This window comes from Lygodium microphyllum, chromosome 19 (genome assembly GCF_053477565.2).
Source record: "Lygodium microphyllum isolate KBCC chromosome 19, Lygodium_microphyllum_v1.1.10, whole genome shotgun sequence".
Classification (NCBI taxonomy): Eukaryota; Viridiplantae; Streptophyta; class Polypodiopsida; order Schizaeales; family Lygodiaceae; genus Lygodium; species Lygodium microphyllum.
In genome coordinates, this window is record NC_141153.1 from 54,217,836 (window position 1) to 54,362,014 (window position 144,179).

A 144,179-nucleotide genomic window follows, 5' to 3' on the forward strand; every position below is an offset into this window, starting at 1 on the left:
AGAATTATATAGACATGTCTTGTTGGTCATGTGAGGAGAGGCACCACTATCCAACACCCATGAGTTAGTGGTAGATACTTCTTGTGCCAAGGAACACACTTCCTCAATGGTCTATGAATAACTCCCACCTTTGTTTTGGTTGTATTGGATGTCTCCTTCCCTTTAGTGCAAAGTTCCTATCAATGTTTTTTCTTTCAAAGATCTCTCTTTGAAAATTAATCATTATTTGGCAACAAGGTCCTCAACTGTACCTTATAACATATTGGTATATACTTTTGTATAGATGATTATGGATATCCATACTCTTTCTCTACAAAAATAGCCATCTAAGGCAATCAAAACTCAAATTTTATGTCAAATTTTCCCATTTTAGACAAACATTATGATTTTAGGGGCTAAAAAATAACCCTAATTTTCACCTCGTTTGTTCAAGGACCCATATTTTTAGCCTAAAAAGTAAAAAATTGGCTAAATGAAAAAGGTCCAACTTCACTAAAAGATGTAGATTAACCATTTCTCAAAGAAGTTGATTTTCAAGAGAGGTCTAGTTTTTCTAGTTTGTAATATGTACATGGGGAAGTTATCAAGAAAACTAAAGTTTTGATAGAGTAGATCATTTTAGGTATTCTACAATTCTAACTTCAATACCCCTTAGTTGCTAGAATTGTAGGACAATAACTTATTGCATACAATCACAATGGGTTTCAGCTTCGACAATATTTTAATTTCTTATTGTAGTGTTCATTTTTTATTCAAAAGGATATTGATGAGTTTAGATCTATACTTCCTCAACTAGGTTGCATTAAGATGAGTATTGGATTCATATAATTTGAAAAATATGAGACCATTATATGGGATTCATATAATTTGGAAAATATGAAACTATTGTACAATAAGCCCCAAAAATATAGAGCATAATATGTAGACATGCAAGTGAAAAAATGTAGATTAAAACATTCATGCCATGTCTAACCAGTCACTATAACCAAGGGATTGTGAAGATCAAGGTAAATATATTTTAAAATTTTCAATGAACTTTATAATTAATTAATTTATCTTAATAGTTTCTTATGTTTACTAATCTCGAGTGCGCATAACGTCCTTTACTCATTTCGTGCAATAACCTCCTATAACCATTTCCATCATGATTCTACAAATTATAATCTCGATTAATCTATCTACAAATCATAGGTAGCGGTTAACCGTTTGTGGGTGTATTAATACACTCTCTAGATGAAACTGGCATGTCATGTAAGTGTAAATGCAAAAGCTAACATTTTATGTACTTAATTTTGGAAAAAACCTTATTATTTTATGTGGCAATATGAAAATAATAGCCTATTTCTAAGTTGTGAACAACCTAATTTGGCATGATGTAATTGGAAATTTTATCTTTGCTTGCGATTGTGTTCGCCACACCTGATGTTGCATTTTGGTAGTGGAAATTTTGACATCCTCAGGCATTCTCGTATCTCTGATACCCCGATTGTGGTTGATTTCATGGTCTTTCCACCTCATTGCTTTGGACCCATCATCCACAAGCGGGTTCGAGAGATAGAGAAGGTGGAATGAATTCAAGTTGGGAGAGCGTGAGAGCAGCTTGTCAAGTTGAAGACCGAGACAGCAAGAGGTTAAGTTAATTCATTTCCTCTCTAACCCCCTCTCTAATTCCCTCTCTCGCAGTCTCTCAGGATCTTCTTCCCTCTCTCTCTACCTAATTCTCCCCCTCTCTAGCTTCCTCTCGCAGCCTCTTTGGGGGGGGGGGGGGATCCTTCTACATCCCTCTCTTTTCCTCCCTCTTGCTCTATACTCCTGAGAAGGGCCTCTCCCCTCTTGCTCTGACCTCTCTCAACTGCTCCCCATGCCTCTTATTTATAGCTAAATTATAGAAGAAGGGTTGTGGCTAAGAAGAAGAGCTCTTTATGGAGGGGATGCTTGGCAAATTTAGCAATTTGAATCTTCCAAGATGAAATTTGATGCTCGAATCACAAATATGATGGTTCGGTTGGATCTGAAAGGGAGGTAAAACTCCAGGATACCTATTCAAAAATCTTCCAAATCACTCATTCTTCTCCCCATTCAAAGTACTATTTGTTGCATATAAATTGCGATCACGATGCTCATAATTTCACCAATCCTTCTTTTTGCATTAAATCTCCAAAATTGGATGAAAAAGCCACTTGCATTTTTTACATGACACCTTGTTCTAGAAGTTTCCATAGCTTTTTAGGATATTTACAATAAATAATATCCAAAATATCAAAAATATGCTATTTTTGTCCAAAAATCTAGTATTTTTGGACCATCCATACTATAAACACTGACACTAATGAATAATATGGCTCATAACTCTCGTTCACATGGTAACTTCCGTGATGGGTGGCTACAGTCCTTGTCAATCCAGAAAAAAATGTTAGGTTACAATCCTCAGTTTTTTTGCTCGAGATCTTCTCTATTTAATGATTCTAGAGTTCTTCAAGTCCATTTCACGAGAAGTCTTGAAGATTTTAAATCAAAGTCGAGATATCACATATAGTAAGAAGGGGAGTCACACAATGTCTAGATTTGCATGGCTTTCTTCAATCATGGTCCAATAGATGCTTCATGCTAAGGGTTTACATGCTTCTCAATATCCTTCTCACCTACCACCTCATCCAATAGGCAAAATCTATAAGGCTTTGCTACCTCCAATTGTTGTTTATCAAATTTGATAGGATATTTAACAAGAGTATACACAATAAATGTAATAGATTTTGACATAAGCATGTATTTCCTAGAATGAGTAAAACAAAACACATTTGTTGCAAAAAACCTATCAAGAAATGAGTTTGAAACTTCCTTATGAACAAGGAATTCTCTCAAGGTGAAGTCCCAATAGGTATATGTGTTGAGAAATGTGCAATCACACCCACTCTATAGCCTCTTTGTAATGAATAGCAAGGCAAAGGATCACACTGCAAATAAAGCCTTAGACTAGGTTATGTATGCATGGTTTATTAGAACCATAGTTGGTGAATACCATGGTCCCTTTCTACTTTTTCTTACCTACCAATACCACCTACTATAAGCCTATAAGAGGCATTCATCCCCACACTCATTCAATCAACCATTCTCCTTCAGTTGTACTTGCACTATGCTTGAGTAATATCAGTTGTTCTCTTTTGTCATTACTTATGTCTCATTATGATTGTCTACTTGCTCATTAGTGATCCACCCTAGCATGAATCCTAGGGTTATCAGTTAAGTCAAATAGGTCATCACATAAGTTAAATTTTGGTTCCCTCTTTCTCTCCATAATTTTCTCACATACCTCCATAGCTACCCACCTCACTTGGAGGACCTAGATCTCCTCATTCAAGTACTATCAACTTGGATAGTGAATAGAAGATGCCTCCCTCTATGATAGACACTCCAACCTAGGACCTCACAGTGTGACATTGTCCACTCCCTACTCCAACATTATGTTTATTCCTACTCGCTGCCATTTTCTACACATGTTTTGGTCATACTTTCCACTCGGCCTGCATGCAATACGATGTTGTTGTTAAGCCTAGGGCTTTTGAATCCTAACACATGAGATTCTTCCTCATCAAATATTTTGCCAAATTCTTTGTGAAAACACGGGATCTAGAGCATAGTTGCTCATAGACCTTAAGTGGACACATGAAGACACTGACATGATAGAGATCAATAACCTTGACTCAAGAGCAAATGACAATTATCAAGTACACTATAATGAGGAACAACATGACAATGACATTGCATTCATCTCATATAAAAATGACAAGCAAGTACAATGTTAAATAGAGTTGGGTAGGTGACACTCTTTCCCTCTATGCCTATGGGATTCCTACTGTTTGCATGTCCTTAGCCCATCTACTCTTACAAAGAGGTAGCATGGATGTGATTGCAAATCTCAAGACCCCTCCTCAATCACAACCAGAAGAAAAAAGTGTGTAGAGGCTTTAGTGAAAGCAACACCTACAAAGTGTGGGCACACCATAAACATGGCAAAACACCAAAGATTGTCACAGAAAAGGCTAAGTGTGGGTACCACAAACATGATGGACATCCAAAGGCTGTAACAGGGGCCTCACAAGGTGTACAGAGCTGTAGTACAAGGCTACATGAGGAGTTTACAAACTTATGATAAAGGCATTTGTGCTTTAAACATTACAAGGCTAAAACAATCTATCAAAGTAGGCGTAGAAGGATTGATGAGGCTTGTCCTTCTCCTGGTGATCTCCTTCTTCTTCTTCTTCTTCCTTTGCTCCAAGGTCTTCTTCTTATTTAACTACAACAAGATAGGCCTTCTGGGACCTTTTTTTGGCGTGGAAAAACTTCTCGATGTGTCCAGTCCTTTTGCAAAAATCACAGAAAAGCTGGTCCTTCTTGCCTTTGTACTTGTTGCCAACATATAATGCTTGTTCAACTCTAGAGGTGCTTGTTTCTTCCTTAGTTTTTAGCTTCTTTCCTCCTCTAATAGTGATGCCTAGATATCAACAAGCTTAGGGTTTGTCATATTGATTAAGGTTGTTGATACATCATTATATTCAAGATGCAAACTTTTAAGAATAACACCAACACAAACATCTTCTTTTATTTTAATGTTGATTCGTGTAAGCTAGGTTAGAAGTCCTTCCATGTGATTTAGATGTATGGCAAGTGATGTGCTAAACTTCATGTCAAGCCTGAAAAATTCAATCAAGAGACCATACTTTGATGACTTAGACTGTGCACCAAACAAAGTGTCAAGTCTCTTCCATGTATCATGTGAAGTATCATAGTTATCCACATGGCAGATATAGCTATCATCTAGCTCCAGTTTGATAATGGCCTGAGCCTTATCATCATTCTTTTGCCAAGTGACTGCCACGTCTACATCACGAGGGTTCTTTTCTTTGCCACTTGTGATGGCCCAGAGACCCTTCTTCATTAGGATAAGCTTGATGCGGGTCTGCTAGGTGTAAAACCCGACCCCTTTGAATCAAACTGTCGGTGAGTCCTTGCCCATGTTGAGGTCGCAAGATCATCAAGAAAATTAGCTCCAAAAAACTTCAAATTTCATAAATAGAAAGGTTGAGCACAAGTGCCAAGAAGCACTAGGTGATTAGTATCAAGAGATACTAGGTGACTAGTATGCCCTTTGAACTTGAAATCTTTGAGGTTTTCAAGTTCTTGCAAGTCTGAGTCTTCCCCTCCTTGATTTGATGCTAGACTAGCACAAAAAACTCAGATTTGATGCAAAGTTGATTGTGTCAAATGACACAAGTGACAAGAGTTACTAGATCAGTGTCAATAAACACTACGCTTCAATCTTGCCAAGATTTTCCAAAAAAATTCCGAGGATCTTTTCTTCCTTGGTGTGTGTCACTAAGTAGATCAGTGAATCAGAGTAGCAATAGGTTGATTTGAGTGGCAGGAGAGAGAAACTGAAGTGAGAGATGAGCTTGAGATCAAAAAGCTATGGAGGACTGAGAGTTTAGGGTTCTGGTTTTTCTACTCGTGTGCATTGTAGACTTGATCATTTCCCAAACTTTTTACATAGGTAGAAAGCCTATCTTATGGGCTTTCAAAGTCCTATGGTTGCAGCCCAGATTGCAGTGCATAGGGAGTGCGAAGACAGTACGAACAGGCTGCATCTGTTCAAGGATGACGACGACAAATTTCCACAATGCCAGCCTACAAAGTGATCAATGCCAGGCATTCTCATGATGGAAAGCTGCACTCTAACTTCAGAAACATTTCCCTAGAAGTAAGCGTGAAGAGATATGGGCTATAGGAGTAGATCAAGAAGCTCCAAGTGAGCTAAGTATTGTCTAGCTATGGTAGACAAGAGGGAAAAGTGAAGATGGAGGTGTAAAATGAGTTCATGCACTCAAGACAAGTTGGACCTAAGCTAAGAGAAGTGAGAGGAGACCTGTAGAAGTAGATAGGTGAGCTTAAACATGGTAAGACATGCTTAGCTGCGCTCTGATACCATGTGAAAACACGGGATCTAGAGCATCGAAGTTATGGTGGCTCATAGACCTTAACTAGACACATGAAGACACTGACATGATAGAGACCAATAACCTTGACTCAAGAGCAAATGACAATTATCAAGTACACTATACTGAGAAGCAACATGACAATGACATTGCATTCATCTCATATAAAAATGACAAGCAAGTACAATGTTAAATAGAGTTGGGTAGGTGACACTCTTTCCCTTTATGCCTATGGGATTCCTGCAACCTGCATCTCCTTAGCCCATCTCCTCTTACAAAGAGGCAACATGGATATGATTGAAAATCTCAACATGTTTCACTCCTCAACTCACTACAAGTAGAAGAAAAATCACTCCCTAAAAACCATAAAAGAGGAAGCCATAGTTATTAACCTCAAGCCCCAATATATCTTTATTCTCTCACTCCCCTTTGGCTCAATCATGTCATTGACTCTCTAATCTACTCTAGCACTTAGTTTCTAGTAGAGCTACCACATCAAATTAGCAAGGAAGGGATCCATCAACTAGTTAGTATCTCTTGATACTCACATAGTGTTATTTAACACTAGTGATTCTTGTGTCCTTTGACACGTTTGATTTTAACTCTTTTGTTGATCAAATTTTAGTCATCTACTATTGCTCTTGCCATCAAAATGGACAAAGGCTCACCTCTAAGATGTTTCAAAGGTGGCGGGTTCCACGCATGGAAAAAAATGATCAAACTCATCCTAATGAAGAAAGGCATGTGGTCAATCACAAGTGGTAAAGAGAAGAAGCCAAGGGAAGCTACACTCTTAGTAATATGGGATAAAAATTATGATAGGGCACAAGCTATTATCAAGCTAGAGCTTGATGACAACTACATTCATCATGTAGATGTTTGTGAAACTTGTCAAGCAAGTTGGGAATGCCTAGATACCTTGTTTAGAGCACAATCCAAATCCTCCAAATATGAATTGCTAATTGAATTATTTATGCTTGATATGAAAACTACTACCTCACTTGCAACTCATTTGAATTATATGGAAAGCTTCTTGATACAACTACAAGAATCAACTTGAAGATGGATGAAGATATTTACATTAGAGTACTCCTCAAAGGCCTTCCACTCGAGTATGATAATGTGTCTACCACATTAATTAACATGCCAAAGCCAAATCTAGTCGACATCAAAGCCTCTCTCCTTGAAAAGGAAAAGAAGATCAAGATCAAAGGAGAAGCAATCACCCCAAGAGGTAACCTTGGTGATTTCAAACAATCCAAGAACCCTCAATGGTGACTTACCTTTACCTATGTTGAGAATTATGCAATTACACCCATGTGATAGCCTTTTTGTATAGAGCAGTAGGGCAAGACTCATACTGCTTACTAGAGAAGGATGCCTGAATCCTATAGGCATAGTGGAGAAAAAGGGAACCATCATGAGCCTATAAAGTATTGTACTTTCTTATCATTCAATGATGGAATATTATTGTACTTTTTCCTTTCAGTCATAGTCAGTGTCATATACTCCAGATTGTGTTTATAAATCCAAGCTTCCATCTTGGAACCTAATTCACTTGAGTAATAATCAGTTCTTCTTGTCTATGTAATCATGAAACTTGTCTTTCTCTTCCATCCACCATAGCCATGCTCTAGATCCATGCTTCTCAACATGGTATTAGAGCCATGGTGAGCATAGCTCAACTCTAAAATCTCTTCTCTCAACTCCTCTTCATCTCTATCCAACTTAGTCCAAGTGGTTGACTTCATTTCCAACTCCATCTACACTCCCTACCTTCATGGCAGCCATAGCCAACAGGACCTACCCTTCTTGGAGCAATTAGATTTTCTCATACAAGCCATATCTCAACTAACTTTCTTTTTATGATTTTTTCCTCTGCTCAAGACACAATTATCTAGCACATCACAGCCCAACATTTTCCACTCTATGCACTAGCATTATAGAAATTTGATATTGCTACCATATTTGCTCCATCAACATGTCGAATGGCCTATTCTCCTTATACATGATGTGATCTTCCCTGCAACCATGGGGATTTTGAAGCCCACCTCATAGGCCTTCTACCCACCAGGGATCTCTTGCAATGACTGCTTCTATACGTTGAAATCAAGAAAAGACCAATCAGCCTACCTGTAAACCCTAATCCTCTATAGCTTCTTCAACCTCAAGCTTAAAAATCCCATTGTTTTCTCACTCCTTCAAGCCTACTACATTTCTTGCCACTCAAATCTAGTCAATTTCTAGCAAATGCAACCCTTATTAAGAATATTTGGAAGACTCAAGCTCAGCAAGAAGATCAAGCATCAACATCAGGCTCATCAAGTTAGTATCCCTTGATACTTATCTAGTGCTTCTTAGCACTTGCGTTTTTTTGGCACATTCAAGATCAACTCCTTGCTGGTTTTACAACAGTTTTTTCAAGATGATTCTCAATAATGAGAATGCCAAGCATGAATATTTTTAAATGGATGCCTTTCATGAAGAGTAACATAACTCTTCCTACTCATTTACACTAATATATGGAAGACTTGTGTGCTCTACTTGTAGAAAGACATAGAGCTGTCTACATCCAAGTGAAATCAATTATTTCATTTGAAGATTTTGAAGACATTTCCTCATTCATCATGCAAATCTCAAAAATAGTGATATCTTGGGGAGGAAGCCCCACACCCATAGAATTTTCTTTTGTTAAAAATAAATTTAGTTGGGGGGGAAAGGTTCTTAATGATGAAATAGTAATGGGGGCATTCATATGGCCCTTCCTCTTGACAAAAAAATGGTAATGGGAAGGGGAGGGCCTTCATATGCCCTCCCCCCTCCATACAGTCATTTTATAGGGAGGGGGTGAACTCATCCACAACCCCATGCTCAATAGATGTAGGCAAGGGACCTCGCATCCCCCTTGGGACTATCCACATGCAGGGTGGCTTGGGCCCCTTTCCTTCCCCCCACCCATGTCTATAAATAGTGGGATGGGGGGGCTCCATCCATGGTTTTCTTTTTTAACAAAATAAATTTCGGTCAAGGGAAGGGGAGGGGGCAAAAGGGGGGCCTTGATATGTCCTCCTTCCCCTCCCTAATGCTAAAATGACAATGTGGGGGGGCGGGGGGGGGGGGGGGGGGGGGGGGGGGGGGGCGCTTCATATGCCCCCCACCCATATGGTCATTTCATAAGGAAGGGGGATGGACTCATCCCCCACGTGATACTCAATGGGCATGAGTGGGGTGCTCGACTCATCCCCCACCTGACATTTAGTGGCCCATGTGATACTCAATGGGCACAAGTGGGGTGGACTCATCCCCCACCTAACATCTAGTGGGCATGGGTGGGGGATAGGAGCCACACTCCCTAGGATTGTCTATACAGATGCAGGCAATCCAAGGGGAACTAGGCACCCTGACGATGGTCTTATAGTGGGTGCAAAAACATCTTCAACAGTCGTCACTTTCTTTTCTACTAGCACAACCTTATTGATCGTGATGCCTAGCTTTGAAGCCACCTGATCAAAAACCTCTAACTTTGTAGATGCATCAAAACTAAGATCCTCTCTAACCTTCCACAATAATGGAGTAATCTCATCATGCATCTCATGGTTTGCAACTTCAGGTTGGCATGCTGTCTCTTACAGTTCAAGTAGAAGCATGGAAATTCACTCAAAAGGGATTCTGGAAGATTTATCTACTCAAGCTTTGAGCCAAACATTCATGTCCTTCTTTTTTGGGCATGTATACAATCTTTGAGCTCTTCAAAAGTGTGCATGCTCTCTGCATCAAATCATCTAGCATACTTATGGACACAAAAAGCAAATCACACTCCTTGAAGCAATATGAACTCTCTCTATCATTCTTTAGCTACAGCAGATGCTGCTAATGTATCTAATGTTGATGCAACCCTCTTCATGTATTTCCTAGCTAGTTCTACAGTAGCAAGTTTTATCTTTCTAACCACAATAGTGTTAAGCAGTCCACTGAGTTGTTGGGGCTAGTTTGACAAGCAAACAGACTAACCGAAGAGCTATACCATCTAGTCCTAGATTATCAAAAAATAAGACACATGCTCAAGCTCAAAATTTAGAGATTGGATCAACCAGTAAAAGTTCATCAAGACCATCTTTAACTTCCATTGTCAGCATCACAACTAAAATTGTTAGTAGAACAAATTATAGAATTGAAGCATTCAATTGACAATCTTGAAAAGGAGCTGGACTTTCAATTTTATGAAGTTGAGAGACATTGAAATTCTATGTCAAAATCCTAATCTAGAGGTTTTACATCAATATATATGGTGTTGTAAGTGGTTGATGACAGGCCATGTATGAAGGAATTCTTGGCATGACATACACAACAAATACAGCATGTAGTGTGGATCATTCATGTGACAACATGGAGATTGATCAAAGAGACAAGGTGCCTAGGATGAAGTCAACAATCATTAGAAATGTACTTTCTTGGAATTTTCAAAGTTGACTTTCAAACATGAAACTAAATTTACTAGTCTTCAAATTTACTTATCTTATGTAGAATATGTGGTTTCTAGAAGGACATGGATAGTATTCTTGTTTACAGCTAGGCAGCCTCATTCCACAAAATTAAGGACAAACATTGAGAGGATGCCTGAACAGCTCTGCAGGAGAGTATGCACCGATTGTAGTAGGATTGTAGCTACTACAAGGAGCTTGAGGATTCCCAACGTTCTAGAGGGATTTCAATTGAGTGTACTACTCATCTAGCCTTGCTAATGAAATATCTTGTTCAATGGGATTGATGGCCTCCTCATCAACAAACGCCCAACATACTAGAGATACACACATGCTACCTTTGCACTTGAGACATAGCCTGAACTTGCTATATAATGAATCAGATGTACCAAAATTTTCTTCAGGGATTTTGGGACAAATCTAGTAACACAATATTCTATATAGTGTACTATGTAATTGTGTGCAAGCGAGTAATATTGAATTCATCTCAAATGGACCAAATCTGCCTCAATTATATATAGCATTTAACATGACATTGAATAGTACCTATGCTTGCCAAAGACATAGAATTTCCCCTTTTTTATTAGCTTAAAGTGGATTTCTCATGTTTAAAGATGACATTTGTAGTGCACTGTAGTCACATTTTACCATTCTCTTACATCTAGATGGCAAACCATTTCATACGGTCCATACTATGCTTTCAGAGTTTCTTCAAGAATTCGTGAACTTTGTGGAGTTGCAATTAAAAGGGATATATCAATGGTGCAATTGACTAGAGCCACAACCTATTATCCTTGTTTACATCAATCTCAATCTTCAAACTCTTGCAGTTGCTAAAACTCTTACCCCATTTGGAGTTGTGGGTTAGAGGCATTGGTCAGATCCAACTACAAATGGTGCAAGAAAAGCAAATTTCTCATGCTCTTGAAATTATTGTGCTACTGAAGCTTTTAATGGTCAACAAAGGTATAAATTAGTTAGTCACATCTTGAGCATGGGAATCTTCACTTGAGTATTGACTTTTTTGACTCTAGCTTACAAGACCAACCAAGTGAGTCACTTTCTATTGTACTCATCAGAAGTGATTCAATATTGTTTAGTACTACACATGGATTATTATAGAGATGTCAAGAAATGGACTAAGGTCAGAAAGATGATAGGGCAAGGCAAATTTGAGACTTTAGATCAAATCAGCTCCAATTACTCTCATAACATCAACCAAACTAGTGCCTCCTACCCTCCACTTGCACCTCAAAGAACAATGATGTCCCTCCAATCTTTGGTACCCTCTCAATTAGGTTTTCCTTCTACTCAGCCTGCAAGCTTTCCTAGGTAGGTGCTCGCTTCACAAGAACATGTGCTTCCATGTACTTAGGGAAACATTTAGGCCTCTCTACAAGGCATATTTAATACTAATTCATCTTTACCATCCAAAGGGCCTCCTTTTTAGCATCCCCTTGGCAATGGTGTTGTGTTTGTGATGGTGGACAGTAACACATCAAGCAATACCTTGAGACCTCTCATGTACTCTCTTCACCATCTATATCATTTGGATAGAATTCATGGTTTCTTCATTCATCAAGTTCACCTCCATCAACGATGCTAGCAAAAATAGGGGAACCTTCAAGTTATTCATATTCCCTCACAACAATACCTCCTCTTTCAAACTTAATAAAGGTTCCTAGTGTTGTTGGTCTGCAGTAAAAATGCTTTGGTACTCCAATCAAGAAATTGGTTATAATGTACCACAAGGGATATTGGTTTCTAATAGGAACAATTTGTTTGGGCAAATGCCAAGGGCTGGAGTCTCCTTTTTGTACGTACACACACATAGAAATGTTCATTCACTGCTTCTTCTTGTATAACCTGATAATGACATATCTATTAGAGTAGAGGAAACTAGTGCATTGAGAGCACTCTCATTGACTTCAAAGGCAACAAGGCAGTCCTTGTATAATGTTGGTGTTATATCTCTCTTGATAAGTGCCATAGTAACATCTTCACGAGAGAATATGCAAGGAAACTTTACTAAAGCATTACATGCAAATGCAATAGCTAGATGGAAACTTTACTAAAGCATTACATGCAAATGCAATAGCTAGTTTAGAAAACATCTTTGAGGGTATGTCTATTGTAATCATCAAAATCATAGAAAATTTTTAGTTTAGCAAGCCAAATGCTCAAGTGGTTGACATTATTGGTGTATTGGTATATGCACTTAAGAATTTTGATGATACCGTGATGGTAGTAGAATGATAGAACAAATACTTGTATGGCACCTCACACCTCATGTTCCTTAGTTGGTATAGCAATGCATTATGGAGGCTCTCAAAAATCTTTATGCCAGTATTGTTTTGCACAAATACATAAGTAATGTGGAAACCAAGAGAATGTTGGTTGGGCTGACACCAATGGTTAATGCAAAGATGCAAAATGACTTAATCAAATCACTCATAATTCAATGTACTAGTGACATAACCTTTTTGCAATCCTTCTAGGGCCAATATATAGTTCAGCTACTATCATTACTAGAACGGTCCTCAAAGGAACTGCAAGAATATGTAGTGGCACTACTCTTCTCTTTTTCTACAACAACATATTACAGAATTTGGAAATTTTCCAAGTTCCAATTTTGAATGTGATAAATATTTGACCACGTCACTAAATCTTGATCCATATTTGAAAGTGGAATTTGGGAAGGTAGCTTATATAAAATTTAGGGTAAACTCCACGTTTAAATAAGACAATAAGATTTGAACCATGTGGTCAAATAATAAAGGTATTGGGGGCTCCCAAAGTGCATGGAAATTCCCAAATTTCCTAATATAGTGCTCTATAGATGTTGTTGCTAATGAGTGTGTAGTAATGGTAGCTTACACATCCCCATTGTTCAAGCAACAAATAGCGTGATCATTGGATGCAGAACTAGCATGGGAAATTGTAGAAGGTATGACTTCATTAGTCAAGCTGGATAGGCTCCATTAAGACTAAGGAACATGTTTCCTTTATACTACTTCATCTTTATATTTATAATGAGGATATTCGAGGTTATGTGGAGATGGCAAAAAACCTTTTTGTTAAAGTATGCTGAATTGAAAAGGAAAATGCTTATATTAAATGGTACTTGGTGCAGTCATGAGGGTCAAATTTAGTCATCCTTATAGGATGTGAGCATCTCATTGGAGCTTATAAAAAGGAGCACCTTCAATCCAAATGCAAAGTGTAGGTTAAGCAAAGCCATGAGGTTTTACAAGACCATGACTCTAAATGTACCAATGAAGAGGTAGTGGTCACAAAAGATCATGCTCAAATTGTTGATCAAGATATCAAGAATCACACGATAGGGGAACTTGCTTGAGTTGTTGCGCTGAGCGCACACCATACACACAAGAGGAAGTTCACTCAAGAACACAAGAAGAGAGATGGAGGCCAAAACATTTGCTTGCTAGTTTTTTTCTTCTTCTTCCACACACAATACAATGTACACAAAGTGTATATAAGATCCAATATAAAGGAAAGTGGCTTACTGAGTCAAAGAGTGCATAACTCACTATACTAATCGACTAACACTATAACTATGTTAGATATAGACAGGTGCTACAAAACTAAATATAATAAGTAATAATTCAATGGCCATGTGAGGATCGTAATGACCACCAACATGCTAAGTGTAGACATGCAGACCCATCTAGCCAAACAGTCCATCATCAATGTTTCCACGTGTTGAGCTTACCATATCAATACCCCCCCTTAAGCTCAACTATATTTCTACAATACTAAGTAAGCTTTGAAAATTTCAAAACTTCTCTGCACCTATTGCCTTTGTGAAAATGTTGGTTGTCTGATCCTGTGTGATGACATATACGAAGTTAATCTTTCCTGCAAGTACCTTCTCTCTCACAAAGTGGCAATACACCTCAATGTGTTTTTCCCTAGCATGGAACAATGGGTTCCTAGCTAGCCGTATACTACTCATGTTGTCATAGTGAATGACAATTGGACCATCTTCCTACATATCTAAATCACCCAATAATCTTACCGCACATGTTGTCATAGCAGCACCTCTATACTTGATAAATCAATTGTAGGATGTCTTTTGCTACTCCATGTATTTGTTGCACTACCAAGGAAAAACATGAATCCACTGGTAGATCTTCTATCAGACATACTACCAACCCAATCTACATCTGTGTATCCAAGCACATGTATATCCTTACTTGCCTCATAAAAAATTCCATAATGCAAAGTAGACTTCACATCAATATGCATCTAAATACATCCAAATGAGGCTTTCTAGGAATCTACACAAATTGATTAACAAGGCCAACAACATAACTCAATTTTGGTCTTGTGATACTCATGTAAATTAGACTCTCTACTATTCTCCTCAACATAGTAGGGTCTTCTATCTCATCCCCAACATTAGCACTCGACTTTACATTTTGTTCCAATGGCACTAAAAGAGGCTTACATGCTATCATACCATACGTGGACAACATATCCAAGCTATATTATCTTTGGGATAGCCATATACCATCATCACATCTAATAACCTCAATATCAAGAAAGTACCTCAACTCACCCAAATCTTTCATCTCAAACTTCTTCTTCAAAAGGTCATTAACTTCAACAATCCCACTATCATTGTTACAAGTAATAATCAAGTCATCCACATAAATGAGTATGATGACCAAGCTTGCATCTCCCTTTCTCACATAAAGTGAGTGAACAACATCAAAAACATAAAAGCCAATGTTTACAAGATACTCTTGATGTTGTCAGACCATACTCTAGGTGCTTGCTTTAGTTCATAAAGCACCTTCTTTGACTTGCACACGTATATGGAAGGCTCTAAATCCTCATAACCTAGTGGCTGCTCCATATCTATCTCTTCTTGCAATTCACAAGAAGGCATTCTTGATATCCATTTGCTACAAACTCCAATCTTTGGATACTACCAAATCAATCATACATCTAAGAGTTGCTATTCTAGCAACTAGACTAAATGTCTCTTCACAATCTATGCTATATGTTTGATCATAGCCTGTTGCAACCAACCTAGCCTTATACCAGCTAACAGAACCATCTGCATTATGCTTGATTTTGTAAAGCCACTTATAGCCAATAGTTTTATTACCCTTACGCAATGATACCAGATCCCAAGTCTTATCAACTTCTAATGCAGCCATCACCTCATCCATTGTTGCATCCTAATGAGCATGACCAACAGCATCCTCAAAACAAGTGGGCTCAACATCCTCAACCACCTTTACCATATAATGATACTGGTAAGTTGTATAACCTTCAAATATTTTAATAGGATATCTAGCTCTGCCAAACTTGTGTACCACTAGATCACTCAGTGGAGCCTTTACATTACTATGCACTCTTTGTACACCTAGTGTCTTGTGGTTGAAGAAAAACCAAGCTTATCATCCAAACTATCTGAACCACTAGAATCTCCATCAAATCCCAAATTACTAGTAGATGCATCATTACCATCCAATACTTTCTTCTTTTCTTTGTCTTTACGTACAACACTTGTAGATGCTTCTGAAGATGTGGGGTTACTCCTTGTCCTAGACCAAGGACTAATTGTAGATGCAGTACTAGATAATGTTTCTAGTCCACTAAGGCTCCATGATTCTTGTCTTTCTTTTTGCACATAACTATCATCATCATCCAATGCATCACCACTAGATGCATGTCAACTGCTCATCTCATAAAAAATAGCATCCCTGCTCACACTAACTAACCGATGATGATAGGATTATAACAATGATAACATTTCTACTCTAAAGAGTATCTAATAAAATAACATTTTTTAGCCTTTGGATCAAGCTTCTTTTATAGCTCATCTAGCACATGAACATATGTAGTACATCCAAACACTTTCAAGTGTGATACATCAAGCTTCTTGCCTATAAAGCATTCTTCAGGGGTCATCACATGAACTGCAACTATGGGAGTTCTGTTCATAATATAGACTACAATATAAACAACTTCAGATCAAAAATATTTTGGCACATTCTTTTCAGTCAACATCAATGCCATGCAACTTCTGCAATATGTCTATTTTTGGCATATTCTTTTCAGCCAATCAATGCCCATGCAATTTTTGTAATATGTCTATTTTATCTTTCCATAATCTCATTCTCATGTGGGGTATACCTACAAGTAAACGGTATTTCAATCCTTTGGACTGCATTAATTTCAACCTTTGCACATTTGCATATCCAATATATTTGTACCATATTTCAATGTTTGCAACTACTCCTTTGCATTTAGCATACATGGTAGCATTCTGTGATATCTCGACTTTGTTTTCAATCCTCCCGACTTCTCGCAAATTGGACTTGAAGAATTCTAAACCATTAAGTAGAGGAAATCTGGAGCAAAATAGTCTAAGGATCATAACCTGTTCGGATTGATACCAGTTTGTAGCCATCCGTCACACAAGTTACCACATGGACGCGAGTCATAGGCCATAAAGCCGAAATTGATCAAACGCATTTAAAACTTGGCAAAGCAAGACAACTCACAAAGCTTTAATCATTAAAGCTTAAAAAAGCTCATGAAGAAAAAGAAGAGGAGGAGGAAAACGATGACGACAGGTTGCTGCCCCCCCCCCTTTTTATTCGAAATAAAAACGGCACCTTAAAACCCCCCCAAATTTGGAGTTCTTATTTACTGATGAAAAATCATGAATTCTCCTTTTGTATTCCAACAGTTAACTCTAGTGATCTTCCCCTCTTCTCAGTTTGACGAGAGGCTTGGATTGAAGAAAGATCATCTGAGAGCCAGGCAAATCAGTCATGGTATCTCTTATAGCCTCTCTAGATGTCAAATATCAAATCACCAGCATCATATTGCATCTTGAAAGCTTCTAGATTGTTGATTAGCCAAGATACCCTCCATAAAGTGCTCTTCTTCTTGGCCACAACCCTTGTTCTTCAATTTAGCTAAAAATACATGGCATGAGGAGCTGTTGGAGAGTAGTCCGAGCAAGAGAGGAGAGGCCCTTTTTAGGAGTATAGATCAAGAGAGAGTGGGGCAAGAGAAGCTCACGAATAGGAATTCTCGTCACAAAGACCAGGCGGATACTCCGCAAGCTCTTGGAATCGAAACCTCCATCCCTTCTACCCTATTTCCCTTTGGAATCAAGACTCTTCCCTATTTTCCTAGAATCCTAGTGATCACCAACCCCCATCAATCAAATTCCCATCAACCCAATTGCAACAGTCCCAAGCTCTCTTGCCAAAGATCCCTCTCTATGATCTCGCAATTAAAGACCATGGCCCTGAAGAAGAAAGTTATGAAGGTCGTGGAGGTAGGAGCTGCCAATAACACTGTGGACACAATTACTACAAACGGAATGGTGAGTATTGGGATTACAAACAAAGCTGTGAATACCATCAACCAAGCACGTGTCATAGATCCCCAATGGCGAGTACTGGGATTACAAATGAAGCTGCAAACACCATCAACCAAGCATACGTCACGGATCCCCATGTATTATATTTTTATAATAAAGGCACTTGGCATGCCATCATCCCATGAATTGGTAACAAAAGCTGCAGTCATAAAATAGAATTTTATTCATCTTTTGAAGGAATTCTTAACCGCAGATTCCAAGGGGTAACTTGGGTTTGTACAAGATGAACCTAAGTGAGTACAAGGAAGGTACTGTGTCCCTAAGAGACTTAATACTTTTAATTGATCTATTGAAACCTTCGATGGATAATCACAGATGCTAATTCTCGGTATATAAGAGACCTTGAGATGAAATTGTCGAAGAATACCGTTCGCAATTAAATTAACCAAGATTTTCTTTTATTGCGGGCAAGGATCCACAAAACTCCAGGGAGTTATTCTCAAGAATAGAATTGTTGTTTAGTCCAAACTAGATCCCAAGGAAGGGAAAATCCAAGAAGACTATTGGAAGGTATTGCCACTTACGCTAAGTTTTTCCTTGATGTTATTATTTTTTAAAAGAAAAGATTTATCTTAGAAATAACTTTATTAAAATTTTATGTATAATGCATTCAAAATAAGATGTTTTTGATTGTAAGTTAGGTACTAATCTTTTATAAAATCATCAGGCTAAAAGATGGATGACTAAGTACAGAGATCACCGATAAGATTGAGGAGTATTCTGGTGAGTAGAAAATGCTGATTGAGGCAATGTTCTTAATGGCGCTAGACCTCCCCAAGGCCAGTGTGAATAAAACCTACTCCAAGGGGTTTTGTCTTTTTGTTTCGCACGTTAGTGAGTATAGACCAATCATGACATGAAAGGTATTGTTGTAGGGAACTCTAGTTGGCAGGAGGCGGTAAGGATACTAGGGGGGCTCTGGTCATAAACTCCTTAGGCTCTTATGAATGGCCAACTACCCTTTGATTTCTAGACAGTGTCTTGGAAGTTCCAATAATAGTTGAGGAACAAAACTTGGAGAGAATAATACATTCGAACAAAAAACATTGTAAAAAGTAATTTTTTTAAAGGAACTATTGCGAAGGAATTGCTTTACTCTATTTTGTGTTGTAAATTAAAGGCATGTAATGAACTTGTATCAGGAGATAATTCAAAGAAGTTGTTTTTATATGTTGAACCTAAGGTGGTAGGTAATTAGGTAATTAAAAATATTCTCTCAAGGGAAGCGGGAGGATGGGCCCGCGACGGATCTAGACCTATGGTTGGCTGTCTCGGTAAGCCAAGAGCTTTCCTAAGAAGGAATAAAAGTCGCATCTTTAATGGACCATTAGAGATCAGATAGCCTGACTCGCATCACTCTAGAACCATGGGCAGAAGGGATTAAAGTGTCATACTTCTCTTAGTTTTCCATTCTCTTTGAACCCAGCACAACATAAGCCCATTTCAGTCAACAATTCCTATAAGGGATGGAATCTCGAACCGTTAATACTAGTCAATTGTTAGTAGTTGATTTGACAAAAAAGACTCAAGTCTGTCCTCGTGGGAATGGCCGAAACTTCCACTGTAGGGTAGACTCAAGCGAGCCTAGTTAGCAAACTTCGAGGGTTTTCATCAAAATCCTGAACGGCATTTTCTAGGACATCTCTTGATGGGCTACTAAGAATGTACCACCAAGGAAAGCTCGGGTAGGCATGTTACACATTCATAGCATGAATTCTAGTATCTAAAGTGAACATACATCCAACTCTACTTTCTTTTGTGACCAATCTACCATTATTATTAAAGTCTTATACAAAACAACCATTTGCATTAAATCAAATTTTAACCCTTGCTTTACCATTTGGCCAATAGACACTAAATTCCTTATTATGGATAGCACATGGAATACATCTAACAGACTCTTTGTCTAGCTATCATGCAAGGATAAGGGGACCTTTTCAATGTGTGAAATTGGGTGCATGGATCATCACCCATGTGCACATAATCTATAGTTTATAAATCTTGTATCTCTCAAAACCATTCAGCATGACTAGTTATATGATTAGATACACCTAAATCAACATATCATACATCATCATGTGTCCCCTTTCCTGTAATAGCATTCATCATTCTTTTCTTCATTTTGTTATGAAGGCAATGCATACTTTCCTTGTTGCAATTTACCACTGCGCATATCATTCTTCTTAGCATAACAATGGGCTACAATATGACTTTTTTTGCCACAATAATGGCAAATAATACTAGAATTACCAAAGCCTCTATTCTAATATCTACCTCTTCCTCTAGATCTCCCCTATCTCTAAAGTTTTTGTAGCCTCTTGAAACTTGTATTTCACTAAATTGTTGATTTAATCAATTTTATTGGTTATCAGTAGCATGTCCCATACCATTGCTTCTTAAGAGAATCTACCACATCCCCTTCTTGAACCTGAGTAAAATTCTTGGACTTGTTTATTATTTCTTTTAGATGAGTCATCTTGCATATTGATCTCTTCAGTAATCATGAGAGAAACCAACTCATCAAAATCTAAAAACAGCTTCCGTATATATACAGAAGTGATAAATGATTTTCAAGCCTTCTCATTTATAAAGGTCACCCAAAGTAGATGAAATCAAATCATCATCATCAAGCATTGCATCAATCCCTACCAAAGCATTTGCAATGCTCCTCACTTTCAAAACATACTCATTGACAAATATTTTTTCTTTCTTCAAAGTATTCAACTCTTGTTTGAGTTGAATCTTCTGTATCTTTGTATTTGCTAAACATACTCTTAAAACTTGTCCAAGCTGCATGTGAAGTTTTTGCATTTTTTATATACCCTAGCATAGTATTATCAATGACTATAGATAACCAATACATTATCTTTTTGTCATTTTCATTCCATTCTTTCCACGCCTTTAATTCATCTAGAGTCGCAGAGTTTCTCAACTCTGGCTCCTTTTCTTCACCTGAAATAAACTCATAAAGGTCTTTTCCAATGAGGAAGTTTATCACAAAAAACTTCCATGATGGATAATTGTTCTTGTCCAGCTTCTCACTGATGGGATTTCAATTTCTCTTTGCCATTATCAAAAAATTGATAAAGGTTATGATGCACGGAAAAATAGAGGAGGATAGTCCTGAGGAAGGGGGAGCCAAAGAGAGCAAGGTGCATACTCTAGTAGGCAAAAAAATCCTAGTGATAATAGAGAATGCTTGCATTGTGGTTACAAAGGCCACATTTCTAAAAATTGCTTCAAAAAGACATTTGCAATTAGAAATGGGGAAAAGCAACAAGGTAACTGTGCATCCAATAGTAGAAACAATGATGATAGAAGTGAACAATTGTTTGTTATATAGCACTTTATGAATACTATGACTACTGATGATTCATCAAAGAATAGTGTATGGTATGTAGATTCAGGTGCCTCTGACCACATGACTTATCATAGAGAGTGGTTTAGAGAGATGCATAGTCCAAAGTCCCTTGGCTATATGGAGATAGGGGATGATACAGCTCACCCCATTACTCATGTTGGACATGTTCCTTTAAGTATGCAAGATGGAAAAACTAAATGCTTGGTTGATGTGCAGCATGTACCAAATATTACAAAAAATTTGGTTTCTATTGGTCAAATGGTACAATAGGAATTACAAGTTATTGGTTCACATATGATTGTTGTTATGAAGAAGATCTAAAAAATGATAACATACTAGTTTTGGAAACATGCTAGAAAATTGTTTATTCTTGATGTAAATCTACCTAAAATGGATGTTGCCATATTTGCACAAGGTTCACGTGGTGTTGTGGCTAATATTGAAATTTGGCATAAGAGAATTAGTCATGTGAATGTGTAGCGGCTAAAAGACATGAAGTCAATATAGAATGTGGATGGCTTGCTTAAGTTTAGAGTTAATGGGATGCACAAAGTATGTGAAGCATGTCAACTTGGAAAGCAAGCAAGGCATGCATTTCCATATGAAAAGCATGTATGCAAGAAGCCATTTGAATTGATATATTCTAATGTATGGGATCCTACAAAGACTGTAACTTTGAGTGGTTGCAGGTACTATGTTTCCTTCTTTGATTATCGTACCCGCAAAGTACGAATTTACTTTATGCATGAGAAAAGTGAGGTGTCCACTCACTTTAAAAGCTTTAAGGCTTTGGTTAAGAAGGAGAGAAGGTTGTATACTAAATGAAGGGTCTTCTCAAGACTAAATTTGAGATGAAGGTGGGAGAGATGTTGTATTTTCTTGGCATAGAGATAATCAAAACTCCAAAGGGTGTATGATTGTCACACAGATAATATGCGTTGGATATGTTAAAGAAGTATGGTACGGTTGATTGCAAACCTATTTCTATACCTTTGGATATTAATGCTAAGCTTAGTATACATGAGGGTGACTTGATTGAGGATGTCACTATATATCAAAAGATTGTGGCCAAATTTTTCTATTTGATGATTACTAGGTGAGACCTAAACTACACGGTTGGTTTGGAGAGTGAGTTTATGTAGCTTCCACGGAAACCACATTTGGATATAGTGTGTGCACATTGCACTATGTCAAGTTCACATTGTATTGTGCCTTATTCTGTGTTGTAGGTGTATCATTAAGACTTGCATGGTAACATAGATACAAATTGGGTTGGTAGTATTTCAGACAAGAGATTTGCCTGTGGTTTTATGTTTTCCTTTGGAAGTGTTGTTGTTACTTGGAGTAGTAAGAAATAGCCAACAATTCCCTTGTCTAGTACAAAGGCAGAGTACAAAGGCATTGCAATTGCAGCATGTGAGGTAGCTTGGTTACGCAAGCTACTTGGTGATTTGGAGATGCAAGGGGATAACAAGGTTATCATCTATTGTGATAACCTTAGTAGCATTCAATTGGCTAGAAACCTGTTGTCTCATGCAACACGGACTAAACACATAGAGATCCATTACCATTTCATTCAAGAGCAGGTCCTAGCAGATGATATTGATGGTTTATGTCAGCACAAAGGAACAAGCTACTGTCATTTTACCAATGCCTTGGGAGTTGAGAAGTTTTGATGCTTCAAGTCTATGCTTTGAGTTCATGAGCTCATGTTGAGCTTAAGGGGGAGTATTAAGATGTTGAGCTCTACATAATTTGGCATCCTCTACATGCCTTGGTGATGTGGCACAATACTATTCTTTAGCGTGTTAGGTGACCAACATGAGGATACACCAATGATTCTACAATTGAGCTAGACCCATGTAGTCCACCATCCTTGATTATGGCACATTTATTGTGCCACCTCTTCTTTCCTAGCAAGTTTACACTTAGTGACCACATGTACATATGTTTTGGTATTTTTATATTAGTCTTTTATCATATAATATACTTAGTTCTTTTGTTTGGAAGAATAAGAAAGAAGAAGAAGAAGATTTCAGCACTATCTCTCTACATGCTCAAGTCTCCATTGCTTTTGTGTGTGTGTGCTCTTGGGTGCTTCATCTCTCTCCTCTCTTGTCTATTGTTAGTTACTTCTACATTGCATTCGATTTCTAGGAGTGTTATTCTATTGGCCAAGAATCTACTATTCCATGCAAAGACAAAACACATTGTGTTCTATCACTTCATCAAGGAGGTGGTAGAGGGAAAGTCTCTTGAGCTTTTATCAAGATCTCAACTAACGAGAGTCCTATAGATCTACTCACTAAAATTATCTTAGTGGAATGTTTTGCATTTCTTTAGGAAGATGATGAGTGCGGCACGAGATGACATCTATTCCTCATCCTATTGTATTTTATGTATATTTTTACTTTGTCACTTTTTCTTACTCTCATCACTAGATGTATATATTGCCTTTAAGTGGGAGATTGTTGGGGGTAAAAGGCACGTGTCTATGCTACCCTATATTTATTTCACACCATGACTGCACTCTTGTACACTGTAGATTTATTCTTTTAGTGACTATTGAATAACGAAAGACCAACCATACATTGTGACTATTGGAGTTTCCATATATGGTATATCAAGCTTCCTCTTGTGTGTTTCCACTTGGGCTCTACCTTTCAAAGTGGCCGTATGCAAAATTTTTCGGCCTAGTTTTTTATTATCACCATGGTGTATGGTCCCGTCAAGATAAGGGATTTATTACCACTCTAGAATTTTGGATCCATAGCTGCTGGTTTAATAATCAAAGGTAGCATGCATATGTATTCTCGAGGTGTATGATGAATAGAGATGAAAGTGAAAGCTCGTTGCTTGCATGTATTTGAGGAAGTCAAGCCATGTCAATTGCCTGATTATATAGTTCAATATATTAGCTCACTAAGGAGCTAATCCTAATTATTCAAAAGAAAAAATCAATACCTATGCATTATGTTAGAAGTGGTCAGATTCTTGTTACTTTGAAGCAGTATTTGAAGAAGATATTAGTAGAGTTTGAGGAAGTAATTATTGACAAGTACGAGGATTTAAGGTTGTACTATCCCTATGTGGAAAGAAAGTTTACAAAATATTATCTAGTTTGTGGTGAAGTTCAATCCTTGACTAGAGCATCAAAGATATTGCATGTTGTTAGTGATGGTTTTGTTGCTATATGCTTTATGGAAAAAATGGTTCATGATGTCAAATTATCAAGGGGATTTAAACACATTAATAATAGTTCTTTGGAAGTGTGGTGGAAATATGCTTAGATTTTTTCCAAATTTGGTAGGGCTCATTGGAAATGTTGGTGGATGCATCAAAAATTGGAATTGAGGATTCTATCATTGAATGGGTTCATTGAATGATAGAATCATTCAATGGGTTCATTCAAGCTCCAAAATCAATGCCTGTTAGAGACCTTTGTAGGAACTCATGTAGATCTAATCTCTTCTCTCTCTAAGAGATTTTATGCTTGTACTCTGTATCTCAATTTTGAAGTAAGAGAAGACAAATATATTATCTTTTTTCTTGCTCCATTGCAACTAGGCTTAGTAGAATGTACAAAGCATATGCAACACTGATAGGACATCAATGAGTAGCAATCTCTACATTTATGGCACCAACTATGACTATGACAACTGGAATTGTTGTTTTATGAGCAAGTAAATCTTATGGAATTGGATTATTGTTTGTGCAGTGCACTAGAGAGACTACTCTAGTATATTAACTTGTAGAGATACTTCCAAGAGTCTATAATGAAGGGGTAAATAGATATGTAATGCCTTAAGAGCAACTTTACTAGTTTTGTTTGTGATGATGATGACTTTGCAGATATATGATGTGATGATGAGAGTATAGACATATAATTTCATGTCGAAATTGCAGGCATGTAAACATTGGGAACCTATCATATGCAACTAGATGTGGTTTATAATAGTTGAGACTCGATGAACCTACTCCTCTAGCATCAACCTCAATAGTAGTAACAATGTGCAAAAGTAGTAGAGGAGCAAAAGTTTGATTTCTTTTACTACCCTTTTGACTCCAATAGCCCAATAGCAACAAAAAATACCCAATTTAATTATATCTTTTAGCACAGTAGTTTATAGTAGTAGCAACAATAGCCAACAATTCATTACTACTGTAGAGTTCTTATGCTTGGTCATTGCCAGTTTTGACAAAGAATTGCTTAAAAAGCACTTCAATAGAGAAAAAATAGCCACATGCACAACATATATATGATGAGCAGAAGCTCTTATAGATTTGAATAGGTAGTAGCAAGGGAATATGGAAGCAAAAGGAATATTGTTTAGTTAATTGCTAACATGGAAGGTTTTAAGTGTTGGACATAGATAATATTGTTGAGGACACGAATAAGCTAGGTATTAATGGAGAAATAAAGGAATGTTGATGTGCATATGCAACAATATATGGCTACAAACCAATACATTTAGACTATTGGGTGGACATTTCAAACTACTCTTGTATGCAACAAGGCTCTTCTGAAGAACTACCACCCTTGCATGAACTCCAAGCTGCAAGGTTGATTTGCCATCGGGCATTGTTTGACCATACTATAGTATCTTGGAGGCAAATCTTTGATGGTTAGAGTTTGATCTTCCATCACACTAACAAAGGGGCAACATTGCATGCAAAAAATCAAGCATGGCTCATAGCTCAATCTTCCCTTCTCAATCTAGCTTCAACTTCAGACTAAAATTTGTAAACGTGTAGCTCTAGTTAACTAGCTATTGCCAATAAAATGGTGGAGTCAGAGAATAGAATAAGACTTCTATCAAGTATGGATTGTTATAGCCATGAGCAATGGCATGATCCATATGATTATCAGCATGAGCATTATGAGTAGTACTACAAATATGATCGTGGGAATTATGAATTGTGTCACCATTTTTATGAGTATGATGAGTAAAGATAGCAGCATGTGCATAATTTGGTTAGCATGCATATGGTGATGGTGCATATTATGAGCATTAACATGTATCCGATGATTATATACATTATTATGAGCCGCATTATGGTCATGGGCATAGACAACCATCTAGACAACATTATGTATATGAGCAGCAACATGCAAATGTGAAAGAGTATGGACATGGAGAGTAGCATAACTACTAGCAATGGAGTGATTAATATGATCAACAGCTTGGCCCTTGCTATGTGCACCATAAGCAACCTTATGTACATGGGCACACAACATGAAAATGTATATAAGTACGTACATGGGGAGCATCATCACTATCAACAATGGAGTGATCAATATGATTAGCAATATTATATGCATAAGTAGCTACAATAATGGAATCATCAATATCATCAGCCACTTGCTCTTTACTGTGAGTAGCATGAGCATCCTTATGAGTAGTGTGATGCTCCTCACAGAAGATACATCACTAATGATAACATAAGAGAAATGCATGCTCAAGGATTGTGCTATAGGTGTGCTTAGCCTATATATGCTAATCACAAATACTAATGCAAGGCAAAGAATGCTAAACTACCCTTAGTACTAGAGTTTCCTGATGAAGAGGAGGATCAAGTGGCAAATGAGTTGGTTGAACCCGAGTCCCGGAACCCCAGTCCTTCTTGAATACTCCAAGCCATGAGGCAAGCATCTCGTTGTAGCTTCATGAGAAAGAGACCCTTCAGTCCAAGGATGATGAGTTTGAATGCCGAATAGTAGCTAAGAATATGGGCATCATGGACATGCAACAGCTAGGGGATGATGTAGTAAATGCAATGGTGATTTCAACCTCATCTGTTCCAGCCCTATATAGCATGGTGGTTCATGATGAGTTTATAAAAGAGCTAGTGAATGCTAAAATGTTGATCATTGAGAATCTTGCACCATGATAAGTTCTTGAGGATGACACCATGGATCACTTCTATGACAGTGTTCATGTATTGGGATCACAATTACCCTTTGACCCCAATGGCAATGCAACGGCCCATGCTTGTATGGATGACCTCCATGCTCCTTATGCCTACCATGCAGGTTATCCATTTGATCCTGGGGAAGGAATGGCTTGGAAAAGCTCTATCTAGTGCAACATTCCTCTAGTGTAATTCACCTATCCTAAGAAAGGCACTATTGCTTGAAGACTAGCGCCTTTGTAACTTCTAAGAAAAAGAAAACAATTGGAAGGGGCCCCAAGGGGTCCACCTATAAGATATCATCTATATAATGTGTGTTCAAAGGATATTAAGAAATGCCCCTTTTTTAATGCTATAACGCCTTAAAATGAACCCTTTTACTTTACTAAACTTATAGATTTTTTTCAATTCGTAATTTAAAAACCCATTTTGTAAATATAATCCTATAAAGTTTACTAAATATAATACACTTTCTTTTGAGCTCACATGTTATCTTACATGTATAAATATATATATATATATATAAACATTACAATATGGGTTTATTTTATTTTGCACCAACTAGGTATTCTTACATGTTGAGGCACACCACATTGTGAAGACGAACCTGCAACTCATCAACAATAAACACACTTGCAAACTAGTTCATTTCAAATTCTTGGGCCTGCAGCTTGCCAAAAGCAAACATGGTTGCACGTTCTTTTGCTACAAAATCTTCTCACATTACTCCCTGCAAGCACTACTCACTCTTTGCAACCTTTACAACCAAATTCCATGCAAGCATAGTACTATGAGGTGTGCAACATTACCCCATGCATATCATGTTTTCCCCACATATGAAGGTGCAAACATCCATGCAAAGTTCACCCAAGATGCACACCAAACAATGCTACAACAGATGTTGAACGTAGTCTCCTCCCTAACACTACAAGTAAATCATATGTATTAGTTAGACATTAGCAAACTTATTAGTCTCTTCCCTAACACTGCAAGTAAATCATATATGTTAGTTACACATTAGCAAACTTATTAGCCCATAGTTAGCCACAAGAAGAAAACCAAATAGATCCAAACATTAAGACCAAAGACATTGAATGGGCTACCAACAAAAGATGTACTAAGCCAGATAGATCACTTTGAAAACATATCCAGCTATCATGCATGGACTGAAGAAGACCATAAAGCACTAGAGATCGCTATTGAAAGGCATCGCAACCACTTGGTTCATGCAACAGCTAGTTCATACAAAGTGAGCTAGACATTAGACCATGAACTAGAGACTTTGCTCAACAAGACATCACACAAACGATATGGCATCAAGTAAACCATCTCAAGCAAAACCCAAGTGAACTATGGTATAATTCACCTTCAAATTGATCAATTGCTTTTGCAAGCTCACCCAACCTTGTGTAAGGAAATGAAGTTATTTTTCTTATGTCTGTGACTAATACACGATATTTCGTGCAAGGTGTGTGAGCCACAACGAACAATATTCCACCAAACCAGGCAAATAGCATAAAGAATTGAGGTAAATAGCCATTCAATAAACAACTCCTCTAGTTCAGCCTAGAAAAATTAAACAAAAATATGGCTAGTCCCCAATAGCTATGGACAGTGACATGCAAATTGTACAACATACACATATTTCAACCATACACAGCAAATACACCATCAAATGGAGCCAATAGAAGACCCTTCCCAGAAACAAACAAGAAAGAGTTCCTAGAGTGCTTCCACTGTAATAATTATGGCCACAAAAGGAAACATTGCTATAAACTACAACTAGCTCAAGCCCCAAAACTAAAAGTGGTGATAATTGGGCTTGCAGAATTCAAAGCAATCTCAAAAAACATATGATGAAGGCCACACATTCGCAATGTGAAATAATAGCGAAGCCTTCATCACACAAGGTATGCGCACAATTCTCATGAAGATTCAAGATCAAGATGTTGAAGCACTTCCATATATAGGAAGTACCATATATTCTATAAGCTAAAACTTAGTTAAAATACATAGTACAAAATACTAACAATACATTCAATCACCATACTCTTTGGAACAATGACAACTTGTACCACTCAAACAAAGTCATGAACATAGACATTGAACTAGGACTAATTAAAGACATACATGTATTTTACATACTTCAAACTTAAGTCTTCAAAGTCATCCTAGGATTAGATTCACTATTGAAAACACACTCAACAATAAGCTTCAAAACACATGAACTAAAAATGCACAATACACTCAATCCCACTCATTTGACTAGCAAACAAAGAGGAAATAGCATACACATTGATAGTAGAAAACATCCCACTTATACCACAAGAGATGGAAGCCAAGAGATCAAATACATTATTCACCAATACAAGGAATTATTTCAAAAAAGAGGTCACTAAGAAAGTTAATTTACCAATTTTCCATGAAATGTGGATATCTACAGTCATAGAGCCATCTACAAGTGATGGGACACCAAAGCTCCACTTTGTGAAAAAGGATGATGATACATATTGTTTTTGCATTGACTCCAAACCATTAAACAAAATCACCCAACATGATGCGTACCCCCTACCAAGATTGGATGATCTCCTTGACACATACAAAAGGTCCAGATATTTCACATCTCTTGATCTTGCATTGAGCTATTAGCAAAAATATGCTTATCACTACAAGACATTTGAAACAACAACAAGGTTGTATTAGTCTGAAAGAATGACATTCAACCTAAGTGATGCTTGAAACATATTCCAACACATGGGGAATAAGATACTTGGGGACTTAATAGAGAAAAATATGTTAAGCTAAGAAAAATATACAACACATTAAATCTTCATTAGCTCATTGAAACAACCCCAAAACTCAAGGATTGCTAAAGGTTTCTATGTCTCACAAGCCAAAATCTTAATTTTGGAAGGATCCACATTTATAAATAGGAGATTGCCCAACCACTCTCCTAGTCCCATTTTTTCAGGTTTTAGTTATGAAACCCATGGCATCCACTAATTGTCACTAATTGTCCAATCTTTGCAACTATTGTCACATCATCATTACCATTTCACAACCTATTTGCTTATGTGTTTTTAGCTCAATTGTTGACATTAAATATGTTGCATTGTTCTCGGCTATGTTTGTTGCTTGCATTTTTAGCATCTATTGTGAGGTGACTGGCTCCTACACCTCTCCTTTGAACCTTCAAACAAACTCCTAAAACAATGATCAACATCAAAACTATCATTTCTAGTTGCCGCCTCTTGACCACACAGAGCACTAATCCTATGTGTCACGTGTCCTATAGCTTGACAAACTCTTCTATAGGCTATGTTTTGCAACTAAGTATCTTGTGTTTAACTAAAAATGGGGATGTTGCCCACTACACATATCTTGTGATTACTTCTAAGATATAATGATCTCTCAAGCATTAGGGATGCCATTTGTATATCTTTAAAGCTTCCCTAGAGTATTGATGATTGATTTTTTTTTAAATCATGCTTTTAGATTAATATTAGAACGTTATCTTTCTACTAGCGTATTTAGAAGCATAAGGAAATTCCTTTATCTTCATAAGAAGTACATTGTAGCATAATCTTGTAAATTATGGACACCTCTCTTTCATTAAAGTTGGTTGATTCTTGCTAAAAGGTGCACATATCAAAACATACACATACACGTGCACACGCATGCGTATACAATATGTATATTCATGAGGTGAAAAAACATGAGAGACAAGGGACTCTAAAGAAAAAAGGAGATGTGAGATAAATGATAAGAGGGAGAGAGAGAGAGAGAGGACACATACACTTATGAGACCACACAATAGGAAACATATGTATTAAACGCACGCACACACACACACACACACACACACACACACACACACACACACACACACACACACACACACACACACACACACACACACACATGCTTGTGTGTGTGTGTGTGTGTGTGTGTGTGTGTGTGTGTGTGTGTGTGTGTGTGTGTGTGTGTGTGTGTGTGTGTGTGTGTGCGTGCGCACATACCTGAGATTGAGAGACATTTGCCTAATTGACAATGTCACTATGTGAGTCGAACATCTCAACTTCTTCACATGGCACTCTTACAACAAAATCCTTTTCTTGTTCATAGTGCTCTCGAATGGCCTTGGTTGCATGTTTGGGAACTTGGTGTTGACACCCGCACGTGGACTTCTCCACAGTTCCAAGGAAATGATCCTAATGCGGGGATTTACCACCACAGTTCATGGTATGACAAAAATTGCACTCCCAATGTATATATCTACCTAAAAGGCTTTTGGCAAATTGCCACCTCACTACCATTAGAGCTCGTTGGGAATTCTAATCAGGCCTACAGGCACAATTCACAAGATTCAAAAAGAATGATCAAGTAGTTGTGTTGCTTGGTGCCAAGCACAAAAACACATCTAACAAACCCATTGAGGGATTGGCAAAGATCAAGGAAGTAAATATTACAGCGCATGGGGAATCCCCTAAGCATGTGTACATTGCTAAGGAGTTCAATGTTGCAAAGAATGAGGAACAATTCATTTACTTACTAAAAGAATATTGGGATATCTTCACCTAGAACTAGTCTAACCTTAAGGATATGCCAATGAAAGTTCTTCAACAAGGACAATGTACACCTTGACCAAGTTCAGCAACTAGCTACAATTAACAAGCTCAAATTTTGAATAAAGGTGACTTAAGATGAGTTGCAAATACGGCAAGCCAATGAGATCTTAAGCATTCCAAGCTTATCCCACACATCTCTTTAATAGAAGCCATGACAATCCAATGAAATCACAATCAAATCATCGAATGACTCATAGCCTATAGAACGATCTTCTTTTGTTCATGATACAAGTAGGCTACAATATCTCTACGAGACCATTAAATCTACAATAACTGCATCCCTTATATCCACAAAAGTTATAATTTCACTCGAAACTCTACTTAAAGGTAGCCCATTGATTTGGCAAAGGATTGAAATATTGAGTAGAAAAATCAAACGTTACGATATCTTACCACATTCCACAATCTTGCTTTAGTGCACCTCGGACCCTAAGCGCTTTAGGGGTTAACACATTTTGGGAAGAAGTTGAATAACATGTTCTTCTCGTGGAAATCCTTGGAGACACTATATGGTGAGGGATTATCAACACTGAAGCCAATGTGAGCATGGTTAATCAAGGTGGACTCCAAGCTAAGGAAAATCCACCAATTGAACCATAGTGAATTTTAATCTAGCATCATTGATATGGATTTAAACTTAGACCAATGAGAGTCTTAAGAGATTAGCTTGTCAAGATTATCGAGATACAATTCAAGGTTAACATCGTTGTTATGAAAGGAGTTAGCTACAACCTTTTGCTCGATCAACCATGGATACACAACACACATCTCACCAAAGATTAGGACAATGGTTTGGTCTTTCTAAGAAATACGGAGGTAGTTTGCATTGAGACAGAGTATTGAAGGACCTCATCTATCAACTTAAATGCTATCTCTAAACTATTACAAGGAGATTCTAACAACCATCCAACCTCTTGATTGTTGGCCAAATATATTCCCTCCCAAGGATGAGTAGGATTGGATGCAAATTCTTCCAACTTACATGAGTTAAGAAGATGCACCAAGTACTTCAATCCTCATTGTAGAACCTCACTTATAATTAATTTCAACGGTGCTCTTTATGATGGCCCTTGACACAACTACACCTTTCTAGAGCTATCATAACCCAAAAGACAAGCTTACATTATGCAAAATTCTCAACCAACAATAACCATGTTTTCATAATTGAGCAAATACTAATGTAACCATATTGAAAGAATTTTTAAACATTCAATTTCCTCTCATCCTTTTTCACCTCATAAATATACATATTGTGTATACATATATACATGTGTATGTATGTGTACAAATATGTATATACATGTGTATGTATGTATATGTACAAGTATGTATATGCATGTTTACTACATATATTTCCATTTGTGTGGTCTTGTAACTATGCATATCCTCTCTGTCCCCCTCATCGTCTCTCTCATCTCCTTTCTTTTTTATCCAAAGTCACTGGTCTCTTATATTTTTTAATCTCATATGTACACATGTTGTGTAACATGTGTATGCATGTCTTCATATATACATACTTATACATGTATGTATGTGTGAAGATGTGTTTGTATATGAATATGTCCTCATATGTATGTATGCATATACATATGTGCATATTTTATAAGTTTATATACATTCTCTCTATTTCCTCTCTTCTCTTTCATAGTTCTTTCTTATCAATTCTCTCTCTCTCTCTCTCTCTCTCTCTCTCTCTCTCTCTCTCTCTCTCTCTCTCTCTCTCTCTCTCTCTCTCTCTCTCTCTCATGCATGTTTACATATACAAGCATATGTACACGTATGAGAGTATTTATACATGTGCATACGTACATACACATATGTATATATATTGTGAATATATTTTTATAATATATATACATGTGTGGATACTTTTAGAATATATACACATTACATACACAAATTCGAACCATGAAAATATCATTTCATCAAGAAAACGCATCTTTATTTCTAATATATGTGCATCTTTGGGTATTGTTAAGAGTATGCACACTCACATTCATCCATTAGAACATTTCATCTCATGTATTTAAATAGAAACAAAAAATCATTTCCCAAACAAAGAAACACACACATACACACAAAGCCACCAATAACTTTTCCACAGGTCTACATTTTCTTTTTTATCACCATATCACCCATCAAAAGAAAACCCTTTTATTTCTTGTATACCTAATTTTTATCTTACTCTACATACGTGTGCGCGCGCGCGAGTGTGGGTGTGGGTGTGGGTGTGGGTGTGGGTGTGTGTGTGAAAGCCACTCATTGACCTTTCAAAGACTCACCTTTCCCCTTTATATTATTTGAGAGAGAGAGAGAGAGAGAGAGAGAGAGAGAGAGAGAGAGAGAGAGAGCCACATACCAATTTTTCAAATAATCATCTTTCCCCTTTTCATTACCAAATCGCCATTCAAATAAACTCCTCTTTATTTGAATACCAAACCACTTCTTATGCCACATATGCTCAAGGATTTTCTCATTGATACAAGTGTCACCCAAGCAAACCATTAAATAATAAGTTGATTCCCTCGACTCTCCCAAGAGTTACATAAGAGATAGTCAATTGGTTTGTTGAATTACCCAACCTTCTAACGCATGAAAAGTTTTAAGATCGAAAAGTGTGAAAGAAAAACATATGAGGCTCTAGAAATGAGCAACACTACTCCACCACAAGAGTTACATCCGGGCTTCTATACCTTTCTATCCTCCTAGTCAGTTTGTACAACTCTACTTCAATGTCTTAATTGTGGAAGATTGTGATAATTGTCTAATAACTTTTGGGAATAGCTTTTAGGATCAATATATACTTTAATGGTGGCTTTCAACATAAAACTTGACAAAAACGAAGATAACATTAGCATCCAAGTCCTTGCAGGAAGAAAACATCAACATGTGCAAAGGTAGACTTCTTATGTCTTCTATAGTTTTAGAAGCAATAGTATCCCATTTGGTCAATCGTGTGTTTGAAGATGTGGGCTATACAAAAATTGTGACTGTGGCATGGCATGGTTCCATGATGATGAGCTATAATATCAATGGTCCAATGTTATTATACACATGCATTCAATGTGCACAACATAGAGCATAATATCTCCAATGGCACATTGGCCTTAAGAGTGCTCAATAAATTTAACGTTGCTAGAGGCGAATGCTTATCGATAAAAATTTGATGTTTCTAGGGGTGGACGCTTATCAATACATTGGTCTTAAAAGTGCTCGATATATTAGTGTTACTAGGGGTATAGACACTTACTATACGCTTGAAACAAATTATGCTGCCTGTCCAATCTACATAAGCTTTTTGTTTGCACACAGTCATAATTGCTGTGAATAGCTATGGCAATAATAGACTGCCTTGTTCTTGCAATGGAGTCATCATAATGTATCCAACTTGTCATATGTTCTATTTACATTCAGGAAAACTTCCATGTAAATTGGCATAGCATTCTGCATATTTAGGCTGAATGGCTTAGAACAGAAAGCTCCTCCTAGGGTGTTATATGAAACACAGGAACCTCAAGTAATGAAATTATTTCTGATATAAGATATGGCATACCAAGGGCTGTTAGGAATGTAAAGGATCTCCTTCAAGGGAGGTTTCAACTCTTACCTGTTGTGTACAATGATGCCTACTTCTCTAAAATACACCGGATGGGTGATCCATCCGAGTTTACCAACTTCAAAGGAAGACAATGTAATTCATAAAGCCCAACCTTAACGTCATCCAGATTCAGTCCCTCTACCAAGATTGTGTCCTGCAAAGTGAGTGCAACAAGAAAGGATGACTGATAGATGGCTTAAAATTCTAAAAAAGTTTAAATTGTGTATGTTCAAGTTGCAAATACATTAGATCTCCAAAGAAAAGAAGAATTAAATATGGAAAGTGTCTAGCCTGTTAGGCTCATTTCTAGGAGGAGAGAATAAGCTAACTAAATGTCTAGAAGGTACAATCAAGAACCTCAACTGGCTTTTAATCTGCATAAGTTCTGATTATTGTAAGATGTTTACATCATATCACTAACCATCACCAAGTCAAGTTTGTATACATTTTCTAGGATCCTCATTAGAATCAAAGCTGTAACATTTGTTGGACGTCAATGTATCAGACATTGCCATAAGATTCCCTATATTAAAGCTATGCATTAATCTTGTAAGTCCCCATCGCAAGGATAATCCTTGTTTGAATAGCTTAGAGCCTCAAAACAAAAACAAAACTCCTTTTCTCACCAGGCACACAGTTCATCAGCACGTACAAAGGAAGGGAAAATCCACGAAGGTTAAGGCTGGTCACTGGTTACACACTGCCCCAGATGGCTGGCTGACGTGTTTGAAGATTCATTGGTTCCGCATTTCAAGGGCAGCTGACTTGAGACATGAAAATGAAATCTTCACATGCACTAGACTATTTAATAACGATTCAGATGGATGAATTTGCTCAAAGTTTCTCAGCTACTTCACACCTCACGCAATTATCTTAACTTTCAAACAGTCAAAAGTACAATCAAAGTATATCTCACGAGTGAACCAAATGTAAATACCTACGGCTAGAGTAAAACGAGTACTAAAAGAAATAAACCCAAAAATAAGAATCAAATCAAGAAAACAAAAGATGACGCAATCTCTACTCATCCTAGGAACCTCATAGGATGCTGCAATAGTTGCTCCCACATAAGGGGTTGAGGTATCTTGGTGGATGTCTCTTTCAGTGGTCAATGATGGTTCATATTTGTCAATCATAAGGATGTTTCGGTCTTTGTCCTAGGGGCTAGCTCAACATAGGGATATAGCTCGCTCCAAGGTGATCCCTCATTAAGATGAACTCCCTAGGGTTTGGGAGGTGGATGTGGGTTGGAAAGGAGCTCTAACAATCAGTGGTGTGAGGAAGTATTGTTGTGGGCTGCCCAAAGAAATAAGGGATTTTTGCATAAAGACAACAATGACTAGCATGTCTTAGTTGATAGAGATAGTAAGTATAACTGACGCTTTGCTGCATGGAAAGTCTCCCAGCTTCAAAGGTGATGAGAAATCAAAACAGAAGGCAACAAAGGCCGAGACAAAGCACGTCTACATTTAATGCTAGAAAAAGGCAAAGATAACAAATTAGCACTTGGAAAAGTGGTGATAAATGCAAAGAACTATATGCTACCAATAAATGGTGTGTGTGTGAATAGGAGGGGCACATCGCTACTGTCCTAATAGGCAGCAAGCTCAAAGTACTGAAAATAAAGGTGATCCTAAGGGTAAAAGGCCCAAAACCATTGCTGGCTAATAGAACTATGTAGAGCATGGGCAAAGTAAGGGATCAGCAAGCATTGATATTCTTTGATCAAAGTCCTCGTGCTAATTGTATCTCCACAAATATGGCTGATAGACTTGGCATCAGAGAGGATGAGATAGGACTGATGTGAGAAGTGGGTATGGCATGTTGTGGTCATGCAGAGCTGGTTACACCAATCATTCACATTCAAAGTTATGTGGATAGTGAAGAGTTCTTTATTGCATTGGATGGATATGATGTATTGCTTGGAAGGCCATGGTGCTATCATGTGCATGCATTGATTGACATGTACAAAAAAGTCACTCTAGTAAAAGAGATGCTAAACTTATTGTGTTTCTACTACGTTCTAGTGTGCACGCTCCCTTATCTCACAAACAATTTTAGCATCTACTTGGAGAAGGGTTTTTTCCCTATGTGAACATCTATCAATGGGTGTGGTACTTAGTGCCTTAGGGATTGTACCTTCATTACATTCTCACATAGTGGATGTGACCTTCAAGCACTCTCTTCTCTCTTGTTGTTCACTTGTTCACTATGAGTGTGCGTGAGTGTGCGCATATTGCTAAACCCTAACCTGACAATGGTATCAAAGCCATATGTCTTCTTAGTTGCGACCTTGCTTGCACCCTGCCATAGCCATCGTTGAGCCTCAAGCTCAGCTACTCTCTTTCCTCTCAGTCTACGAGCAACCTTCAATCGGCTGCATGTTGCATGTCTTCATCAACAGCCAACACCTCATCAAATTCTGTCTTAAAAGTCACATGTGCTGCCTGAAGCTAGTCACCTCTTAGCCTGCCGTCAAATCTGTAGCCTGTACCTCGTCAGTCCACCTCGTCACGCATTCTACCTCCCACTTTTGCCTCGACAACCCCTCATGCCACATCATCCGCTGCATAGGTCCGACAGTCAGAATCCATTAGCTCCGACAGCCTTGTGCCACATCACACTTGCCTCACCATGTCAAACAAGCCCTGACAGCCTACATCCACATCGTCAACATGTGCCACATCATCCTTGACATTTAATGTCTCGACAAATTTATGCCTAACATCTGATATTGTTTTCATTAAAATATTCTGCTTTAAAGCCTTAATCAGAATTATCCCACTTATAATTGCTCCTATTCGTGCACAGTGATCTTGTTAAGCACAAACATTGGGGCTTTCACAGCAAACACCACCTTCCTTCAAATTTCTTTAACAAATTTAGGGCTTTTGCATGCAAACCCTGAATCCCACCAAAATTTTGAGGATTCTGCATTCTATGCTCCAAAATTGCTCGGTCTTTCACCAACTGTAAATTTTTCATCGACAACATCAATTTTTCAAAAAATTGTGAGTTGTTTTGTCTTTTCTTTGCTTTATTTTGTCTCGTAGCTACATTTATACATTGGACAGCAGCTGGTTACACCCCACCCAAAAAAAAAAAAAAAAAAACCCCAAAGTTCAACAAGCAACGGCAGGGGAAAATGATTTGTTTGACATGTTTGGAGACTCAAACAAATTGAATGGCACTTAATTATCCCATGTGGGCATGCATGATGAAGAATAAACTTGTTGCCCAGTAGCTTTGGGGTTATGTATGTGGTTCAAAAGTTAGGCCTACAGACCCGACTACACAGAATGTCACAAGTTCTTCTAAGTCATCCATTAACACCAATGGATCTTCCGCTCCAACTCCTCCTACACCTCCCACAGCAATGGGCATGATGCCCAAGCTCATGCTTTGATTACACTCTCAAGCAAGAGACGTGTTATCCCACATATTCAATCATGCACAACGGCCAAGGATGCTTGGGATAGGCTTGCTTCGTTGTATCAAGTGTGCAATGAGACTCATGTAGCCTGTTTAGGTAAGTAGCTTGAGATGGAGCACATGACAGAAGGTGATTCTGTGAATGCATACATTATACGAGTCAAGGACATTACAGAGCAACTTGCTAATATTGATGAAGTCATTCCCGATGCATCTCTTATATCTACAGTCTTGGTTGGTTTATTTGATATTTATTAGAGCTTTGCTACTACAGTTTGTTTGCTTGCAAAAGGAGATGCTAATGCATACACATTTGATGCATTGGTATCATTATTTACCCACCCAAGGAAGACCTCCCATGCCTTGAAACATTTATAATAGTAATGGCAATTGAGGAGAAAATTCTCATTTTGGGAGAAATAATGATAATTGTTATAATACAATGGGTTAAAATGAACATCTAAGGCCTAGAGGATCAATAATTTGTTATCGATGCCAATAGAAAGCTCATATAGTGATATATTGCCCAAATACCTGCAACAATTAAGACTATACCCCTCTTTGTAAGAGATATCGTGGCAAGGGGAATTATGAAGAGAATTGCCCCAAGCAAGAGGTTAACAAGATTAATGACAAAGAAAAACAAACCTCTACAAATCCCCTGACATCTTTTGTAAATCCTCTCAATGCAAACTGGCAATCAGACGAAAGTGTCGCTTGTCTATAGAACACGTACGGCGTTTTGGTGAGTTTTAATCGGAGATCATTGATCAGGCAGTTTCAGACTTTGAGAAAACGGTAAGAAAAATGTGTATCAATCATACCTTATATTCGCAAACTAATTGAATATCATATACAAAAACATTAAACGTGGTTGTAAAATTTATACAAGGAGATGACATCTCATCCCAAGGAGAAATACACCTATTGCCGCCAATTAGAAGAATTTGTGGACGTGCGATGGAGTGTCTAAGCCAATCCACAACTTGGAAGACACGACCCAGTCTACATAAAGAAAAATTTGCTTTTAGTTTCAACCATTGTATGTGTTGGTTTTGTGGTTAAATTCCACATGAATCGATGCAATGTCTATTACTGTAGTAATGGGGATGCCCTTATTGTGACGGATACTTTGTACAATCAACTCTATCAGCTTGATTTACATGAGAGGAGAGCATTAGAGGATGCATGAAAGATGGCTTCAGAAAAGACAGAAAAAAACGATGAAACCTCTGAGCACGAGCGATTCTTCTCCTCCCAACCACGCCTAGATAAGTGCTAGCACCTCTCCCCCGTTTCCTCTGCCAGCTGTCCACTTTTCTTGAGTCCTACTATTCTTGGACTCTCTTACTCTCTAGGCTCCCCTTAACCCCGTTCGGGCGCCCAAGAGCCTGGACGGTCATTCTCATGCATGTTCCCCTAGATTTATCTTAATGTCACATTAAATGTCACTTTAATGTCACATTCCATATTTGTGACCTTAACGTGACATTAAATGTCACTTTTAATGTCACATTTCCTTCCCCTTAAGAATCGGTTTCGTCCTCGAAAACGATACTTGGAAGGTCTAACTATGAATCGGTAAACCTTTTCTTTAAAGTACTTACTCGCTCCCATGTTAAGCTTTCTTCTGAACAATCTTTCCACTTAACCAAACATTCCTCATAAATAGTATTCCTTGTTCGTTGATTACGAACATTTAATATTTTTTCTGGTTCATGTGGATTAGATTGGTCATTGAATAGCTCCTCAATATCATCATTTAAGATTAGATTATCCAAATCACCCAACTTCTTCCTTAATTTACTTATATGAAAAACTGGATGTATTTTACTGTAGTTGGAGCTTGTAAGCCAATTCTCCCACCTTTTTAAGTATTATGAAAGGACCACAATACCTTGGTGAAAGCTTTGGACATTGTCCCTTTTTCATAGTTTTAGTTTGTTCACGCACCTTAAGATAGACCAATTCTCCTTCTTCAAAGGAGATGTCTCTTCGGTGAGGATCTGCATATGCTCTAGCTCGATTTTGAGCTTTTTTAATATTTTCTTGAGCAAATTTTAACATACTATTCATATCCTCCAAAAAGTCTTTAGCTGCCTGAACCTTTTCCTTATGCAGTCCTACTGCAAAAGGAGCTCTAGGCTGAAACCCATACATTAACATAAATGGACTATATCCAGTGGAAGAGTGCTTGGCACTGTTATATGCAAACTCTGCTATCGGTAAATACTCTTCCCAATTAGTTTGCCTTTTACTTACATATGCCCTAAGCATATCTTCAAAAATTTGGTTAACCCTTTCAGTTTGCCCATCTGTTTGCGGATGATCCGCCGTACTCATGCTAAGTTTAGTATCCAATTTCCTAAATACCGCACGCCAAAAATGGCTATCAAATTTTCTATCCCGATCAGAAACTATATTTGCCGGAAGGCCATACAATCGGTATATGTTCTCTACGAACAATCTAGCCAATTCTGGTGTTTTAACATCAGTTGAAGTTGGAATGAACCTAGCCATTTTGGTTAACCTATCCACAATCACCCACACAGAGTCGTGCCCCCTCTGTGTTCTAGGTAAAGCAACAATAAAGTCCATGGAGATACTCTCCCATTTTCCCAAAGGAATTTCTAGTGGATGGAGAAGTCCTCCCATTTTCAGTCTTTCAGCTTTATTAACCTGGCATTTATTACATTTGACCACATAGTCAAGGACGTCCTTATTCATTCCAGGCCAATAGAACTGCCTTTTAATAAGACTATAAGTCTTATTAACTCCTGGATGTCCCGCGCTAGGGGTATCATGACACTCAAAGAGTATCTGGCGCCTTATTTCTGTATCTTTCGGGACACATACCCTACCCTTGTAGAGTAAATAACCATTATCAATGGTAAAATTCTTCCACTTGAATCCAGTTTGAGCAACCCCTGATGCTCCATTTCCTTAGTAAACATCCTCAGATATTCCTTCCTCAGTAGAAGCACTTTCATTTGGATCCCCATTTTTTATTGCTTCCCATATGTTGGAATATGCCGGATCAACGTGGCATTTCCCTTTTAAAGATTCAAGCAAGTTGGAAGTGAACTGAGTAAAACTCAATTCATTAATGATGGGCATTCTGCTGAGTGCATCAGCTACTATATTATACTTTCCTTTTCTATATCTTATCTCATAGTCGAACTCTTGGAGGAGTTCGGCCCATCTGGCTTTACACTCGTGTAAATCCAGTTGATCATTAAGCCACTTAATGCTTTCATGATCCGATAAAATCAAAAGTTTGGCACCATATAAATAGTGCCTCCATTTCTTCATTGCATGTACTATTGCATACAGCTCCCTCTCATAAACAGAATAATTCTGTTTTGCATGGTCTAATTTCTTGCTTTCAAAAGCAATTGGTCGACCTTCTTGTAATAAGACCGCGCCTATTGCCTTATCACTGGCATCAGCTTCAACCACAAATGGTTTATTGGGATCCACTATTAATAGTACTGGAGCTGTAGCAATAGCTACCTTAAGTTTTTGAAAACTTTCATTTTGGTCTATTCCCCAATTAAAACTTTTTCCTTTCCCTTTAAGTTGGTCTATCATTGGAACAGCTATTTTGGCATAATCTCGAATGAATCTACGATAAAATCCAAATAAACCTAGGAAGATCTGCAGCTCTTCCAGGTTCCTTGGAGGTGGCCATTCAATAATTGCCCTTACTTTTTCTGGATCCATGTTGATTCTCTCTTTCGAGATAATATGCCCCAAATATTTGACCTCTTGTGCAAAGAATTCACATTTAGTTTTCTTTGCATAAAGGGAATGCGTTCTTAACAGTTGGAATACTAATTGTAAGTGTTCCAAATGTTCTTCTCTTGATTTACTAAAGATCAAGATATCATCCAAGAAGACTACTACAAAATGTCCGAGATAGGGCCGTAAAACACTATTCATCAGCTTCATAAAGGTAGCTGGTGCATTAGTGAGGCCAAAAGGCATCACCAAAAAATCATAATGCTCGTATCTAGTAAGAAATGCTGTCTTGGAAACATCTTGTTCCTTAATTCTTACTTGGTGATAACCTGATCTTAAATCTATCTTTGTGAAGAATTTTGCCCCTTGTAATTGATCAAAAAGATCTTCCATTCTGGGCATAGGAAATTTATTCTTCACCATTATTTTATTAAGTGCTCTATAGTCAACACAAAGTCGCATAGAACCGTCTTTTTTCTTTACCAATAAAATTGGTGAAGCCCAAGGTGAATTACTGGGTTGAATAAACCCTTTATCCAGGTAATCCTTAATTTGTCTTTCAACTTCTTGATGCTGTGTTTCACTTAACCTATACGGTGGTTTTAAAATAGGGTGTGTATCCTTATTTATATCAATTGGGTGATTTATATCACCCCTATCTGGTGGAAGGCCACTTGGTAAATCAGAAGGAAACACATCTTTAAAATCATCTAACAAACTACTTAATTCATTATTAACATTCAACTCACAAACATAAGAAAATTGTTGCTTTATGTTACAAAAAGTAAAAGTATTCTGTACAGGAAGAGACCATAACATATATACCTCACAAACTTCCTTCTTTATCATCTTCTGAACTTCAGTAGAACACAGCAAAGGATTATCAGATACTTCATGTTCACCTTGAATGACAAAAATCTTACCATCCCTTTCAAATTCTAGTGTATTATGATGGTAACTTCGTTTTAAGGATGGTTCCAAACCCCATAGCCACTCCCTCCCTAGAGCAATATCAGCTCTTTCCATGTTCATTATTTGGAAATCAAGTTTATCTTTATATCCTTGAATTTCCATTTCCAAATTGGATACCATTGTATCCCATATTTTATTGTCTTGGCCTTGCATCATACGAACAACATATTGATGCCCACTCTTTTGTTGGGGAAGTTTCAATTTTTTTACAAGTGCATAATTTATAAAATTATGTGTGGCAGAGTCATCAATCATGACTCTAACTCTTTTTCCAGCTATCAATCCATGTACTCTAAGTAAATCATGTGGCCCAAAGGTAGGCTGCCACATAGAAGTTGACATACAACACTTATGTTGTACATCCATGTGCAAGACCTCTAAAGATTTATACTTTTCATGACCCTTTAATTCTAAGGTCTGCACTACATGGATTTGTTTTTCTTTTCCCTTGCCCTTGTCCTTATCCTTTCCTTTGTCTTCCCCCTTTTTCTTTTGAGGGCAATTCCAAGCAGCATGGTTAGGGGATAGGCAATTGAAACACAACTTTTCTTTTTTGGCCTTATCAAAGTCATCAGGACTTAACTTTGGCCTCATATATGGTTTCTTTTCAAAAGGTTGTTTTTTACCCTTAAAGAATGGCATTTTCCTTTTAAATTTGCCCACAAATTTTGAGGTTTCCAATTCCTTAGACTTGGGCTCTGTATCAGTGAGACTAGTGAGTGTACCTGGACGCATACTATCTTTATGAATTAATGCAAATTTAATTGCCTCTTCCAGCAGGTAAACTCCGTTTTACTTCCTTTTTACAGGCTTTATCTAGTCCCCTAATGAATCCTCTTGTTTTTTGGAATTCATCTATTCCTTCCAATTTGAGGATTATCTCACGATATTCCTCCAGATATGTCAGCAGGGGTCATCCCTTTTGTCTGACATAATCCCAATCTTCCCAATTTCTTTCCATTTCATTTTCAAGAAGAAATTCTTTCAAAAAGATGGATTCAAATTGAGCCCAGGTTTCAGGTATTTTATTCGCCTCCTTTAAAGTTCGCCACCACTTATATGCTTTGGGCCCCAAAGTTAAACTAGCCTCCAGTGCTTGGAGATGTGGTGGGGTATTTTTTAATTTATGTAAATCTTCCCATTTTTGGAGGAAATTAAAGATTGTGTCTTTATTCCTATCTTTTTCCTCCCCGTAAAATTGAGGTGGTTTCATATCCTTTAGAACTGGATTATCCCTCAATTTATGGTAAAGTTGGGGTTCCTTAGGATCTCGCATAGTCACATCTAAATCTTTCGATGAAGATGAGACATCCGAGGTTTCTATCTTATTTTTATCTCTTTCCAACAATAAAGTTAATTGAGATTTTATTTCAGTGAGTGTTTGAGTTAAAAATTCCATTTGAACCCCCTGAGCTTGCACACGAGCAGTAAGATCATCAAATTGCTCTCGTGTAGCAAAAAATTCTTCCCACTGTTCTTCTTGCATTTCTGGTTCCTGGGGATCTACCATAGGGTGGTCCCCAGAACTAGAACCTTCCATTACTTTCTCTTTCTCTCTTTCTGCCATTAATACACTGGAATTGGAAAGCAAAGATAAGAAATTTGCATACAAAGTAAAGTACTTCCCTGATTTTAATGGCAGATAGTGGCTGCTGATTTGGAAAGAAACCCGAAGAGTAAGGAACAGATTTTATCTTCCCGGACAAAGCCGGTCAAGCAGAAAATGGAGCTTCTTTGCAGAACGACTAGTATTCAGCTCCCTTCTTTAATAATCACGCAGACCATCAATGTCCTTTTCCTGAATTTACTTTCTGCTGAACCTGTACTTGTGATATAAATACAGTTGAGGCTGAAAAGAAGAATTCCGAACACGCAGTCGACTGATCAAACACGTATCAGAAAATAACTTCAATTTCAGCCCGTGAAAAGGAGAAGAATGCGTGTCTTGTTGGTGTGTTCATGGAGGACATTCACAGACAGGCGTGGCCAGGATTCGATGGCCCACGATCAGCTTACGCATTTTCAAACAGGCGTGAAAAAGTGGCTGCCCTTTCGATACGTTTCGTGACCAAATTTACACATCACGTCAAGTTTTTTCGTGACGTGTCACCTAATCGTTTGACCAGTAGCTTAGGGTCCGCCGACTATCGACTAAATGGATAGCGGGGCACTTAACGTTTGACCAACGGCTTTACGGGTCCGTCGACTGTCGACTGAACAGATCGCGGGGCACTTGAAAATCCGTCACTGCCCTTTCGTTGAAGATCTCCAGGAATCCTCACGGCTTTGATACCAATGAAAGATGGCTTCGGAAAAGACAGAAAAAAACGATGAAACCTCTGAGCACGAGCGATTCTTCTCCTCCCAACCAAGCCTAGATAAGTGCTGGCACCTCTCCCCCGTTTCCTCTGCCAGCCGTCCACTTTTCTTGAGTCCTACTATTCTTGGACTCTCTTACTCTCTAGGCTCCCCTTAACCCCGTTCAGGCGCCCAAGAGCCCGGACGGTCATTCTCGTGCATGTTCCCCTAGATTTACCTTAATGTCACATTAAATGTCACTTTAATGTCACATTCCATATTTGTGACCTTAACGTGACATTAAATGTCACTTTTAATGTCACATTAATGTCACAATGCATAACATGTTGGTGCCACCATTGGGGATGACATTGAGTTATGGCATGCTTGATTTGGTCATCTTAATTATAGTGGTTTGCTTTGCCTAAAAAGCAAAAATATGGTGCTCGATCTCCCTCCACTGAAAACACCTACCCACAATGTATGTGAAAGTTGTGTACTTGTCAAAATGCATCGTGCTTCATTTCCCAAGGGTGATTCTATGCGGGCTGATCAAAAATTACAGCTTGTGCATAGTGATGTTTGTGGGCATGTTGAATCCATCGAAGGATATTTGTACTTTGTTACCTTCATTGATGACACGACCCATCATTGTTAGGCATATGCTTTGAGGCAAAAATCTGAAGTGTTTACATGCTTTAAAACATTCTTGGTCTTAGCTAAAAATAACAATGTATACAAGCTAATAACACTCCATATTGATCAAGGAGGGGAATATATGTCATAGGAGTTTAACTCCTTTTTGGCTAAAAGGGGCATTATCCATCAATGTACTACGCCTTACACAACTAAACAAAATGGTGTGGTTGAAAGCAAAATTTGCACTTTGATGGAAATGGCACATTGCATGCTCTCACACAATAAGCTGCCCCCAAAGTTTTGGCTTGATGCTATCATATATGAGTGTATGTGCTAAAATCGCAGCCCAACCAAAGCATTGGCTGAATGTACACCTTATGAGGCTTGGAATGCCTGGAAACCAATGGTATCACATATTCGTGTCTTTGGTTGTTTGGCATATGCTTTGGTCCCACAACCACAAAGACATAAACTAGAAAACAAGGCTGTCAAATGCATTTTTATTGGTTATAGTGCAAAAAGTGAAGGGTACCGCTTCTATCAACTCTCTACGAACAAGATTTTTCTTAGTAGAGATGTGGTATTCGCTGAACATGCTGGTCAGACCTTCATGGACTGCAAAAATCAGCCCAATCTGGGCCTATGGACATGCTTGACAATTTGTTACTTTTATTTCAACAAAGTGAACCTGATTTTGGTCAATTTCAGCAACCTATTGAGGGTTTATAGCAACAAAATCACCGGCAAAGAACAACAGCCCGATTTTCAACCCATTGATCAAGGCATTGCTGATTATGAAGTGGCTAATGAGAGGGCTACAATTTGGGAAGCTAAAACAGTTCCTAGATGATTGTTAGATACATTATGGGACAGCAAACAACCTGTTTCTCTTCCCAGTACAACTAGGGCACCCACTCGCCATGCACAAGGTAACTTAGTTGCATATCACTTATAGCTACTGCATGCAATGAAGAACCTATTTCTCTACATGATGCTTTATAAAACGAACATTGGATGGCAACTATGCAATCAAAGTTAAACTTTATTGATAAAAATGACACGTCAGAGTTATGTGACTTGCCTACTAGCAAGTGTACTATAAGCATTGAGTGGGTTTACAAATTGAAACATGGATCTGATGGTAGCATTGATCACTACAAGGCACGTCTTGTTGCCAAAGGGTATGCCCAACCACATGTGATCGACTATGATGAGATGTTTGCACCCACTTCACGCATGACCACCATTCGCAGTGTCATTGCTTTTACTGCTCATTATGATTGGCATGTGCATCAGTTGAATGTGAAAATTGCTTTTCTGAATGGTGATCTTCATGAGGAGGTTTATATCACTCAACCTCCTAGCTTTCTTCAAAAAGGATTAGAAAGCAAACTATCATTTGCATAAGGCCCTCTATGGTTTAAAGCAAACACTTAGGACATGATATGAGAAGATAATGTTGAAAACAGCCTTCCTCCTTGGATGGGGTGGTAATGACCTGATTTAATACTAATTACAACAAGTAACTAATTCACATAAACTAAACATACAAAGATTACCATTTAAACTTGGACATCGGACACCTTGTTGGCCCCAAATTTGGTGTCCCTTGGGGTATTTCCTTAACTTTTATTGCAAATGGATGGAATACAACTAAGATCTTTGACCTCCTCTACTAATCCAAGTGCCACTTGCTGTCAAAATTGACCAACAAGCCTTCAAACCAATTTGCTTGGGGATTGGCCTTCACCTTGCCCCTTGAAAAAAAAATTCAGCCCCAAATCTGATATTGGCTAGCTGGTCTCTTAAATCTACCTAAAATTTATCAATTTCAATTCTCGAATTCAAGTCCTAGATTCTCAATTCTGAGCATGCATCCTAAGTTGGCTGTTAAACCCTATTTTCTATTGTAAATTAGGTTTTACAATAGACCTTTTCCAATATCTCCATCTCTGATGACTCGAACGGCTGGATTTTCCTAAAATAACTTCAGAGATGGCTAGGGGATGGGAGAGAATGCAAAAGAGAGAAGTTTTAAAGTTTCGTCGCAATAAATGCTAAAAAACTATTGTTGCCTTACTCAAATAGTCATGGAAGCTATCACCTACAACTTAGGACCACCAGAAAGACTGCTACTACCTCTTGTATGTTGTCATCTAGACCAGAATTACCTTGGGTTCATATCACCTACACGTGGAGAGCTCTAAACTGCTGTCACCTGCTATAGAACCGATCCCTAGTGGCTGTAAATCACATTAGTAGCATCTTCCTACTCTCTAACAGCCGACTCCTCTCTCACAATGGCTGAAATACCACTCATATTAGTGGCCAATAAATTGGTCTAGGCCCAAATCCGACACTGGATACCAACTAGTACCTGTCAAGTATAACTTATTACAACTTTTGCCTTTGTACCAATTGATATCTCGAAGTCCTGGGTCCCACACTAAAATAATTAACTTGCACCTCACATATACAAGTCACATTAGTACATTTGATAAATTTTAAAGCAAATGTTAAGTAAAGTTATAAAATTTCACATCCTCGAGACAAACCATCTCCTTGAAATCCACTGCAATGTGCCAAAGCATCCGTTGCCACTACTGAAAATACATACTGGCATCGTAGTCAAACAACATGTACATCTACTACTTAACAATGCTCATGCCCTCTACATGTGAAATTTCAATTACTTAAACCAATTACAATCCATACACATGAATCATAACCACTGTCAAAACCATAAGAGATGTATCCACATGCCAAAACCCAATGCTATTCTAATCACCAAGGCATTGTAATGCATAAACTAAGCATTATTAATGCCTTATCACAATGATATACTACATGATACTCATATAAAGCATACATCAATTGCAAATCACATGTAACTTGTGCAATTGTACTTCTCTTGCATCACCTACAAATGTATATTGCATATCATCCATATATCCCATACATGCGTTGCAAATGCACATCACATCCAAATGTATGTTCCATGTATCCATACATACTAGCAACCTTGCAAATGTATAGATTCAACCCTAGGTGCAAACCATACACATCTGCATACCAACTCAGCTAACTAGTACATTAAATAGTGATCCCACTGGCAAAAATATTGTCAATATACAATACCATGGTACAAACCAAGTACATCCGAGATCCACTACATAACCAAGTTTTCCATTACTAGGAAAGTGAAGGTGCAACTTTCCTCTTAAGCATCAAGCAATACTTTGGACCTTCTATGGTATATTCAGCCCAAAAGAGTCCAATCCAAAATCGGCTCTAACAAAAGCACATCAAGATAAAGTACATCACTGAGAATAATCTGCTAGGTCACCTTTCTCCATCCAGTTACATTCTTTCATAGGTGAAACAATGCTAGAGTTTTACTACCAAGAAGCACATGGAAACTTTACCTCTAGCTTTACTTGCCTCAAAACCTCCACTAAGTTCTAGACCTTTGTCTCTCTAGAGCAAAGAGATCCTTTCTATTTTCACATTGCTACAGTTCTATCTTAACCAACATGAAACCTTGTATCCAGTTGACTAGCGCCTCATGTATACCTGACATGCTAGGAGCACCAAATGCATTAGGAAATATTCATCTTTGCATACTTAGGACCATTGCAATATGATTGTGCATGAAAATTTGCATACTACCAACCATACCAAGATACATTTTCCCAAACATTGCATGCAGCATTACTAGCTACATTTTTCTTGTGACTAGCACTTTGTGTTCCAGCATCATACCAATATTGCTATACATAGGGTTATGCATATTACCAGCCATACCCAAATACATTATTGGACTTTGCATACCATGCATTGATTGTTGCATACCATAGGGAGTTGTACCATACATCCCCACATGCAATCCCTGACCCACCATAACATGGAAACTAGTGCCACCACCAAAGTACCCTAGCTGCCCTATCATTAAATGTATTCCCTGCTATTTAGAAAACATTGGATTGGCACTTTCAAGTTGACCTTGCATATGTATCAATTTCCCTACTAGCATCACTTGCTTATGCTCACTACCCACATTTGGACGTCGTGCTATTATATTGGCTCTTCCTTCGATGCATCTAGCTATCTCGAACCTCTTGAAGATTTCCTCTTCTTGACTTTGTTGCCCTCTTTTAAGAGATACAAAAAGCGCCTAAACTGAGCATCATTTGCCAATTGCACAAACATTTCAGCTACTATCCTTAGCTGATCTTTACAATGGTCATCAAATTCCTCTTTCTCTTATTGATCATTACCCTCTATAGACGTAAAAGCACCCACATTTTGGTCTAAACCAACATAATCAGCTTATTGTCCATACTATAAGCCTTGTCCAAGATCAGGCATTGCATTTTTCCCAACACTTTGTGAATTTTCAGATTGAGAGATATCATCCTTGCTTGTTCCCATCTCACTATCTCAAGACATTTATGCTATAATGGTCAGCTGAATATAATTTCTGCACTAGGGCGAAACTTCTAACCTTCAATCAAGAGCCTCGATCCACCAATTTAAGGAATTTGATGGTATCCCAACGATGGAACCTTGAAACTAGCCTTCCTCCTTGGATAGAATAGTAATGATCTAATTTAACACTAATTACAATGAGTAATTAATTCACATAAACTGAAAATACAAAGGTCACCACTTAATCTTAGACATTGGATACCCTGTTGGCTCCAAATTTGGCGCTCCTTGCAATATTTCCTCAACTTTTATTGTAAATAGATGGGATATAACTAAGATCCTCTAACCTCCTCTACTAATCCAAGTGCCACTTGCTATCAAAACTATCCAGCAAGCCTCCAAGCCAATTTGCTCCTTAGTTTGCTTGGGATTGGCCTTCACCTTGCTTCCTAAAAAATAAATTCAGCTCCAAATTTGATACTTTCTAGCTCGCATCTTGAATCTCCCTGAAATTCCTCAATTTCAGCTAGTGGAATTCAAGTTCTAGGCCCTCAATTTTGAGCACGCATCCTAAGGTGGTTGTCAAACCCTAATTTCTACTGTAAATTAGGGTTTACAGTAGTGATTTTCCAATATCTCTACCTCTAATTACTCAAATGGCTGGATTTTACTAAGATAACTTAAGAAATGGCTAGGGGATGAGAGAGAATGCTATAGAGAGAAATTTAAGAGTTTCATTGTGAGAAATGCTAAAAAACTGTTACTGCCTTGCTCAAACAGCCATGGAAGCTATCACCTACAGCTTAGGACCACCAGAAAGACCACTGTCCCCTCCTGTATACTATCACTTACACCTGGAGTGCTCTAAACTGTCGTCACCACTGTAGGATCCTTGGTAGCTGAAATCACATCAGCAACATCTCCTTGCTCTCTAACAGCCTTCTCCTCTCTCACAATGGTTGGAATAGACTTCTACCAGCCCCGAAAAACGTTTATCCTTCTAATCCTATTTTCTCGCATAACTCAGCTTATTAAAATAATTTTCAGAATATTATTTTTGAAAATTAATTTAGCAATTATTCTAGTACCAAGAAAAATAATTCCACCAACCAACTTTCAAGTATCGCTAAGCAATTAGTAACCCTTAGACTAGCATTAATTCATTAATCAATGCCAAATCTCTAAAGTCAACACTCACATTAGTGACCAATAAACTAATCTAGGCCCAAATCTGACACTGGGGAGCACCTAGTACTAGTCAAGTATAACTTATTACAACTTTTTCTTTTGGCATAAAAAATTGAAGAAGAGAAGGGGAAAGGTGGGTAAGATGACAACAAAATTGGAGGAAAAAGAAATAGGATGATAATGCAAGAGAGGGAATGAGAAGGCAAAGAAAGACATTGAGGTTGCTGATGCTGGTGGCAATGGTGGGGAGGCAGAATTTAAGTGATGGCACTATCAAGAAGGGACAGCAGGAGCAGCGGTTGTTAAATTGAAAAGTACTTTTCTCCCCTGAGAAGATTTCATCATTGGATAAACATTGCACCAGTATCCAGGATCAAAAAGTACTAGCACACCATTGGATGGCCAACACGTAAATAGCCTTAGACTGCACAGTTCAAAGACTTTGTTCCTTAAAGTGAAATTAAGAATCTGAATATTCAGAATACCACATACCTTGTTTTGTAGGAAAACAACATGTGCTGGTATCAGATAGTCAAAAGATGCAACAGAAAGATAATCAACACCTGCAAGTTACAAGAAAATCCAAATTCCATTCATGTAATTAAGAACTTTTCTGATTCAATCTAATTACACAGAAACATCAGTGCATTAGAGACTCATAGTTGGGAGTGACATAAAAGGATACGCCATCATTGATTAGTAACAGTAAGTACATTATGGGAAAAAATTTGAGTACATTAACGTGCAGGCACTGTTTCAGTAAGTGGATACAAATACATGCATAAAGGTGGTTCCTGCAGATGCAAGTAGCCTGTACCTGCAAATGTGCACTAGAGAATCGAGATCCTGACTGTGATTGGCAATAATGCAAACGTGCACTAGAGATCCTGACAGTGATCATGAATAATCTCTTATTAACATATCATGCAACCAATTTGATGCCTTACTCAAAGGTATGAGGCATGTTCTACCATGCATACTCACATTTCTTGTTTTGGGGCAGAGATTTCTTTCCTACTAGTTACCATAAGCCTTGTAGTATGTACAGGCATTGAAACAAAGAGATGCAAGAAACTCGTCTACCCTTTCTCTTTTACCAGAAAAAAGAAACCAAAAACCAAAACCACAGTTTGATCACTTGATTGTGCACAAAGAACTCTCAAAATGAGGACAAGCACATCTTTTATCCTATCAGGTTACCCATCCATGATCCTAGGTTAAGCGACCAAAAGTACCAATACATGCGCAATCAACATATTGTTTTCAAAGATACCAATTAGCTTGACATCAGTGTTGTCTTTCAGCCATTGTGCCCCATCTTCAGTGAAACCGACATAACTTGAATCAAATTGAGTTTTCCACATCAAACGCCTGCATCACAAAATGATCCAGCTTATACAACACTTGAAAACCAAAGACTAACATATATGTCTTATAATTTACAGCACTTGAAAGCAAGAACTAAAGCTACAATTTACAGAATACTTGTGAAAACTGTAGCCCATCTAACTTTCCTGTGTTTCTCAGCAAAGATTTATCTCATGCACTGGTATCCAAAGTCCAAAACCAAAAAATGGTCCTTACATACCACATTCTTCTTGCCTAAAAAGCTGCCTTGTAAAAATCATTGGACCCATTCAGATAATTCTGGATATGCTAGCTAGTCTCTGATTCCAAAGAGCTGCCCCATGAAGCTTATAAAAGACAGCAGAAGAGGTCAAGTCATGAGCAAGAACACCCTATCACTCACACTCACCTTAATTAGTTTCTCCTTGTCACTAAAGCGACAATGGAGGAGCTAGATGAGGTAGCATTTGGCATAGAGAGGAGCATAGAGATTGTGAAGTTAGAAAAGGAGAAGGTCAAGTTAGAACCAAACAGAGATCAGCAAGTGACATATGCAAGACAGCCGACCAATTGGAGTAGAAGAGAAGCAAGGAAGAAGAAAAGATTGACTTAAAGAAGAAGATAGAAACAAAGGATGTGAATAGGATAAAAAGAAGACAAGGTGAATGGTAGAGGAAGAATTAAGTCCAAGAAAAATAAAAGACAAAGCAAACAAAGCTGTCAAATACACCTTGTATTTTCCTTTGAGTCGTTCTAGTGTGAACATACCCTATCACAAGCATTTTTTACCCTCTTGCATGGGAGGGTTTTTTTCCTCATGTGAACACAATTCAACGTGTACATCTATATGACCTCAGGGTTGTACCTTTGTACTTTCATTCTTGTGATTCGTTCTAGTGAAGGTATTATTTGCAAGCTTCTATGTGTCTACTCCCTCTCTCACTCTCTACTCTAGTTCACATCTATTGAGTTATGCATTCAATCCAACAGTGGTATCAAAGCCACTGTGCTGCAAGCCTCACTGCTAGCTCCACACGCAGTGTCCATCACAGCATTGTTACTTGTAGCTACCATCATTGCTGCATCAGTTCCACCACTAGCTCCACACCTCACAGCATTGTTGCTTGTAGCTACCATCACTCCAACCATCTCAGCTGCAGCATCTTCAGTAGTCACCATCTAGCAGCCTGCCATATAACCCTGCATCCGCTGCACGCAACCACTCTCCCTGCCCTACTCTCTCTCTCTCTCTCTCTCTCTCTCTCTCTCTCAAGATTCTAGAAATGCCTATCGGCTTTTTGGATAGCACTATCCAGCCAAACCCATCACATCCGCCAATAGATAGGAGCAATATGCAACTTGTTGGGAATAAAGGCCTCGTGCCTTTTAAATGTGCTCGGGTGTGAACACACCCTTAGCACTTGTACTTACACATATATATCTATCTAAAAACCTAAAGGTACACACTCGTCATTGTACATGAAAACATGCTCACTCTCTACTCTGCTCTCTCTCACTCTCTCTGTCTCTCACTATGCATAACGACAGTCTGTCTCAATCTCCGTGCCTAACCGGTCCCTACAAACTAGTATCAGAGCTACGGTTGAGGTGTTCGTGCCTCTCGGAGTTCGAACAGGATGGGCAAGCAAGTCGTGAGCTGCAGAAGGTCCAGCGTGGACCACGGCAATAGCAAGCGTGTGACAGGCTGGGCGAGTAGGCAACGGCCTGATACGGGCGACTCCAGCAGACGTGACGTGTGGGTAGCAGGAGCAACAGTCAACTGCAACAGGCGACTGCAGTTGACGTGGACCAAGTGCGCGACGAGGCAATTGCTGACGACGCGATGACTGCAGCTCTAACGACCAGCGGGGTGGGACCAGCAGGCGCTGACAAGCACAACCAGCACAGACGGAACCGGCAGCGGGGATCATGGCGCTCGACTGACAAGTCAATGGACCCGTCATCTATTTCTTTTTGGAAAAGTCCTCTCCGTTCTAACCAAGGTTCGCGCACATAATCACAAAATTCAGATTTGTGCATATTTTGGCCCGAAAATTTGGGGCTTTTCCCAAATTTGAGGATTGTGATGCAAAACAATACAATTTGTCTCAGAAATTGCAGGAATTTGTGACATTTTGTCCCCGACATTTGGGGCTTTTAATGTACATGTGCAAATTGGGCTGAAATTTACCCAATTTCTCGACATTGATGCACATTGGACCCCGTGCAATTTGGGGCTTTTGCACTTTGGGCAAAATTTCTGCAGCATTTGGTCATTTTATGTACATGCAGGTTGAATTCCACGCAATTTGGACATCAACACTTGGTAAAATTTCGGGGGTTTTGCTGAAATTGCTCTATTTTGGCAAAATTGGACTGTTCTATGCATGACAGAGAAAATGCAGATGTGTGTTCGATGCTTTGAGCACAAAATTTTGGGGCTTTTGACCGTTCATGTCAAATTTTATGCCCGTGGGTACATGTACAACAGAAATTGCAGCTGAAATTTTGGGATTCCTCATGTTATGTGATGTATATGCCCTTGGAACAACTGTAATCAGTTGGATAATTCTGTAGCACATGGTTTGGTGCTTCTGAAAATTTAATTACAGATCTGAAATCTGTGCTTCTACATGGTCATTTATTGCTGATTGGTACTTGTTTGTACCTTAGTCACTTGGGTGACAGTTTTGGGCCTGCATTTGCTGTTTTTTGGTCACATTTGGGCTGAAAATCATAGCTGGCAGCAATGACAGCAGTAATCTAATGCGCATAAAGAAGCTTGAAGGCGCACATAATTTTGTAGTTTGGCAAAAGCAATGCTACAATATCCTGTTACAAAAGAAGCAAGCAAAGCCAATCAAAACCAAGGGGCAAAGCCCGCAGACATGGATCATGACAATTGGGATGAGTTAAATGAGCTTGCACACTCAACCATAGAGCTATTGATTTCTGATGCCTTGTTGTTCAACATTGAAGGTTTGGATTCTGCATATGCTATATGGACTAGACCGGAAGAACTCTATGCGCAAAAGAGTGTTGCGAGCAAAGTGTATTGGCTGAAAAAGCTTATGGATTTGCGTATGAAAGAGGGTACAGCAATGTCTACTCACTTGAGTGAGTTTAACTCCATTTTCAGCCAGCTCGTTGCCTTGAAGTTCATGATTGATGAGGAATTTAAGGCTACTTTCTTGCTTTGCACTCTACCAGAGAGTTGGAATACATTTAGGACTGCTATGAGCAATTCTAATGTGATCCTTTTGTATGCTGATGTAGAGAGTGCTCTACTTATGGAATAGATGAATCGGCAAAACAATGCATCCAGTAAGTCTTCTAGTGCTTTGCATACTAGGGGCAGATCACAGCGAAAGGGCAAATATGATGGCAAGGGACGCAGTAAATCATGTGGCAAAGATGTTAAATGCCATCATTGTGGCAAGAAGGGCCACTTTAAACATGATTGCTACAAATGGAAGAAAGAGAAAGGAAAAGGCAAGAAGACAGATGATAGCAAGGAAGAAAAGAAGGACAGTCAGCCTAAGAAGAGCAATGTAAAAATTGAAGAGGTGAATGTAGTCACTCATGACAGTGACAGTGGGAGTGATGTACTCCTTGTCTCTTCACACTTTGGTGCACATGCTCTACTTGCAAATACAAATGATGACATGCATACCTGGATTCTCGATTCAGGTGCTTCCTTTCATGTCACCCCTCATCGTGAGTGGTTCTCCGCCTATACGGGGGTCGACATGGTGTTGTCCATCTTGGGGACAACTATGCATGTGAGATTGCAAGTATTGGCAGTGTGCAGTTATAGTTTCAGCATGGCTCTGTCTCTACACTTCAGCATGTACGGCATATACCTCAGCTCAAGAAGAGCTTGATTAGCACAGGGCAACTAGATGACGATGGTTTTCATACCACCTTTGGTGATGGAACATGGAAGATTTATGAGGGATCAAGAGTGATTGCTAGAGGTTGCAAGAGTGATACTTTGTATCCACTTCATGTATCTCGTATTCATGACCATGTTGTTGCCGTGACCAAGTAGCCAAGTGTTTCTTTGTGGCATGGCCGGTTGGGACACATGAGTCAAATAGGAATAAAAGTACTTTCTTGTTTGGGTTACTTGCCTCATCTTCGTTATGCTGATTTTGAGCATTGTGATCATTGTATTTATGGCAAACATGCACAGACGTCACACAAAAAGTCTCTTTCTTTGAAATCTTCTCCTCTAGAGTTAGTACATTCGGATGTATGTCAAATGCCAGGATTATCTTTAGGGGAAAAGAAATATTTTGTCACCTTTGTCGATGATGCTACACGGAAAGTATGGGTTTACCCTATTCGTAGCAAGAATGAAGTGCTTGACAAGTTTAAAATTTTCTTGGTATTGGCTGAAAATCAGACAGATAAGACACTTAAGTGTCTTCACTCTGACAATGGTAGGGAATATGTGTCCAAGGCCTTTCAGGCATTTTGTGACAGCAAAGGGATAAAGAGGGAGCTCACTGCCCCTCATAATCCGCCCCAAAATGGAGTTACAGAGTGTATGAATTGAACCATACAAGATAAGGTCCGTACGATGCTGTCTCATGCTGCATTACCCCATGATACTGTTTGGCTATGAGGCTTTTGTGCACATTCGTAAAGAAAAACGCAGCAAACTTAAGCCAAAGTCCTGTAAATGCATTTTCCTAGGATATGGTGACAAGGGTGAAATGGGGTATAGATTGTGGGATCCCGAGAAAAGGAAAGTAGTACGCACCAATGACGTTATCTTCCGAGAAGATCGCATGCACAAACAGCCCGAAAAGACTGGGGAGGCTCGTAGGGTTGTATTCCGGAAAGAAATACCTTTTGAACAACAAAATGTTCCCACTATACAGCAGCAAATACCTACAGTAAATGAACCTGTAAATGTAGGAAATGATGCTGAAAATGATCAGCCAGCTATTGCCCATGAAAATGAGCCATTACATGTGCAGAAGCAGCCAAGACAGCAAGCCGTTAATGCTGATTTGCAGACTGAAATGCCAAGACAGCATGTTGAAAATGGAAATTTGCAGTAGATAACCTGACAGGTTTGTTCCTGGTGCAATTAATGTGGCTGATTATGTCATGTTGACAGACTGTGGTGAACCGTCTTGCTTCAAGAAAGCAATGGACAAACAGGACAGCAATAAATGATATAAAGCCATGCTGTCAGAGATGAAATCTCTTTTAAAAAATGGCACTTGGGACTTGGTGCAGTTGCCTAAAGGGCAAAAAACCCTTACATGCAAATGGGTTTACAAGTTGAAGGTCACTTTTCGTTCCTCACCAAAGTACAAAGCAAGATTGGTTGCAAAGGGATACAAGCAAGAGAATGGAATAGACTTTGATGAGATTTTCTCTCCTGTAGTCAAGATGACTACATTGAAAACCATTTTGGGCTTGGTTGCAATTGAGGATATGGAGCTCATACAAATGGATGTAAAGACTGCATTTTTACATGGTAATCTACATGAAGACATGTATATGCAGCAACCTGAAGGGTTTGTTGAACAAGGGAAAGAAAAAATGGTATGTAAACTCAAAAGGAGTTTGTATGGGCTGAAACAAGCACCAAGAGAATGGTATCATAAGTTTGATACATTCATGCAATCCCAAGGCTTTCATAGAAGTCAAGTGGATCATTGCTTGTACACCAAGAAGGCAACAGATGGCAGCCTGCTTATCTTGGTTTTGTATGTTAATGGCATACTGATTGCTGGCACAGATACTCATGCCTTGGATTCATTGAAGCAAAGTCTTCATGGCAGCTTTGACATGAAGGATCTTGGTGATGCAACTCACATTCTTGGCATGTGAATACTCAAAGATAGATCGAAAGGCTTACTCTATCTATCTCAGCAAGAGTATATCTCCAAATTTTTGCAACGTTTCAACATGGAGGGGGGGAAAACAATTGGGATTCCATTGCCTCCATATGTGAAACTTAGTGCAAAGGACAACCCTACATCTGATGATGAGAAGGCTGAAATGACCAAGACACTATATGCTTCAACTGTTGGCAGTTTTATGTATGCTATGGTTGCTACACGTCCTGACATTGCCTTTGCAGTCGGAGTGGTTAGCAAATACATAGCAACCCTTGGCAAGAAGCATTGGGATGCAGTAAAAGGTATTATGAGATACCCCAAAGGCACAAAGGAGTTGTGCGTCTGCTTTGGAAAGCAGAAGGCATCTGTTGTTGGCTTTACAGATGCAGACTATGCTGGTCATGCGAACTGCACAAAGTCCACCTCTAGGTGTGTGTTTACTTTCACAGGAGGAGCAGTCTCTTGGATCTCCAGGCTACAAAAGTGTGTTGCATTGTCTACTACAGAGGCAGAGTATGTGGCTGCCACTGAGGCATGCAAGGAGGCTTTATGGCTTTCATATCTGGTAGGAGAGCGTGGCATCACAGAGTTACTTGTTCTTCATTGTGATAGTCAGAGTGCTATCATGCTAACATGGAATCCTGTCTTTCATGCAAAGACAAAGCACATACAGTTAAAGTACCACTTCATTAGAGATGTACTTGACAGCAAGAGCATTGAGCTTGTCAAAGTGCATACAGATGATAATCCTGCAGACCTTCTCACGAAGGGTCTTCTGCCAAAGCGGTTTGCTCATTGCCAATAGATGATGGGAGTTGGATAGATATATGTATTGCAACTTTGTACATATCTAGACTTAGCTTATTCTTTTCTCCTCTTAAGGCACATTGCCTTTAGGTGGGAGGTTGTTGGGAATAAAGACCTCGTGCCTTTTAAATGTGCTCGGGTGTAAACACACCCTTAGCACTTGTAATTACACACACACACATATATATATATCTAAAATCCTAAAGGTACACACTCGTCATTGTACCTGAAAACGTGCTCACTCTCTACTCTGCTCTCTCTCTCTCTCTCTCTCTCTCTCTCTCTCTCTCTCTCTCTCTTTCTGCGTGTAACGATAGTCTGTCTCGATCTCCGTGCCTAACCGGTCCCTACAAACTAGTCTCTATGCAGTTGTAGGTCACCCTCCTCTCCCCGATCCACCAAAGCCCTACCTAGAGACCCCACCACCATGAAGGATTAGTAGTCAAACACCTAATTCATGCTAGAGATTTGGTGGCAGAGTTCCTAGCTTACATGTTTAACAAAGCCGTGCGAAAAGGCCTCCTAGAGAGTTGGAGCACAAACACCATTGTACCTATCCTCAAGTCAGGAGATCCCACTCTACCCTATAACTATCAAACTATAATGGTTGGACACACATTGGCTAAGCTATATGCCTCTATTCTTGAGCAAGAGTTAAGCAAATGGGCCGAGATGTGGGGTCTCAAAGCACAAGGGCATGCTGGTTTTAGGAAATGACTCTCTATATTGGATCACATCTTCACGCTCGAAGTAATCATTGATGGCAGGGCTCATGACTAACAGATTTATTGCTGCTTTGTGGAACGTGACAGCCGCTAAGAGACATTGAAGGACTCATATTTAGAGTGCATCCACTTCATCATAAATTGCGAAATGGCTAGTATCTTCTTATCCGCAACACCACACAGGTAGCAGTCATTTACACTTTTAGCCCCAAGAAATTGTTGTATCGAGGCAGAAAACAAAGCTGGAGGCATGATACCTGCAAAAGGGGTCACTACCAAGCGATATAGGGCCCTTCCTCTCTAAGGAAGGTGCTTTTTTCGCTTGGTAGTGACCCTCCCTAGAAATGAGAGGCCCAACACTACAACTCATTGATTTCAAGGTAGATGATGAAAAAAGGTCACTACCATGCCAAATGGGAGCTTTCCTCGTTGATGCAGGGTGCCGAGAGACAGATTGATACACAAACCACATGCTATGGGAGTGCCTAAGGAGCTCAATTGGGGGATTCTAGCACTATATAAGAGGGTTGTTGGTAGAGTATAAGCGCCCAAGCACCTTTCAGCTCCTATTCACTCCACCATTGAGGTGAAGCAAGGATGCCCCCTCTCTCCAACACTTTTCAACATATACATTGATGGGATTGCTGACTACATATCCCAAGGAGAAGATAGAGGAGCTCAACTAGCTAGCACTTGGATACCTCTCCTCTTATATGTAGATGATACTGTATTTATAGCTGATTCCTAAAGACATTTGGATGCACTACACTCTTATGCATTAGATAGTGGACTCTCAATGAACCTTGATAAACCAAGATGATGGTGTCTAACACTACAGTGTGCACCGCAATGGGCTAAGAGATCAACACCTAAACTCACATATGGATAGAAGTTAGAGTACGTGGATTCATATACATATTTGGGGGTGCTATTTACAAGTCCCACTTTCTCTATGAGGGAGCCAACAGACACTAGACTAACCCGAGCATATGCAGCACTAGGTGGCTCTCGGAGAGTATGTGTTCACAAGTGCAGTTTCAAGAACCTCGTACCAAGATGTGACTCTTTGATACACTGATCATATCCACATTACTTTATGAAGTACAAGTGTAGGGTCCTAGTCTTGATCACCGCACCCAATCAAGTCGCATATATGATGGATGGAGGTTAATGGAAAGGCACTTGTATCCATGATTTCTAGGATGATTTCATGTAAGGCCTCGAAACCACATGAGATCATCAAAGCTAAGCTAGCAGCCACACCAGTTGTCGTAGATTGGTCACATACATACATAGCCTATGGAATCTATCTAGACATAGATATACACAATTGGCGCTTGTGTCCTCTTGACAACTTTCCAAGGAGGGTAACACTTCATGTTGGTATGTACAAATGTCAGCTTGCTTTGAGTCACATGGCTTTAGCATGGACAGGCTACCCCCAATCCAGTACTCCCTTGATGCACCATCACTTAACCTTGAGTCAATCAGAGATTGATAAGGTTATCACAATGGTCCATGGATCTCACCTAGCTACACATCAAGAGGACATGGTTGGCACCAATACACGAGCTAGAGACTGGTAGATATAGATCCTTGCCACCAAAAGAGCGCATATCCCAAATATGTTAGGTGGAGCCAAAGATAGAGTACTATATCTGCTGATGCTCAACATATTACGAGATCCGAGGCTATTTCCACTATCTATTCAAAGATAGGTTTGGGCCACTATCTAGAGTCTTGGATTTCATTAACCAGCAATACCTTGGTCTCTTCCACTTGGAGATAGGACGTCTTTGGAACTTGCTCCTTATTAGGAGTACAATAGCCCCAAGACACCAAGGCCCCACTTAGAGGCAATTTACAGATTTCTTTGCAAGAGAGATCCAAGATGTCATGAGGACATGAAACTTTATTGCTTTGCCTAGCATTTGATTAAATAGTGAATCAAATGTGCAAATGTGACTTGCACATGTGAGGTGCAAGTCAACTATTTCACGATGTGGGACCCAGGACCCCGAGATATCAGTTGGTGCCAAAGGCAAAAGTTGTAATAAGTTATGCCTGGCAAGTACTAGGTGGTACTGGGTATCAAAACTTGGCCTAGAACACTTAATTAGACATTATTTTCAGCACTAGCACTAGGAAATTTGAATTAATTAATCGATGTCAATTCCAAGCTAATGAGTGCTCAAGATCACTTAGGTGATAAATTATCCTAGACAAATTGTTCACTGCTTAGATTTTTTTTTAGGCGTTGAAATAAGTATTAAATTAATTTTTGTAATTTATATTCTAAAACTTAATTTAATGGACTAGACAATGCTAGAAATTCAGTTTAGCAAGCTACCACTTGGCAAAACTTGGCCGTGCAAGTTTAAGAAAGCTAAATTGGGGTTGAGGAGAAAAGAAAATCTCATTTTTGCATTTTGAAGTTGTTGGAAAGAGAGGTTGGGCTGCTATTGTCTATTTTGGGATCATTTCTCAACCATTGGAGACCATTTTGATGAGGACAGTTCCGTATTCGTGACTAAGGGAAGCCGATGATCGTGGCTCCAATGCTCTTGCTGTTGATCAATCCATTTGGGGTTGGAAAACTGGGTCACCAGCTCAATTTCAAATCTCTAAATTTTCTCTCTCTATAGCATTCTCTCTCTTTGTCCAGCCATTTCTCAACTTTACGCAATCCAACCACTGGAGGTAGAGATTTTGGTGACTATCTACCCTAATTTAGGGCTGAAATTAGGGTTTGACTACCACCTCGAGAAGTATGCTCAAATTTGAAGGCTTCAAGCTTGAATTTCAAAGTTAAAATCATTGTATTTTAGGAGGATCCAAGAGTCCATTCAACTAGCATTGAGTTTGGGGCTAATTTATTTTCCGAGCACAAGTGAATATCAAACCCCTAGTAAGTCAAGAGGCATATTGATTTGAAGGCTTGCAAGTCATTTATAACAATAAAACGCACTTGGATTAGTGGAAAATATTGAAGAATCTCATTTTTACTCCATCCATTTGCAACAATAGTTAAAGAAACACTACAAGGGGCGCCAAGTTTTGGGACAAACAATCTATTCAATGTCCAAGATTAAGTAGTAACATTTGCATTTTCAATTTGTGTGAATTTCATACTTGTTGTAATTGGTGTTAAATCAAGCTAAGACCACCCTATCTAAGGAGGGAGACTCGTTTCACAAGAGGTCTCAGCACAAGCACAACCTCAATAATCTATACATACACGGCCGATATTGATTGATTGAGCAATCTAGCTTGGTCGACCCAAATATCCCAAACCCCGACACAAGTAGCACTTCCATAGGCAAATACAAGAGATTATTGCCCAAAGCTAGAGCTAGACCCTCTACATCACTATGAGATTGTGAGAGTGTGCAACGGAAAGAGGAAAGTGAACCCAGAGAGGAGGAGACAAAGAGAGAGAAGAAACAATGTAATTGCAATGGTTAAAGGTACAAGGCTGCAATGGTCAGCCCCAACACATAGCTCTATGCATCATCATGGGCAACAGACTATAGCAAGTGTGAAGAAATACCGTAACACAGAAACACAAATAACACCATACGACAAAGCATAGACTAATAGAAGAACACACTTAGGGTTAGGATAACTCACAGACAATGAACACAAAGAATAAATAAAATGATATGACTCTTGAATATACAATGCTCATGTAGCAAACACACTATGTAGTGAATAAATACTGTACCTCGAACTCTCGTATCTCAAAGATCAAGACGCGGGTAATGAGCTAGAGAGTGTGTTGTACTCTAAACGGATCCTGAATCGTAGCAAGGCAGCCTCCAAATGTCGAACACCAGCAAACATAGCCAAGGAAGGCTGGATCTAATGTAGGTGGCAGTGAGCGAGAGAGAAAGATTAAAAACGTAGGTAAGGAGAAAGAAAGACTAAAAACGTTGCTTGTAGGAGAGAGGAAAAGACCAAAAACGCACGAAAATACCAACAACAGCAATCAACATGCTGAAATCAGCTCCGAACAGTGTGTGGTAAGCTGAAAACAGACAGCAGACAATTATAGACAACAATGGCCAGCCTAGACCGCGATGTCTTCCACGTCCGGCATGTGGGCAGCAAGCTGAAATACCTAAAATATGCAAAAACAAGATTAAGGCTGAATGGAGGGCAGCATACCTATTTATAGAAAGTTTGGGCCCTCCCAAGTGAGTTTGTGCTTATGGAATACAAACACTATCTAGGAACACATTTCTTTTTAAATAAACAAGGTTTTTTCCTTAATTAAGCACGTTTTGGGGCTGTTTAAGTGAAGTAATGCATTTTTAACTCAACACCCCCTCTCAAGCCCAACAATGGTGCCACAACAAGTAGGCCAGTAAAGCCCTTTGTTTTTTTCCTTTATCCTTTACCCCAAGGCGTCCCACCCCAAAGTAGCCAAAGCATCAAACAAAGGGTATGCATCGGCTGCCTAGTGGTCTCCTAAAACTACAGACGCGATGGTTATCTTACCAAGGGAGCCCAAGTGATCACCCCAGAGAGGCAAGGGCATCGGACAAAGTATACATATCAGCTGCCCAGTGACCTACTGAAACCAGTCTTCCTTCTTGAAATGGATGGTGATAACCTGATTTAAGAGTTAATTATAGCAATAAATAAATACACACTTTACCATAACATTCTTGGACAGTAGACTCCCTGTTGGCCCCAAAATTGGCGCCCCTCACAGTATTTCTTTAGCTTTCATTCAATTGGAAGGAGTACAACTTGAGATTCTTCAATCTCCTCCTGCTAACCATTTGCTCTTACTATCATAAATGACCAGCAAGCCTTTTGGGTCATTTGCCCCTTGATTCACCCAGGACTTCTTCTCCAATTTGACCCTTGACTGGCCAAATGCTGCCCCAAATCAATTCGGGATGGGCTGGCTCCTGAAATCCCTTGATAATCTTCAATTATCAGCTGCTGATTTCAGTCCCTTGAGCCTTCAATTGTTGGCACGGATCCCAAGGTGGTTGCTAAACCCTAATTTCTGCTGTAAATTAGGGTTTCCTGCAGAAATTACAAATCAGCCCCACCAAAAATGGCTGAGATCTCCTCCGAATGGCTAAGAATTGCTGAGAATGGCTGAGTATAGACTGAAGGAGATGAGAGAATGCTGTAGAGAGAAAATTCTGAGATTTGTCGCGAAGAACTGATCAAAATCAGTTGCTGTGTTGCTGTACCAGCCCCAAACGGATGCACCAACAACAATAGGAGCATCAGAGACTGTGATCTTCACGAGAAAGTGCATCAGCAGCAATTGCCAGCTTCCCAAGGTCAAGAATATGCAATCTCCATCACCAAAATGGTCTCCAATGGCTGGGAAATGGCCCCAAAAGCTGGCAGCAACAGTCCAACACCTCTTCCCAACAGCTCCAAAATGAAAAAACGAGATTTCCCTCTCCCTTCAGCCCTATTTAGCCTTTCCCCCACTTGCATGGGAAAGTTTTTCCAAGTGGCAGCTTTCTTAATCCATTTTCAGCAATTTCCAATCATTTAATTAATTTTCAGAATTAATTAATTCTGAAAATTAATTCAGCCCTTAATCCATACCCAGAAAATTGACCTTGCCCATCCAAAAATTAATTGGCTAAGCCATTTGCAACCCAAAGTGGTCCCATACATTAATTAACCCTCGGACATGCATTAATCCATTAATTAATGCCTAGGCCCTAGTGTCACCACTGACACTTAATGGCCAATAATGGTCCTAGGAACAAACTAACACCATAGTTCACCTAAGAGCCTAACAAGTATAACTTGTTACAACTTTTGCCTTTGACACCCATCTTTTTCACAGGGTCCTTGGGCCTTCAACTGTAAAAAAAGTAGCTTGCACCTCACATGTGCAACACATGTGCATCTTTTAATTGCACATTTGATTAATCCTTTAATCAAATGTCAATTAAACATAAGCAAAGCATCAAATTTTCACGTCCTTGTGACATCTAGCAAGTCTTGCAAAGGCGGATGGAATCAGCGATGGATTTTTTTTTTTTTAAGGACTTTGTAGTTTTGATAGATTTAACATTAAGTGAGGGTAATCTCATAAGGTTGTGGAACTCCATGGTAGTCCAATGTTTGTCCACCCATGTCGGGAGCTTGTGAAGCAAGCTGTGAGGCTCACTCCGACTCATTCCTCCAAGGATTTAGCATAGATGTGAAAAGTAGTGCGGAAGTAGTGTTCGAAGTCATCTTCTTTTCTGTTGTTCCTACTTCTTGTGTAGAGCTTTCTGATCAAGGCCTAGGTTTCTCTCAGAGAACTCGGCTCTAATACCATGTGAAGAAATACACTAACATTGAAACACAAATAACACCGTACAATAACGCACAGACTAATAAAAGAACACACTTAGGGTTAGGGTAACTGAAAGACAATGAACACAATGAATGAATGAAATGATATGACTATTGAATATACAATGCCCATACAGCAAACACACTGTAGTGAATGAATATTGTAACTCGAACTCCTATATCTCAAGAATCAGAGTAGAAATAATGAGCTAGAGAGTGTGTCGTACTCTAAACGGATCCTAAATTGCAGCAAGGCAGCCTCCGGATGTCGAACACCAGCAAACGCAACCAAGCAAGGCTAGTTCTGATGCAGACAGCGGTGCAAGAGAGAGAAATACTAAAAACACAGGTGAGAAAAGAAAAAGTTTAAAAACATTGGCTGCAGGAGACAGAAAACAGCAAACGCAGGCAGAGAGAGAGAGAGAGAGAGAGAGAGAGAGAGAGAGAGAGAGACTAAAACCGTAAAAAAAAACTAGTAGCAACAGTCAGCATGTTGAAATTTGCTCCGAACAAAGTGTGGTAGGCTGGAAACAAGCGCCAAACTGTTGTACACAGCAATGGTCATCTTGGACCATGATATCCTAGCTGAAATGCATGAAATTTGCAAAAACGAGATTAACGCTGAATGAAGGGCAGCATACCTATTTATAGAAAGTTTGGGCCCTCCCAAGTGGCTTTCTACTTATGGGATACTGACACTCTCTAGAAACGTGTTTCTTTATAAATAAACTAGGTTTTTTCCTTAATTAAGCATGTTTTGGTGTTGTTTAAGTGAAGCTAATGCATTTTTAGCTCAATGGCAGGGGAACGAGAGGATGAGAAGGATTGGCTAATTACGAAGGATCAATGATGGATAATGAGATAAGAGGGCAAGTTGCCTATATATAGGCAAACTAGGGCCAAAAGTGACCAAACCCTAAATAGGGCACCCAGGATCTAAAGTGTCAAACACATAAAATGACAGACAAATACCATATCAGAGCTCCTAATGTCCTTGTTTGACTCAAGTTAAGGCTCACATGCAAGATATGACCACACAAGACACACGATAGCTAACACCTCTTCTCAGATTCTGGTTGTGGGGAAAGACCAAAGGAGGTGTAGATCTGAGGGTGGCAAAAAGATTGCCAATGCCAATGAATCACTCGATGAAGAATGCCAACCAAGGAGTAAGACCCCCTCTCCATATAAAATTGCGATCAAATAGAATACTACCAAAGGCCAATGGAAACAAAGAGGCCTCAAACAGATCACTCCTAAGAATTCCAATCGGGAATGGATGAGCCAAGCCTCAAACCCAACTATGAGACGATAGCAAGGAACTATCGAAGGCACCATAAGCTGCATAGAAACAACAAGGACAAAAGGCTAAGAGGCAAGGGATGGTGGCTAAATGACAAAGAAAAGAGGTAGCTGTATAATGGAAAAGCCCAAAGTAGACTGGAAGCCTTGAAGAAACTCCTCATATTCTTGGAAAGCCCCCTCTGAAGAAATAGAAAGGGCTAGGAAATCCATAGCCACATCACTAATATCGTCCCTCTCTAAAAGGGATGGAAGGTACCACGGAACCACCAAAGGAGATGGTGGGGGGTGGGATGGAACCTGTGGAATAAATGGTGCACAATAGGGAAGAAGTGTAGCAATAGAAAATTGCCTTAGAGGACCCTGCACAATGAAAGGGGAATGGAGCATAGATAGCACCCTCTCCTATCAACCTTTCACAAAAGTGGCTCCTGTAGAAGAATCCTCAACAAAGACGGCCAGCCCAATGAAGACAACGCAAGTCTTGAGTCTATGAAGGCCATGAACTGAGAGAAGAGAGAAGTTGTGATGAAGAAGCGGTAGACGAAGGCTCCAATGTAGATCCACCCTTCGCTCCTAGACAAAGGTAAGGATATATCCTCTAGCACTTCTCCTCAAGGTGTGAGGTTTTCCCACTATGAGGACATATGAGATATCCTCTACTCTTCACCCAAAATCTGGATCAAAGTCGAAAAATGACTCCAACTTCTTCCTCTTCCCTATCTTCTACTTGACTTATCCTATACCTAACGATAAAGTGGCAGAAGCACAGCCATGTGCACAAGCTCCCCAAGAATCTGTCTCACTATAACGCGTGTCCTAACCTATCTTACATACTCTCTATATTCAATTAACTAGGGAAAAAAAGGTTAAACGTAACATGGAGCTCTTTTCCTTCTCAAAAAAGTAGTTTTTACTATGATTATTTTAAGTATATATAATGATTGCATTAACTAGTTATTTAAAAACCATATCTACAAATTAAATGCTTCATTTTTATTAAAGGTAGATGCCCCATTGTTGGTCGATGGAGTAAGGTTCCATGCAGTGAGATACAACATGGAAAACATCATAGCAACATGGGACCAAGGACAGGGAATGGGGATGGGATGGGGACCTAAAAACTTACATGTTTTGGCATGGGCAAAGAAGATAGGCCCCAAGGAGCTTGGCGTCGATGGTAGGCCAAGGCGGTCCCAAGAATTGGACTTTGGCCAAAGATAACAAGCAATCTAAAGAACTTGGAAGTCGGAAGTCGGTGGAGATGGTAAGAAACCAGTTATTGGCGTTGGGCAGAGTTGCCAAATGGGGGCAATGGCAGGGAGCCTGCAGCTAGTCAGCGATGGCAGGTCCTTAGTTAAGTAGAGTAAGGAGGCATGATGCATCACTATCAGAAGCAATGTTGGTAGATGCGGAAAGGTGAAATGCAATACGGCCCAAGTGTGTGTGTCGGGTCTTGTCACATGGCAACATCCTTCAACTTTGTCATGTGGTCATAGGTTCACTGATGGAAAACATAGGAAAGACCATTTACTGGGATATTTCATCTTTATGCATACATGATATTATTTGCCTGGATTTTATGAAGACTACAAGTCATATGAATGACTATCTACACAAAGAATTTAACCATATACGGGACATTATTTGTCCCAGTTGCATGAAAATTTTAACCAACCACACACGGGATATTAATGTCTGGATTTTATGAAGTGAGATGCAATTCCAACACAACTGGAAGACTTAACAGGTGCCTTACATGCCAGGAAAGAGAGAGAGTCTTTGCCAAGTTCAAACCTAGAATATATCAAGAAAGAGAAGAGTATTTGGTCAAGTGATTAATGGATCACTTTACATAGGCTTGAAGGGAGTGCTTTTCATGCTTTTAGAATATGCATATTGGCATGGACTGATCTGGGAGAAAAAAGCGCTGATCTCTTGGTGCCATCAAGCTACCCACAACTGCAAGGAAGAGGGGAAGATGAAAAGCATAACAAGCTCTTGAGTTTGGAAGGCAAAGAGAAAGTATAAAACACAAGTTTTTGTGTTGGAAAAGCATGGAGAGATCATGTATCTAATAAGTATGGAAGGATGAGCGAAGGCCTGGTCTGTTTTGGAACTGATCTAAGTGATGATTTACTGCTGAATACTCTCCAGAACAGGGCAGCATTGCTGTAATTTGCTTTCACTACAGTTTAATGCTCATAGAAAGCTTGTTTAAAGAATCACGGACTGTTTTGATGTCTACATATTGTATGCTGTCATAAAGGTTTGTGCAGGGATTTGAAGTGATTTTATGTGCTGAATTCACTCCAGAACAAGGCAGATTGAAAGTACAGGGGCTGTTCTACTTCAAGACTGTTCTAAGGTTAGATTTTTATACATAGAAGCATTGTTTCCTATTTACATACATCCTCCTTGTTGATTATGGATTCTGGGAAGTGTTATGTTGTAACCATGATGAAAAATGGTATGCATACACAATGTACATGTTCGGACTATGAATTTTGAAAACTCTTATTTCTTTGAACCATAGACCTTGAATCTCTAAAATATACCTATCCCTCCCTTCTCTGTACCCCGCAGATACTTCCCCGACTTTCTGCTTAGGGACTCTTCTGTCTTTTGGCAATACACACCTCCCATAAGTCCCCCTCGTCCCATAACATCTTGAGCCACGTCCCCTTTTTGTGGCTGGTCAAAAAGGGACGGATCAAGTTCAGGACGCGAGGGACAGGGGTTCAGGACATACAGATACAAGGGGCGAGCCTCGGACCCCCATCCCCCATTGCTATGGAAAACACCCTACTTTTGAGATTCATATGGTGAGTTTGATGCTTGTTTCCTAAGAATGTAGAAACCCGCGCATCTGCTTAAACTTTTGCTAAATGGCAGAAGTTTAGTGGTTGTTTTGATCCCTTGATCCATTTTATGGATGATAGCCAGTATTGATATCTTTTTATAGGAAAATTTTTTAAAATGGCTGTAAAAGTCCTCTTGGCAGGTCAACAACACAAAGCATGGAATGTGATGGCGTTGCATAAGATAGTCATTTCAAAACATTTAAATGACGGTTTAAAATGCCCCATAGGCATGCACTCTAAGCACAAATTATTCCTTTTGTTATATAAACCTGGCCATAAACAGTTAGCCCTTTTCACAAGAAAATCAACTGCCATAACTATCAGCAAAAAATGGAAACAGAAACTGCCATTAAAAAGGTGGAATTTCGGGGTGTTTCCACTAAGTATGCTTTGGAGTCACCCAAAGATGCATATCTACAGTGACCACTTTATCTGATTCACTATAGAAATTATTAGGGCTCAATGCTCATTCAGATGATGCAGCACCTATGTACCCACATTTTCATACTATGTTCCCAGCACCTAAGCCCTTAGCCAGCTCCACGAGTTATCACACAATGAAAATTACGGATGGTCTCGTTTAACAGATGCAACACATAAGCATATAATTTGAGATCCCATGAAATTCCCCTACTTCATGGAAAGGATTTGGACCACTTACCCACACCAGTTGGCGTTTTTACAAAGAAAGGGAATCTACAGCTCTTGGTTGGAATTGCTTCAGCCCTTGTGCTCAAGACCTAGACACCATCAATGATTGTGTTTGCTGCTTGTAATCTATAGGTACAGTCCAACAGTCTGTTCTGATTTGTAGCAGTCTCTATTTTCATCTCAGACACTACTTACTGCTGCTCAGAAGTAAGGTTTATACCTAATGTGGCATGTCCCAATATTCTAAACTCACATAAGAGATCTACATGCTCTGGCCCTCCCTAGATTTGAATCCATAAACAGATGACTTCATATCTAATCTCTACAATCTATAAGTACATGCTTTCTTCAATCTTTCCTTGATCAACGAGTGTCAGACTCCTAAGCTTTTGATAGGAGAGGACCAGCCACCGCTGCAGGTGTGCTTGCCCTTCCAAACACAGAAGATGACCCTAAGATTTGTATTCTAGACTTCTTCTCCTTAGCTGTACAGCATAGACCTACAAAGTCATCAACTTAAGGGATGAGTTCATACAAATGGATGGTCTGTTGTAATCCTCTCATAATGGCTCCAAATCATATTCATTTGACCTTGAGACTGGGGGCTAAGAAGCATCATCACTACCCCAAAATACGAACAGAGTAAGGTGTTAAGAAATAGTACTAGCAAGTCATCGTGTAAGTGAACAATCACTGTCTTGAGTACATTGGCCATTTTTACTGACTACATCACATCTTAACTCCAATGTGGTTCTTTGCGTTTTGCTGGCTTTTATATGCTCTGTGAAAGTTAAGAGTTCCTAGCATTTCCCAGCAATTTACATAGAAAAAATTTATCAAGATTGCTTTAGCTTAAGCTCGATAGGAAAAATAAAGTAGCTCAAATACCTATCTGTATTCAGTGTTCTGAAGAGTACACGTTCCACTCCACGAGGAATATGAAGTCCCTCCATTGCTTGAGCTTTAAGTACACAAACACCAAAAAAACATGTTAATAATTTACAAAACTTCTCTTCCTCCCTCTCTCACTCACCATAAAAGCTTGTGGGCTGCGACATTGGCACTTACATGCAGCAGATAACTGTGAAAAAAGAACAGGGAAGACCAGGATGCAAGGGCCCCCCATTCCAAGAACAAGGAGGAAAAATCAGATAAAACAACTATACATAGACACTCCAAAAGGATCACTTTAAGACCATATTACACTAGTAAAGGGTAAAGGGAAAATTGATAGTTTACTATTTTAGTTGAAAGAAAGACAGTATGTGCATGGGCTGAAACAATTGTTCAGGAAAAAAATTGGATCCAAAACTGCCAAAGATTTTTGCCTTGCTTACCCATACCCTAACTGCCTATTTGCTACAATAGGAACATTACCATATTTTGGTAGAAATGTGTGAACAAACTTAGAACCACTATGGCACTTTCTTTCAACCTCTAGGAGGTTTTTTTTCCCGGCCTTGTATGTATGCCTATTTATTTTTAGGGCATACTTAGTCTTGCAAATCTTCTCTATTGATATTACTCAATACACTTGGTGCTGTGCTCTCTTAAGCTTCTTCTTCTCCAAGCCGTGTGTATGCATTCCTACAACCCTAAATCCAACAATTGGTATCAGAGTAGGCTTTGACCTCTTGGGCAAAGTCATCAAACACCCCCTACTTGATTTCCTCCAACTGGGACAAAATTTGATGAGTGAACAATCGACAAATACCACGAGAGAACCAGTGGGGCTCAACATCATCAATTTTCTTATTCAAGCTCGTTTCAGCCTCCATTTGCACTACTACCAATACTATGCAAGCTATTTTGTCCTTTGGTGCAAAATTTTCTATGACGACCTTTTTTGCACGTAAGAACCCTTGCAGTCTACTTTGTGTTGTGCTATATAACACAAATTGGGTTTGTGTTATATAGCTCTATACATACAACTTTTGCGTGCAATCAATGGACATAGCTGACAACAATTATGTATTTTGTATTTTGATTGTTGAGGACAAGTTGGATAGAACCAACTACCTATTGTGCAATTATATAACACATCGCATATTACTTGTAAAATGGCTCTCCAACACTCTGCATGAAATTGAAGTACATCCTAGTGGTGTTTTGGAAGCTACAAGTGCAACAGAATCAAGTGTTATTGAGGATATTGCAAATTCTAGTTCTCCAATTAATACTAGGGCACCATCTCCACCTAGTCTTGAACAATTTCATTGGGATGGAAGAGATGCATAGACTTATGCTTGGATTGCATTATTTGTTAAACATACCATGATCCCACATTCACTCATGCAAGACAACTAAAGATGCTTGGGAGGTACTACACATTTGTATCAAGGAATAAATGAGACCCATGTTGCTTATGCAAGGATGAAAAATATGGATGAAGGTGACTCTATAGACAGTTTTCACACAAAGATCAAAGATCTTATTGAGATATTTTGCCAAATTGTTACTTCTGTAGACTATCCACGTTTGTCTTCCTAATTATTATCAAAACGTTACATCTGCTCTCCATCTAATGTGATGACAGGCAATCCAAATGCTTTGTCATTTGATGAGGTGTTTTCTATTTTGCTACAAAAAGAACAATCTGGGCAAAGCAAGTCCATTATGCATATATTGCAAATCAAGCTTTTATAGCTAGTTTAAAACATATAGAAAAAGCTACATTTCCCGCAAGTAGAAATCTATAAATGTTGTTCGAACAAAGAAGCTTATAAGGATGAGAAGAAAAATGAGAGTAAAATCTATTGTAGGTATTTTAAGGCAAAAGATGATGTCATTAAGAGCTGTAAAACTAGCTCCAAAAGAGGCTAAGAAGAAAGAGGCTAGTATAACTATTGTAGATGCCTCTCCTTCTAAATTAGAATCTACAAACATTGTGCAGGATAGAGTAAGCATCCAATGTGCAATGCAATTATGACCCTTCTTTATACAATTCTTACTATCTATTGTGGACTTGGATGTGTGGTACTTGGACAGCGGTACCACCTACTCAATGCAATTTGTTCACTTCTCTTGAGTTTGCCCCTAAGGGCAGTACTGTAACGTGTCAATAACTCCTCGTCCTATTAAAGAAGTTTGCAAAATTGTATTGATGATGATGTTAATGGCAATACTTTCACATTTACAAATGCTTTGTATATACCAAATAATGGTAAATATGTAGAAGACATGGCATGTTCAGTTGCATATTCGCAGGCCATTTCACATGTAAAACTTTGGCATGCATACTTTGGTCATTTGTATTTTACTAGTTCGTTGCACTTACAAAAATGTAACATGGTCTCTTCATTGCCTACTTTTGAGGCACCTGCAAAACAAATTTGTGAGGACTACATATTGGGTAAAATGCAATGTTTTTCCTTTCCAAAAAATAGTTTTGTAAGAGCTGTTCACAAACTATAGCTTGTACATTGTGATGTTTGTGGTTCAATGCAAACACTGTTTTTTAGCAACTACCTATATTTTATACTTTTATTGACAGTAGTGATGTTTTTAGTCTATGGAAAAAAACTTCCCGTCATTGCTAAAAATGTTGCCCAAGTACAATTGCTAAAAATCCATGTAAAAATTCATTGCCCATTGATTTTCTCTTTCAAACAACACCAAAATAGTAAATTACCAAAAGTTTCATTAAGCAAGAAGCAGTTCTAAAGAGTTCCTGTGTCCCACATGCAAATTCCTAATTTGGGAGAATCCTTCCACATCTATAAATAGACAAGCTGCCCACCATTCAGCCCTATCCTTGTCTTGCAAGTTTCAACCCATCGGCCATCTTCCACTTGTTGTCCAATCTCCAACAATTGTTGCTACATGGTCTACGATATTGCCTAGCCTTCTACTATTGCCAGTGATCAGCTGCCCATCATCTTCATCATGCCTTTTTTTTTTTTTTTTTGTAACTTTTCTTCGTCAGCTTCTTGCTTTGACTAGTGGTTACTACATTCAGGATCTATCTCCAATGGACAATACACATTGACATCTCCCTCGGTCCACTCCCACAGGCCATGAGACCCGCCGACTTTTAGACAGCTCTACCCTTGAGCATCTTGTACATCCTTTCCTTCATTTTCAACATCCATTCATTCACTTCAGAGTTCTCTCTCTTCTCTATTTGTGTTTTGTGTTTTGTATGTTGTGTTTAGGGTTTGAGTTTTGCATGGCACTGTCTGAGTCTTTGTGTTTCAATCGTGGTCATACTTTCTGTGTTTTAGTCGTGGTCGTACTTTTTGTGTTTCCTCAATGCAAACTCTAGCATATCTTCACACCACTGCCAAGTCCAACTATACCATCGCACTACATTCTTATATGCCGGCACCCAACTATGCCCGCCCCGATACTAGCCTGTCTGCTCAAAAGCATTGCCTAGTAGCACTACCAAGCACTATGCATGCCCCGCCGATCACTGCTTTGCTACCTAAGCTATTGTTTCTGCCCATTCAGTTGCTGCAACACCAACGCTGCCCTAGTTCACCATCCTCCCTAACACCTCCAATCAACACACTTATCCTCAACTAGTCCGAAACTACTTGCAACCCCCTCTTCAACCTTGAGTGCGCCCATCTAAACCATAGCAATTAACAACACTCTGAAAGTCACTAGCATGCTTCCCAAGGCAATGAAGACACCTAAAAATTTAGGGATTTTGCTCGATCAGAGCTCCCATGTGCAAATCTTCACCGAAATACCCAATCTTGCACGATTTCCTTGAAAATGGTGCAAGAAACTTGGGGCTTTTCTGATTTTTGGGTTCGACATGCATCCCAAGGCAAATCGAAGTTGTTGATTACTAACTGTGTGCATTCTGAGGCGACGTTCAAATTTTCAGGCTATTAGTTTAAAGTTCTTTACTTTCTTCAAACACCTCAGCATGGTGCTAGAGGACAGCCAGCTGCCCCTACTGCTACCCTTGCTCCTCCTACAATAGATCAAAGGTGATGGGATTCAAAGGATGCACATGCTTTGCCATTGATTGCCTTGTCACTCAAGGGGCCTATTATACCTTATATTCAGTCATATAGGACCTCTAAAGCAACTTGGGATGCCTTGGAAAGAATGTTTGCAGCCCGTGAGGAGAATCGGCTATTGCGCATATGGATGAGGGTGATAGCACGACTGATCACCTTACTTAAAAGACTTATGTGAGCAATAGCTGAATATTGATGAGGCTATTTTGGATGTAGAGATAGTAAATATCACTCTGAATTCACTTCTAGAGTCTTACATTGGGCTCCACACCTCAGTGAATTTTTCTTTTCTTTTCTTTTTTGCAAGGGAAGCATGTATTTCTTGTGTGGTCATCTCTTGCCTGTGAGCCTAAGTCTGAGTCAAACAAGGACATTAGGAGCTCTAACATTGTATTTGTCTATCATTTTATTTGTTTGACACACTTTAGATGGAGGGCACATTAGTGCATTTATTTTGGGCACTTTTGTCCATATTTAGGGTTTTGCCACTTTTTGTCTATATATAAGCGGCTTGCCCTCCCACTTTCATTATCCATCATTGATCCTTCATGATCAACCAACCCTCCTTGTTCTCTCATCCCCCTACTACTGTCTAGCACCCACACTAACGCATAGAGCTGCCCGTTGGGGCTGACCATTGCAGCCTTGTACCTTCAACCATTGCAGTCACATTGTTTCTTCTCTCTCCTGCATCCTGTCTTCTTGTCTCCTTCTCTCTATGTTCACTTTCCTCATTCCATTGCACACTCTCACATGGTATCAAAGCCATGAGTGGGAGCCAGAGATCTTGAAGAGAAGCGTGCTGTCCACGACAAAACTTGACAAGCGTCATCTTCACGTGCTACAAACCTTGCATTTGGAGTCAAACACAGCATAGTGGCTTGTTTCCAGCTCTTCTAGGCTGTATTTACTAGAGCAAATATGCGTTTTGACATAGGCAGCCATCATTCAAGCGGGGTGGCATTGTTCCTGCATCCGTGCAACTTCCTACAAGCTGGGTGGCAACTCTTCACTTTGGGCGGCACCTTTACTGTGCGCACCACCTTTTCATGAAGGCAGCCCATATATCTTTGTGTTTTGTGCAAACAGGTCATCATACCTCCTAGTGGCACCTTTGCAGGCTAGGCGGCATGTTTTCAAGTGAACAAACTCATCTATTTGCTCCATTTCATCCTAGGTGGTCTTTTGTGACCTAGGCGACTTGTTCTAAGTGCTAGGTGGCCTCTTTGTCAAGCCTAAAGCAAGGTAGCTCTCTGTTTATTGCACACATAGCACTTTCCAGCACTCCTGGCCTCTTACTAGCCCCTAGATTGGATGTGTTTACAAGTTGCACACCTGTATTCCATCTGTGTTTACTGCTACCTCTCTCTGCTCAGCATCGAGTCATCTCTCTCACCCCGAATACTCCCCGTCTACACTACCACAGATACATCTTTTTTCGACCTGCTGATTGACGAACCCCATACAGGTGAAAAACATCCCAATGGCAACATCTTCTTTGTTTTCTTGCAAGTACTTTATTGAAAGACGTCTATGGCCAATATGTATGCTATGGGGGATCGTGTGACTCGGGCCGATTCAAACCCACCACCATCCTATCTCTCTTTCCTTTTATATTCTTCTAGGGCTTCCAATTCCTAATTGATATTGATGGCATCTCTTCAGCAAGTGGTCCTACCCTCTCTTCCCACATCGCAAAAGCTGGATGGGCAAAATCTGATGTATTCATGCACTTTAAATATTTGGTAGCTAAGCTTGAGGCTGAATCTAGTTTAAAAGTGCAGACACTTCACACGGAAAGGGGGGTGGGGGGGACATCTATCTTATGCTTTTGAGACATTTTTCTTGAAACGTGTATCACGCATCAAGCCACTATGAGGATGATGTCACAGAGACGTAAAATTTTGAGATGCTTTAAGCTCGCTCGTAACATTTGATTAAGTTAATCATCAAATGTGGAAGGTTGTTCAAGCACATGTGATACACATGGTAGATATTCCATAGTATCAGGCCAAGGACACTGAGGAAGTAGTGCATGTCAAAGGCAAAAGTTGTGATAAGTTATGTTGGATGGGTCTTGTTGGTCAATTGGAATCAAATTCGACCCTAAGGCAATGGTTTAGTCGATAAGTGCCACCAATGGCACTAGGGACTAGCATTAATTAATTAATAACACTGTAAGGGTCAATAGAGATTGGGAACCACTCCAAGTTGCAAATGGCCTGGCCAATTGAATTATGGATGAGCATAATTAATTTTGGGCAGGGTCAAAAGAGCTGAATTTAATTATTAGAATCATTTAATTCAGAAATTTAATAAAATGGTTGGATAATGCTGGAAAATGGAATTAGAAGGTTGCCACTTGGCAAAAATATCCATGTAAAACTTAAAAAACGTTCTCGAAGGCTAGAGAGGGAGTTTAATTCATTGAGGCTAAGAAAAAGAGAGAGAGTAGGCTATTGGCCTGAGTTTTCTACTATGGAGGACCTTTTGAAGGCTAGAGCAGGAAGAATCAAGCCACATGATGCAAGTGACAGCAATATTGAGAGCTTCAGGAGCTGGCGACAATTGATTGGGGCAGGCAACAGTAGTTTGAGGCCTGCTAGCAGCTGGCGACAGAATTAAATGTTATCTAGCACAAACAACAATCAGATTTCAAGCCTTTCTCATGTGAAAATCAGGAATCTCTCTCTTCTAGCATTCTCTCACCTTCTCCACCTTGTGCTCAATCATTCATAGCATTTCTCGACCTTTTGGATCAGATTTCAGTCAAATTTGGTGAACAGCAAAGAGATCTCTGCTGTTAACCATAAATTTTTGCAAAGATTAGGGTTTGACAACCACCTTGAGACCCGTGCCAATTGGTGACCGCATCGTATACTAAATTCAGCACCTGAAATTTGTATAATTGTCAAGGAATTCAAATGCCAGTCCATTCATTGTAAATTGGGGCAGCATTTGTTGGTGGTTCCATTTGTACAAGTCCTCGGTGAAAAAAGAAGGGGCAATTGGACCAAATTGATTGTTGATTATTGCTATAGCAAGGGGACTTTGAAGCAGCAAAGGAGATTGTGAATCTCAACTTGTACTCATTCCATTAGCAATCAAGTTAAAGAAATACCGAAAGGGGCACCAATTTTGGGGCCAACAAGGTGTCCAATGTCCAAGATTATTAAGGTAATTTGTGCATTTCAAGTTATGTTCATTTGCTGATTGCTATAATTAAGTGCTTAATCAAGAAATTACCACCTTTCCAAGAAGGCTAGTGTCACCGTTCCATTGTTGGGATACCACTCAATCCCTTGATTTGGTGGGCCCAAGGCACTTGATTACAAGCCAAAGCTTTGTGCTAGTGCTGATTTTTACTCTCAGCTGAGAAATTACAGAAATATATATTCATAATCAAGTAGCAATGATGCCTCTCAGTATAAATATTCACATGGGAATGAAGGAAACACAATGCCTGATCTTGGATAAGGCTCAAACCATGGACAACAAGCTGAAAATGTTGTTGTTGGGCAATACGCAAGGCCTTTAAGGCATAATAAGGCTGATGACCAATAAAGTGAAGAGGAATTTGATGAATTGTTCAAGAATCGGATGAGGACAGTAGCAAATCTCTTTTCTGAATCAACAAAGGATATTCAATTTACCCGATTTTTGAATATTCAAGGAGGACAACAAAGGTAAAAAGAAGAAAACATCTTCTACACGTTCGGTACTACAGCGTGTACCGAAGGTAATGCCAAAGCCTTCATTTGAAACTCCCAAAGATGCTAATGAAGCAAAACAATTGAAACCTACGAGGCAAGAAATGCAAATGCAAGGCCATCATGGAAGTGCCAATCCAATGGATTTTGGACAGCCAGGCATGCATGCTATGACGGGGCAGCCGGGATACATTGATGGAAGCACAATTTTTCATGTTATAGTTGGATAGAGACCACATATAGGAATGTATGGCACAAATCCCTATGGTATGCAACAACCAATGCATAGTGTGCAAGGCCCCGTGTATTCGGATATGGTTGGAAATGTGCAAAACCCTATGTATGGCAGCATGGGAGACAAGTCCGGAAGTCCTACCCTTGAGGTGCCCTAAGCGTGAAGTGGAGGATGGGGCTAGATAAAAAATCCTAGGTGCAGTGATTATGGCACTCGAATGATTTCAAGGACTTAGTCTTTTCCTTTTCTTTCTTTTTCTTTCTTTTTTTCTTTTCTTTCATTTTTCTTTTATTTTTCTTTTTCTTTTTCTTTTTGATAGATAAACACAATCTTCATCATAGATACAAGGATGCTCTTAGGCTATACCCTGGTCCTCTTCTCATGATGCATTAAGGGGTGGCCTAAGGGATTTTCTCAAAAAGACACGGCTTTACATATAGCTCTTGAGATTAGCCCTGACCTTTAGAGGTGTGGTTGACAAAAAGGGGTGTCCAAAACCTCGTAAACCGGCTATCGTTCATGTCTTCGAGTATCTTCGTACAAAAAGAGAGTAACAGCATAGCCCTCATCATTAGCTAGGTCATGGCACAACTATCTATTCCTAGGTTGATATCAAAAAAGAGTGGAGGGAGGTGGGCCTCCTCGGCGGCTGGCTTTTGCTTTAGTAGAAACCTAATAGTCCTAAGATAATAACAAGTTGTGATGAAAGCGAAGTCTGGACAGGATGGGAAATCCTCAAGGAAGCGTGTGATTGACAGACAGATGTCTCCTGCCTTAAAGGTTAGGCACTCCTCGAGATTCACTGCATTGGTATTGTAGATCTTAGGAAAGTCATACCTACCAAGCTCCTCCCTATTGTAATCCACTCCGTACCTGTGAGGATAGGGCATGTAGATAGGATCATTTCTTTCTTTAGGGAGTGTGCCACAAAATGCCATCCATGCATCAAGGTTTGTATCCCAAATCCTTCTCCACCACTTGGGTTGTGCTTCATAGCCTTGGACCGACCATCTTGGGCTAGATGTCATTTTGCAACACACTACCCTTCGAGAGGAACAACCCCACATACATGCCATATTCGAGAAGGGTAGGGGTGGACTTCAACGCTCACATCCACAGAAAATATGATTTTCCGAAAGTATACAATGTAAATGCCACCAAGCCGAAGAACGCCCTAACCTTCATCGAGAATGACTTACCTGACTCAATCGCCTATTTTCTCAATGAATTCACTTTTTGCCCGGATCGTGTCTTCATTACTACTTTAACTATCTTATATTACTTAGGGTACTAAGTTGTTGGCCATTTGAATTATGTTGTCCACTACTTCCATTGGTAGGACTCAGTCCAGGGCCCGTGGGTACAAGAATGATAGCTCAAAGGGCCAGGTTTGGAGTTCTCCTTGCTCCCAAATACTCAGTTCCTAGGGCCACTTGATGGGATAGCAATCCTCGCTTGTGGCACGGACTCTCCAAGAAACTGTTGGGGTTGCGCTCTAGCTCTCTGTTGTGCTTGCTCCACCAATCCCCATCTTTTTCTCTTAGCTACAATGATGCACTCAAGTATTTGGCTGCCTTCTGGATCTTCCTACAGCACATTTGGCAATGGTGGGCTAAGCTCTCGGGCATGTTGCTCTTCTTCTAGCTCCTACTTGAAGTCCAGCCCTTCCTCTGGCGGTTGCTCTTTTGGGGTCGAAGCTAGGGGTGGATGCGGCTGCTCTTGCTTTTCAAAACCTAGCTCCTTCAGCTCATTGGTGGCGAGGTCGACTTGCCTCAAATACTGGCATTGTTCTTTTCTCGTTAGGCCAATGCCGGTTGAAAGAGCACGCTCTTGCAAGCCGTACTTCAGGGCTCTGGTGGTCATCTCTAACTTCCTTCTCTCTCTCCACAAAATCCTTGTTGTCCACTTGCGTTACATGGAGCACTATGCTTAAGAAGGCTTCCCGTTGCGCATTTGAACTTGCTTTTGTGGCTTCAGTTCTCGCCTTTGCCAACACCCGCTCGCATTCTGCTATGGCCAAACGCTCAATAAGTCCTCGCACCCGTTCGAAGCTATATTCTTCCCACTATTTCGCTCTCTCTTCCAATTCCTCCTTGCCCTTCTCCGTGCTTTGAGACAGTATCATTACCACCTCCTATTGTTCATTCCATACTTCCAGTATGTGTGTTTTTTCCTTGTTCCGGTGGTTCGGCTGCTCCTCGGCTAGCTTCTGAGCTTATTGCGCCACTGTGAGTTGCATGGAAGTTTCTGACAACCTTTTAGATAGATCTTCCTTCTTCTATGCATGGGCTTCTTGCCTTTTCTCATGCCGCTATCTTTCAGATTCAGCCATGGTTTTTATATCTTCCACCTCTTGCTCTAGGTTCTCTAGCTCTTCCTGCAGCCCTTAGGTTGCTTCTTCGATGGCTTCTTCTTCTCTTTCTCCAAGCATTTGATTCCCTTTCTAGTCTCTCCTATTCCTCCAATTCTAGGGCAGTCCTCTTCTTCAAGTTTTCTATTTCTTCTTGATCTCTTCATGCCCTCTCTTCTCTTGTTGCCTCTAGCTCCTCCATGGCATCCAGGACGTTTTTCATATCTCATTGCAACTCATCATACAGCTTAGTTAGCTCCTCGATGCGTTGTTGCATCCTCACCTAGTCTTGTGTCTCTTCACCTAGTTTTGCTTCCCAACTTGCTTCTGCCTCTTCCTTAGCTTTGAGCTGCTCTTTTAGCTCTCGGATTTCTCGTTGATGCTTACCTGCCTAGCGGGTTGCTTCCAACTTGAGTGCTGCTGAGGCTTCTCTTTCAGTCTCCAACTCAGCTGCTGCCACTCTCTTCTCTTCCTTGGCCTTTTCTAGCTGCGCTAGAAGCTCTTTGATGTACTCATCATATGTTGTGGCCGTGGGTGTTGTGGGAGATGTAGTCGTAGAGGCCTGTAGCTTCTACCTCTTGGGATCTTGCCTTGACTCGGCGTCAGCTATGGCCGGTCTTTTAGCTCTTGCTGTGGGGACCCCACTCCTGAATCCCGAGCTATCTCCAGCATCTTCGTTACCAAAAACTGCATCATGGACATTAACTTGCTAGTGTCCATGGCAGTTGCAGTGTCTTAGGCTGTCAAGGTGGTCGTGGTGTGGAACATGAAGATTGATGGGAGGGGGTGCATTGGGGCCTTGCCCTTGCCTAATACTATCGAGACTGCTTCAACCTCTGAGGCCCTAGCGCTACTGCTTGCTCTCCTTCCCTCTGGGGACTCATGGTAACTAGCTCTTCTACGCTAAAAGTCTCCTCCACTGACCTGTGCATGGCCTCGGTCATGTCTTCATCTTTCTTTCTCCTCAACTCTTTCGCCTCTTCCTCTGCTTTTCTTTTTCTCTCTTCTTTAATTCTTCTCGACTCCTCTTCCACTCTCTTCAGCTCAGCTACTTCCTTCTCCCTTCTCTCCTCTTCGGCCCTCTTGGACTCTCTTTGGGCCCTCTTTAGTGACCCGTTCCTCCTTGGTCATTCTTTCTTTTGTTTCCTTCTGTGGCTTTGATGGGGTTTTCTTCTTTGGTGCCTTGGGCTCTCTCTGGCCAGACTGTGTATGTGACCTCCTTTTCAACAGCCAGTGTTGTGGCACTTGTTGAGAAACCCTTAACCCTTCACCCGCAGTTTGCGTTTTTGCGTTTAGGGTTTGCAGCCCCAAAAAGGGGCGCCATCCTAGACTGATTATGCCTATTTATAGGCCACATTCATTCCTTACGTCAGTCCGTCACCTCTTCTCTCCAGCCTCTCCACTACCCTCACACCCCTTCAGGAGGACATTGGGGTTTGTGGTTCGTGACTATCTTCATCATCTTCCTTGTGCTACGGCACCCTTGTTCCCTTGTATCACATTCACTCCATGATTCAAAACTTCATCATTCCATTCATTAGAGCTTCTTCTCTCTTCTCTTCTCTTCTCCATGTTTGCCGAGTTCACTCCGTGTTCCTCCCTGCAAACCCTACTGTCTCACGGGTACGTCATCTTTTGACAGCACTCTCAGTTTTGAGCGTGACCTTTACATCGGTTTTCTTTTTTCTTCGTCTACGGCTCTTCTTTCTGATTGAGGCTGCGTCTAAGTTGCTAGGCCTTGGCAGTGATATGCCGCCCTGCTTTGTCTGTGCTCGGGTCATGATATACAACAGGATGGGCATGGCCTCACCGTCGAGTGTTTCGACACCGAACAACCCCAATGGGACTAATGGCACGATTGCCAAGCTAGTGGATGGCTTCTGTCTAGGACAATCGGCAAAGAGGTGTGATTCTACACTCAACACATCTAAGATCAGCCTTTTCTCGATTGGCTTGTTCCCTTTTAGGGCAGCGTGAGGAGATATGTCCTGGGTGACCGCAAGTCCAACAAGAGATCAGCTTTTGGGTCTACCCTCCCAAGGCTCTGCCACTGCCTCTACCTCTACCTAGCGCCATCACTGGTACTGGTCGATAATCCTTGAGGATTGGATTGCCCTCTTTGTCGTACGAGACGTAAGGGTTTACATAGGGCTTGTCATCATTCGGCTCCTCCACATAATGGACTAAAGTGTCACTTGGCGGATGAATTACGAAAGGTCCAAGTGGCTAGGGTATGCCTGTGGGGTTTATCTCCATCCTAGAAATGGCCACTTTAGCATCATTAGGTACTGGGAGAGCCAACGGAGCTTCCCTCCCAAAGAAATTTGGCCGCCTATTCCCTAGGTAAGGCTGGTTGTAAAGTTATGAGTATGGGAGTCTCCTCGGCAACCTGCAATGCATGGCATCATGGCCGAACCTACCCAACTGGTGCATGGTCAAGAGCTAGGGTCCTGACACACAGCTCTTGCAGGTGGTTTCCACCACAATACATGCATTGGACGTGTGGGCACGTCGGTCTCCTCAACATCTCCTATAGTCTCACTAGCTCCATCTTCATTTCTGCTAGCTCTTGGCTCTGGTCAGTACTCTTTCCCTTATCCTTCCTACTTGGGACTGACCATTCACTGGATGTGGTTACTCTTTCTGAGGTTCTAAAGCTAGCCTCGTCTCGGTTAGAGTTCCTAGAGCTCCTCTTCTTGAGCTGGTCATCCACTCAAATGGCCTCTTCAAAGACCCTAGTCAGTACGTTCTCGCTGCAAGCTTGAGTTGCCTGCCAAGGCCTTGTAGAGTTCCTCACTTCGTATCCTGTTGATAAAGACCGTGGACATCGCTCTTTCCGAGGGTCGTTCAGTTGTCGAGATTCTCTTAAAGAAACTCCGCACATGGGTAACGTAGTCTTGTATGTTCTCCTTATCTTTCTGCTTTATGTTCATCAGCCGCATTTTCAGATTGTCCGAGTACCCAACCTCCAAGAATCTCTTAACAAAGAATCTCTTAACAAAGAGATTCTTGAGATTATTGAAATTATTGCGCTCTGTGGCGTCTAAGTTCGTGTACCAGGTCCTATCCGTATCATCTAGGCACAAACCAAAAGCTTGCAAGCACTAAGCGAGATCAATGAGACCATTGGCCTTGCAAACCTGCTCGAATTGCTCTACGAAGCTATATGGATCGTCGTTCAGCTGGTACTTGTCTAGCTGCTTAGCAACAACAGAGATTTTTGACAGGCTCTTGGAGCCCTCGTAGGCTGGTTGACTCCTAGCCCTGTGAGTAATGAGGTCGCAAGTGCTACTACGCTTTGCTCTACGGACATGTTATCTAATAGTCACTTCATGAGAAGCTTGCTCAACGTAAGGTCTCCTTCTAGCGCCCTCTCTCTCTCTCTCTCTACATCAGGTCCTATTTGATTTCTATTTGCTAAGGCTAACACTCGCTAGATCTCTCGCATTTCTACATTCTGTCGTAAGCTTCTAGCTTGATGTTCCTAATTGTATGCCACTATGCCTTGCAAAGCTTCCCGCGCTAGTTTTCTCTTCTCTTCAAGGTTCGCTATGATATCCTCAGATGGCCTACCGTGGTGGTCCATCCGGGTTTGCAAGTCGTATTTACTCACCATCTGTTGGATTTCATCCAGAAAATCCCCCAAATCGAGCTCTTCATTGCGTCTACGGTTTGTGTTGGTCTCTACTATATCTGCGGTCTCTTGTTCTACCAGGGTGTCGATGAGGTTGATTAAATCGGGTAGATTCTCTTTCCCAATGATGTTGGTCCTTGATGTATCTGACTCCTGTGTCATCTCTTCCTCTTGGCCCTGCCACTTGGGGTTCCCAATTACCCATCTAAGTTTCAGGGTCTTCTCTTACTGGTGGATTCGTTCAGCTTCTTTCTCTTACTGGTGGATTCGTTCAGCTTCTTAAGTCTGAGTGAGTTCCTTGTTCTTTACAAACAATCCTCAATTCACCGTCATTCTGTGTGTGTGTGTGTGCGCGCGCTTAGAGATATAGGGTTGCAACTTGTACCACATGCGTCTTAGCCCACTCACTGATCAGATTGGAGTAGAGAGGGATTATTATGATGGTTGGGATAGCATGGAAAGGCCATTGATCATGATGATAGCACACATGATTAGGAGTAAGCCCTCCATCCCACACCCCATTGTCAGAGCAGAGCTAGGGGGAACATCTATAGTTACAGAGACACTCTTCAGGGCAGTGACCTTTTGGCACAAACTATAGAAACTTCCACGCCATAGATACTCTAGATTAGCACTAACCTCATCTAGACAACTAGCAGCAGGAGGCGAGAAAAACTGTTGGTTTTCACAGATAGCTATTTGGATGAGCTACATGGTTTGGATACTAACCATCTTCCACCTTTGGATTATAGCCTTGGCTGCCCTACACTTTCTCTCAGCCAATCAAAGTTGAACCAGGTGTTTAGAGCTGATATCTTGAGGATTGAGACAGCAAGGACATGGATCCATCCACCACTCCCTCTAGGATCGAGGATAGAGTACTACAAGAGTCATTTCTTGTGTCTCTCTAATGATGGTTTCACTATTTGGCCAGCATATATGGACACCCATCTCTCCCATAGCGTACAGGTTGCTATCGCACAAATTCGCACCTCCTCACATAGGCTTCAGATTGAGACAAGCAGATGGACAAATACCCTAGCAGAGGATAGGACTTGCCAGCTTTGTGGCCGAGAGCCTAAGACGGAGGAGCACTACATATGCAGATGCACAGTATACTATGACATACGAGGATGGTACCACTTCCTCTTCCGTGATGGATTTGGACCCCTTCGTCACGTCATGGAGTACGAGGACCAGAGATACCTAGGTCTTTTTCTCCTGGACCTCGAGAGGCGCCAAACTGCACTACTGCGAGAAAGGAGGCCAGCTCACCAAAAGGGACACACACAAAGAGCAATGACAGACTACTTCTACATAGCCGACCCTACTAACACTACCAGCCTAGCAGAGACAAAGCCACCTTGCCAAACACCTTACAGGCCACACCATGGAGTCACATTGGATAGAGCCATTTTCTCTTGTCAAGCACCACGACCCCGTCTACCAAGACCACGTCCGAGGAGCCCATACCACAATCGGATTAGAGCCATTATCACGAGACACCGAAGATTCACCACTAGGCATATCAGTGAAGCAGCTAGGGACCGCATCATAGCTAAGATCATGTGGAGATCTTGAGATCAACTACAGCCCATAGTCTCCACCACACTTTTGTACATGGTTCTATCAAATCTCGTTCTCCTTTCCTTTCCTTTTCTTTCCTATCGATGGAACAGCATTACACATGGTTCAACCCTAGTACAGTCCCATCGTATAGTTATTTTCAGTATTTTGTTTCATAGGCTACCTGAAACCACTCTTCCTCCTCGGATAGGGTGATAAATCCCTAGTTACAACTTAATTACAGCAGCACACAATAAATGCAAAACTGAAATACAAATTTATCTACTGAATTAGATAATGCACACCCGATTAGCCCCAAAATTCACGCCCCTTTCGGTATTTCTTTAGCTTTATTGAAGAAAAAGTTGATTTACCATGGGATTCTCCCAATCCCTTTCGGTATTTCAACTCCCCTTGCTGTCCAAAGTGACTAGCAAGTCTTCAATCTATTTTGCCCCTTGATTCGGGCACTCAATTGGCCTTCACCCACTTCATAGACAATGAAAATGCCCCAAATTCAATGGCTGGCTAGTCTTCCACTTGAATTCAGCTGAAATTCACATTCAGTCTTGTTGAATCCAAGTCTTGGAGCTTCCAATTTCTGGCACGCTTGCCAAGGCTACTGCTAAACCCTATTTTCTGCTGTAAATTAGGGTTTACAGCAGATAAATTTGCAATTTCTCTGCCTCCAAGGGTCCAAATGCTGAGATCTTCAGAGCAAGGCTCTGAAATGGTTGGGAGATGAGAGGGAAAGCTGTAGAGAGAGAAAATTCAAAGTTTTGTCACCAAGAATGACTGAAAATCAGTCAAGTGCAGCTGCTGCCCTGCTACAACAGCATGTAGATGCAAAGAACTAAAGGAAATCAGTCATTTACTGTTACTGCCTTGCCTCGACAGCCTGTAGATGCTGTCTCCTGCTGTTGATTGGTCTTCTTTTGCCCCAGGCTGCCTCAGAAGGTCCTCCAATGGCTGCAAATTAGACCGGCAACCTCCCCTCGCTCTCTCTTGCAGGCTGAATTTATAAAAATGCCTCTCTCCAGCCTCTAAAGATGTTTTTCAATCTTGCATGGGCACTAAGTGAGGTTTCAAAAATACATGTCCTCATGATAACCCTCCCCCTTGAAATCCTTGCAATCGTCCTCGATTGCACTGCCAAATGCATCAAAAGCAAAGTACTACACTGGAATTTCCATAGGGCATCATAGTCAACACAACATTGCGCACTGCTGTTCAAGCATTCCTATGCCCAACATATGCTAAAAATTACCAACCAACATAACATAGCATAAGACTCACAAAGAATCGCAAAAGCATTGCCAGATTATCATGTGACATGTCCATTTCTCATGAGCTCAACTCATCTGGCAAAACCAACCCATAGCATAGCATAACCAAGCATAAACCATAGCTAAAACATCAATGGCATCATAACATATGTTGTTGTCCATGGAACTAGATGTAAACCATTCAAAACTGAGCATAATCTTATCATAAACTGATCACCTGCTGAATCTAAGAACTGATCACAAACTGCTGCAAATGTGACCCCAAACTGATCACAAACTCATTGCAAAAATTGACCAGCAATCAATGCAAAAACTGATGTACAATTGATCCAAAAAGTGACCATAAACAGTTCTCAAGCTGATCAAAAACTGAGTTGAAACTGATCAGAATTTTTGTCTCAAATTGAGGCAAAATTCATGCTAAATTGATCATAAGTTTATGCAAAAGTATAATTCCAGTGCCCGGGTGAAACTCATACTCATCTGCATACATCTCACAGTGACTAGTACACTAAGTAGTGATCTCATGGCAAACATATTGTCAATGCAATACCTTGGATGCATGCCGAATACATCCGAGATACACTATATATGAGAGCTGTCCATAACTGAAGGAGTGGAAGTGCTACCTCCCCCTTGAGCATCAGGCAATACTCTGGACCCTTGCTCTGCTGAACTTGACGAAGCCCGAACTAAAGTCCGCTCTAACTAAAAGGCATCTAGATAAAGCTGCAACAATTGAGGATGGTTTGTCAAGTCATCCTCTTCCATCCATTGGTAAATAATTCTAAATTTTCACCAAGTATCTCCTGAAAACTTTACCTTTGACCTTTGTTTCCTTATGTGCCAAAATCTGCTCAAGTAACAAAATCTCATCTAGCTCCTCAACCTCAAGTTGAATTTCAGCAAACATATCCTCTGGCACATCAGCATGAAAAGGCCTCAACAAACTGACATGCAAGGCATTGTGTATCTGCCAATGTGGAGGTAATTTCAGCCGATATGCCACATCGCTAATCTTCTCCAATACCTGGAAGGGCCCATAGTATCTCATACTCAACTTCGGATGCAATCTTTCTCTTCCTTTCATCTTTTTCAGCCGTGCCTTTTCAAAACGCAGCAATACATAATCATTCTCTGCAAACTACAAAGCACGTCTGTGTCAATCAGTTGTCCTCTTTTGCTTTTCTTGCGATCTCTGAAGTGTATATTTTATCTTTGCATAGGCTGCATCCAAGTTTTCCACATAACGATCAGCCTCAACCACCTCAAATGGAACTTTGCCCATAGAACTATGCACGGTATTGTTGTAAGAAAACTCAACCAAGGGCAAATATTGCTCCCACTGTGTCTTGTGGTCTGAAACATAGCACCTCAAAAGATCTAACACTATGGAATTTGCTTCCTCAAACTGACCATCTGTCTACGGATGGAAGGATGATGAGAATTTCAGCGTGGTATCCATATTCTCAAACAAGCCCTTCCAAAATAAACTAGTCATCCGAGCATCTCGATCACTAATGATCGACTCTGGCATACCATGATACTTAAGATGTGCTGCAAAAACAATCGTGCCATATGATCAACCCTTATTTTCTTCCTTACCAGAATGAAACGGGCTTGTTTGCCAAACCTGCAAATGATAGTCCATATCCCATCATTCCTTGAAGGTGTCTTAGGAAGCTCAAAAATAAAGTCCATTGCAATGCTCTGCCAAGGCCTATTTGGAATAGGCAAGGGCTGCAATAAACCCGCCATCTTTTTCCTATCGTACTTTACTTTCTAGCATATGATGCATGTCTTAACAAATTGTTATACATCATGCCTCAAAGCTGGCCAATAAAAGAAATGCTCCACTGTCTTGACCATGGCATCAATACCTCTGTGTCCTACATATGGAGAAACGTGACTTTCAGTGATAACTCTAGGCCTTAACTGCTTTGTGACACATAGTCGTCCATGCATCATCAGAAATCCATCTCTTAGCACAAAGTGTTCATGCCTTTGACCATTGTAAAGCGGATCATAAACATTAGCAAAGTCCGAATCAGCAACATATTGCTCTTTCATGGCATCTAACTCAGTGTGATAAACCATGCTAACGACTGAAATTTGTGGCTTACGTGATAGTGCATCAGCCACAACATTCTTTTTACCATCAATATGTACTATCTGAAAATGAAACATAGAGAGATTATTTGCACATCTCATATGCTTCTCTGCCTCAAAGTTTAATGATCTGTCTGCACTATAAAATCAACCCCCAACAAATAATGTTTCCACGTAGACAGTGCATGAACTACAGCCAAGAGCTTTTTCTCATAGATCTGCAAATTCTTTTCTGCACAATGGAGAATTCGGTTCTCATAAGCCACAACTCAACCGTTTTGCATAAGAACAACCCCAGTGTTGTTACCACATGCATCACATTGAACTATGAATAACTTCCTTAGATCGGGCAACACAAGCACAAGATCTGAAGTCATCTTTTCCTTCAACTTTTCAAACGCTGAAAATTCCATTGTTGTCCATCTAAATGGCACATCCTTCTTCTGCAAGGCATGCAGTGGAGATGCAATTTCAGCAAACCCGTGTACATACTTCCTGTAGTAAGAACATAAACCCAAGAAGCTGCAGATCTCATGCACATTCCTCGAAGGTAGCCATGATCGTATTGCTTCAACCTTTGCAAGGTCCATACAAATACCATCAACCGATACAATATGCCCCAAAAAGTGGATTTCATGCAAGAAGAATTCACTTTTCTTGTCATTGATAACCAGCCTATGGTAATACAATTCATTGAACACAATATCCAAGTGTTTTCTATGCTCCGCCTCGTTCTTTGAATAGACAATCATGTCATCAAAGAAAGTGCCCACAAATCCTCTATGTGGCCTAAAGATACAATCCATCATCCAACTAAAAGTGACAGGAGCATTCGTAAGTCCAAAAGGCATAACAAGAAACTCATACAATCCAAAAGATGTCCTAAAAGCTGTCTTACGCACATCTTCTAGACTAATGCATAGTTGATGATACCCACTTTTCAAATCTATACGGCTAAATATGGCTGCCCCTTGCAATCTATCCATAACATCATCGATCCGAGGAATCGAAAAGCAATTCTTTATTGTGATCTTGTTCAGAGCACGACAATCAATATACACACGCCATGAACCATCATTTTTCTACACCAAAAGCACTGGAGAACAAAAAGAAGAAGAGCTAGGCTGAATCAACCCTTTTTCTAACAGCTCATTCACCTGAGTTATAATAATCTCTTGTGGGGCTGCACGAACTCTATAGGGTGGCTTATTAGGTGGCTACTTCCACGGATAAGATCTATGCCAAGATCTTGTGGCCTTTCAAGCGGTAGCTGCCCTGGAAGTGACTAAGAGAAGCAATCAGCATACATTTTCAGAAATGGCATGCGATCCTTCTCTAACTTAGACATGTTTCCAACATTCTCACTATCATCTTTATCCTTGGTAAAAACCAAGTATGATGAAAGATGATTTTTCATTACTTTAGAAATGGCAGCAGATACAACAGGGACAGATTCACCTTTCAACTTTACATCAAGTGTGAGTACCTTTCCCTTACGCTGAATAGTGATCTTTTTTACACACGAATCAATCACTGCATGCATACAATGACACCATGGCATACCAAGCAATACATCACAACCCTCAAGTGGAGCAATGAAGAACTCTTCGCTGTCCACATATCCTTGTATGTGCAACGAAAGCTTTCCAATGAGCGGTGTGACAGGCTCTACATGGCCTTTACATGCCATTCCAACTTCCCCCATGGGTCCCATCTCATCCTCTCTGATGCCTAGACTGGCAGCGTAGCCATTTCAACAAAGATAAAGTTGACTCAGACACCATTATCAAAGAAAACCAATGCATATTGATCCCTAATTTTGCCCCATGCTCTGCACAACTCAGTAGCATCATCATTGGGCATATCACTAACAACATGAAGCACCAATCCCACTAATGTTTTGGGCTTCTTTCCTTTAGAATCTCCCTGATTTTTTGATTTTCCGACTTGCTGCCTATTGGGGCAATCCCTTGCGATGTGACCCTCTTATTCACAAATAAAACATTTATTTGCAGCCATCATTTCAAACCCTTTCTTTGTTGTTTTAGCCTCTTTTCAGGCTGATTTTCAGATCTACCTCTTTTCTCAGTCTTAAGCAACTTTTTATTCGGCTTCTCCCCACTCTCTAGGAAGCCCGAATCCTTCCCACGCAACAAAGCATCGGCTGTAGCAGCAGTCTTTATAAGCTAAGACATGCTAGACACGGTGGATTTAATGCAAAAATCCCCGATTCTTTTGGGCAGCCCACAAACATATTTTTCCACTTGCTCCTAGGCATCAAGCCAATGCTGCCATACATAGAGTTTTGCATATTTCCAGCCATACGCAAATACATTGGGCCTTGTACACCATGCATTGGTTGATGCATACCATAGGGATTTGTGCCATACATTCCCGTATGTGGTCCTTGTCCAACCATAGCATGAAAAATCGTGCTTCCACCAAAATATATTGGCTACCCCATCATAGCATGCATGCCCGGCTGTCCAAAAGCCATTGGATTGGCACTTCTATGATGGCCTTGCATTTGCATTCCTTGCCCCGTAGGTACCAACTATTTTATTTCATTGGCATCTTTGGGAGCTTCAAATGAAGGGTTTGGCATTATCTTCGGTGGATCTTGTTGTTCCGAAGGTGTAGAAGGGATTTGTGCCATACATTCCCGTATGCGGTCCTTGTCCAACCATAGCATGAAAAATCGTGCTTCCACCAAAATATCTTGGCTACCCCATCATAGTATGCATGCCTGACTGTCCAAAAGCCATTGGATTGGCACTTCTGTGATAGCCTTGCATTTGCATTCCTTGCCTCGTAGATACCAATTGTTTTATTTCATTGGCATTTTTGGGAGCTTCAAATGAAGGGTTTGGCATTATCTTCGGTGGATCTTTGGAGCATTCAAAAATCGGGTAAATTGAGGATCCTTTGCCAATTCAGCAAAGAGATTTCCTGTTGTCCTCATCCGATTCTTGAACTGGTCATCAAATTCCTCTTCACTTTGCTGGTCATCAATCTCCTTATGCCCGAAAGACTGTGCATCTTGCCCAACAGCAACATTTTCAACTTGCTATCCATGGTCTGAGCCTAGTCCAAGGTCAGGCATTGCATTTCCTTCATTCCCATGTGAACGTTCATATTGAGAGGCATCATCACTGCTTGAGTCCATCTCACTATATGAAGACATATTGTTGTAATTTCTCAGCTGAGAGTAAAAATCAGCACTAGCACATAGCTTTGGCTTGCAATCAGGTGCCTCGGGCCCACCAAATCAAAGGATTGAGTGGTATCCCAACAATGGAACCATAAAACCAGCCTTCCTCCTCGAATAGGGTGGTAAATCCCTAATTGCAACTTAATTACAGAAACAAACAATTAATGCAAATCTGAAAATACAAATTTACCTATTGATCTTGGACAATGCACACCCGACTAGCCCCAAAATTGGCGCCCCTTTCGGTATTTCTTTAGCTTTATTCAAGAAGAAGTTGATTTACAATGGGATTCTCCTGATCCCCTTCGCAATCCAAACTCCCCTTGCTGTCCAAAGTGACTAGCAAGTTTTCAATCTATTTTGCCCCTTGATTCGGGCACTTAATTGGCCTTCACCCACTTCATAGAAGATGGAAATGCCCCAAATTCAATGGCTAGCTAGTCCTCCACCTGAATTTAGCTAAAATTCACCTTCAACCTTATTGAATCCAAGTCTTGGAGCTTCCAATTTTTAGCACGCTTCCCGAGGCTGCTGCTAAACCATAATACCTGCTGTATATTAGGGTTTACAGTAGAGAAATTTCCAATTTCTCAACCTCCAAGGGTCCAAATCATGAGATCTTCGGAGCAAGGCTGTGAAATGGCTGGGAGATGAGAGAGAAAACTATAGAGAGAGAAAATTCAGAGTTTTGTCGCAAAGAATGATTGAGAATCAGTCAAATATAGCTGCTGCCCTACCACAATAGCTTGAGCCTTGTAGATGCAAAGAACTGAAGAAAATCAGTCATTTACTGCTACTGCCTGTCTCAACAACCCGAAGATGATGTCACCTGTTGTTAATTGGTCTTCTCCTACCTCTAGCTGCCTCAGAAGGTCCTCCAATGGCTGAAAATCAGACCAGCAACATCTCCTCCCTCTCTCTTGTAGACTGAATACACTAAAAATGCCTCTCTCTAGCCTCTAAAGACGTTTTTCAATCTTGTATGGGCATTTTTGACAAGTGGTAGCCTTTCCAAATGGTTTTTCCAGTATTATCTATAATTGAATAATAATTTTCAGTCTTTAAATACTGAAAATTAATCTAATAATTATTTCGATGCCCTGAAAAATGATCTGATTGGCCAATAATTAAATTGGCTAGGCAACTTCCATTCCCGAGTGTCTCTCCGCTATCTTTGACCATCAGATTGGCGTTAGGTACCATTAAACACCACTTCTCTGGTGTCACCACAACTGACACTTATGGCCTTATGGATGACCTCGGCCAACAACTGGCACCAAATACCACCAAGTACCTATGCGACATAACTTATAGCAATGTTTGCCTTTGACATCCCGTGATTTCCTCGGGTCCCAAGCTCGTAAAATTTACTCTAACCCCAATTACAGTGCACATGTTCAAAAATACATGTCCTCATGACAGCTACTCATTCGGGCATCAACGTAAGTTCACTACACTCGTAGGATCGGAAGCGTGTCGGCTAGGTAAGAGAGCCATTAGAGCTCGCTTAAAACGCTTGAAACAATAAGCGGTCCGTGGGTCTACGCAGTCGAGCGTAAGCTCCCACTTCATTTTGATTCTGTTGCCGGGACCAATGGATTCAAGCTTGAGCTATTGCACGCTTCAAGTCAAGCGTCGAAGTAGGGTTTCATCCCCGAACTGATGCTTGATGTAGGTAGGAGATTTGGGAGTTTAATATTCAAAGCAAGTAAGTATTTTGAGTTTTTAATGATTAGGCAAGTCAGATAAATCATTTCAATACTTGAGCTTTGATTTTTGTTGCACCATTTAGAGTAGGATAGGACCAAGAAATCGAAGCAAATCACTTTAGGGTTGTTGTTGTAAATAGGGCAAAAACAAGGGAAAAAATGGGTTGAAATCCATTGACAAGGCAAGAGCGCGAACAAGGCAACACTCAAGCACTAGAATGAGGGTTTGAAACCCAAGGAAGAGGGGGTAAAGGCTCAGTTTCAGTCTCAGCAGTGTGAGTGAGAGAGAGAAAGCTTGAGAGAGAAGAGAGAATCCTAGGGCAAAGCACGGATCGATTGTCGCATAGAAGTGTTTTCCAACCGCATCAGGTATATACGAACCTTTTCCCTTGTCTATTCTTGCATTCTAGAAGTTTGTGTAGCCTTGCATGCCCAAAATCATTGCCATCAATTCGATTTTCATCTTGTCTGAAACAACGGCCACGTCGAAATCGGATGCACCTAACAGAGTCTGATTCCTACATTCAAACACTCAGGCAATAGGATCGAATCTTTATAATCGAACACATCAGGATTGGACCACTCGAACTCGAACTCGAACTGTCCGAGTGGGCCAATCGGACCAACCAAAATCGGCAGACAGTCTAATTGTGATAATCGGACACCTGCAAATCAGACCACAAGTTGACAAGAAAAATTTACCAGATCTAGCACATCCCAAGCTAGATGGAGCATCTCTCGTAGTAGGGAAACCTTCCAACAGCCTTCCAGACACGTCGGATGGCTTGTAGAGCCTCCTGACTCCGGAAAGTGCAACTTGACGACCTAAAAGCGACAGCTAGCGAACCTGTTAGCTATCCGCCCATTTAGAGCCCCAAATTGACCCACAGACCCCGATTACACCCTGACTAAGCTAAGAGACACAATAAAGGCACTAGTAAACTCGAGCATATCAGACACTTTGAACCTACGCAAGCCTATCACAATTTCACTTAACTATATATTTTTAACCAGTGCATGTTTACATGGCCAATACATTTATGCCAAATGTTAATATCAATCACAACTCTTATACCTTGTGCAAACATAGTAGCCTTTAGCTTGGGCACATTTACATTCAAGGTAAAAATCCTTCCCACACACTTGTCTTTTGTAGCCAATTTACATTCAGTTCTAAAATGTACCACAAAGCAGCCATTCTGTTTGAGCTTTACTTGTAATCTTTGCTCAACCATTTTCCAATAGAAACTAAGTTATTTGTGATGTTGGGTACATATAGCACATCAACGAAGAGTCCGAGGGGATTTCAATTACATCCATATTTCTGTTTCATCATAAAACAATAGCAACTAATGAAAACTAAATGCACTTGAAATCTCAAAGCCTGATTTCACACCGTACACAAAAAGATCACCACACACACATTGAGTGAACGTAAGTTTAGGGCTATTCGTAATAAGAAGGAACACGCTCAGACATAACAAGCGGAACGAACCCACTAATAGAAGACGACCCTCAGACTTGGACAGATGATCGAGAACCCTAGCCAATAGGACCAAGAGAGAGTCAACACAGAACGCCAGAGGCATCTAAGGACTGACACCATTGGAGACGCAACACAGTCCGACCTAATCAGCCTCATCGGCAACCTAGTGAAGCAAGAAGCCACAGACATGTCAGGATCCAACTCCAACAGTGAGAATACGAGCTCGACTTGGGAGATTTCCCAGTCGACATCCAACAGATGGTGAATAAATACAAATTACAAACTAGGATGAACCACCATGGTAGGCCATCTGAAGACATCATAGCAGACTTTGAGAAGGAGAGGAGAGTAGCACGGCAAGCGCTACAAAAGATACCAGCTTACAACCACGAGCAGCGAACTAGAAAGTTGTAACAAGACATTGAGATGCGGAAAGTCCAGCACATTTTAGCTCTAGCCAATAGAAATCGTACAAGACCTAATGCGAAAAGAGAGAGAGCGCTGCTGAGCAAGCTTCTCACGAAGTAGCTCATAAACAATACATCTGCAAAGTAAAGTGTAGCATCCCTAGCAACCTCATTGCTCATAGGGTTAGAAGTCACCCAAGGCTTCAAGAGCCAGTCAAAAATCCCCGCAATCGCAAAGCAGCTAGACAAATACCATCCGAGCAACGACCCGTACAGTTTCATAGAGCAATTCGAGCAAGTCTACGAGGCTAACGGCCTCATGGATCTTGCCCAATGCTCGCAAGCCTTCGGCCTTTGCCTAGGTGACAAGGGTAGGACATGGTACACCAGCTTAGACGCGACAAAGCGCAACAACTTCAGCAACCTCAAGAATCTCTTCATCAAGAGCTTCTCTAAGGCTGGGTATTCTGACAATCTCATAGTTAGGTTGATGAACGTCAAATAGAAGGACAAGAAGGGCATCAGGGATTACGTTACCCAAGTGCGGAGTCTCTTTAAGAGAATCTCGACTAACGAACAACCCACTGAGAGAGCGGTCTCCACAATCTTTATAAACGGAATTCACAACAAGGAACTCTACAAGGCCTTGGCAAGCAACTCAAACTTGCTGAGAGACATACTAGCTAGGGTCTTCGAAGAGGCCATACAAGTGGATGACCAACTCAAAGAGAGAAGCTCTAGGAACTCGAACCCACATGATGCTAACTCTAGATCCTCAGAGAGAGCCACGACATCTAGCGAATGATTAGTCCCAAGCATCCAAGATAAAGGGAAAAGCATTGACTAAAGCCAAGAGCTAGCAAAGATGAAGATGGAGCTAGCAAGGCTGCAAGAGATCGTAAGAAGACCTACATGCCCACATGTCCAATACATGCATTGCGGCAGAAATCACCTTCCAACAACATGTCAAGACCCCAGGTCCCGATCTTGCGCCAATTGTGGTAGGTTTGGCCATGACGCCATGCATTGCAAGCTACCAAGGAGACTTCCATACTCGCAACCGTACAACCAGCCATATGTAGGGAATAGGCCACCAAACTTCTTCGAAAGGGGAGCCCCATTGGATCTTCCAGATCCTAACAACTAAAACCGGCCATCTCTAGAATGGAGATTAATCCCACAGGCATCCCTAGGCCACCTCGACCTTTCGTAACCCACCTACCAAGCGATGCTCCAATCCATTACATGGAGGGACCAAAAGATGAGGAAGCATATGTAAACCCTTGCGTCTCGTATGACAAAGAGGGCAACCCCATTCTCATGGACCATCAACCAATGCCGATGATGGCGTTAGACAAAGGTAGAGGTAGAGGCCTGGGAGGATAGAACCAAGAGCCAAGGACTTGCGGTCACCCAGGGCACATTTCTTCACGCTACCCCAAGAGAGAGCAAGCCAATAGAGAGAAGGCTAACATTAGATGCCCAGAATGCAAAATCACCCATCTGTTTGCCGATTGCCCTAGAAGGAAACCATCCTCTAGTTCGGGCATCAGTGCCATTGGGGCTGTTCGGAGTTGAAACACTTGACGGAGAGGCCATGCCCATCCCGTTGCATGTTATGACCTGGGTACAGAAGATGAAGCGAGCCAACATATCAGTGCCAGGGTCTATTAACCTAGATGTACCCAAGTCCTTGCAAGTTCTGGGAAGGCACTAAGATGCATGCGGTCTTGCCCGTCCTAGCGCTAGGAGATGCTACAAGGAAAGGAATCGTAGACACAGGGGCAGGAGTTAGTGTACTTAGCCACGCAGTGCTCCAGGCTTGGGTTAACCCACCTGTCGAGAACGTTAGGTTCAATGTCACACTAGCCAATGGGATGAAAGTTAAGTCATTCGGAGTGTTGAAGAAGTGACTGTTGAAGATTACAGAAGTCCAATTTTCAATGGATTTCATCGTCATGAAGAGGGTAGACTACGATATCCTGCTAGGCCAACCCTGAATGCGGAACACACGAATCATAGAAGACTGGGGCAATGGTCTAATCTTATTGGGCAATCGAATGAAAGCAATAAGGGTAGAGATGGATACCTAGAAGACCACGCCAGTCAACATAGATACCATCTCCACAATGCTGAAGGGTGACACTAAAGTTAGGAAATCTTATGTGCCACTAACGAAGTATATCCCTTGCCCTGAGGATGAGAGCGGGATTGGATGCACATGAGCCACAATCGATCTATCATTCTCAAACAACGAGGAGGAATACAAGCAAGCCACTAAAGCAACCGATAAGCCCATGAATAAGCCGCAATACCTTTATGCATGATGGCTAGAAGCTCTTGTAGCCGGCTCATCCCTGTCACGTTCCACATCCTGAATAACAAGTGAGAGCTCCACAAGATCTTAGAGTACTTAACCCCTCAAGGATCTCATGGACGAACCCAAGTGGAAATGGACCAAGGTACATGATCTGAACCTGATGTACAATTGGGCCTTGGTCACAGATGAGAAGAAAGAGAAGTGTAGAAACCTAGGAGATGACGAGCAGTCAGACGAGAATAGTTCGAATAACGAGTACGAGGATTGTTGTTCCTTCAATGAAGAGAGCGAAGAAGAGATTGACACGATAGAGTATGACACTGATAGACATGAGATTGAGCAAATACGAGTAGATTCCAAGCCGCGGAAAGAGAGTAACTTTAGAATCAAGAGAGGAATCATGCGAATAGAGTGCGATCGTATTGAGATTTAGGCAATCACACCTAGTATAGCCTCTTTAAGGAGCAATTTGGGTAAAGGATATGCAAGCTATCCAGAATCCCATAAGCACAAAGCAGAAAAGTGGACCCATCCTAAAGCTATAAAGCATTGCACTTTCCTTTCATTTTAATGCAATATGATGGTACTTTTGTCCTTTTAGTTAAGTGTGTAAGTCATTATCCAACCACACAAGACTCTGTTTATGAGTCCAAGTCTCAATCTTGAAACCTAATTCACTTGTGTGACATTCTATCTTCAACTCTATGTCTTCATGAGTTCACTCTATCTCTTCAAGCCACCATAGCCATGCTCTAGATCCATGCATTTTAACATGGTATCAGAGCTCAGAGCATGGCTAAGCTCAACTCAGTTCCTCTGTCTATTCTCTCAACCTCAGTCCAACTCAATGTCAGCTCATGACTTCATTTTCAACTTCACCTTCGTCTTCCACCTTGTGGTAGCCATAGCCAGACTACACCTACCCACCTTGGAGCCTCTAGGTCTCTTCAACCAGGCCATCTCCACTCAAGCTTTCTTCTGGGCATATCTTCCTAACCTCAGGGCGCTTCCTCCTGGCACTTCAAATGCTGACATTGGCAATACGTAGCTCCAACATTACGCAAATTTGGAGTTGTTGCCTGCTCTATGCCTGTGCCTGTTCATACAGTCTGCACCAGGCCTACAGTCCGCAATGTTGACCACGACCATGGGGCAACTAAAGCTCTATACCTAAGCTACCTCTCACTAAGAGGATTCCTCAAATGATCAATTGTACAAGCTGCCCCAACCAAAAAATCAGACCCCTGTCTTGAAAACCCTAATTTGCCATAGCCAACTTCCTTCAAAGCTTTTTTCACTTCATCTTTCCACTAGCTCCAGCACTCTGAAGTTCTTGTCACTCAAATTTGAAGTTCCTAGGATGAAATCAAGGAGGGGAAGATTCAGTTTTAGAAGATCTTGAAGGATTTTGAAGATTTGGAAGACTCAAGGAAGAAGATACAAACACGGTGTCTATTAACACTAATCTAGTGCTCTTAGCACTTGTGCCTTTTGACACAATCAAATTTTCTGTTGCTCAAATCTGAGAATTCGGTGCTGATTTGCTGCTGCTCCAACCATCCAACCTAGGGAAAGATTCATCGACATGTCGGTTCAAAGGAGTCGAGTTTCACACCTGGCAAACTTGCATCAAGCTCATCCTAATAAAGAAAGGCCTATGGGCCATTACCAATGGACAAGAAAAGAAGCCCTCGGATGCAACTCTTGCGGGCTACTTGGCAAAAGAATGATGACAAAGCCCATGCCATCATCAAATTGGAGTTGGATGACAGCTACATCCATCATGTGGATGCTTGTGGCACGTCCCATGACACTTGGGATAGATTAGATACTTTGTTTGATACACAGTCCAAGTCCTCAAAGTATGGTTTATTAATTGAATCTTTTGGACTTGACATGAAGCCTAATACATCCTTGGTATCTCATCTAAACAACATGGAAAGCCTACTAACCCAGCTTGTAGGAATAAATCTCAAAATGAATAAAGATATTGGTATTGGTATTTTACTAAAAAGTTTACCTCTTGATTATGATAATGCTTCAAACACTTTAATCAACATGCCAAACCCTAAACTGGTTGACATTAATGCCTCTCTATTGGAAGAAGAAAATAAGATCAAAAATAAAGAAGAGTCAAGTACTTTTAAGGATGAACAAATGTTGTATATTAGTAACAGAAACAAAGGAAGAAATGACCAGCTATTTTGTGACTTCTGCAAAAGGACCGGACACACTGAGAAGTTTTGCCATGCAAGAAAGAGGTCTCAAAAGGCCTATCTTGCAACTATAAAAGAAGAAAAAGATCATGGAGCAAAAGAAGAAGAAGAAGACTTTGGGGAGCAAAAGGACAAATCTTACCAATCCTTCTATTCCAAATTTCCTGATAGACTTTTTTGAAGCCTTGTATAACCTTGCCTTGATGCTTCTATCATAAGCTTTATAAACTCCTCATGTAACCTAGCATTACAACCTCTGTACACTTTGTGAGACCCATGTTACACCCTCTGGATGTCCACCATGTGTTTAGTATCCACACTTAGCTTTTTCTGAGACAGCCTTTGGTGTTTACCATGTTTGTGATATGCCCACACTAGGCAGGTGCTGCTCACTAAAGTCTCTACACACTGTGCCTTTCTGGTTGTGATTGAGAAGAGGTGTTGAGATTTAGACAATCACACCTAGTATAGCCTCTTTAAGGAGCAGTTTAAGTAAAGGATATGCAAGCTATCCAAAATCCCATAAGCACAAAGAAGAAAAGTAGACCCATCCTAAAGCTATAAAGCATTGTATTTTCCTTTCATTTTGAATACAATATAATTGTACTTTTGTCCTTTCAATTAAGTGTCCGAGTCATTGTCCAACCACACAAGACTGTGTTTATGAGTCCAAGTCTAAATCTTGGAACCTCATTCACTTGTGTAACGTTCTATCTTCAACTCTATGTCTTCATGAGTAGTGAAGACATAGACTGTGTTTATGAGTCCAAGTCTAAATCTTGGAACCTCATTCACTTGTGTAACGTTCTATCTTCAACTCTATGTCTTCATGAGTTCACTCTATCTCTTTAAGCCACCATAGCCATGCTCTAGATTCATGCATTTTAACAGATCGCACGTGGTTGGAGCACATAGAAGCAATTGACTACGAATGGGCAAGGCTCACCCAACCAAGTGTTGCACCTCTACTTAGGACGGAATCACCTTCGGAGCTATGACCACCAAAAGAGACTCCCTCTTCCAGCAAAGACGGAGAGTTCGACTCTGAGTCAAAAGTAAGCTCAGATAGCAACCCTAAAATACCCCGACCGCCTAAGACCAAACGTACCAAGGGAAACCTGCCAGTCCACCTAAGGCGCAAACGGTTAAAGGAGGAAATAAAGCTACAATCTAGGGAGTCGAACATTGAGGAGCAAAAAAAACCGCAAGATCTACCAAAGCAATTCACGAAATTTAAGAAAGGTGATAGAGGAGTGATCTTGTTGGGTGCCAAGAGGCAAGGACAGGCAAACAAACCCATAGAAGGGCCTACCAAGGTCAAGGAGGTCAACCTGTGGCTGGGAAAGGGGAGAAGCCCCAACCTGTCATAGCTGATGACCTTACCAAGAAGAAAGAAGCAGACCTCATTGCGTTGCTATGAGAGTACATAGACGTATTCGCTTGGTCCCTCCACGAGCTGAAAGGAGTAGATCCGAGTGTAGTGACTCATAACATTCCCATGACACCAGATGCAACGCCAGTCAAGCAGCGACCATACCCTATGAATCCCAAGCACACTCATGCAATCAAGGAGGAGATAGATAAGCTGTTAAGAGCGGAATTCATCTATGAAATTGAGCACACGGATTGAGTTTCGCCCATTGTAATTGTCCTAAAGAAGAATAGAAAAATCAAAGTGTATATTAATTATAAGTTAGTCAACGCTACTACAAAGAGAAACAACTATCCACTACCGTACACTGAGCATATGCTCGAGAGAGTAGCTAGCAAAGAAGCCTACAGTTTCATGGACGGCTTCTCAGGTTACAATCAGGTGCAAGTCCACCCCAATGACAGGCATAAGACCGCATTCGCTACCAAATGAGGTGTCTTCGCCTACATAGTCATGCCTTTTGGGCTAACAAATGCACCAGTCACATTCCAACGGCTCATGTGTGTGCCATCTTCAAGGACGTGCTTAGGCGAGAGTTAGAAGTGTTTGTTGACAATCTGTGTGTTCACTCGAGTTGAAGAAAACACCTAGACAAACTCTGGGCAATCTTTGAACGATACAAATTATATCGTCTCTTGTTAAATCCCCTTAAGTACCAATTCTGGGTGAAACATAGATGCATCCCAGGGCATGTGGTGTCCAAGAATGGCATTACCACCGACTTCTTGAAAGTCAAGGTTATTGCCGACCTTCCACCGCCAATCAACTACAAGGGAGTTCAGAGTTTCCTAGGATATACGGAATACTATCGGCGATTCGTGTTGAACTATGCATTAATTCAAAGTTTGCCGTGGGAGTTGTTTTGTGTCAGCCTGGAAAACACACCTTAGACTATCTTGTGAGTTTTGCTAGTAGACAGCTCATGGATGCCAAGATGAACTATTCCACGACTAAGAGAGAGGATTTGGCCATGATGTTTGCTATAAAGAAATTTTGACATTATCTTCTGGTACGTCTTTTACCTTCTTTGTTGATCATCAAGCCTTGCTTTATCTTGTAAATAAACCTCGCGCTATAGGATGCATTGCTCAATGGTTACTTTTGCTTTTAGAATTTGACTTCTCCGTGGTTGTGCGCAAAGGAAAGCAGCACTGCATGGCAGATCACATGTCCCGCGTACCCATGGGAGAAGCTACTAAACAAGGTATAGTAGACGACTTACCGGATGCGCATCTTTTCAACCTGTCTAGCGAAAATGACTTGTTTAGAGCCGACTTGACACCATACTGGGCGGATGACATTGTCCAAGTACTAGAGCACGGACTACCCGAAAGACCTATCAAGAAGGCTCGGCTTAGGCAACTTATCCTCAAGATACAACCCTATCAGTTGTTAGCCGGTCAGCTCTATAGGTTAGGACAAGATGGCTTACTACGATGATGTGTATGCGAACATGAGATGCATGACGTACTTGCGGAGGCACACGACGGAATTGGGGGAGAACACTTCAACGGAGACACGACAACACACAAGGTACTACAGTCTCAACTGTGGTGGCCCATACTTTTCCGTGATGCAGCATGATTCGTAAAGCACTGTGATGAGTGCTAGCGGATGGAGCTCACCCCAATCATTGCAAGACAGCCATTCGAAAAATGGGGGATTGACTTCATTGGGCCGATTAGTCCTACATCACAATACTCGTAGGCCAAGTACATCATAGTCGGCACAAACTACCTCACAAAGTGGGCCGAAGAACCAGCCCACTAGGAAAAACAATGCTAGGACCACGGCCAAGTTCATTTGGGAGCAAATAATCTCATGATTTGGCTACCCCATTGAACTCGTCAATGATCGAGACACACACTTCATCAACGAAGTAATTGCCCACCTCCTATCTACCTTTTTGATCATCCATAGGAAATCTTCACCCTACTATCCTTGATAACAACATGTTTCCTCTAGTTTGACAACACTTATTGCCTATACAGTCTGTGTTTTCATAATACGTACCTATGTTCTCTGCATTTAGTGTCTTTGCTAGCTGAGAGACAGTGCTTTTCAGGTCTTTCTCCCAACTGTTGGTTGTGTTTGGTCCACTTTTGCAGTAGTCTTGTTTTCTGATCAGCTTGTAGATGATACACTATTCAGCTTTAGAGAGGGTTCGTGTGTATCCAGTTGTCATGTTCATTTCATTGCCCTCTGGTTATATTGATGATTCTTCACTTTGTGCTTTCCTTACTGCTTAAACTCTTGAAATATTGTATCTGTATTATTGGCACAACTCCATTCCTCAATATCCCTTGCCTCAGTTCATCTTCTCTGTATCTCCCTTATTATGGCTCCTCCAGACTCTTCTACGAGTGTTATGTTGGAAACTTTGTGTGTTTACATTCAAGTTTCAGTGAGAATGCTATCTCACGGTGCTCTAGATGTCCCAATTTCAGAGAGGGGTGACATTTGAAAGCAAAAAAGAAGTCTCACTACTATTATTGTGGCAAGAAGGGACATCTCTGGAAGGACTACAGGACATTAGCAACTTTGCAAACGGAGAAGCAAACAATGACAAAGGGTGACGAATCTATCAACGAGTCTTCATCGTCTACAAGTCTAGGTTCATGCTCCACCCATGTAGCCCCACAATTGGTTAGGAAAGCCTCCCTTCCAGCTCACTTGTACAGGTGATGCAACTCATCCCTCGTAATCCTCCAATGCCAACGAGGGAGTATGGGTGAACAGGATCCAAAGAGGGGTTTCCCTAACACATCAACCCAAGTCTGACAATTTGAAATCCTGGAGCTGGGATTGACATCTAGGTGGCTTCTAGTCCAAGTTCCCATGAGGGGATACTTGTTGAGATATCGAGCTCCACTCGTGATATGCCAGGGTGACCGTTGTGCATTTATGTCACCGACTTGTCAGTTGTAGATGCGGTTGGTACACCGCCCATGAATAATAGCTAGACGACAGCTATCCTTATCTACTCTAGTTCGTGGCTCAGTTAGTATGCCACCTTAGTTAGTTGTCTTTGGTTTGAGACCCATATATAGGGTTCTTCTATTTCTTTGTATTAGAGTTCTTTTGGCTTACACAACTGAGAAGAGGAAAACTGTTTTCAGCCTCCACCCTTGTGTGTATTCCCCCATTGTGCAAGCAAGAAAGCTACAAGTGAGACTCATTCCTTCTCTCCCACAATCTTGACATGGTATCAGCGCCTTGTTCGTGGTAAGGAGCTCAAGAAAGCAAGCCAAGCTCGCGGTGTTCTGATAAGAGGAGCAGTGTTGCTTTCATTTTCTGTTTTGGGAGCAGATCTCTGAGGTAGCACAGTCGAAAATTGCAAGAGTGCATTGTCTCAGGTTGAGACGCCCTTCGCGGTGAAACAAGAGGGCAGTATATACTGCGGGGGAGGGCTTTAGCCCGTGTCGACCTTGTTTTTTTGATTTGAGGCCATTTCGGGGCCTGTTTTGGAGGCGGAAGTTTTCTGCACGCACTCAGGAAAAGGCCCAGTTTTATGCTGTGCGACCACTGTTCTACAGGTCGGTGAAAAGTTACTGTAGAAATTACATCGTATGCTTGTGTGCAGAGACATTGGGAGTTACAGATTCATCCTTGTTGTCTGTTGATGCAAAATCGTCACTAGGAAGTGACTGTGTGGTCAAATACTACTTTCGCCAGTTTTGCAGATTTGCCCTTGTGAGGGTGAAGCTGTGTTTTTTGCAGTGACAGAATTTTTTGCAGTATTCTATAATGGCATCTGATTCTCTCTCACAGATTGTCACTGAAAAGCTTGACAAGAACAACTTCCAAGCATGGAAGTTTAGAATGACAAATTTCCTTATGAGAAAAGGATATTGGGAATTTGTTGCAGGAAATGAAGAAGAACCAGTTCTTCCTGATGTTCCCAATCAACAACAAATGCAGGCATTCAAAGCATGGCATGAGAGAGCCAGGAAAGTTATGTACTGGCTGTCTATCAGCATTTCAGACTCTATGATTGTGCATATTCAGGATGCAAGTACGCCAAAGGAGGCATGGGATACTCTGTCAAAGATGTATAGCACAAATACGCAAGCCAGGAAAATGCAGCTCAAGCAAGAGTTGCACAATGTGCAAAGAGAAAATATGAGCATCAATGACTACCACATGAAGGTGAAGAAGATTGCAGATGCACTTGCTTCCATTGAGTCGCCAGTGGAAGATGATGATTTAGTTTCTGTGACCTTAAATGGTCTAGGAAAGGATTATGCGCAGTTTCGGACATCCATTTCCGTCCGTGAAAGATTTCCTGATTTTGAGGAGTTGATTGCTCTTCTAATTTCTGAGGAGCAGAGAAATAGTGGTGCATCTTCTTCAGGAGGAACTTCAAAAGAAACTGTCTTCTACTCAAATACTGGAAGAGGTAGAGGCAGAGGTAGAGGAGGCCGATTTGGAGGCCGTGGTAGAAATCAGAATATGCAGCAAACTCAAGAAAACCAGTCCTATGAAGGAGGACGTGATAACTCTAGAGGCAGGGGGAGCCAAAGAGGTCGTGGTGGATGGCAAAGAGGCCAAAATGCAAACAATAATGTTGAATGCTACTATTGTGGTAAAATGGGTCATATGGCTAAAGACTGCTATAAAAAGCAGAATGACATCATGAATGGAAAACTGCAACAAGAAAATTATGCATCTTCTAGTAGACAGGGTGATGACAGAAATGAGCATTTGTTTATGGTGCAGCACATGAACAATTCTGTGACAAGTGCAGAAGAAAGCAACGATGTGTGGTATGTTGACTGAGGTGCATCAAACCACATGACAGGTCATGCAGAATGGATGGAGGATGCAAGGAAAATGGAAAAACCAGGATTTGTGGAGACTGGTGATGATACTGCACATCCGATTGTGCAGATTGGAAAAATTCCTTTGTCTATGCAGGATGGGAAAAAGAAATACCTGTCCGATGTATTTCATGTCCCGAATATCACCAAGAATCTGGTTTCTGTTGGTCAAATGGTTGAACAGGGCTTGCAGGTCAGATTTAATCCTCATGGATGCTTTGTTGAGGATATGAAAAATAAAGGTCGCTTGATAGCAAAAGGAAAGAAGAAGGGCAGAATGTTTACATTGGATGCAGACATGCCTGAATTGAGTGCAGCAATGTTTGCACATGGGACCGGTGTAGTTGCAGATATTGATATCTGGCATAAACGCATTGGTCATGTTAATGTACAGCGACTTAAATCAATGCAGGCCCAAAACATTGTTGCAGGATTGCCTAGATTCAAGGTTGCAGAAATGCATAAGGTATGTGAAGCCTGTCAGTTTGGAAAACAGGCAAGGAAACCATTTCCTAGACATGTTCAAGAGAGTAAGAAGCCATTGGAATTAATCCACTCTGATGTGTGGACTACTAAAGCTGCATCTCTTGGAGGCTGTTATTATTTTGTCACTTTTATTGATGACTATAGCAGAAAAGTTTGGGTGTATTTTATGAAAAAGAAAAGTGAAGTTTTTGGGCATTTCAAAACTCTTAAAGCTATGGTTGAAAAAGAAACAGGTCTGCAGATAAAATGCCTAAGGTCAGATGGAGGAGGAGAGTACCTCTCAAATGAGTTTGCAAGGTTCCTGCAGGAGCATGGCATAAAGCAGCAATATTCATGCAGTCATACCCCACAACAAAATGGAATTGCAGAAAGGAAAAACAGGCATATTGGAGAGGTATCTCGTGCCATGCTCAATGAAAAAGACTTGCCAGATTTTTATTGGGCTGAAGCAGTTGCTACAGCAGTCTACATAATGAACAGGACTCCCACTGCAACAATACATGGAATGACTCCAGAGGAGAGGTATACTGGTAGGAAACCAGATATTTCTCATTTGAAAATTTTGCCTATGTACATGTGCCAGATGAGTTGAGATCCAAGTTGGATCCAAAAGCTAAGAAGTGCATCTTTATTGGTTACTCTCTGCAGCAAAAAGGGTATAGATGCTATAACCCTTCTACTCGTAAGTTTACAGTGAGCAGAGATGTTGTTTTTGATGAGATGAGTAGCTGGTATAAACCAGTAAATGTGATTGATGATGTAGATGCACAAAATGGTAATGCTGCACAGAATTCACAGCAGCAATCACAAAATATTAGTGGACCTGGAGCGTCTTCTAGCAGTGGTTCACATTCTTCGCCATGGACAGGCAGATTGAGATCAGGAGAATCTTCTCAAAGCAATGCAGATAGTGGTATGCAGGTATCACGAAAAGGAAAAGAGAAGGTTGGTCAGCCCATGTTTGATGTGAATGCAGGTCACTCTTATGTGGATGGTGAATCCAGTGGCTCAGAACAGAGCATTGATGATGAGTTGGGTATTCCTTCTATTGTTACACCTGGAGTAAGGAAGACCAGGGATGTTTTGAGAGCACCTGGGAGTGAACCCACTTTGCGCAGGTCTACCAGAGTTAGGTATCCTGTGGATAGGCTGAAATATGATGGATTTACAGCCATTCACTATGCATATATGGTCAAGGTGATACAAGAACCAGAACCCACTTCTTTTGAGCAAGCCATGGGAAAAGAAAAATGGGAGAAAGCCATGGATGAAGAAATGGATGCCTTGGAAGCAAATGCTACATGGGAATTGGTACCTTTGCCTAAAGGTAAGAATGCAATTGGCTGTAAGTGGGTTTATAAGGTGAAACACAATGCAGATGGTTCTGTGAACAGATACAAGGCAAGATTAGTAATCAAGGGATATGCACAAACATATGGAATTGACTATGAAGAAACATTCAGTCCGGTTGCAAGGATGGCAACCGTAAGAGCAGTCATTGCTATGGCTGCATCAAAGGGATGGTCTTTACATCAGATGGATGTAAAGAATGCCTTCTTGCATGGTGATTTGCAAGAAGAGGTCTATATGGAGCAGCCACCAGGTTATGTGCATGCTGTTCATCCTGAGTTTGTTTGCGGGTTGAAGAAAGCTTTGTATGGCTTGAAGCAAGCACCTAGAGCATGGTCTGACAAGATAGGACAGTATCTTGTCACTATTGGCTTTCAGATTTCCAAGGCAGATTTCTCACTTTATGTGAGAAAAACAGAGAAAGGTATTATGCTACTTGTCATTTATGTTGATGATTTGATTATGACAGGTGACAATGATGAAGATATCCTTCATGTGAAAATGCTATTGAAGCAAAAGTTTGAGATGAAGGATTTGGGAGAGCTGCGTTATTTCTTGGGCATTGAGGTGATTAGATCACCAAGTGGGATACAGCTCTTACAGAGGCAGTATGGATTGGACATGCTGTCCAAATATGGGATGACAGGCTGTAAGCCTATTTCAGTTCCTTTGGAGCAGAATGTGAAGCTGAGCACAGATGCAGGTGAGCTTCTGGAAGACCCTACTATGTACAGACGCATAGTAGGAAGCTTGATTTATATGACTATTACCAGGCCAGATTTGAGCTATGCTGTTGGATTGGTAAGTCAGTTTATGCAGGCTCCAAGGAAACCGCATTTGGATGCAGCTAGACGCATACTCAGGTATGTGAAGTCCACATTGCAGTATGGACTATTTTATGAGACTGGGGTTCAGATACAGTTGCATGGATACACTGATGCTGATTGGGCTGGTAGCATTTCTGATTGACGATCTACCAGTGGATATGTATTCTCTTTTGGGAGTGCTGCAGTCACTTGGAGCAGCAAGAAACAGCCTTCAGTTGCCTTGTCGAGCACAGAGGCTGAGTACAGGGGTGCAGCAATGGCTGCATGTGAGGTAGCTTGGTTGCATAAGCTACTTTATGATATGCATCAGTCTACAGATGGGCCAGTTGTCATTTATTGTGACAACATGAGTAGTATACACTTGGCAAATAACCCAGTCTATCATGCTAGAACAAAGCACATTGAGGTGCATTATCACTATGTGCGGGAGAGGGTTTTACTAGGTCTTATTGATCTAGTTTATGTCAGCACAGAGGATCAGGTAGCTGACATATTCACGAAGGCATTGGGCGCAGAGAAGCTGCGCAAGTTCAGAGACCTGCTTGGTGTGCAGGAATTGGGATTGAGCTCGAGGGGGAGTGTTGAGATATCGAGCTCCACTCGTGATATGCCAGGGTGACCGTTGTGCATTTATGTCACCGACTTGTCAGTTGTAGATGCGGTTGGTACACCGCCCATGAATAATAGCTAGACGACAGCTATCCTTATCTACTCTAGTTCGTGGCTCAGTTAGTATGCCACCTTAGTTAGTTGTCTTTGGTTTGAGACCCATATATAGGGTTCTTCTATTTCTTTGTATTAGAGTTCTTTTGGCTTACACAACTGAGAAGAGGAAAACTGTTTTCAGCCTCCACCCTTGTGTGTATTCCCCCATTGTGCAAGCAAGAAAGCTACAAGTGAGACTCCTTCCTTCTCTCCCACAATCTTGACAATACTTTGGCAATTTGTGGCCGAAGGCGGGGAATCCATGGTCATTTATGTGTTGTGGCATTAGTGACATCATGGTCATGTGTGCTACAACAAAGGCATTGTTGGCAAACATAAAGAGCTTCTATGAGTGCTTTCTATTTTCAAGAGCTGCTATGTTGAGCTAAAAATGCATTACAAATTGATTAGCTCTTTAAAACAGCCCCAAAACATGTAATTACCAAAACTTTCATTAAAAATGAAACGTTTTCCTAGAGAACTTCTATGTTCCATAAGCCAAACCCTAATTTGGAAGGAACCATTCATCCAAAAATAGACAAGCTGCCCACCATTTAGGCCATCCCATTTTTTCACGCCATCATTTTTCTGTCAATTTTCAGCCATCAGCCCACACCATTCAATGGCTGTCCTATATTGACTCTCTAGATCTCACAACCAACACACCTTCCACGCATGTGCCCTCATTACTCATCTACACAAAAGTCCCACCACCAAACCATCATGTGGCGCAACACCCAACATTGGTAGATCTTAAGATGAATATTAGAAAACCCATCCTCGTTGCTAGAGAAAAATAGATGGTATGAACATATCAAGGCACCAAAGTGTATGCCTTTCCAATGTCTCACCAAACACACAAACCTGTCATCTGTGCCTGCGTACACGATCCACATGGACATGTTTAGACAACTCAAACACACATCAAAACACAAGATAAGGATCCTCACAAAACTCGCTAAGAAACTCCTCAATAATAGCATCCAAAGAAATAAAATCATTCTCTAGCATGTGACCAATCCAAGTGACCTCAAACAAGGAATCAATCTGTATATCATGATCAACAAAATCATCTGTGAGCAAAAGCATATCGTGAGTGGCTGTAGGCAATGAGCTATCACAAAGAGAAGTATGAGCAGCACGTAAAGGCATGGAGAGATCAAGGAAGTTGAACTCTCAAAGAATCGGCTCAAACCATGGGAGGATAGGTTTACTGGATGATCTAGAAAGAGGATTAGGAGGGACATGTGGAGATGGTGACATTGAGCAAGTAAAATTGAAGGCATCAATTAATGCAGAATCACTATGCATTTTGGCATGATTTAACTCCAACGAAAAAAAATCTCAAATTTTTATTTATGAAAAAGGCACTTTATTTTGACAATAGGACAAATGCCCAAACATCTCCTATAAAAGGACATGTTGTGGGCATCCTCATTTTCATCCATGATCATTATCATTCTCATCCAGCCATCAGCCATCATTCCTCATCATGCTTGCTGTCATGACTGCACCAAAAGCTGCTGCCCATCATCCAAAGGCTGCCATCTTGTACGACTGCTGCCACCCTCCCTCCTCAGCAGTGTTGTTGCCAGGCCAAACCTGCTGTCACCATCAGCCACGTCATCATTTCCTGGCCAGACTGCTGCATTTTGCTGCCACTTAGTCACAAGGGCTGTCACCATCAGTTGTGTCATCTTCTCCATCAGATTCGGCTGCATTTTGGGCCTGCATACCAAAATTTTAATGCTCGGAGTCTACACCAACATTGTGATGCTTGTTGTTGGGGGGGGGGGGGGGGGGATAGCCATACCACTTATATATAATAGTGTACAATTTGGCCTTTTTCACCTTAAAACATACTCCTTCAAAATTGGGCATGCAACCCCATTTCACGATCAGATTTTGAAAGCTCGCTATATCCCAGTCTATGAGTGCATGACTTTGCCAATTGACCTATTTTCTCGTATAAATTGGGAAGGCTGTAGTGTGAAACGTGGGTTCTGCCACCCAAAATGGCCTCAACTCTTATACTCAACTAATTTCAACACTTCCCTTTTAGTTCTATTCATGGCATTTCAAACAGACGTGACAATTACGAGAACAAGTTTATGGTGATGCAGGACTGACTATAGCTGTCACACGAACAATTCACAAATGAAAAGAGACTGATTGGGGATCGTCTTACCTGTGATGTTGGTGTCTCGAGGCACATCCACGACCAAAGTAAGGCCTGGGTGTAAGAAGCCAAGCAAAGTGAGTAAGTCATCTCACACACACACACACACACACTCTCTCTCTCTCTCTCTCTCTCTCTCTCTCTCTCCAAGGTAGCTGAAATTTAAGAATAACCAGATGTATAAGAGGCTGTCTGGCCAGCATAAGAAAGCCATATTCACCACTGTGAAAAACCAAACCCAGAAGAAGTCAATAGTGTGAAACCAAGAAAGAGAGAAATTGTTGAAGCCCTTGAACATAAACAATATCCTACACCATCACGCACGACTCTCTGTGTCTGTGTGTGCGTGCGTGCGCACGCGTGTGCGGGTGTGTATGCGTGTGACAGTGTTGCGTGCACGTGTCCTTGCGCACACATGCGTCCTACCATTGAGGATATGAAGATCAAGGGTCTCAATGTGGTCGCCGGCATCGTAATATTCCTGAAAGATGTGGCTGGGGGCGTCCACGTGGGTGCCAGAGTGGACACCGAGCTTGTTGATCCGGGACTCGTTGGCGAGGGAGCCATTGCGCTGGCTGGCCACCAGCTCCAACACAGTTCCTATGCCGCCATCCGTCATGAACGCCGGCAGGTCCGGCCGCAGGGAGTGCGATATATCCAGAATCAACTTCTTCCTGATCCCCTCTTCCGCACGCTTGGACACTGTGCATAATCCAGAGTCAAAGGACGGATACGCCGGCACATCCAACGTCGCCAGGCATGAGCAGCAGCAGAGTGAGAGGAAGCACAGGAGCACTGATGCGAAGAGCTTCATGACGACGCAACAGCAGCAGCAGCAGCAGCAGCAGTTGGTCTCTGGTGTGATCAATGTCCCGATTGCTTGTTATGTCCGGGAATGTCAGGAACCCTGGCGAGCTCCTGCAGATTGCTTGTGTTGGTCCTCGCTGGTATAGTCTTCTCAGGGGTTTCGTCTGGCAGGAAATGCAGAGAGCTGGTCTACTTGTGGTCCTCGGTCTCCTCATCGGTCAGTGTAAGAGCACCTTTGTTTATCGGCCTTTTGACAAGACAAAATATATTATGGAATCTTGTGATTGCTCTGGAATCTCAGTGCTCACAGAAAACCGTTCTTTAATGTATTTTGTTCAAGCAACATTCTCAAAAAACAAGTTGAAATTGAAGCTAGTCTTAACGAAAATCGACTATTTTTTAAGCATTTTAGTTATAAAATTGGCTATTTCCCTCCCAAAACCGATCCGGAGTTAAACCCGGTCCTAAGTTTTTCGCGAGCCTTGCTCTGGATTTGACACCTATAACATGATTAGCATCTGTCTATATCTATATCATATTAGAGCTGTGTCACTCGAGTCTCGAGGTGCAAGAGGGGCAAGAGGACGACAATGGACAAGTAAGGTTCTATTCAGTCACGCGGTGGGTTTCAAATGTTCATCTTTTTTCTCATGATTTCCATTTTTATTTTCACTGAATGAAATAAAAATCCTAAAAACTGTGGCAATCATGAAATCACGTTGCTTTTCCAAAATTCTTTTCCACTCAAACGCTAAAAATAAATGTGGATGAGATGCTAATAAAAAGTTGGAGTGACAAGATGAGATAACGAAGACACCAAAAGACGGAGGAGATAGGAGGGATGAGGAGTGTAGAGAGAACGAGAAGTAGTTGCTTCTCCAATCTACTTGCTATTTAATATTGTGTAGTATCATATAAGTGTAATTGATCGTGATATCTTACTTCTATATTATTTTGGTTATAGGTCCTCCACAAGGCTTTCGAAACCTACCTCCTTTTCCAAATTTCCATTTTTTTAATTAAAACCCTCTCATTTCTCTCTCACACATGTAATCTCTCATTTTCTCTTCTCCTTCCCCTTTTTAATTCAAAGCCCCCTCTCTCTCTCTTTCATGTGTAGGGCTTAAGTTTTTGGCTCCTTCCCCCCCTTCTCTCTCTCTCTCTCTCTCTCTCTCTCTCTCTCTCTCTCTCTCTCTCTCTCAAATTAAAACCCCTTCCCCTCTGTTACACACAAAGAGTGCATAGAATAATATCCCCTAGCTTCCTTTGGCACAACACGTCACGGCACGTCACAGCACGACACGACATGACATGATTGCAAGGAAAGAGAGTGAAGAGAGTTTTGGGAGTGAATGTGAGAAGATGTATTAGAAGGTTGTGAAAAAGCTTTTTACAAAGGAACGGGCAATTCGAAGATGATGCAACACGCTACCAATATCGTCTCAACACCGTTAGGTAAGGAAGCAAGAGGATGCTCTTCGCTCTCTTTCCTTGCAATCGTGTCATGCCGTGACGTATCGTGTCGTGACGTGATGTGTCCTCTCCTCTTTTTTAAACCCTCTCTCTCTCTCTCTCTCTCTCTCTCTCTCTCTCTCTCTCTCTCTCTCGTGTAATCTCTCATTTTCTTTTCCCCCTCCTCTTTAATTAAAAGTCCCCCCTCTCTCTCTCATGTGTAGGGCCTAGTTTTTTGCCCCCCTTCTCTCTCTTCTTGTAGGGCCTATGCGCTCTCTTTCTCTCTCTCTCTCTCTCTCTCTCTCTCTCTCTCTCTCTCTCTCTCTCTCTCTCTCTCTCTCTCTCTCTCTCATATAATCTCTCCCTTTCTCTTCCCCCTTCCCCTTTTAATTAAATTCCTCCCCCCTCTCTCTCATATGTAGCACCTAAGTTTTAAAACTTTCTTTTTAATTAAACAGTTTTAAAAGTTTTTTTATTTAAAGTTTGTTTATCATAGTTTTTCACATACTTTGAGGAGAGGAGAGAGAGAGAGAGAGAGAGGGAGAGGGAGGGAGAGGAAATATAAAATTTAAAAGAGAGAGAGAGGTTATAGGTTCTCCACATGGTTTTCCAAACCTACCCTCTTTTCCAAACCTCTCTTTTTTAATTTAAAACCCTCTCTCTCTCTCTCTCTCTCTCTCTCTCTCTCTCTCTCTCTCTCTCCTTTTTAATTCAAAGCCCTCCCCCTCCCCCCTCTCTCTCGCTTGTGTAGGGCCTAGGTTTTTTACCCCCTCTCACCTTCTCTCTCTTATTATAGGGCCTAAGCTCTCTCTCTCTCTCTCTCTCTCTCTCTCTCTCTCTCTCTCTCTCTCTCTCTCTCTCTCTCTCTCTCTCTCTCATATAATCTCTCCCTTTCTCTTCCTCCTCCCCTTTTAAATTAAAATCCTCCCCCCTCCCCCTCTCTCTCTCTCATGTGTATGGCCTAGGTTTTAAAGCTTTCTTTTTAATTAAATATTTTAAAAACTTTTTTTAAATTAGTTTTTCACACACTTTGAGAAGGAGATAGATGGAGAGAGAGAGAGAGAGGAAAAGAGAGAGAGAAAGAAAAAGAAGAAAGAGAAAAAGAGGGATAGGGGAGGAAAAAGAGGAAAGAGAATAGTCTTTTTAAATTAAACCTTTTTTAATTTAGTTTTTGATTTAGAGAGAGAAACGAGGAGGAAATATATAATTTGAAAGAGAGAGAAAATATGGGGAGAGACAGGGGAAGAGAGGAAAAATAAAAATAGATAGAGAAAAGAGAGCCACAAAAAAAAATTAGAAGAGAAAGAGAGAGGAAAAGAAAAATGAGGGGAGAGAGAGAGAGAGAGAGAGAATAAAAAACCAAGAAAAATACACAAATAGAGCAAAAAAGAAAAAACAGAGAGAAAGAGAATTATAGAGAGAGAAAATATAAAATTTAAGAGAGAAAGAAAGAGAGAGAGAAAGAAAAAATGAAAAGAGAGGGGGGAGAAGAAAAGGGGGAGAGAGACAATGAGACAGAGAGAAGAAAAGCAAGGAGAGAAGAAAGGAGAGAGAGAGAGAGAAAGAAAGAAAGAAGAAGAAGAAGAGAAAGAGAGAATTTGAACACAGAGAGACAATTATAGAGAGAGGAATGATAAAATTTAAAAAATGATAGAAAGAAAAAAAAATAAAGAGAGAATGAAGAGAGAGAGAGAGAGAGAGAGAAGAAGAAGAAAAAAAGGAAAAAAGAGAAGAGAGAGAGAAGAAAAAGAGAGGAGAGGGGGAGAGAGGGGAGATAAGAAAAGGGGAGAGAGAGAGAGAGAGAGAGAGAGAGAGAGAGAGAATGAAGAAGAAGAAGAATAAGAATAAAGAGGAAGAGAGACGGGAGAAAAAAGGAAAGAGAAAAGTCTTTTTTAATTTAAACATTTTTTAGAGAGGGGGGAGGGAGAGAGGAAGGAGAGAGAGATAGAGAGAATTTAAGATAAAGAAAGAGAGAGAATAAATAAAAGAAATTTAGGAGAAAGGGGAGGAGAAGAAAAGGGGTTAGAGAGAGAGAGAAGAAAAAGAAGAGAGAATTGTAGATAGGGGAAAGATAAAATTTACATACTTTAAGAGAAACTGAGGGGGGGGGAGGAACAGAAAGAAGAAGAAGAAGAAGAAGAAGAAGAAGAAGAGAGAAAGAGAGAGAGGAAACATGGAGAGATAATTATAGAGAGGAAAGATAAAATTTAAAATCCCCCTTCTCTCTTATTGTAAGGCCTAGGGGCTCTCTCTCTCTCTCTCTCTCTCTCTCTCTCTCTCTCTCTCTCTCTCTCTCTCAACTCCCTTTTTTAAATTAAAACCCCCTCCCCTCTCTCTCACATATAATCTCTCCCTTTCTCTTCCCCATTCTCTTTTTAATTAAATTCCTCCTCCCTTCCCTCTCTCTTTCTCTCTCTCTCTCTCTCCCTCCTTTTTAAATCAATTTTTTAAAATTTTTAATTCAAACTTTCTTTTTAATTAAACATTTTAAATTTTTTTACAGATGTAGTTATATGATATTTTTTATTGTCTTTTATCTCATTAAACTTAATAAATAAATAAATAATCGCCCTTTAAAATAAATAAAGCACCAATAAATAAAAAAAGCATGATTTTCTATGGATTAGGCTAGTTGTTCCCATTAGAAGAACATGGAGGTTTTGATTTCTATGCAAAGGAGGAAAATATATACATATTTCCGTCACTTACTTGTGCAAGTATTGCAAAAAAAGGGCATTTTTTTATTAATCCGACATGAGAGAGATGGACAGACAGAGAGCACACAACGAAGATCCAACAAAGAGACAGGGCAAATGAGAAAACTAAAGCGCATGCCTCTCGCTTGAAGAGCTATCGCACGAAGTGTGTGGATAATCATCACATTAGCTTCCCAAAGAAGAAAGAAGAAAAAGAAGAAACAGAGGAAAAGAAGAAGGGGAAGTTGAGGAAAGAGAGCAAGTGCCATTTGTGGCATCTACCTCATATCCTCCTTTCACTAATGTGGGCATCTTTCGTAGCCTTTCCATGCCTCTTCTAATGGTTGCTCAACTTTGGACCATTATGTCAACTTAGCCAGAATGGCTTTATACTCCCCGTTCCATGTCCTCAACAGACAAAGCCATTCATGCTATACAACTGCAAGGATTCTCACCCATAGACAAAAGATTGCCATGGTTGCCTTCCCACCCTTTCAATTAACCCACCATTCCTTGAAGCACGCTGAATCTAATTCAAAATAGGATCAACAATTTGAGAGGAGCTCAAAGGATGTAGAACATCTTCAGCCTTATATCAAACCCATCATCATGGAATGCGCATAGGTACAGCAATTCGGCAACAAGAGCTCAAAGGATGTAGAACACCTTCAGCCTTATCAGACCTGTCATCATGAAAAACACATAGGTATATGTTGCACGACCCAAACACATGTCGGCAAACATCATCCTATTCTAGTTGTTCATGCTGTGGGTAGTAGACATTTCGGCAAACATTGTCTAATTCCAGTTGGTCATGTGAGGTGCACAACAAAGCTATTACTTGAAGAGGACCCTGCAGACGGACAAAGCGATGCAAATGGCCATAAATCAATAGATCCTTGTGGAAGAGACTAGCTTTCTTTAGATCAGCGATGGTCACAAATAGCTATGCTCAGGAACAACGTATAAGCTGCAGAGGTTTTCTATTCTCGCTTCATCTATGTTTTTGGTCAGGTTCTCTCTCTCTCTCTCATGCATTTTAATGATCTATCTGAATGATTAATGCTTGATTCTTTAGTCTCATTGCGTTTGTCTGATTGCCTTAATGATTAGCATGACATGATTAATTTGTTTGATTGCCATGGCTATTGAAGTCCTATGCTCATCAAAATTAGTGTGGTGTTGAAGCCTTATGCCTTTTAAGCATCTAATTGACCTATATGCATTATGCTTTTCATCCAATCATCATAGCATGTTGGTTTGTTTGAGGCTTGAGGCATCTAAGCCTTTGAATTAGTGCTAAGCCTTTGTGCCATCTAAGTTGTTTGACAAGGTGTTCAAATTGTTGTGTCATCCAAGGTGTTCAAATTGTTGTGCCATCTAAGTTGTTTGACAAGGTGTTCAATTTGTTGTGTCATCCAAGGTTTGAAGCTGAGATGAGAGAGGAGAAAGAATTGAAAAGAGAGAAAGAGAGCAAGAAGAAGAGAAAGGAAGACTAGAAGAGAAGAGAGAAAGATAGAAAAGAGGGAAAAAAGAAGGAGGAAGCCATGGAAGCTAATGATGAAGGTGAAGAGTATGTTCTTGATAATAACTGGTTGCCCTAAGCTACAATCCATCCCCACCCTGAAGGTTTTTGCCCTAAAAAATGAAGAGAATTGGGGGGGAAGTGATGGGCGGGCTTAGGGAGTGGGGCGCAGAGTACTACTCTGAGCCACGTTACAATGAAAATAGATGGGTAAAGACTAGGGATAGCAAGTTATCCATGACAGGCCTATTGAGGTAAAATTATCATAACTTTTGATAGGTTGTTCCAAATAGGGCATGCTATATGTCAAAACGAAGCTTATGACGAGTACTTTTAGCCCAGGTGGGATGCACATTCCTGAGATTTGAGCAAGTACAAAACTTTTTTGAAATGGGGCATGCTACATGTCAAAATGGAGCTTATGATGAGTACTTCAGCCCATGTAGAATGCACATGATTCTTGAGATTTGGGCAAGTACAAAACTATTCTAAAACAATGTGCAGTCTACAAACAAGGGGTGGTCAAATAGGGGTATAACTGGCTAGCCTTCAGCCCATTGGGCCTCTTGGAGGTAATAAAATTCATTGATAATGGTGGTTGGGTGCTCCTTGATGGATCAAGTTCTTAAGTGCTTATCTTGTTGCCCAATGACTGCCTTAGGGATATATTGAATGATACCTTCTTCATCTATGGGGAGAAGTTCTTCCACATAATTCGCTGAGGTGCCAATGAAGGGTTTCAGCTGGCTAACATGAAACACACTATGGATTTTGGTGGAAGGGGGAAGCTCTAATCAGTAGGCCAAGTCACAACTCTCTTCAAGATCCGATAGGGGGGGCCATAGAAGCGGTGAGCTAGCTTGTTACTGCTGCCCTCTTTGAGAGTGGAATAGCAGGACTTAGGCATTTTCAAAAGGACCAATTCCCCTTCCTGGAATTCCAAATGCCTTCTTTTCTCATCAGCATAGAGTTTCATGTGAGTTTGTGCCTTTTGAAGATTTACTTTGCATTATTGAAGTAGGCCTGCATGCGATCCAACTTGGCCGACTCTGAGGGTTGATCTTATCATTGAATAAGACAGTAGGAAGGGGGACCTTATACCCGTATAATGTCTCAAAAGGGGAAACTCCGATGCTAGAATGGGTGAAGTTATTATAGGCAAACTCAGCCAAGTGGAGATACATATCCCAACTATGTTGTACATCATGGCAAAAGTGCCTCAAATATGTCTCAAGCCATTTGTTTACTCTTTTAGTCTGGCCATCAGTCTAAGGGTAGTATGCAATGGATGGAGCAAGCTTGGTACCCATAGATGTGAAAACTGTTTGCCAAACGTTGCTCATAACCTTAGCATCCCAATCATGTACTATGACTTGTGGTAAGCCATGCAACTTGAAGACATATTTCATAAATTCAGTGGCCACCTGAGAGGTAGTGTATTGGGTCTTAGTGGGGATAAAGTGGACAGCTTTGGTGAGGTGGTCAACTACCACATATATATTGTTCCAACCTTTCTTGGTCATAGGGAGGCTAGTGATGAACTCCATTGTGATATGAGTCCATTTTCCTTTAGATATAGGGAGAGGCTGCAAGAGGCCACAGCGGGCCTGAGTGTGTTGTCCTTGTTTTATTGGCATGGGACACATTTAGTCACAAAGTCCTTGACATCTCTCCATAAGCCTTTCCAATGAAAGCTCTTGGCAATCCTATCATATGTTTTGAAAACACCCAAATGACTAGCAGTGGGGCAAGAATGCATCTCTTCCATGATCTTTTGTGTGAAGGGAGAAGTGTGTGGGATGACGATCTTGCCATGGACCAAATAAGGCCATGCTTTAGCTAATATTGGGAGTTTCAGTCATGACCCCATGCTATAATTCCTGGAAGATGTGGCTGAAGTTATCATCTAACAAATAAGCTTCTTGAAGCTCTTCAATCCAATCACAATGCAACTCTAAAATAGAGGATACTCTACATGTCCACATCTGAAAGAGTGAATCATCCACTGTATTATCTTTGCCTCGAGTGTGAGAAATGTCAAAGTTATAGTTCTGTAATGTTGCCACCCATTGCCTTTGCTTAAGAGTCCAAGTGGACTGAGTTAAAAAGTATTGGAGGACTTGATTGTCACTTTTTACTTGGAAGCGGTTGCCATACAAATAGTGGTGCCATTTCTTGATAGTGTGGAGGACGGCCAATATCTCCTGGTCATACACATTCATCTACATCTCCTTATTGTCAAGCTTGCGTCTCTCAAATGCAATCACACAAGCTCTTGTAACAATACTACACCAATACCCCTGCCACAGGCATCATTATAAATGGTAAACATCTTAGAGAAGTCAGGGTAGACAAGGATGGGGGCGAAAGTAAGCATTTCCTTCAACTGCTTGAAGCTATGATCAGTAGTGGCATCCCAAAAGAATGATTTCTTTTTTAATCGATCAATCAAAGGTAGTGCAATGGTGGGTAAGTGCTTAATCAAGCGTCTATAGAGAATGAAGAGAGACCAAGGAAGCCACATAATGAAGTGGTGGTGGATGGGGTGGGCCAGTGCCTAACTCATTGCACCTTCATCGGGTTAGTCTATATGCCATTTTTGCTTACAATGTGTCATGTCATGTTCATGCCTAACAATTCTCTAGCAGTACGTTTTAGTGGTACATCGTTGGGGAACTATCCTAGACGGCTTTGCCCGGCACTCGCAAGAATGCACAGGGTCTATCGTATAGGTTTTTGAGAGTCCACCCCGTAACGGAATGTATCGGCCATCCCCATGAGGATCAACCTACAAGCTTGGGGTCCTAATTTGATAATAGAGGTCTCGATACATCGGCTAGCTCCATCAAAGGTGTCCCACAAGGGCTTCTCGTCCAACTGGAGTGATCGTACAGTTATCCTTGGTTCATGGAGTGCAACACTTTTTTCCAGTAAATTGGTTAGGATTCAAGAAACCTTAACTGAGTTCTGGCATAGCCGCCGCACCTTTCTCTGAATATAATTTCTAATCAAGGTTTTAAGACATGACTCTAGGTAAGTCAATGCTTGACTCTACCTAATTTTTCCTAATTAACGTTTTGTTCAATCTCTTGAGAGAAGCTCCCAGCTTACCGAGACCACCCATCCGTAGGACACATCCGTCAAGGATCTCGCCCACCCACTTCCCATAAATGGTTTTCTTTAGTTTTCTAATTACCTATCACATTAAGGTATGGCATATAAAAGCAACTTTGTTAATTAACATGTTATGATAGGTTCCTTTGCGTAAACAAATAAAACAATCTTTTGGTAAAACATATTTATTTATTATTTCGCAAAGTTATTTACAAAGATTTTTTCCTTCTGCCTACACAGAAGATAAACCTCTGTTCACTCGAAAATCCCTTTTGTCTGTGCAGAAGAAAAGAAACCCTCCAAAATTTCTATCCCTTCACTAGTACTGGGAACTCCAAGATCCCATTATGATTCGTGTGAGGGTCAGGCAGTTCCTAGAAGCAATCACGAGATTTACGGCCAGAGCACCCTAGCACTCCTACCTCCTCTTGCCTAATGGATTCCTCACCGAGCGACCTCTCGCTGTCGGGGCCGGTCCAAAGCTCCTCGCAGTGGTACAAAACAATCCCTTTCAGAGCAAGGTTCCATGTCTAGACATGGGGGAGACATAGCACAATCTTTCCTCTTAATATATTGATTATATATTTACAATTAGATCTAATTGCTACAAGCACAATCAATCTTTCTTGTGCAACTTTCAATGCGTGCACAAATAAAAAAGAAACAATAGCAAGTGTTTTTAGCATAGGAAGCACCCCCACCCAAATCTAGGGTTTCTCTTTTAAGGTCCCACCTTATTCTTAGGGTTTCACTTCCTACTTGCAACTCTTTTTTGGGATCTGCAAGTTATTTCATGAATCTGATTAATTATGAAAAGTCTATTTTATCCTTATGAAAAAGTTGTTATTTCTGTCCTAAAAGATAATGTGGGCATTTACACCTATGGTAGGCAATTCATGTGCTGCCCTGCCCTAACTCGCACTTATTAAGATTTCAAATGCTTTTCCAAGTCAGTTTAGACTTTAGAATTTGTATTGACAAATTCTTATCAATGTCCAACAAGTCCTACAGGCTTTCAATATTTATTTACTTTTTTGATACTGATAGTTTCAGGGTTGTCGAGTATTTCATAGTTGTTTTTGCTTCAACACTCTCGATATTTTAGGTTAGGTTTTCTCACTGACTCATACGTGGGTCAACTCATGATATTGACACTCTTGCTAATATAATCTTGAATTTTAATATTGAGTGTGTTTTTAGCAAGAAAATAAATTTTACTTTATTCTACTCATATTCTATGGTTTAATGGACGATGTCCAACCATTATCCAAAACTTTCAACGTTATCTAGAAAGATCAATTTTCATTTAGCTATATCCTAAGTGCAATGCTAAGTGTTTTTCTCAAAACTTTATTTCAAGCAATAAAAAAATCATAAGTGTAATTTTTCTTTCATCTTTCAGACATCGAATTATATTTTCACACTCCTAATTTATGTGTCTCTAGTATATATTTTTCTATGCAAATTTTCATTGATTTAATGCATTGATTATTTCATGATATTATCTAAATTATTTTTATAAATTATTATAAAATTAATATTCATCTTTTTCTCATTAGCAAAATAAAATAGAGATAGTCACTTTTGAAGAAAAATTATAAAATATTCCCTTCCCTAACAACGTCTACCATTTTTATGTTATTTTGATTACATGCCTCATTAATGAAATAACAATGAATATCACAAAATAAACTATAATTAATATATTTTTTTTAATGATAGACATATAATCATTTTTCAAGTAAAAGAGTATTTTCACTGAATAGCTAATTATTATATTACTTAGATTATTTTCATAAGCAACAATTCATATGCATTTTCATTAGAATGCGGTTATAATCGTTAAAAGCCAAATAAAGTGATAAGCTTATAAAAAATTAATTTTTCCTAAACTGATGAAATGTTACCTCCCTCAGGTTTGCTGTAACAGGGGTTTCACCAATTCCTACTATATTGTTTTCTCAATCGGTCGTGTTTCTTACTTCCCTTGCTTCAAATGGGCTTTTTGAAATTTTGCGATCTCGCGGAGCCATTCGATGTCAGGTGAAATTGATGTGGTAGTTCATGAAGAGTTGATGGTCATCTAAAAAAAATTCACTAGCGTTTCACTTGGCGATATGGCTGTATGGGACGAAGGCGTAACAGGGGGTAGAGAAAATGAAAATGAGGTAGAAGGGGGGTATTTTCCTCTTTCAAGGCTCAAGCTTCAATGGATAAGACAAGTAGAGAAAATTTTCCATTATCAAGAGGTCTTTCTTCTTGCTTTTTTTGTGAAGGAGAGGGGGTGTATTTATAGGCATGAGGGGGAGTATGCAGTTGATTGATTCTTTTGGCTACTTGTTAAGAGCTAATTGAGCTTTGTTAAATATTAATTTTGATTGCCTACCTGTTGGATGGTAGCATGGGGATGGTTTTTAAATGCTTTCTCTACCTCCAAGCATAAAAAACGTCATGTATTTTAGTCTTTTTTTTCAAAAACATCTTTTTTTCTTCAAAATGACTTCATCTGGTGGTTTTTGGCCTAGTTACCTCATGACTTCTCTAGTTTATAAAGTCATGAAATACTATTTGATACTTAAGTTACTCAATATCATGCTCGTTCTTATGCATTCTTCGTCTATCGATTGAGGCTTTTATGAATTGTCTTGCGGTTATGAAATCAATGCGATCCTTGACTCATTAAATGGAATCGAGAATGCCAATTTAAATATAATGTAGGAGAAAAATTATATGATCAAGCCTTCGCAATATTATTTATGAGGTGTCTTTGCTTTTTGTTGGCTGGGAACATTGAGGCATCTTCTCATGGTGGATTGCAGAATTGATTTAATGCGAGACTCGATATCAAAAAAATTACGTGTGGTCATTTATGTGGCAGCTCGATAAGTAATTTTTAAAATGCCTCAAGCTCAAATTCGTTTCTTGATAAGAAGCACTATGGCGGGAATATTGCATCCTCTCCTCCTTAGAGAAATTGAGATGTTCTCATCTCGAAAAGAACTGGGGAATGTCATGAAGGAAAAATACAACATTAATATTTGCACCTTGGATTAATTCCAGCCTTTGTAAATTTAGCTTTAGCCTATATGTACATGTGTGAACAGCCCTTAAGTTTGGAAGAGGGTTAGAATAAAAGGGACTAGAGGCCAAAGGCAAGACATCTTTTGATCATTCAATAATCTTGGCTTTACCATTTTCTTAGAGTTAGCTTCTTTCTAGCCTATTAAGCACTCAGCCATGGCCGTCATGTATTCTTGAATCTCCAACCATTAATACATGATGAGGATGTCTTGGTGCAATAGATTTGTTAATTCTTTGTTGTAGCTTAGTTAATTTTCAATTTCAGTTAGATTTCATTCCATGGTTGATTGCTTTCATTACATTGGTATCAGAGCCATAGCTTAGATCCTTGCAGAAGTCATTTTCAAGTACTAGATTCAGTTTCCTAGGCTAGAGAGAGCAAACCATAGTTAAAAATTTGAGTGACAGGACTTGACAGGACATGGAGGATTCAAACCGGAGTTACATGTGAAAGTCTGCTACAAACAGAGATGAAGATGGTGATTCTTGGCATTAATAATGGAAGAAATGGAGGGCTCCAGCCAAAATAGCAGGACATGATCAAGATTTGAGCCAAAAATTGGGGTAAGTGTACAAACTAATGGTTACAGGACACTTTAACTGTGGTTACTTTTGAGAAGGAAGGGTTTCTTCTTCCCTTTCCTCATTCCTTCAAGCTGCCATACAAACTGCCATGGACATTTCTTCTCAGATCTTCTTCCCATGACCTCTAATCCTCAAATGGCTTATGCAAGAGTGTAGTATGGGTCTTAAGCTACCTATGGATTACCTACATGCCTCATCTCTACCACGTTTTCATCACGTGATGCAAGAGTATGTCCAGCAACAGTTTGCGCTGTTTTTACAGCCCCCTCCCCTTCGTGATCAGCAAACGTGAACTAATCTGAGCTTGTACTCTTCATGAGAGGATCAAATGGAGTGCAACTAAGAGTCTACATCATCTTCTACTTGATCTTTCACTCCTTTTGGAAGATGGGAGCTTTCTCAAACCCTGGGTATGGAGTTTTATGACAGTTTTGGACAGCACTCAAATTTCTCAGATTTCTTCATCAAGATCAAAGGGTTTTTGTTCTATCTTACTCTCTGAAGCTTCTACATACATCCTAGTACCAACATTGATTGATCTTGAAGCTTGAAGCTTTGTTGGAGCTTGGATATGGAGATTGCAAACTCTATGTATAACAGTTTGGGACAGCATTAAAGATTCCTGAAAATTTTTAAGCAATTCATGGGGCTTTTGTGGGCAAAGCATCTCTGAAGCTTCCTCAATCATTTCCCCTCAAGAATCCATCAACATTGGACCGACATTGAAGAGATTGAAGCCAATGGAGGTCTAGGTGTTCAATGGACAGCATGAAGCTTTTATGCCATTAAATTTTGGCATTCCCTCTCAAATTTCGGGATCTCTTGGACACATTGAAGCCCTCTCTATTACCTATTGCAACCTACTTCAAGTAGAGAAGGTAATTGGTCTTCATCAACCCTCATTTGGATCATTCATGGAGTCATGGAGCTTTCATGGGATCAATGGAGCTGAAGCTTATCAAGGAAGGGATTATCCTTGAATATTGAAGATCTCTTGGACTGATTTTAGTTGGATTATCAAGCTCAGCCCACCTATGTCAAGCATTATGGATTGAAGGTCATTCCATCAACAATGCTCTTCTCCAATCAATCAAATGAGGTACTCTAATCACTCTTAATTTCTCTTTACATCCAATTGTTGCTGATCTCATTTCCAATTGCTGAAGAGAAATAAGAGGATTAAATGAAGCTTTCATTCATAGCCCAATGCATTACATGAAGCCTATAGGTTATCTCAGTCATTGTCTTTACTAAACCTCTTCAATTTTACTGAAATGGCCATCTCTAAATGTCTCAAACTCTTCCATAATGAATGAGCATTACCCATCTATTTCCATTCACTGAAATCAGTAATTTCTTGAGCTTCATTACTCAATCTTTCATTGCCTAACCCTGACATGAAATTGATTGCCTATTTTGCCTCTTGATCATAAGAAAATCATTACCCAATTGGTAAGTGAGAAAAACTTTGTAAGCAGTGAGTCACTGCTGAGGTAAATACCTCTCCACTTCTCATTTACATTTCAGCCTTTTCAATTTCAATCTTGCATATCATGAAAAAGGGCAAATGAAAGGCAATTGTATTTCCTTCCTATTCCATGCATATCATACTGATTTTTAAAGCTAGAATTCACTTGCCATGTACTTGCCCACGAGGAAAAGTGGATGCCGGGCGAGTCGGTAGGACAATAGTGAGGTGACCCTCCCCTACCGACGAGGACCCTGAAGGGGAGCGCAACCCGGCCCGAGAGGGAACTTTGCAAACCCCTCGGGTCTCGGATCCCACGTATTTTCAAGTTTAGGTGCAGGTACAAATCTCAAAGGCATTTGAAATCAGCCTACAGCATGAGAATGGACAGTGGTTCTTATGATATTGGCAAATGTATGGTATGGCAAATGTATGAAGACATATGGCTACAGTAAAATGTATACATCCTATGGTAAAGACACTATGGTTCAGTCTGAAAGATTGGAACAGAGTATGTATACATACCCTCATTAAAGATTGCAGTCTACTTTGAGTCAGACAGCCATTTTACTGGTTACTGAGGTCATTTTCAGTATGGGCAGACGTATGAGACTCTCCTACAAGGTTATGAAGTGGATACATGCTGGGTATTGATGGTACAAGCCATTAATTGACTAGAACAGGGTATTCACTGCCTGCAGGAATTTTCAGACAGCAACAGAAAATCCCTTACAGAAATTTCTGTACTCATCCATTTTCTGCATTTGATAGATCATTGGATAGAGGGCTCTTCAAGCTTTGAACAGAGCCAGAGACCTCGTAATTTGGAGCTCTAGAAGTAAAGATAATCAAGTTTTTCTACTACAGAAATTCAGGACAGAAATCAACCCATGGCTAGAAATAAGAAGAGAGACCCTGTTTTGGATACTATCAATGAAGAATTGAGGGAATATCAGCAGGATAGGGATGAACATCAACAGGAAAGGGGTGAACATCATGACACTTCTCAAGATGCCATTTATCGAATGCATTATGAGAACGATGAGGTCGATGCAAGCTCCACTCACTCCCCTACCAATCAACCCTTAGAGACGTCTCATATCTCAATGAATTCAAACAGTTTTCAGCAATTGTCAAATGACATAAAGGATATGAAATCAGGTTTTGAGGGTATGAGGTTGGGTATTGACAAGCTTGTAGCACTTCTTGGTGAGAAAATGTTGCCTACAGCTGGTCTTAATATCCCACACCCGCATAGGGCTGAAGAACCACCTAAACCACTTAATCCTAAGGTGGTAGGTCAATTTGAAGTTGGAGAATCATCTAAAGCTAAGGATTTTGTTCATCCCACTTCACTTCAGCCACAATTCCATCAACAAAAGGGTCACTTTCAGCCACATGGGCAGGATTTTCAAGAAAGAGTGCAAACAAATTCAAAGCATGATGAAGACATCCATGGATGCAACTCTTTCTACAAGCAATTTTACCCTCAAGCAAATGTTGGTGGTTATGAGCAAGTCCATATTAATTCAACCCCAAACTCTTATGGGCAGCCACATGGACATGTGAATTCAGCCCCAAATGCTTTTGGACAGCCACAACAAAATTTCTCTCCTCAAGTGCAGGCCAATAGGCCAAGTCCCATGTCAAATCATGGTTGGAATCAGCAAAATAATGGGCAGCAACCACCTTTCAATTCACCAATGCATGGACAACCCCCCAATGTGAGCAATACATACTTTCATCCTCAAGGACATGGTTTCCAGCCACAAAGTCATGGTATGCATTATGGACAGCAAACTCCTTATGCACAAGGGCATGGAAATAATGAATATCCTAGGCAAGGACCTTTTGGCAATTCTTTTGGGCCACAAAACCATAGTGGGCAGCAGCACCCTAATGGACAACCTCCTCAATACGAGAGAGAGTACAAGGAGAAAATAATTATCTCAAACTTCAAGGGAGAGAATCCTTCACCCACGGAGTTGGAGGAGTGGTTTGACAAGTTAGAGATGTATTTTTCTCTTTACCCAAGGCCCGAGAATGCCAAAGTAAAATTCGCAGCCCTTCATCTAGAAGGCTATGCTCACACTTGGTGGAGATATATGGCGAGGATGGGACATGACTTCTTGTCTTGGGATGCATTGAAAAATGCTATGATTGAAGTCTTTGTTTCCCCTATTGAAAAAGAGAGGTTAGAGAAAAAGTGGTATGCTCTTGAGCAACGTGGTCTCTCGGTTAGAGAGTACTCAAATCAGTTTTTGAACCTCTCGATGTATGTTCATGGGGTCTCCGATAGTGCCAAGTTGAATAAATACATATTTGGTTTGGAACCTATTCTTTCTTCTGAAGTTGGAGCCATGAATCCTACATCCCTACAAGCTGCCATTCAATTGGCTGAACGTTATGGGCAGAAATACAAGGGTTTTCAGCCAAAAACAGGGCATTCTTTTCAGCCTACGCAGTTCTCAAGGACATCAGGCCATTATGGGCATGCTAAAACTGATTTTCAGCATATTGGGAAGCCATCAAATACTTACAGCAATACCTACAGCAAGATACCCACTTTTCCTACTGTGTTTGGGTCAAAACAAAGCAGTAATTTCAGACCTAATGCTGAAAATAGATTTGATGGAAAGAGGACTGATATAAATGCCAAAACTTCAGTCCCTACTCAAGGCAAACATGTATCGAATGATAAGCTCAAAGATATGTATGCTAAAGGTCTATGCTACAAATGTGGAGAGAAATGGTCACCCGATCATAAGTCCAAATGCAAGGCCAAAAATATGAAGATTAGCATGATCATCGAGGATGATTCCGATGGTGAATCTATTGAAGGAAGCTTGGCTCAGCTTGATGTCACAACAACTCAAGAAGAGGCGCATGGAAATGAAGAGAATGTCCATGAAGAGTTCTATGATCCGATGGATGGGTTTCCTTTCGACCCGGGTGGTCATTATTTGGATGATTCATGGACTGATTTACATCCATCGCTATGTGCCATATCAAGTGATGCATGGAGTGGTTCAAGAGGGGATAATACCCTACGCCTTAAAGGTCAAATCAAGGGAAGGACCGCTCATATACTCATAGATACGGGAAGTACACATAGCTTCATTAATGCTAAGTCACTCAATGGGCTGAAATTGAATACGCATGAAATGCCTACATCACTCAAAATCCAAGTGGCAAATGGAAATTTTGAGATGAGCAATCAATGCTGTCCAAATGTACCTATCACCTTTTCTCCATTGTGCACTACATCAGTGAGTCTAATTGCATTAGAAATGGGTCCCATTGATATAATACTTGGCTGCAACTGGCTGAAATCTTTGGGCAGATTTACCATGGATCTCAACAACATGGAAATGGAGTTTAAATGGTGTGGACAACAAGTAACACTACATGGAGCTGAAAAGAAAAGAATGGAGATGATCAGTCCCAAGAAGGTTAAGAAAGAGATAAATGCAAAGGCATGTATGTTCACCATTCTTCTTTCCAAGATTGAAGAGGATCAGCCCTCTTCTCCTACCAACAATATGGACCCATGTCTTTGTAATTTGCTGAAAGAATATGATGATATTTTCCAGCCACCTATCTCTCTTCCTCCCAAAAGAGAAGTGGATCATCCCATTGACTTGCTGCCCAATACAAATCCCATCAACAAACCACCATATCGCCTCTCCAAAGTGGAAAGAGAAGAGGTAGAACGCCAAGTCAAAGAGCTTTTGGAAATGGGTCTCATTAAGGCAAGCCAATCACCTTTTGCTTCTCCAGTCCTTCTTGTGAAGAAGAAAGATGGCTCCTTTCGAATGTGCATTGATTACCGCGATCTCAACAAGGTCACTATCAAGAATAGGTATCCCATACCTAGAATAGATGATCTCTTAGATGAATTGAAGGATGCCAAGGTGTTTTCAAAAATTGACTTGAGATCGGGATATCATCAAATACGCATGAAGGAAGGGGATGAATTCAAAACAGCCTTCAGGACGGAGAGGGGTCTTTATCAGTTTATGGTTATGCCTTTTGGGTTGTCAAATGCTCCAGCCACATTCCAGTCTCTCATGAATAAGATACTTCAGCCATTGCTCTTTAAAACAGTTTTGGTATTCTTTGATGACATTTTGATCTATAGCAAGAATAAAGAAGACCATTTGCAGCATGTAAAAGAGGTCTTTGGCATATTGAGGATACACAAACTGTTTGCCAAGGCCACTAAATGCTCTTTTATGACAAAGGAAGTGGAGTACTTGGGTCATATAGTGGGAGAAGATGGAATCAAAGTGGATCCTAAGAAGGTTCAGTGCGTCAAAGAATGGCCTACACCAACCAATGCCACTTCATTAAGAGGGTTCCTTGGTTTGTCATCCTTTTACCGACGGTTTATGAAAAACTATGCTCATATTGCAGCTCCTCTTACCGATCGGCTGAAAAAGGAGGCCTTCTTTTGGGATGAGATCGCGGACAAGAGCTTTAATGAGCTGAAAGAATTGCTTGTTTCAGCACCCATACTAGTTTGCCTTGATTTCTCCAAGACTTTTACCATTTATGCAGATGCCAGTGGTAGAGGTTTGGGAGCAGTTTTGGTACAGGAGCATGGTGTCATTGCATTTGAGAGCAGAAAATTTGATGACAAAGAGAGAGAGATGCATGTTTATGAGCAGGAGATGCTTGCTATTTTACATGCAATCAAGAAATGGCACCACTACCTCTATGGGACACACTTCAAAGTCAAAAGCGATCATAGGGTCTTGAGATATTTTCTCTCGCAGCCCAATCTTTCTCCCAAGCAAAAGAGATGGTTGGCTACTTTGCAATCATATGATTTTGAAATATCATACATGGCTGGCAAGGATAATGTGGTGGCTGATGCGTTATCAAGAATGTGGGCATGCAGTCTATCTACTGTGTCTACCATCTATAAGGAGTGGATTGAAGACATTCAAGAGGAATATGTGCTTGATGAGCATGCTGCCCATATTTTACAGAAATTACAGCAAGGGTGTGATGCTGAATTTCCAAATTTTAAAGTGCATAATGGCCTCTTATGGTTTAAAGGTAAAGTGTACTTGATTCCCAGCAGTAAATTCAAGTTGAAGGTGCTTCAAGAGATGCATTCATCGCCAATGGCTGGTCACTTGGGCCTTTTCAAGACGTTTGATAGAGTTCATCAAAGTTTTTATTGGAAAGGTTTATGGAAAGATGTTAAAGAGTATGTATCTCAATGCTTGGAGTGTCAGCAAAATAAGGATTCCACTCTATTACTAGCTGGCTTACTTCAGCCTTTACCTATACCTACGGGCAAATGGACAGATATTTCCATGGACTTCATAACGGGATTGCCTACTACCAGTCATGGATGGAATAGTATCTATGTGGTAGTTGATAGATTGACCAAATCAGCCCACTTTATTCCAACTAAAGTCCAATATTCAGCAAGACAAGTCGCCGAGCAATTTATGGAAGGTGTGTTCAAACTACATGGTATGCCTATGAGAATAGTATCAGACCGTGATTCGAAGTTTATGGGCAACTTTTGGAAAAGTCTATTCTCTTCTATGGGTACTTTCCTCACTCCTAGCACGGCCTATCACCCTCAGACTGATGGGCAAACGGAGAGAGTCAATCATTGGGTGGAAGTGTACCTTAGGCATTATTGTCATGACACACAAGCTTCATGGGATCGTTGGATCCACCTTGCTGAATTTTGCTATAATAACACGCATCACATGAGCATTGGGATGTCTCCGTTTGAAGCTCTTTATGGGTATAAAGTTCAACTTCCATCAGTTTTATTTCATGAAGACATCAACCCACAAGCAAAGGAAGAGTTGGAAAGAATGGAGTTGCTCATGAGGCAATGCAAGGACAGCATAAGGAAAGCACAAGACGTAATGAAGGTCTATGCTGATGAGAAAAGAAGACATTTAGACTTCAAGGTTGGAGATTGGGTATTTCTCAAAGTGCCCAAGACGCATTATGCTTCACTAAAGGGTGGGAATAACAAGCTTGCTCATAGGTTTTATGGACCATATTTGATTCTAGACAAAATTGGAGAGCTTGCTTATAAACTTCAGCTACCATCCTCCACTAGAATACATGATGTATTCCATATTTCACAGCTGAAGAAGTATGTTGGGCTCGATATACAAGTATTGGAAGAGTTACCACCATTGGATGAGGCAGGACTGATCATATATGAACCTGAAAGCATTATTGGAAAGAGAGAGAAAGTTCTCAGAAATCGTACTCTCATTGAGTATCTTATTAAGTGGAAGAATTTGCCCATTGAAGAGTCTTCTTGGCAACCATCCACTTATGTCAGTAACTTTCCTTGGCTATTACAGGATGATATATGATGCAGTATGCAGTGACTGTGCAGAGACAGCTTGCTGTATGAAATTTCTGCAGACAATAACACTGTCCTGACTTCATCAAAATTTGATTCTGATGTTATGGGGTGATGCTTGGGAGTGTATACTTCGTTTCCACACCTCGTACGCCATATTTGGACCAATATATCAAAAGTTATGGCAGTTTTAGTGAATCAGCCCTGTTTGGACAGCAGCCAGTTTTCTCACAGTTTGGTATGCAAAAGGTCTTCTTTTCATGGACAGTGCTTTCTTATCATTTGGAAGATGAATGGGCATGATTACTATTATTCTTGACTTGGATATAGGCCCTTACTTCTTGGTTTTGAGGACAAAACCATCTTCAGGAAGGGATGGTTTGTCATGAAGGAAAAATACAACATTAATATTTGCACCTTGGATTAATTCCAGCCTTTGTAAATTTAGCTTTAGCCTATATGTACATGTGTGAACAGCCCTTAAGTTTGGAAGAGGGTTAGAATAAAAGGGACTAGAGGCCAAAGGCAAGACATCTTTTGATCATTCAATAATCTTGGCTTTACCATTTTCTTAGAGTTAGCTTCTTTCTAGCCTATTAAGCACTCAGCCATGGCCGTCATGTATTCTTGAATCTCCAACCATTAATACATGATGAGGATGTCTTGGTGCAATAGATTTGTTAATTCTTTGTTGTAGCTTAGTTAATTTTCAATTTCAGTTAGATTTCATTCCATGGTTGATTGCTTTCATTACAGGGAAACTGTTTTTCTAGAGCTATCTCTTCTATCTAGGTGGCATCCTCCTTAGATGGTCTTTCCATTGGATAAGATACTCTCTAATGGTTATGTTTCTCAAAGGTTTCTCTTTTATATCTAGGATCTTATCATGCTAGAGTTCAAGGGATCCTTGACTAAGCATTACAATTTGCTGGTCATCAAGAATATGATCTTGATTTGCCACATAAGCTTTCAGAAGACTAACTTGAAATACATTGTGGACTTTCACATGATCAGGAAGTTGCAGTTTGTAGGCATTAGCTCCTAGGCATTTGAAAACCTTGTGTGGTCCACAATACATTGGACTCAACTTTTTGAACTTTCTCGATGACAGAGAGCTCTTCTTTGGGCATACATGGATGAAAACCATGTCTCCCTCTTGGAAGATACGCTCTTGGTGTCCCATATTAGCATAAGCTTTCTAGCGGTCTTTTGCAACTTGGATTTCTTGTCTGAAAATTTTGACCTGATTATCCATGTCTTCTAGCATTTTCTTAGAAGCCTCAACCTTTAGGGTTGGATCAGCGAAATTCAATGGTGTCAAACAATCTTGCCCATACAATGCTTGAAATGGAGTCATTTGAATACTTTGGTGATATGATGCATTGTACATGCCATCTCTACTTTATTGAAAGGCGACACTCTAGTTAGGGAACCGTACGGACCACTGACAAAGTACATCCCATGTCTAGAGGATGAGTGAGATTGGATGCATATGCTTGCCACTATCGATCTACCATTCTCAAATGATGAGGAATACAAGTGCACTGCCAAGACAAGAAGTGAGCCCAAGAACGAGTCCTTAGTACCCTTATGCATGATGGCTAGAGCTCCTAATGGACAACCAACCGCTATCATGTTCCATGTCCCAAACAACAAACGAGAACTCCATGAGATCATTGAGTATTTCACAAGTAAGCTAGTCGCTAATTTGAAACCTCTTAGGGATCTCTTGGACAAACCAGAGTGGAAGTGGACCAAAGTGCACGACCTAAGCTTAAGGTACAATTGGGCTTTAGTGACTGATGGAAATGAGGAGCTAGATCTAGGAGACGAGGACCAAGGGGGTTCAAATGATGAATTTGAGGACTGCCAGTCCTTCAGCAAGATGACGAAAGTGAAGAGGACATTGACATGATCGAGTATGACACTGATGGTCGAGTAATAGAGTAGATACGAGTAGACTCCAAGCCACGGGAGGGGAATACCTTTGGAATTGAATGAGGAATTATGAGAACGGAATGTGATTATGCTTGGCTAGAGCGCATAGGAGTAATCGATTATGAGTAAGCTAACCTCACTCAACCTAGTGCCGCATCACTACTTTGGGCAGAGACAACATCTGTATCTTTTAAAGCTAAGTTTTTCCAATCCAAGGAACCTTGAACTTTGAAAATCTGAAATTCCCTCCTCAAGCTCATACCATCAATCACGCCTTCGTATACATGACTATCAATTGTTTTAAGAGATGCATAAAAGTCAATCAAGGCATTCACTTCTTCAATCCCATACATCTTAAAAAGTTGTCCAATAGGGAAGGAAGAGGGACATAATATGTTTAAGTTCTTCAAGATGAAGTTGTCTTCAAACCTCTCTCTCAAAGCACCCAACAGTTGAGAGCAATACTCTTTTTGAAAAGTAAGAGCAATATGCAAATTTGTCCCCATTGCACATCTTTGTAGCTTCACACCACGAAAACAATCACCTTTTATAGATGACCTCAAAGATGCCAAGCGACTGGTCTTAGAGCCATACTCAGGAATAATAGGATATCCTTTGCTATCATGATTCCAAGCATTAACATCCACAACTGTATCAATAATAAACTCTAACTCAATGGCCCCAATAAAAACATTAATAATACTAGGAATGTTGTGACATCCACAAAATCACTCTGAAATGTATAGCTCAGATGTGGCACATGTTTCAACAAATCAGCAAGAAAATGCACGCTATAAACAAACTTGAAGCATGATACCTACTCATAAAGAGATGGATTTTGAACACACAAAAATTCCAAAAGTGGCTAAAAAACCTCACAAATGGTCTGAAGAACTTTGTGCCGACTTAGCCATCTGATCTTATGAATGTTCTTTACATGAAGTGTAGAACAATCAAACTCTTGCTCTAACTATTCTAACATTTTTATACGTGAAGGACTTCGTTTTATGAAGGTACCAATTTCATTAAGAATCATATCTACTTTGCATGCATAATCATTTCCCCTCATTGCATCACCTACACCTAGATGCACTCGATGTGCAACACAATGGATTGTAGTAAGAACTGGACTACCTTTCTTTAACGTAGTAGCAAGGCCATTTTCTTTTCCCACCATTACTGATGCACCATTTGATCCAAAACTAACCATCTTTGACACATCAAATCCATGTTTTATAAAAAATTCTGAAAGCAATGCATGCAATCCTTTTGCTGACTTGTCATATACTTCTAGCAAACCAAGAAAAGAAACATGTGGCTCATGTCTCCACATGTAGCTGACATACACAATCATATGCGATGTAGGTGAGACATTTGTAGACTCATCTACATATAGCCCAAAGAAAGAAGATTGTTTTACCTTGTCAATAATATCATCTTTCATAGAGAGCAATAAAAGAGACAAACATGACTGCAGCCTTGTCATTGTTAAAACACTCTTCCCAGTGATTTATCAAAATATGCCCACTCAAAGAGAACTGCCCAAGATTCATTCCATGTATGCCTTGCCTTTTTAATACGAATTGCCTCATCCTCACCCACATTTTTTGCAATACATGCATCTACCTCCGAGGTACTACCATTACTTTCAACATTCGAGTGCTTAAAGTTTTCTAGTTTCATTGATGTAAAGCCTGGTATAGTTAAGAGTGATGTTTGCCTTTACTTTTTTTTTTGTTGAGTATCTTTCATTTTTTGCAATTAAACAAAAGAAAATTAAGATTGTTGTTATTTTTATTTCAAAAGTTTATCCCATCAATATTAAGGCCTCCTCATTATAAGATCATTAGAGACCGTTGCAAAGATTAATTAATAATTAGCAACATTTTCATCCATTCATCCAATCCATGGCCCCAATAGAATCAGCAATGCTTTCAAGTAAAAGATTGTGCATGATGTGTAATTGTGCAAAATTCATGGGGATAAGTGGTGCAAGCCCCCCCCCCCTCTCTCTCTCTCTCTCTCTCTCTCTCATATTCCCACTTGGTGAATCTCAAATTTAGTTTGCAACCATTCTACTCTAATTTTGGATCATGAGATGTTAAGACTCCAAATCCATGGATGTAAGTTAGTTGTACAAGTGGGGCCTTTGTTGCCACATCTAGATTTAGAACCACCTTCATTTGGCTTATTGTAATAAAAGGAAAAAGGAAAAGTAAAAAAAAGCCCAAACTTTAATTTGTTGTTTTTTTGTACCAAAAACTCTACAATGCTGCAACCTGTGATTTTGTTACATTTTTTATGACAAAAAACATTCACCTAAAAAACTCACCTATCATCACCTAAAAATCAATACTATCTTTCTGGTAACATATTATCTAAACAATGCTTTCCACTTTAGTAATACTATATTTCCTTTCTCATCACATTCTTTCTATCATCACCTAAAAATCAATACTATCTTTCTAATAGACTGTAGGATGCACCCTTGGCTGTTGCAGGAGATCATTGAGGAGGAGTCGCCTAGGGAGCCTAGAGGAGCTAGAGATTGCTGAACGAGGAGCCCCCCCAGGGAGCCTCGAGGAGTTGGATGAGATCATGGAGGAGGAGCCGCCCTCGGGCAGCTGCGGCAGCACTAGAGGATACCATTGAGAGGAGCAGTGCTGGAGGAGATCACCACTTAGAGGAGGGGGAGATGGTCGCTCTGTTGGAGGAGGAGGGGGAGATGGATGGGTCGCTATTGGAGGAGGAGGGGGAGATGGTGGCTGTTATTGCTGGAGGAGGAGAGGGAGATGGACGAGGGTTTCTGCTGGAGGAGGAGAGGGAGATGGATGGGTCATTACTATTGGAGGAGGAGGGGGAGATGGACAAGGAGGTGTTTCCTGGAGGAAGTGCTAGAGAAGGAGGTGCCAATAGAGGGATATAAGAAGGAGGGTGAGACATAAGATGGAGGGCGAGATGGAGGGGGAGCCATAGCCCACAGCCTACAGGGTGAAATGGAGGGGAGAGGGACTCCCACAGGCCACAGGTCACGAAGAAGAAGATGGAGGGGGAGTCTTGTCAAGGCTTAAGGAATTGAAGAAGAATGTTGCGTGTTGCCTGGATGTCAGTTGTTAATTTAATAATTTGCTAATTACTTTTTGTAAATTGTGGATTCTAAATTCTAATTTCTCTGCCAAATTTCAAAATCATGAGTCACGACTCATTTAATAACATTAAATAAGTTAAATTCTATGTAGTTTATTTATAATATATGTCATTTAAATAAGTTTTACAAATCTAATATCAAGTCAATAATTTATATTTTATAAATTTTTCATTTATTTATTATTTTAAATATTATTTTACGTGCAAATAATTTTTTTCATTTTTAAAATAAAATTCACAAAACCTTTTACCTATATTTTTAAAGGTGATTTTTATAAATTTGCAATTCATTTTATATTAAACCTTGGTTTTTCGTGAACATTGAACTCCACCCCCTACAACCAAATGCACCAAGGGAGACTTGCCAGTCCACCTAAGGCGCAGGCGGCTAAAGGAGGGAGCAAACCAATGAGTTAGAAGCTAAAGTGTAGAAGAAACTGCAAGACCTACCAAAGAGATTCACGAAATTCAAGAAGGGCGATAGGGTAGCGATCTTGCTAGGAGCCAAATGACAAGGGCAAGTGAGTGAGCCAATAGAAGGACTAGCTAGAGTCAAGGAGGTTGATCTAGCCAAGGAAGGGGAGACACCCCGACCTGTCTTTATAGCCGATGACTTGACCAAGGAGGAGGACACGAGTCTCATTGCTCTCTTAAGAGAGTACATAGACTGTAATGAAGGAGACAGGAGAGAGAGGAGAGGAGAGAGAGAGTGCAGAAGAGAGATAAAGACTGCAGGAAGAGAGAGAAGAACTGTAGAGAGAAGAGAAACAGAGAGAAAGAAAGTGACGAGGAGAGAGAAAGACTAGGAGTAGAGAGAGAAAGACAAGAAGAGGAGAGAGAAATGGCTGGCAGCCATGGAAGGATAGGGAAGAAGGTGAAAGGACAAATGTATATTTATCAAATGGTACCTATGCAGTGTCCCTTACACCTTTTATACTTAGGTCAACCTGACCTAAGTATTTCCCCTCCATTACAATCCATCACCACTCAAAATGAAGTTTTTTTCCTAAAAAACAAAGATTGGACTTATTGGTATAGCCAAGTAGCGAGCTGCAGAGTACTACTCTGTACAACATTACAAGTGGCAAAAGATAGTGGGGGGTTCTCAGCATAGACCCAGTAAAAGATTGCCTAATATTCAAGAGTAGTACTAGTCTATGCAGAGGGTCAAGGTCAGCCCATAGCCACCCAGATCAAAAGGGAAAGTGGTATCACTGCCATGCATTGGATCAGCTTCCATAAGGTCAAAGTCAAGTACAGCTAGAAGCATGATCAGCATGGTGGTATTCACTAGCTCTTCCATAAGCCTCTCAGGCATCACCATGCTTTGTATGACTGAAGCATATGAGGTTGAAATCACCATTGCATGGACTGCATCAGCCCCTAGATACTGCATATTCATGGACCCTACATTCTTAGTGATGTTCTATGGACTGAAGGGGCTCCCACATGGGGTCATGATCATCCAAATCCACATGCTGCCCATGATCTTCTTTCTTGAATTGAAGGTCTTGTTTTTTACCAGCACCAAAATGGTCCTCAGCAAGATCTTCTCCATCCTTTGGATCATAATATTCTAATACCAAGAGTATTTTTGATGTCTTTGCCCTGCATGTGGCTTGATGATCACAAGATATTGGCTTAGCACATCGATAGCCTAAGCCCGTAGCATGTAGTTCCTGTATCGTATCACTAGTAAGGTGTCTAATACATTTAGCCTTAGATAGCAATCTACACACATGCTCATCACCATTGGTCAGCTCAGTAATAGTTCTGACATGCTGCTCATAGTCATCTTGCTGCTCATGTACAAGAGATTGTTGTCCATGCCCATGATCATAATGCTCATGCTGTCCATATGGATGGTCATAGCAATGTGGTTGCTGCTCATAATGATACTCATGCTGTCCATACTGCATGTGGTGATAATAGCCCTGCTGCGTATCACACGCATAATCGTCATAAGCATGCTGCCTTTGATCATTGATCCCACATCATTGGTCATGCTATCCATAATCTCTATGAGAATGCATGTCACAAAAATGTTCATGCTGCTGCCCAAATACATCTATTTGCTGTTGCCTACTACCAAATCCTTGGCCATATTGTTGCCCATAAACATGATGCCCAAGATTGCATGATGACTGTCCAACATGACTACAACAGTGTCCTTGCATCCTAGGCAGACCATAAGTATGATGATTGGCAAGTCCACGAGCATAGGTATCGGCATGATGTCGGTCATAATCACTTGCTTGCCGCTCCTGCATTGCATAAGAATCTCCATATGCATGCTGCTGACCAATGCTGTATGAGCTACCATATACATGTCCATGATCATGACTTGCATAAAGGAGTGCTTGTAAGCGTAATCATGCTACCCATGATAGCCATATTGCTGATCAAATCCATTGGAGTATGATCCACCCTCATGATAAGGTACATAGCCTAGGTGTTGCTCAAAGTCGTATTGTACAATACTTTGGTTATCAAAATTGCCCATATGTGATTTAGCTTAGCACCGGCAACCGACCTATATTGTTTGCCACATCAGAGCATCAAAAGATCCCTAGTGTTATCGCTGAAAATCAGATTTGCACACTGTTGTTTGCTATTGTATGTCGCTCACTCTAAACAGCACACTGTTCACTGTGTGTTAAAAGTTAATCAGACTTATCATCCAATGCTTTCTCCATTTAGTATCTGCAAATCTGCAGCATTGGTGGCAGCAAACAAGCTCCCCAAGCTAAGCACTTGTTGGCTGAGCAATCAACATGCTTACCATGCAGGGATTGGATGCCATAGTACTTTCAGAGTATACACGTCAAGTTCCGCATCAAGATCAATAGTGGACTTGTCACAATAAATGCAAAGGGTGAGAATACAAGGTCCTCGCCCATTTATTCATGAGCCTAGGCCTTCAAACTGCAATGTGTTGGACAACCCATGGACACCTAAGAGGCCTACTATTGATCACTTGAGTTGCTTGCCTGCCAAGATAGGTGC

The 144,179-nt window shown here is 40.4% G+C and overlaps 1 protein-coding gene across 2 annotated transcripts; it reads right to left on the bottom strand.

Moving 5' to 3' along the window:
- Window positions 1-29,617: 29,617 nt before the first annotated feature.
- LOC148019889 (cyclase-like protein 3) lies at window positions 29,618-116,043 on the bottom strand. Of its 2 annotated transcripts, none has more exons than XM_087700083.1 (6): window positions 115,432-116,043; window positions 115,015-115,059; window positions 72,880-72,952; window positions 53,378-53,475; window positions 52,597-52,667; window positions 29,618-29,846 (listed from the first exon to the last, which is right to left on the bottom strand). In XM_087700083.1, the coding sequence occupies exons 1-6, from the start codon at window positions 115,817-115,819 to the stop codon at window positions 29,844-29,846; spliced, it is 678 nt and encodes a 225-aa protein (XP_087556209.1). In that variant the 5' UTR covers window positions 115,820-116,043; the 3' UTR covers window positions 29,618-29,843. The 2 variants fall into 2 exon arrangements, with proteins under 2 accessions (XP_087556209.1, XP_087556208.1); XM_087700082.1 differs by lacking the exon at window positions 29,618-29,846 and adding an exon at window positions 35,061-35,560 and having other exon boundaries at window positions 115,432-116,040.
- Between the last annotated feature and the right edge of the window lie 28,136 nt (window positions 116,044-144,179).

Coding starts and splice junctions, on each gene's coding strand:
- LOC148019889 (XM_087700082.1), bottom strand. CDS start 115,819: ATGAAGCTCTTCGCATCAGTGCTCCTGTGCTTCCTCTCACTCTGCTGC. Junction 72,953..115,014: donor TCGAGACACCAACATCACAG/GTAAGACGATCC, acceptor GTGTACTTAAAG/CTCAAGCAATGGAGGGACTT. Junction 53,476..72,879: donor AGAACACTGAATACAGATAG/GTATTTGAGCTA, acceptor TTTGTGATGCAG/GCGTTTGATGTGGAAAACTC.